This window comes from Fringilla coelebs, assembly GCF_963513975.1.
Source record: "Fringilla coelebs genome assembly, chromosome: 3".
Taxonomy (NCBI): domain Eukaryota; kingdom Metazoa; phylum Chordata; class Aves; order Passeriformes; family Fringillidae; genus Fringilla; species Fringilla coelebs.
The window spans coordinates 10045234-10189412 of NC_140030.1; the positions used below are offsets into that span (position 1 = coordinate 10045234).

General features: G+C 45.6%; 2 protein-coding genes across 3 annotated transcripts; one reads left to right on the forward strand and one right to left on the reverse strand.

Moving 5' to 3' along the window:
- Window positions 1-1291: 1291 nt before the first annotated feature.
- Window positions 1292-4961, reverse strand: GDF7 (growth differentiation factor 7; the record flags this gene model as incomplete). The annotated part of the gene is made up of 2 exons (XM_084201754.1): window positions 1292-2214; window positions 4631-4961. 2 exons carry the CDS (start codon window positions 4959-4961, stop codon window positions 1292-1294), a joined length of 1254 nt encoding a protein of 417 aa, XP_084057880.1.
- A 17417-nt stretch (window positions 4962-22378) lies between these two features.
- On the forward strand, window positions 22379-78633 carry HS1BP3 (HCLS1 binding protein 3). 2 transcript variants are annotated; one of them, XM_084201724.1, is made up of 8 exons: window positions 22398-22441; window positions 26914-26960; window positions 28388-28553; window positions 38395-38602; window positions 40534-40753; window positions 67075-67226; window positions 67719-67854; window positions 76931-78633. In XM_084201724.1, the coding sequence occupies exons 3-8, from the start codon at window positions 28455-28457 to the stop codon at window positions 77157-77159; spliced, it is 1044 nt and encodes a 347-aa protein (XP_084057850.1). In that variant the 5' UTR covers window positions 22398-22441; window positions 26914-26960; window positions 28388-28454; the 3' UTR covers window positions 77160-78633. The 2 variants fall into 2 exon arrangements, with proteins under 2 accessions (XP_084057849.1, XP_084057850.1); XM_084201723.1 differs by lacking the exon at window positions 26914-26960 and having other exon boundaries at window positions 22379-22441.
- The last annotated feature ends 65546 nt before the right edge of the window (window positions 78634-144179 follow it).

Consider the following 144179-nt stretch of genomic DNA (forward strand, 5'->3'; position numbering starts at 1 on the left):
ACCCAAAGCACACCCTGGCATGGATGAAGAGCTTCTCTGGTTTAAAGGTAATTTATTAACTCAGCTCCTGAGTTACTAAAACCCTTTCAGCACGTGTCAGAGCAGCCCACTTCACACAGCAGTCCCTGAGGGTAGCACTGAGCCCTCTGCATGGGAAAGGTCTGTTCCTGGAGGATCCAGCTCCCTTAATGTAGCAGGGAGCAGCCAGCACTCCAGGGAGGGACACAGATCCCTGGGAAGTCGATGCCAAAGGAAGACAGGGTGGAGCTTAGTGCTTTTATAGAGATTATTTGGGAAGAGAAGAACCCAAGCGAAATGGCTCTTCCCTAGGGAACCTGGGACCTTTGTTTCCCTCCAGACATGGTCAGGATGGCTGTGTGACTTGTAGGCCTGATGCTGGGTTCCCAGTATGCCTTGGAAACACAGTATTGTGCGGGAAAGGGAGGGGACTCACCCACCAGTACCTCCTGCAAGACACAGACAACAAAGCCAGCGCTTCGGACCATGCTGAGCGGAGGCATCTCCAGCTAACACCTCCCAGGGCCACTCCCATCTTTGTAAGAGCACAAGCTCTGCTTCAGACCTGACTCTTTTAGCCTCTGGTTCTCCTTCTTTCCTGTCTCTGCCAGCAGACTCACAAACCTCTCCCCACTGCAAACAGGCCTGGACCAAGTGATACAACCCACACCAGCCACAGGTTCTCCACCCCCTGCCCTGCCCCAGGGATCCCTTATTTTTCCACCAGGAAACCCAGGGCAGCAATTTGAAGACTGCCAGAAGAATGGCAGTCCTTTAACTCAAAGAAAAGAGCATTCCTACGTCACCTCCATCCCACTGCCACAGCCAGAGGGTGATGCTGACCTGATCCCTCTGCTGCAGACACCACTCCACCTCCCCCCACCCAAGATCATCTTCTGACCAAGACAATTTTGGCTAGACATTTTCCAAAAGCTTTGGGAAAGAAGTTGTAAGCTCCACTTAGGCAAAGCAAGTGTATCAGGCAGAGCTCAGAGGCTGAGGAGACATTCCCAAGGCACACAGTGGCAGCCTCAATCTCAGAGGGGCACCCCCCATCCCCATGGGGTCATGGCCAGGGTGGCCCAGGGAAGACAGGGGACACCTGCTCTGAGTTTGGCTTTTGGGAAGGCACACACCAAAATGTGTATGTGTGTATATATCTATCTATATATATATTTTATATATATATATATTTGTATTTATATATATATATATATAAAATGGCAGGGCTGCTGAGCAAGGCCAGGAGGGATAGAGAGAGCTGCAGAAATTGCTACCTGCAGCCACACGTCTCCACAACCATGTCCTCATACTGTTTGTAAACCACATTGTTCCCAGAGTCTATGTAGAGGATGCTGATGGGGCTGAGCTTGGAGGGCACGCAGCAGCTCGGGGGGGTGGACTCGGGGTCCATGGAGTTCATCAGGGTCTGGATGATGGCGTGGTTGGTGGGCTCCAGGTGGGAGCGCAGCGGGAAGTCGCAGACCCCCTCGCAGTGGTAGGCCTCGTAATCCAGGGGGGCGATTATCCAGTCATCCCAGCCCAGCTCCTTGAAGTTCACGTGCAGGGGCTTCCTGCTGCAGCGAGTCTTCGCCTTCTTCCCGTGGCCTCTGCCCCCGGAGCGGGCGGCAATGGTGGTCCTCCTCTTCCTCCGCCTGAGGTACGCCTCCTGGCCGGGATCGGGGGGCTCCAGGAAGGGCGGGCTGCCCAGGGCCTTGATCTTATCCCGGATCTCCTTGAAGAGGTTCTCCTTCCTCTGGGTGCGGGAGAAGGCCACGAGCAGGGCTCGCTCGTGGGGCTGCGGCCGGGGCTTGCCGAAGCCCAGCTGCCGGGGGGGCAGGAGCTGCCCCGACCGATCCGACACGATCCTCAGCAGGAAGCACAGCAGCTTTCCCGAGGGCGAGCTCTCCCTCTGATCTCGCAAGGCCTTCCAGACATCGAACACCTCCCATCTGGAGGAGCCCGCGTCCAGAATGTCCGCGGCCCTGGAGTCCAGCAGCCGGGGCTCCTCGCCGTCCCGGCCGGGGCAGGTGGCGAGGAGGAGGTGGTGGAAGGTGCCCTCGGGGGACAGCGCCAAGCTCCGGTTCTCGGGGAGGGAGCGCAGGATCCGCAGCTCTGCGCCCGTCACCTCCTCTGCCTCAGGCAGGCTGGAGATGTCAAAGAGGTATCGCTGCTCCGAGGCAGACGGGGAGGCATCTGGAAGAGATAACACAGAGGGAAAAAAAGGAAAAAAAAATTTAAATATCAGCAAGCCAAAGCCAAGTTCTCATTAGGGAGGTGCGAGGGACGCAGAGTAATGGGGGAGATCTCGCTGGGCAGCACGGCTTCCTGAGCATCCCAGCGGGACACAGGCTGTGTGTCCTGCATCACTCTGCACCACTCTGCCCGGGGGCACCAAAAACAAATGGGAAGGAGAAGGTACAGAGGGAGGGAGGAATCAATTCAAACAAGTGGCTTCTCATCAGCACTCTTCTCCACATCCTGAGGAGGCTTCTCTGCTTCCTCACAGGTGTTCCAATGAGCCCAGATGCACCACTGTTCTGTTTTGGCACGGAAGCCACACCTCAACCTGTGCAGCCTATTACCATTCCCGATCAGTTTGTCACCTGCTTCTTCTGCCCTAAGTGTCACACACATACACATGCTGTTAAAAATTCCACTTTCCCCTCGCAGATAGGCACAGGCACACTGGTCCGATAGAAACACCCACAGCGGCTGAAAGTGAGCCCAGCCTCAGTTTGGCACTATTTTTAGTGGATCCAAAGACCTGACACAGACTTGTGCAGTTTCTGGCACTGAATAAATATATTCAATGTGAATTAAAAAGAAACACCAAAGGAGGTGCAGCTGGGGCAAAGAGGTGAATTGAGTTCTGGGAGGATTGTTTTTTGTTTTCCCCCTCGTTTACGAGAAACCTGACCTGGGCATGCTGCAAACATCTCTGCTGTGCCCGGAGCGCCCCGACCCGCTGCCGGCAGAGCCCTGCCCGACACCCCCGCCCCGCACCCGCCCACCCCTGCCGGCAGCGCCGCTGGGTGCAGCCTGCACCGCCCGCCGCGGGGAAACTTCTTCTCCCTGTCATTTGCTGCTGCTGCTATTATTATCATTAACAGTGCTATTATTATTCATTATGGTTATTAAAATTACTATTTGAAAAGCAGATCTAAAATTCCTATGAGAAGCAGATAAGAGCAGATAAGGAGATCCCTTTGAAGAGTTCATCTGGTTTCATTTTGTGCTGAAACTTCCCAGGACCTGTGCTCAGTTTTCGCCCAGCTCTCACAAGCCGAGCACTGCCCACCCTCCCACCGGAGCATCCTCCTCCCGGTCCCGCCTCGCTCCCCCGACGTTTCCCCATCAGCTTCCAGTAAACCTCCTCCCGCAAAGGCTGCCGGCAGGATACGGCCCCTTCTGGGTGTGGGAATGGGGCTGGGGGGGGCTCTCCCACCAGCGACAGGGACGGGGTGCGGCTGGCGCTGCTTTTCAGTTTGCCTTTTCATTTTATTCGATCGGGAATGTATTATTTTTTTTCCCCCAGCCGAGCGAACTTGGCCGGCAGGGCGCGAAGTACATATATACATGTATATATTATAACAAATGTTAAAAGTATATCATTAGGTACGTATATGCATTTGATTGTTATTATTATTAGATTCGGGGGTACGAAGAGGGCAAAAGAGGGCGAAGAGGGGGAAGAGGACCGCGATACCGAGCTCAGCCGGCGGCGTTAGCGGGAGTCACTCCGGAGCGCCGCAGCCGCCCGGGGCCGAGCACCCCCCGGGACACCGTGGCTGCGCTCCCTCCCTGGCCCTGCCCGGCCCGTCGCGGGTGCCCTGAGGCGTTTTTCGGGCTGCAAAGGCTCTGGCAGGACGGGGGATGAGGCGCAGAGAAGCTGCTCCCAAAGTGCGCCGCACCGCATCAGGTGGCGGGAGGTCCCAAGAGCCCCGGACCGCCGCTCATCCCGCCCTGGCCGGCTGCACCTCGCATCCCGTCCCGAACCGCATCCTCAGCACCAAGGGCCATCCTTGATACCGACTGCGTGTGCAACCCCATCGCCACCCCAGCCCCCGGCTCTGCGCCACGCTCATCTCCGCCGGCAAACCCCTTCACCGGTGCCAGGCACAAACCTTTTGCTGTCCCCATCGTCAACCCTCCTAACCGTATGCTCACGCACAACCCCACTGGCAGCCCTGTCCTCGCTCCCACTGCCACGCTCAGATTCGCGCACGGCTTCATTCCCGTTAAACAAACGGGATGCTCAGCCCCTATCCCGTGAAGCTCCATCCCCCGCAACTACTCCGTGCGGAAACCAACGCACAATCCTATCCCGGGCACAGCCCCGTGCTCGGACCAACACGCGAGCATCCTCTCCGTGTGCCATCACGTCCCCAGTCTCACGCTCAGAGTGATGCACAAGCCCGTGTATCCATTCCCACATGCACACAGGAGCCCGATCCCCACACCTATGCACCGTCTCCATCCCCAAGCCGCATCCTCATCCCCAAGCCCATTCCGAAGCCCAAGCATCGACTTCTCTCCCGCCCGACGGCGGAGTCCCGGCGGGGCGGCCGCACCGCGCTCGCCCGCCCGGCCGCGGCTCCCCCGCACTCACCGCTGCGCGCCCGCTCCGCGAAGCCCGTCACGGTGTCGGCGCGGCGGCCGGGGGCACGGCGGGCGGCCAGGCGCTGGTACAGGGCCACCATGTAATGATGCGGCACCACCGTGCCGTTGCGGAGAGCCCCGTCCCTCCGCGGCGGGGAGGAGAAGGGGGAGGCGGCGGCGGCGGAGGAGGAGGAGGAGGCGGAGGAAGGCGCGGCTGCCGAGGGTCGCTGGGGAGCGGCCGCTGACGGGCCGCGCACGGCGGCGGCCTCCAGCCCGCGGCGAAGGCGGCAGGAGCCCAGCAGGCAGAGGCAGAGGGCGGCGGCGGCGGCGCGGAGGCGCATGGCGGCGGCCCGGGGCTCGGCGCGGAGCTGCTGCCGCCGCCGCTCCCCGCCCGCTTTTGAACATCGTCTTCGCCCGCCGCCGCCGCCGCCGCCACCGCCGCGGCCGCGGCCGCCCGCCGCCCGGGGGCGCCCCCTGCCGGCCGCTCGCCCCTCCCCGCCCGAGCGCCGCCCGCGCCCGCCCCGCCCGCCCCGGCAGGTGAGAGACCCCCCCGAACCCCCCTCGGACTCCGCCCTGGCAGGTGAGAGACCCCCCCGAAACCCCCTCGGACTCCGCCCCGGCAGGTGAGAGACACCCCCGAACCCCCCTCGGGCTCCGCCCCGCCTGTCCCGGCAGGTGAGATACCCCCGTATCCCCTCTGGACCTCGCCCCGCCTCCTCCTCCAGGTGAGGAACCCCCGCATCCTCCATCGGATCCCGTCCCCCGGCAGGTGAGAGATCCCTCAAGGCTACGGACCCGCACCCGGTGAGGGCACCCGCACCCCTCATTTGGCGGGGGGAGCCGCGTCCCACAGCCCCGTGCCAAGGCGTCACCCCAGCCTGGCTGTGGGGCGGAATGGGGTTGTGTTTGACTTTGGAAGGCGACCCCAGTTCGGATGGCGGGAGGTTGGGGGGCACCACCACCTCTGTTTGTAGGGGTCCTATTTGGGAGCGGGGACTGACCGGTAGACCACCGAAGACTGGACGGGGAAATTTCTCCCCGTATTGGGGCGGGTCACTCACCACCCCGTATTGGGACGGGGGTCCCGGTCCTACACTGGAGATGGGGCTGTCCCGGCTCGGTTTCGAATGGAGGAACCGCCACCCCATGTTTCGGGCAGACCCCTTTTCCCCGACACTGGCCCGCGGGGGTGATGCCGGCGGCGGGGCCGGGCCGGGAGCGGCCGGGGGAGCCGGAGCGACCCGCTGTGGGGCTGCCCCGGGGCCCCGGGCTCGCCCCGCACCGCTCCGAGATGCCCCGGGCTGCCCCGAGTCTCCATCGGCCCCGGTAATTCCGCCTCGGGAGTCCGACACCGGAGCAAAACAAAGACCCAGCCGGGCTGCGGGCTGATGTTTTCCCTCGCGCGGAGGGTTTCCTTGGTAAAATTCAGATGTTTCCTTGGGTCTCGATTAAAATAACAAAGTGGGGTATTTACTAGGATGTTATTTCAAGTCTCTTAAGTCCCTGGTTATGTCTGTTGCGATTTCTCTGCAAATACAAAAACAAGCACTGCGATGATTTATTTGAAGGAATGTAGGTGTTTCGCCAAAACAAACACAGCTTTTTTTTTTTCTTCTCCCCCCCGAAACAATCGCTTCTCACGAGCATTTGTCACTGCAGCCTCTTGGATTTCTTTCTGCTATAATTTTACAGGTGTCCTGTCACAGCATTGTGAGCAGGTTTCTAATGCCAACCAGCGGCTTTGCTCGGTATGTACACACACAATGTGCAGAGACATGGACGGCACTCCCAGGACACCTGCCAAAAAAACCCCATCCCAACAAATTCCCGTCCCATGCACCGTTGGATGGCCAGGCCTGAAGCCATTTGCACACCTTGCACAGCACTTTTAGAGTTGGCACAGCCTTTGCACAGGGCTTGTACAGCCTGCCCATGGGGTTGGCATGGCTTGCACGGCATTTGCACGCTCTGTGTTCACACACCTTGCACACACTGCTCCCCAGCAGTTAGTGACCCCCGGGAGCCAACTCAGCTGGGGCAGGAGGCAGGGGAAGGGCTCACAGAGGAAGGCTTCAACTGTTATTCTTCTGCCAGTCCCTTAATAAATCCAGTCTGATGCTGTTCAGATACTAAAGGTCATTTTTAAAAACCATCCGACAAGACCTCCCAGCCCTGAGGCCTTACTCCCCCCTGGCCGGGGTGCTGAGACTCCACTCGGGAGCCCTCCCAGAACCAGAACGTGGCAGCAGGGCTCAGTGCTCAGGGCATCTGTTCACAAAGATGGGAATGCTGAAAAGCACTGTCTGGTCCTGTCCCACTTTATCCCACCTCAAAGAGCAGCCCCAGGCTCCAGACTGTGCTGCTGATGCTCCCACTGCAGCACATGGCAGCATTCAGTGCTGCCCAAGGAAGGGAATCAAAAGGGTCAGCAAAAGGATGGAAGGATGGTGGGTGGGAAGGACTGTTGAATGGGCAGACAAGTCTATCCATAAACCTCCAGGCTTCTTGCAATGGTTTCTGGACCATCCGCCTGGAACCATTTCACACAGTCAGTTTCATGGGAAACAGTGAAAGGTACAAAAATGGTGAGTGTGGGCCCCAGTCCCACAACCTTTCAGCCTCAAGCCCCCAAGCCTGTACAACTTCCTGCAGGTTGGGGTGCATGTAACTGCCACACATGTGGAACCCCAACCTTCACCAAATTCCCTGGGATGGGAACTCACTGTCGCTGCATTTTTTATCTGTATGTTTCAAAAATTAAAGTTACATTGATGCAACAGACAGCTGTGCCTCCTGTTTGTTTTTCCCCCACAACTTTTTTTGCCCACAGACCAGTCCTTTTCTCAGCCCTCAGTGTGGGCACCAGGGCCAAATCCCTGCCTGCTGCGAGCTGGCAGAGCTGAGCAACGGGTTCCTGTGCATCAATTTGCACCACACCATCCTTGTCCCTGTGTGCAGCTGTCCCCATGACAGAGCCTTGTGCTGCTGGGTGACAAGAGGCAGATCCCTGTGCTCATTGTCTGTATGGAGACCCAGAAACAGGCACACAGATGTCCACCCAACCCCAGTGATATGGACACACATCTGTGAGCACCAGAAGGCTCATGAACAAACACACACACACACAGAGGTACCCCAACCCAAGCAGCAAATCCTGCCCAGCTGAGCTGGAGGGTAGACATGAAATCCCACAACGCATCCTCCCAACCACACAGCGTCTATCGAGATGCACAGGCACTGACTTTCCCATCTGTTCTCCATTGCAGGCTCATTTAAACCCTTTTGGGCTTTCTTGAATTTCCATCAGCCCAGCCCAGCCCAGCTGCAGGACCTTCCCAAGCCTCCAGAGCCCTGCACAGCAGCACAGCAGCTCCTGCCCCCAGTCCTTCCCTGCGCTGGGGATGGGCTCCCTCCTCTCCCACTGCAAAACTTTTGTGCATAATTTCACTCTGGCAAAAAGCCACCTTCTACCAGCCCCCTTCCAAACCCAAATTAGCACGCTGCTGCAGCAGCAGAAATTGGAGAGGAAAGGCTGCAGTTTTATTTTACAACTCAATTAGCAAGTTTATACAGAAAAAAACACCCACATAACTGAGGGAGATTTTATGTCCGTTCAGCTTCACCAGTAAATAGACTGGTTCCTCCTGAGGGCACTCCCCACTGCTGTGGGCACAGCGATGTGCTCCTGCCCGTGGGGCCCCTCAACCAACGTGCTGATCCTGGCTCCAGCCCTGCTCACTTGCTCCATCTCTCTTTGCTCTTACACTTAAAAGTCCTCTGGGTATCTCTATCATGGGCTGAAAACACAGTTTTGAAACTGTCCTGACACCCTGTTCACAGAGTATTGAATCGGAAGTGTGTCAAAGCCTAAGATGAAGATAAAGGGCCACATTTGCCTCTATTTTTTCCCTAAGAACCAGTCCCAAGTAACATGAAGCCAATGGCTGTATGCTCAGGAGGGATCCTGACTCCTGAGACAGCTTGCACCATGTCCTACTACAGTCTCTCCCTTCCTTGACCAATAGACCCTTCTGGTCAGGTTTCTGGAAAAAAAGGGACAATCTTTTCACTAAGCCACTTTTCTTACTGGGAACATTTTTTGCATGGTGTTTGCTTCAGAGTCAGGAAGGAATCATTCCTGCCTGGCTGACACTTGGGCTTGTCCCCTCTGTTGCCGCTCTGAGCTCCCCTTCCCAAGCTCCCTATATTTGTGCCCAGCATTGCCCTTGTCCTTCTGCAATGTCCATGGCAGCTGGGGACCTTTGTGTCATCTCCATGCTCAGGGGTTGAGTCCTGGTCATGGTGAATCACCCTGCCATGGCTGCCTCCTCTTGTTCAGCTGTGGGCAAGGTCCCAGCCTGGCAGAAGGGCTGCCCTACTGATGCTCTTCAGCACAGTAGGGAAATCCTCAAGGAATAACCACATGCCTCATGTCTCAGCTACATTCCCAGAGCTCTGCACCTCCACCTCACCTCCCCTGCCACCAGTCCTTTCTGATGGAATAAAATTAGCTGCAGTGACAAACCCCCTTCACGTCTCAAAACTGGAGGTGTTTGCAGCTGCTTCTGTTAGCTGAGCCAGTGGGGCTCCACCAGATTTTCAAGTCTTGAGCAAGTTCAGTGATCAGACTATTGATGCCAGTGGCTATTTGGAAGAGTGTGTTTTCATGCAGTGACCACACAAGAAGCCTCTTGGGACTTCACTTAACAAATGTCTTCTAGCGAGATGGCTACAAGCGACGGCAGGGCCAGCTCTGCAAGTAGCTAAGCAACAGCATCGTTTTCTTTCCAAATCTTCCAGCAACTCCTTCCAAAACTTACTGAAACTGAGGCCAAGCTGAATTCTTTCTGATTGTCTGCTCAGGGATAGCCAGGGAAGATAAGACAAATCAAGGTACAAACTCCATGCATGAAACATCAGATGGATTCAAGGACCCTGTAGGCTGCTTTGCTTCAGGCCCAGAGACCTGACGTCAGCTCAGTCTGGCTGTCCAAAGCTGTGCTTGTCTCACATCACTTTCTATTTGAGCAATTTGAGCACTGTGCTCTAGCTAGGGGACAGGAAATGCTTTGTGGAGAGTTCAATCCTTCTGGAAACAAAAAAGCTTCTTGAAAAAGGCTTTCCAATATCCCCTCAGGGAAAATTGTCCTATTCAGCATCTGGTCGACAGGGTCTGGCATAAGCCACCTGAAAATAGTGAGTCAAAACACAACTGAGCACTCTGTCAATTAAAAAAAAAAAAAAGAAAAGCTGACTCTGCTTTTTGAAAAGTGCAGAGTCAGCAAGTAATTTGTCAATGCACCAATCACAGCTGCTGGGTCGTGGTGATGGCTCAGCCCAAGTGTCCTCACGGTGATAGTCTAGGCTAGCATCTGGTTGGAAGGGGTGGGATTCACTTCCCTTCACTTTGGGTTCCTCTTCAGTCTAACTAACCACCTTCTTCCCATTACTAATTCCTGGAGGGAGAGCAGTACCTCCAGAAAGCAGTTCCTACAGCATGAACACAGAGCCCAGCTGAGACAGCTGTCACAGAGGTCAGGAAAGCTGTCAGCTGTCTCCTCCCCACCCCTGGATGAACATGTGAGATGCTACAAGGGGAAGCACTGTCCTACAGCTCTCCTCAAGCTTTGCTCCATGATTCCTTATTCTTATGTATTAAATCCTTTGATCTCCACTCAGTCTTTTTTTCTTCTCATCAGTTTCCCATATCACATCCTCCCCAGCTTCTTGTCCTCCAGCTCCCAGTCCCTTTGTCAAGGCTCCTCAGATTTGGGGGCATCAGGGAGGAGAAGGGGAGACCTGGCTGGGAGAGTATTTGCCAGCAGATGCCCAAGGGAACACCGGAAAAGGAACAGAGTACCTCACCCTGATCTCTCCAGTTCCCAGCTCCTCCTGGGAGACTCCTTCTCTGCCCTCTTCCCATGCCTTCCAGCCAGGGCTGCTCGTGACTGCTGCATCAGGCTCACTTCTCTGCCACTTGAGACAGAATTTCTCCATACAAAACCCAAGTTCTTTGCTTCCATTGCAATGCAGTCTTACCAGCAACTCCAGCTATGGGTCATAACTCCAATAATAACTCCAGTTATCTCACTCATAACTTTTTGGATGCAGCTGTTCACCACTATGAACATGGAAGGAAGGTGTCTGGTGGTTGTTTTCCCCCTTTAAGTTATCTTCCTACCCTTTAGTATTGTTACCTTTTTTCTCTCATTCACTTCAGTGCTCTAATACCATGCTTTTATTTTCTGCCACAGACCCGAAAAATTGAACTAAATTCTGGCAAATTTTGCTTCCTGGACAGTTACTCTGGGGACACCAACAAGCCCTGGGGGTTAGCTGAGGTGTGCAGATAGCCAGAGATGACCTGCCCCTCAGCCCCAGCCCAGCACTCCTCTGTGCCTGCTGCTGTGCTGGGCTGTGAGGAGGAGGAGGAATGGAGGAAGGTGGGTGTGTGGGTGGGGGAAAAGATGTGGTGCAGAGTCGTGTTTGATTGCAGCTTTGCATGGTCTGCATCACTGCCATCAAAGATTGTCCCTGACCTCCCTGCCAGGGCAGCATGCCCTTCCACGACACACATGGGAGGCTTGGCCCCACAGGAGAGATGAGTCTCCTCTGAGAGGTCCCACAGACACCAGCACACACCATGGGGCAAACTGAGCAGTTCACAAACTAATCCTTACCACTGATACCTCCTGGTCTCCTACCCAGCTCTGCATTTGAACCCCACAATTTCTGCTTTCCTTTTCCATCTCGCCTTTTCCAACTTTTTTTTTTCTAAACAAAAATTCATGCTGTGGGTCTCTTTCTCCTCCAGCCGCTGAGCAGCATGAGAAGCTCGGAAAAGAACCATCCCACGGACCCGTCACCCCGTGCCAGCTCAGCAGAGGGGCCGGTGGCCGCGGTGGGACCGAGCATCCTCTGGAAGCATGCGAGCCCTGGGAAGGCTCTCCCAGGGCAGGAGCACCATCTCCTGGAGAAGGGATTTATAGCACTGCGGCTCCGTGCAAGGTGTTTTCCGAGGCGCGGATGGAATGTGGAAGGCACTAGCAGTACGGAAGGCACCCACTCCGGTTTCTCTCCGCCTAGGCTGTGAAATACTCATAAAGCAACCCAGTACAAGTGTGTCCTGTGTAAAAAGGAGGGAGATGGAAAACTGGCTGCAAATGGGAACACATTTTGTGGGCACACCCCTTTTTCTCTGAGCTGTGCATTAGACAGACTTGAGTGTGAGTTGCAGGACCAGGTGTTAAAGTTTTTACTTATGGGTGTGTCAGGTGAAGTTCCATTTCATTTCACATTTGAGACTCTGTCTCAAAGAATCATCGAGTTAATACAAAGAGCAAATCACATCTTGCTTAAGGAAGGGTCCTTGGCAAAGTTTTGAGGTGTAACTTAGAATAAGCTTTCTGCCTATGTATCTTTCCATTGGATGCAATGTATTGCATCCGGCAGCCCCTGCAGATTTATTTAGTTCTCCCACAAAGTTAAAGGCACGCCTCTGGACAGGGACAGCTGCATGGATGGAGCCACTGACACACATCAGTGTGGAATGCCAAGTGCCTGAGTAGGCATGACCTTGGCTTCCCAACACTTCATAGTGGTGTGTGTTCACAACTGCCTATCTCAGCTCTTTGCAGACAAGCTGGTGTAGGCTGACATGTATTTGGGCACAGACCTGTTATTTATAGCAGGACACAAAGATGACCCCAGGGGTGGAGCACCTCTCCTAGGGAGACGGGCTGAGAGAGCTGGGGCTGTTCAGGCTGGAGAAGAGAAGGCTCTGGGGAGACCTCACTGCAGCCTTACAGTACTTAAAGGGGGCTTACAGAAAATAAACAGAGCCATTTTTAAACATGTAGACAGAGACAGGAAAAGGGGGAATAGTTTTAAACTACAAGAGGAGAGATTTACATTGGATGATAAGAAGAAATTCTTTACTGTGAGGCAACAGCCACAGGTTGCCCAGAGAAGCTGTGGATGTTCTAGCCCTGGAAGTGTACAAGGTCAGGTTGGATGGGGCCCTGAGCAACCTGACCTGGTGGAAAGTGTCCCTGCCCATGGCAGTAGGAGAGGCAGAACAAGATAATATTTAAGGTTCCTTCTAACTCAGGTCTTTTTATGATTCTATGATTTATATTTAATGCAGGCAACACACTTGCTTTGCCTTGCCCACTTGTCTGTCCTTACCCACCAGAACACTTATGCACAGGTTCAGGCACCCGAGACAATACCAGATTCTTTAATGTGAATATATGGTGCTACCTGAGACATCCAGACCTCCAGCTGCTGCCTCAGAAAAGAGGGGGACCTTCTAACCTTCTGCCTCATTGACCAGCATGATGTCTATAGACATTTTCTAACCTAAATGATTCTGTGAGTCTACAGGATTGTCCTGAGTATCCTGCAGAGAAACCCCAGGTACTTATTTTAGCACCTGAGCATGTGACCTTATGAGAAAATAATCAGAATTTAGTAGGAAAAAAATAAAATAAAATGGACTTTCTGATACTGAAGAAATCCTTGAAGAGCACAGCACTGTGTGTAGGTCACTTCAGCAGTGTACAGGGAGCTCTGCTTATTTCTGTGGTTCACACATTGATCCCACTAGGTTAGTAAGTCAAAATATGCCATTTTGGGCTCCTTCATCTGCGTCCAGAAGAAAAGTGCAGCTCAAAATACTTAATATGACTGAGTCCTGTATGAAATGAAATGAAATGAAATGAAATGAAATGAAATGAAATGAAATGAAATGAAATGGCTGTTGGGAGGGCATTTGCTGATTTGCTAACCAGCACTTCACACGTGGAACAAGGAGGTGTTAAATTCTGCCTCTGTCCTTTCTGTAGGGCCTCACCCTGCATGCAGATTCCGTCTTGGCTGACAGTTTTTATAAGAGTCAAAGGCACAAGGACAGATAAAGGTTGTCCTGGGCCTTGATGAACTACCACTGTGGAAACTGCAGGTGAACCCAGATATGAATCTTCTCTGCAGCTTTTTCCTCTGAATCTTCTCCACAGTTTTTTCCTCTGTACAGTACTGGCTTGTGGATACAATGGTTATAAGAGAGGTTGTGAATATAAAGACTCATGAGCTCTTCAGGCAGATATAATTGTGCAAGAAGAGGTAGCCCCTTGGGCCACATCTATACATGCACATGAAATGTTTGTAGGAACGCTCATTAGTACCCAGGTCACAGGCTGTGGATCAGCCATGTCCACATGGATAAAGGCCCCTCATCTCCAAGACTGATGGTCATGTACAAGCTGTCAGCTGAGAAAGGTCCCCAGCCTCTGTTAACAATTGAACTGCCTCAGGAACTCTTCATCAGGGTCTGAGTGCAAAAACACAACAGAAACCCTCATAACTCTGTGACAATGCTCAGCTGGCTCCCTGGCACTATTTAATTTTCTTGGGTAAATGAAATGCTTGGAGAAAAGCTGGGTAAATGGAGACCCTGGAGATCAGGGCAGGGTACCTGACAGACTTGTGTGCAGAAACCCTTGGTCATTGTCAGGATTGTCTGTGGCCCTGCCTTCACTCCTTCAAAACCTTATTCCAGCATGGCTGGGCTGAACCCCTAGCCAGCCAAGAAACAGTGGCTTTTCTTGTTGGAAGAAAGGTCTGGGTCCTTGGTATATGGTGGGGAGCTGAGAAGCTGGCAGCAGGAGCAGTGAAGAACATTGCCTTGGGAAGGGCTGGCTGGGACCCTGGGACAGCCACACTCCTCATCTCAGTTTCTCCCTCGCTTTTGCAACAAGTTCCTAACTGCTCTTGTGGGCAGCTTGGGAAAAGGATTAAGGAAATACTGAAGTTTTCATTGGAATGGATGTTCCTGGTGGAGTGTTAGAAAGGAAAAGCACCTTCCATGCAAACAGCTTCTTCTCAATTCCTGCATTTCCCTTTTTACTTCCCACTTCAGCACTGCCCAGACCACTTCCCCTGACTCTGCAATGCTCGAGTAGTAATTACCATTCTGGTTTTGTAATTGTAGCTTTGAATGCCCCAGTGACTGATTCCAGCTTAGGGTCCATCATATGAACCAGGAATAAAAACAGCTGGTTTTAGGACCAGCTTGAACAATGTGCTCTCCCAAGGAGACTTAATTTCCATTCTCCTCAGGCTGGTTGTTTCTCTCACCAGTGGTGGTTGCTTCTTGCACTACACAAAGCTGAAAACTTGACTCATGAGAAAAATATCCAAAATGTTTGCTACACCACTGTAACATAAAAGGCTACATCTCTCTCTGGAGATGTTTTTTTCCTCTGTCTTTCTGAAGCACAATCACCCACTTCTCTAAAATCTCCAAGACCCATATAGTGCCACTTTAGTATTCACTGTTTTGGAGGAGTGTGATAAAGAAGTATTTAGGGTAGATTCGTTTCACTTGATCTACAACATGAGATTTGTTAGACACACATCAGCCGTGCCACTCTTTGTATCAGAATTTTTCCTTTTGTCCATTGACTACAAAGCCTGTCTACCAGATCAGCACAGAGCAAGATGCTGTGCAGGTCAAAATCTAATTTAAAGCAGGAATAATCTCCATGTGTGACACTAGATAGGCAGGTAGTTACTGCTTCATAACACCTTTACAATTGCAGCCACAAATATCTTAATTAAAAACCCATGAATGTAAATACCCATGTCCATGACCTGGGGAAACCCAGAATCTGTTAGCCACTTTCTAGGTAAGCATCAGAGCATCTGACTCAAAATGCTTGGTGTAAAACATCTGTGAGCTAAACTCAGCTCCTGAAAGAAACAGCAATGACCTGGAAAGATGTTCACCTTCCTGCCCCAGCTGTGTATGAATGACTGGTTGATGACATGGGTTGTACTGGTTGTGCTTTGAGACAGAGGCATCTTGCAGAGCTCCTTGGACAACGGGGTCACTCTATCCTGGCTTGCTGTCACCTAGAAAAGGTTGGGCCATTGAAATGGCTCTCATGGCATCTGCCAAATTAGTTATCTTGGATTGAAAAAAATGCAGCAGAACCAATGTGACTCAGTTTACCAAAAAGCCTGCATTGTACTTGCCTTTTATTTCCATCACATTGGAGGTATATGAGAAGTGGCTGCTGAGCCAAATCAAACAGGTATCTGCTGAGTTTATGCCTCAGTTTTTCCCTTAGAGGGACACAAATCCTGGCCTCTCACCTACTGAGCTGCCAGGCTTTTGCAGTGGTTGGAGGAGCTGAAAGTTGTCCAGCCATTTCCTCCTGTGTTGTGCTTGGTTAAAATGGGTCATTGAGTTACTGCAGTGTTTTTCAGTGGGGAACAGCCACAGAGACTGGCAGAGACAGGGAGCAACAGACAGAGCAATTGCACATACCTTTTTAGGAAGAGGTGCTGAAGAATAACATACTAACACCCCTTCACCTCCCAGCCCTTTTTGTTTTGCTTGCTAATTCCAAAAGTTGAATTTTTCCTTTTGGGAGAATTTCAGTCAGGTCCAGAATCACTCATAAAATGGAGGAATTGCTCCAACAATGACCCTGAAAGGTTTTCTAATTTTAAAAGGAAACCCAGGAAGGAAGCCTGGCCAGCTCTAACCAGGATTGTTCACATTGTGCTCTGGTGGGTAGTTCAGCAGAGAAGCCTGGGTCTCCATCACTCTCAGCCTTTACACTTACAGTCAGAAATCTGCACAAAGGGAGTCACTCCCACACTTTCATCTGGGTAATGAGCAACCAGGAGCCAGCACCAAAACCAAGCAAGCCTTGGGCTCTTGCTCATCTCCAACTAAATAACTTAGCACAAACATAAAAACCTCCAGAGCTTATTTGGTGGGAGTGAGGGAAGTGATGGTAAAATCCTTGGGCACTGGCTTTGGTTAGGTGTGTGGTGAAGACAGACTTGAAAAACTTGGCAACGTATTCAGGTGGAAACTTATGCAGTTATTGACTGTTCCTTCACTTGTCCTGGACTGGGGAAATACTTTCCATTGCTGCTATGCAAAGACTTAACTACCCAAAACCTATGGGGGGAAAAAAAATTAAAATCACTGTATCTCTCTACTGTAGATGTGATTTTTGAATAATACAGACAATTTTCTGCATTTTAGGGTTTGCTTTTATTAAACTGAGGGAAACCAGGAAATCTCATCTTTTCTTCCTCACTGGCTACCATGAAACTGATCCATGATTTACCTAGGACCCCCAAACTCAAGAGAGGTGGAATTTTAATTCCAGGGCTGCAGCAGGTCAAGAGCCAGGCTTATCTTTCAGCAGGGATTACCTATGGTTTATACTAGATTATTCCTGACATGTGGCTCATCATATTACAGGTTAAATGTTTAAAGCAGGGAGGAAAGCATGTGGCATAATGAATAACAGCTCTATAACTCTGCTCCCTTCTCTCCAGAATGAATCTATACTGAGTTTAGGAGGTGTGTAGATTAAAAGACTGCCATGACAGGCTATCAACAACCTTACCACATCATATAACAAGAGTGAACATTAAATCTACCATTTTGGCTACCTTTGAAACTCACTGAGAAGCCCAGTCCTAATATAAAATCTCCTAGTGGTTCACATCTGGGTTTTGTAATTGTCATCTGAAAACAAATAGTGTTAGGAGTGATAAGTGAGTGATCATTTCACTGGACCCTTAGTGCAGCCTTTTTCAGTAATGAAATTATATTGCATCTCTCCCAAATCAAGGCTGGAAAAAAGTTCCACGTTCAGCTTTTAAACTGTGTTTCCATAGCTGATTTATTTTGTTTTTAAATATGTTCCTTTGCCCTTGCTTTTTCCCCCCACTTTTTATTTACTATACCCTAAGCAGGGCTCTGATTTCCCCTCATCCTGCCATGATTACAGCTAGAGTCCTCTGCCAGGGATTCAAAACTTGGTGGACAATTTCCTCTGGGCTTATAAACTCACTGTTGTTCTCCTGCTGCTTTGAGGAGATGAAAAGCAAATCCAGGAGCTGCCAAGAATCACACCCAGGCAGGGACGCAGTGCTGCAGGAGCTGGTCCCTGCTCAGTGTACAGGAGACAGACATGACCCTGGGATGAGTTCATGGGGTCACACCTTGGCCCTGATGGAGACCCTTCATCTCCCTGTGCCCCTGTGAAGAACAGAGAGGGATTAAACTGGAGGGCTGCAGACCCCAGCCATAAATCATTCAATATTCTAACAGGCTCTGAGAGGTTTTTCTTCCTCGCTTTAACCCTTTGTGCGACCTCAGTGCCTGCTGGGGATGGCTGGAGAGCAGTCCTGAGCACAGGTGGCAATTATTCCCCTTTGTCATACCACTAGGCCCCTGCATCCATGCTGAGGCTGCTGGCTGAGAAAACCCCTCTGGGCTGTGTGTCAGCAAAAGTTAATTGTGTATCAAAAGTAAATACAGACATCAGTCCTAACTGCAAACACATCTCTAACTGACTTTAGCTCTGCAGAAAATCCCAGTGTAACTGGTCCCAGAGTCAGGGTTTGGGCACAAGCTGAGGGTTACCCTGGAGTTGGTGGGATTGTGTGTGTGAGAGAATGGGGCCAAACAGGGGCTGGGCAGTGGGCTCCCAAAAGGGGAGTGCCATGGTTTAGCAGATGCTGTGAAGAAAATTAACTCTACTGCATGCAAAGCCAGCCTGATGAGACCCAGCTGGGGATTGCAGTCAGCACCAGTGCCCACCCCGTGTCCATAGGTGGTATTTGAGTGCTCTCTAGTGGACAGAAAACGGATCAGAGGCCAACAAAACTGATGTGCTGTCCTTGAGCCGAAGGCACTCTCAGTTGAGCATCTAAGCATTGGGTCTGTAATACCCACACACCATGGGGCTGTGCTGAGTGTCTGGGAGCAGGATTTGGAGGGGTGATCAAAGCCAGGTCTCCCTGATCTGTGACACTTCAGGGCAGAGGTTTGATGAGAGAGCAGTGCAGGGTGGCAGGGGATACCCACCCCACCTGGTAAGAGCTGACTCACAAGCACAATAACCACCTCAGCCCTTTACACTATTTTTCAGTGCTTTTCCTTGTTTTGAAAGAAACACCTGCAGTTCCTGCTCCTGTGTGTCGTCAGCAGTTAGAAGAACAGAGGTGCTGTGGAGGGAGAGTAGAAACATTGGTCATGGAAGGGAAGAAAGAAGTGGGAAAAAATTATATGAACTCGTTTCCCAGCTGCTGCTGAGCCTCCAGGAGCCCTTTGCTCTGAGAGCCCTGCCAGTGCTGGACAAAGTAGCTCTGAGGGGAAATAATCTTGTTTCATAGCACAAAGTGATAAGCAACTGGGTGAAGTGGAAACCTAGACTATGTCAGTGAAAAAACAAGGTTATCAAGAAGTCAGCTCAGGACACAAGCCATAAAATAGTTATGTAGTAGGCACTCCCAGACCAGCAGAACCATACTGCTGAACCCAAATGTTCAAAAGGTGTCCCGAAATCATGACATTTATAAGAATATTGTATTGCAGTTGGGATTTACTTATAGTAGGTGTCTGAATTTTGAGTTCTAAGAATAACTCGTTTTTCTTTTGCTTCTGTGAAATGACAGCTAAAAGATTTTTTTATGATGGTGGTAGTAAAACCAGGAACAGCCACTTGACTCATGAAACAGCAACACCTCTAGCTAAAGAGGTTATATGCTCCCCCACAAACTCTTTGTTTAAAACCTGGCTTCTCCATTACCTCTGTGATGGGAGAGATAGCCTTCCTGGACAATACCATTTTCAGCATGAGTTCCTCTTACATAGACACTTCCCAATGCTCTAACATCTTGAAGACAACAAAAACCTCCTTCAACCTCCTATTGAGCTTAATTACTTGTCTCCCACTCATTCTTTTCCTTCACTTTCTAGAAGCTTTTGACTGAAATCAGACTTACCTTTTCTTTGAGTATCTTCTCTCACTTGGAGCAGTCATCTTTGGCCTTGCCTCATTTATGCAGAAGCCACAGAGGGTCTAGTACAGTACCACACATACCTGCAGTAAAAGAACATGCATTTGTATTTAGGCAGTTATTCTATGCAAATTAATTAATAGTTTTACTACAGAGGCTAGGAATAAATTAGGCTAGTAAATACAGACTGCATGAATATGCTGATTCAGTTTGTTTAGGGTATGGAAAGAAAGGGGAAAAAAAACAGGAAAAGAATGGAAAAAAGTAAGTGAAGCAACATACCATACCAGTCAGTACTGCAGAGCTAAGAGGCAGGGGAAAAAACCATAAATCCCAAAGAAAATAGTCCTGAAACTTCAGAGAGTTTCTTTCTCTTTCCTTTGCTCATAGAGAAATTAACTGAGGCAAAGGGGACCATGAAAGAAAGAGAAACAGCTGAGGGTAACCCAAGTAGTAAGTAGGAAAATATAAGTTTATAAGTGATGACTAGTACTGGTGTCGGTTCTCAGATTTTTTGGATATTTTCCCATAGGCTTTCCCCTGGAAAGTGGATAATTGAGTCAAAAAATTGGTTCAGTGGAAGAAATTTTCTTTGTAGCATCCAAAGCGACATGGGAATCAAACTTCAAATATTCTGTGAGGTTGCTTCTCAAAGAGGAAAGGAGATGCTTAGCTCCTGCTCAGATAGCTCTATTGGCATATTAGTTTTCTCCTGACAGGCTTGATTTGTGTCCACCTTTTATGCAGAGATTCACTCTTCACAGTCACCATCTGAACAAAGACCCTGCCCAAACCTTGTGGGAAAATCAGCTGATTATTTCCACAACTTCAGAGGTTAGCACCACTGAGGCACTTGTTTTATTCATTTGTTATGATGATGTGGGGCTGTGGAGTTATAAAAATGCCATATATGATAAGACATGTTAGGAAATCAGATAAACAGGCAGTGCTCAGACTTCTCCATGAGTGCACAGACACAGCACACACAGCCTCTCCAGGATAAAACATGGCAGCTCACTGGGGCCAAGCAGACAGTTCTGTTTGGGGAGAAAATCCCTAGCTTTTGAAGCACCTTCACAAGCACTTGGCAATATCTGGAAGGACACTGCTCAGCTTCAGTGGGAACTCATGGGCTCAGGTCCTGCTCTATTTTTGCTGTCTCAGAGAGCAAACTGCCAGCTGCTTACTCCTTGCTACTATCTGGATAAATTGCATTATCCAGGAAGTCAAATGAGAATGAAAATGCCATTAGAGAAGCAATTTGTTTAGCCATAAAACTATTCATTATATACTTTCAGGAAATCCACCTCAGGGGTTTTTAACCCTTTAGAGGCCACATGAGAATGATTCCAGAAGCACTTTCTGGTGGCTTGCAGCACTTCTGGAAACTGCAACTCCTGTGCCAGAAAGGTGCAGCTGGGTGGTGGTGTTTACACTCTGCTTAACAGAAGGTTTGTAGTGGCAGGGAGAGAAAACAATGGGGATTTAGGAAGGAACCCCACCTATGAAGTCTCCCTTTTTTTGTTTTGACTAGTGGGTTTCATGTTCCAAATTTCTTGTTTCACCACAAGCATCAAAAGATTGCTCTGTGTCTGCCACTTTGGACTTCTCTTGATTTTGACATTTCCATCACTCCCAAATTCCTCCAGCTGTTCCTTTCTGGGGTGAAAAGTCTTAATCTACTCACTAGGTCATCTTTCAAGGGCTGCTCCTCTCTGGGGACACTGCTGCATACCCACTTGAGGTGCTGAGCCTGTTTGGAGGCTGGCTGCACTGATGCAGTGTCAGCATCTGTTTTTTACCACTTTTATAATATTCCCTGGCTGTGGTTTCTGCCTGTCCAGAGGACAGCAGAGCTGGTGAGAAGGATCTGAAGCACAAATGCGAGGAGAAGCAGCTGAGGGAGCTGGTGGTGTTTAACCTGGAGAAAAGGAGGATCAGGGGAGAACCTTATCACTCCCTGCTTATCACCTCCTGAAAGGAGGGCACAGCCAGGTGGGCGTCCGTCTCTTCTCCCAAGTAACAAGTGACAGATGAAGGCATAGATTCGAGTTGCATCTAAAGAGGTTTAAATTGGATATTAGGAAAAAATTCTTCACTGAAAGGGTGGTCAGGCATTGGGACAGGCTGCTCAGGGAAGCTGTGGAATTGCTGTCTCTGGAAATGTTCAAATAAACATGCGGCTGTAACACTTAGGGTTATGGTTTAGCGGTGAACATGGTGGATGGGTAAACGATTGGATCCCATGATCTTAGGTCTTTTCCAACCATAACGACTTCGTAATTCCGTGATTCCACGAAGCTGTGCCCGGTGCGAAGCTCTTCTCCCAAGCGCTTCCCTGCAGGAGCCGCGCCCAGCGGCGCAGAGAAGCCGCGGGATAACCAAGCGCCCAGGTACGCCCAGCAGCCCGCAAACTAACCAGGGCCGCCCAGAGCTGCCGCGGGTGCCTGAGGGGCAGCAGAAGGACCAGCTGCTTTCTTCTTCTTTCCCAAAATAAACTTCGGGACACACCGCCGTTCCGAGGTGTGCGCTCAGGCTGCGGGGGAAGCAGCGCCAAGCCCACTGTGTCAGCGGGAGGTGCGTGCGAGCTGTTTCTCCAGGGAAGGGAGAGAGGCACCCCGGGATGCCCCGAGGCTCGGGGGAAGTTTCTGTCCCAGGAGGAAGAGGAATTGCGGGATGAATTAGTGGGGCTCACGTGGCGGCATTCCCGCCCGTCGGTGTAGTCGTGGCCGAGTGGTTAAGGCGATGGACTAGAAATCCATTGGGGTCTCCCCGCGCAGGTTCGAATCCTGCCGACTACGAACGGCGTTCTTCTTTTCCTCCCCGTGCCGGACGTTTTCTTCCCCCCGCTCGTTTTGCACCGGAGCCGCCGGCGCCTGACATCCGGCAGGGCGGCCGGGCCAGCCCCGGGAAGGGAGGCGGGACCTCCTCCCGCGGCCATGGAGCAGCGCGGCGCGGCGCCCGCCGTGCTGGCCACCACCAGGTACCCTCAGGGGCCGGGCCGGGCGGCGGCCCCGCGGCCTCGGCGGGGCAGCCCGGGCGGGGAGCGGGGAAGGAGAAAGGGAAGGAGCGCGGGGCGGCGGAGGCTGAGGGTTAGCCGGGTGGCGCTGTGTGGGTGTGCCCGGGGCACGCCAGATGTTCTCCAGTTTTCCTGCACTCCACCCCGGGGGGATCCCTGGCCCGTCCTGTGGGCCCTCTCCCCCTGCGGTAGCTCCGCGTCGTTTGCCGTCCGCTCTGGCGCAGCGTGAGGTGCTGTCACCCTCCGGACACGTCCTTTCCTTGTCGGTGTTCCGAGGCGGGTGGGCAGGAATTAGGATTTCTCCTGCGGGGCTTTGGCTGGTGCCCGTTCCCGCTGTTGTGCCCTGTATCCCGTGTCCCTCCTGGTGTCCCCTCTGCCTGGCAGCCCAGGGACGGGCAGAAAGAGTTTATTCTCCTTTCCCCCCTCCTCCAAGCTGTCCCCTGCGTGGTGCAGGGGCGCTCTTCTCCGTTGCATTTAATTGTTAAACCCCGTTTCTTCCTAGGTGTAGTAAAGGAATTCTGATGAGAAACACTTCAAGAAGAAAATGCTTATGGCAATCTTTTATAGGGAAATTGATAGCTCTTTTCCTCTTTTCTTTTCTTTTTTTTTTAATCCCCATGAGATATTTGAGACCACATGAAAGCAGTTTCCTATCAGATGAGACATGAGAAGCGGAAGTGTTGATTCAGCAAGGTCCTTACCTCCTAGGACATAAATAATGAGTATTTCAGTTGATTTAACTTCAAAGTCATTATTTTAATCCTTAAATATTTGGCTGTATCAGGGCTGGACTTTCCTTGAAGCAGTGGCCTTGAACCTTCAAATGTATCTAATGTGACTAATATGTTTTGTAGGACTGACTTTATATTAAGTTTAGCCTTGGAAGTGGACATTGGAACACCTGGATTAATTTTACAGTTGTTAGGTGGAAAAAGACCCACTTGCAAATTGTCCCCCTGAAACTGGAATGCTTTCAGTGATAAAATTGGGGATATATGTATGTGTGGGATTAAGACTTTAGCAAGTGAACATACTTTCTAGCTTCTGAGGTGAAATAGCTGTATAGTTGTGCCCTTTTCCGCTCTTTGTTTCCACTTACTTGTTTTGGGAATAGGATTCCTAGTTGCTGTGGTAATATAAATCATGGAATCATAGAATATGCTGAGTTGGGTCATTGAGTCCAACTCCTGGCTCGGCTCAGGACATCCCAAGGATCAGACTATGTGCCTGAGAGCATTGTCCAAACACTTCTTGAACCCTGTCAGGTTTGGTGCTGTGATCACTTCTCTGGGGAGCCTATAAAATCTGAATGCTTGCAGTTAGACTGTACAGAGAAATAAATTATTTGATGAGTACTTTGCCTTCACTTAATAAATAAAACTAGTTGTACAATTTTTTTCTCCTTCTGTTATCACCAGGGATGTCACAGTTTGGTCCCCTCTGGAGTGAGGTTTTTGGAGCTCGGTGCTGCTGGCAGGGCTGAGTGTGTCAAGGCAGGAAGCACAGACTCTGCCCTCCATACAGATGCTGGAATAAATGTTTCTCTGGTCCCAGCACTTGTATCTCTTGTTTTACTTTCTTTCTGGAGGTGCCTTTTAGCCACCCCCCATGTTGGCCTTTCAGCACTGAAAGCAGATTAATTAAAATACAATTTAATTATGATATGCAAAGCAAAAAACCAGGAGTGAACACCCAGCTCTTCCGTGAGCTGTGGAAGCTGCTCAGGTCAGCTGACCTTTATAGTCTGCACTTCCTCTGTTCTGGGCCAGTCCTGCATGACCTGATTGTGCAATGCTCTGATTCACAGCAGTGTTGCTGGTATGAATGGTCTCCTTGTATCTGGGTGAAGTGATTCCTGTTAGGAAGGTTAACCATGTGCCCAGGTCTCTGGTGAATTGTCTGTTTTGTAGACAGAAGTGTAAACTGGAGATAAGCTAGATTCAAATAAAGAGTAGAAGCAATAAACCTCCATGTCCAGGTTAAACAACTAGTTTTGTCCTTTTGCTGCCTTTTTTTTTTAATCTACAAGTGTAAAAATAATTGGTTTTATGTGAAAAATTCAGTGAAACTGTATTCTGTCTTGGAGTTTGCAGGTGCTGATTCTGTTTGAATAACAATAACAGTATTTAATTAGTTAAAACATTAAGGCTGCCTATTTTAAAGGCATTACAAGAACTAGGGAGCACTTTGGATAGTATGCTCTGTTTGTCTCAGACTCCCTGCTGATTTCTGTTTGTTTAGAATCAGTTTTATATTTAAAAAGAAATCCTATTACTATAGAAGATAATAGGGCTGGGTTTCCTGTAGGAGATGATAATAAAAGTGATCATAAGGCCTAAAGCAAACAAACAAAAATGTAGCTATTTCCCCTCCCTCTAATCAATTTCCATGACAGTTTAGCCCAGACTTCTAACAACTTTAAAAGGAAAACCCTGGGTATATATAAGGTACTTACTAACTTCATGGCAGTTTCAGAACTCTAATGCAGCAGCTCTTACAGTGAAATTGTCATTGTTTCATCTCAGAACATCTGTACATGGTTGCTGTTTTCAGGGCCATTGAGGATGCTTCACTGGTCATTACTCCTTTTATTTATATTAGAGGTGAAAAGCAGGTTAATTAGTAATTTGTACTCCATGTTAACAGAAGTAGAATCACGGACTCATTTGAGATGGAAAAGACATTTAAGATCATCAACTCCAAGCATTAACCCAGCACTGCCATGGCCACACTAAACCCTGTTCCCCGGTGCCACATCCACACATCCTTCCAAGGACTGGTAATCACACACTTCTCTGGGGTAGTAAGTCACTCCTGAGTATGAGTGACAGACCTTTTGCCTGCCATGGCTGCAGTCACAACCTGAGTGACTGTACATCTGGAGCTGTTAAGATCTGATTATTGTGATTATTAGAGAGAGATGCTTCTACCCAAATTAACATGCAAATGAGATCATATGCTAAAATCAATAATGCAGATTTTATTAAGTAAAATGTGTGAGAGACAAGGACACAGAAAAGAGGGTGAGAGGAAAGGCAGAGAAAGAACAATTAAATAGAAAGGTTATCACTGGCCTTGTGGATCCAGCAGTGTTTTGTTGATCCTTCACCCTTTTTGGTGGTAAGGGTCCCACAAAACTGAAAGTTTAATGGGTTAATATGCATTCAGGTATATGTGGGCATGCCCAAGCACCTCCCCTGCAGGGGGGAGTTTTGCACTGTCTGTTGCTACACTGAATCATGTGCAATCCTCTGATGGAAAGACCCAGAAATAAATCTGGAAATGCTCTGGGTGACTTTGCTGGTTTATGCACCTTTTAAGACATGACAGCTGCCTCTCATGGCCGTGTAGTCAAGCCTGTTATGGCCCCAGCAGAAAGGATAAATGCCCTTAGGCCTACATGGGAGTGTGAATGTCCTCTGCTCAGCGTGTCTCTTTTTTTGAGTCAGTGGACTATGGTCTCCTCCAGTCAAGAGCTGACCTTCAGCACAGTTGCTGAGCTGGCCTTCTCCATGGACTCCTTGCAGTGTTACACTCTTCTCCCCTACTCTTGTTTACCTCTCCGTAGGCTTGAGATAACTTGGACAATAGAACTCCCTTTATCTTATCTCAAGTCCCCATCATGTGGCTTAATTTACTATCCATATTTCCAGGAACTCACAGGGGCAGATTTGGGGTGGAGGCATTGGTGGTTGCAGATGAGGAGTTGCTTCTTTATACAGTCTGCCAGAGTGGGCAAAGTCCTTTGGTGATCTTAATAGTGGTCAGGGCTATTGTGAGCTGTAAGTTTCTTCTGAGAGCATATCCTATGCTGCAGGTATAGTCTAAAAAGGTCCAGATACAGCTGGTTTTACTGGCAGATGCCCTTAGAGTCAGCGTTTTGGCTGCTACTGAAAGAGGAAGAGTTCCAGCTGATGGTTGTTACTCACAGGTCCCACAGGCTGCTGTGTGAAAGCCAGGCACCTGTGTATTCACACACAGGCACTACTGATTCTGTGTTTTAGAGCCAACCACCTGTAACTGAGAACAAAATTTTGTCTGGATCTGTAAAGTGAATTCCTTAACTGGCAGAGCATGAGAACAGAATCAGAGCAGACAGAATAGCATCATCAAAACACTGGAGATGGTAGAGCTGTTGTTAAAGCCCTAATGTTATAAACATGGCTTGCAAAGAGGATTGAGTACAAAACTGGGTCTGTGTCTTTGTTTATTGTTATCATATTTATGAGGAACTCTCAAGATACTCTCTTTAAAAGGCTTTTTATTCAAGCTTTGAATTAGAGATTCAGAGGTTGCCTTCTTGGGGAAGCTCAAGTTTCATAAGAACTGATCAAGTTTTGACATGATGAGAGGAATCTTTTGAAACTTTGTTTGAAACTAGATTGTTTAAGTCTCTTGAAAGTGTATATTAAGTTATATGCATTGTGTATCCTTAGGTGAAAGAGCAACTGTGTTAATGATTCTAAACTTCCTGAAAGAAGAGGTAAGAATTCCACAGGAACTCTGCAGTCCGCAGGAAATTCAGGGAAGATGGAACTTGATAATCCTCATGGTTAAGGTTAAAAAAGGCAGAAGAAATGTTTAATAATCCTAGTTTAGTTTTCTTTTAAGTGGTCCCTTCTAATTTCTCTAAAAAACATTTACTCACACATAGGAAGAATATACTCAGAGATGTGTTCAGAGGGTATTCAGTGCTCTCTGGATGGTGAACTTCTGATTCTGGCAGAATACTTGGTTCCAGCAACAGCGAGTGCTCTGTGGCTTGGCATAGGGTAACTTTGGGGAAGGGATCTTTGATCAGTTTTGGTTTTCAGGCTGTTGAAACAGACTGTTTATTTCAGTAAATGTAAATGCTCCAACAGCAACTGCTTGGTCTTACTCTTGATGTGTGAGCATGCTAATATGACCTGGCATTCCTCTTGCAAAAACATCATAAATATTTTCAGATGACAATCCATCTGAAGGGGGAGGTGGCACCACAGTTCTGTGGATCTGAAGCATTCAGGAGGAAAAAAAACGCATTGAGTAAACTGCAGGAGCAATTCCCCTCTTGCATTTCCTCCAGGAGGAGCCATGGGTGGTTATGACTGCTGGCAGCTCTCAGAGCTTAATGCTGTTTAACTGGGTATGAAAGGACAGGTAGTTCTGATCTTCTGTGGGAAAGCCAATATGTTTTGTCTAGTGTGCCCTTTAGGCTTTTTGGCTAGAATACTGTGTATCAGATAGTCAAAACCAGAAGGCAGCTCTGAGGAATCATGTCCTCCTTTAACTTGCTCAGTCCTGATGTTTGTCTAATTTTCCTCAAGGATCTTCACAAGTGGAAACTGTGATTGGCTCATCAGTCTGCTCCAGGAGCTTCCTTTGTATTTTGGCTTTAATCCACTTCCCTGGTTGGCTCTTCACAAACCTCAAGTTGTCCCTGTGCTCCCGGGAGCTCCTTCTTTCTTTCATGGCACCTTTCATTTATTGTCTCTGTCATTTCTGGGAATGTCCTTAGATAAAGTAGAGGTGTGTAGGGCCCATCACGAGTCACTATGAACAGATCTTTGTCTCAAAATAAGCCTGATGAGAGATCATTGAATCTTCTCACCTGCCATTCTGGGCTGAGAGCACTCTCAGCCCCTGCAAGTGAAGTCCCATTCTGAATGAATCCACATCTCTTCACAGAAATGTTGTGTTCCTGGCATGTTGTCTGCAGTGGCTCATGGCAGGTGCTTTGGGATGGAATATAGGAAACAGGCCATGTCCCAGTTAGTCTTTTTACAGAGTAGGAAGTGTTGGGGGCAGAATCTGTGTGATGTCCTGTTCCAGTGAGGGCTTCTGCATTGATTTTCTTGGGCTTGTAACTGGGAGAGGGAGAGCTAAAAGTCTTTGTGCCAGTGCCTGAACTCTGTGTATTTTCTTCCCTAGGCAAATTCAGAACAGGCACACGGGGCTGGATTTGTCCGTGCCAGAATATCAGGAAATCCGTGGGAAGATGATGTCTGGCCATGTCGAGTATCACATTGTCGTTGTCACCCGACTGGCTGCCTTCAAATCAGCAAAGCACAAGCCTGAAGATGTGGTTCAATTTATGGTAAATATTTTATCAGACCTGTGTTAGTGATCACTTTCTTAATCAGCTTTGATTATTTCTGTCATGATGCAGCAGATGCTTCATCATCAATCACGGCCTCTCCAGGTCAAGGTCCTTGGTAGGACAACTCAGTCTGTACCATTTCTGCAATTCTTATTCCATTATGCATATTCCATTATTCACACAGTAATTGAACTTTTTATTCCAGGAGCTAAAAGTGACGATGACTGTTGTTGCCTTTAAGGCATTTTTAATTATGGATCAACAAATAGAAACCAATTAAACTTTTTGTAAGTTCTGTGCAAATTAGTTTCTCTAATATATGTATCAGTACTAGACTTTGTACAGAAACATGAAATAAATATATAGTAGTTTATTTTGGTCTATTACCTGGACACAGCTTTTACAATCCTTAGTAAGAGAGGTTTACAAGGAAGTGTCCATATAAAACATTATTTAGCTGGATCGTCTTTTTCACTATACCTGCAGAGTAAAGGTTTGAAAGCACAGCACATGGCTTAAAACAGGTGAAATTAATCTCATCTATGGTGTATGCACATCCACTTAAGCTGCTGCCCCTGGGACTGTCTGTCAAGCTGATGGGAAAAGGTGCATTTAGGTGTTCTGTTTGATCTTCTTTAGCTGCCTGCTGAACCACTCCCAAGAAATGCATTTCTCTGTCCATTGACCATAAGGGGACACACCTTGTTGCATGCTGTGACCATCTGCTCTTTTCAGATGTTTTGACAACAACTGTAATGTCAGAGTGATGTGAGTGTGTGGTTACCTGGTAGACCATGACCCTGTTGGTTAACTCACACTTTGTACAAGATACCTGATAAAAGCCTATTTAAACAATCTGATTTGAAGATAAATATCTGGCAGTGTTGTAAAGAAATGCTTTACAACAAATGAGATCTCCTGCATTTATTGCACACCTTGTGCTATATATAACTATGGTAAAAGCAGCAATGCTGGCACAGGAGTCTGTTCTGTTCACCCTCCTCATCCCTGACTGCTTGTTCTCGCTCCTGCAGTGTTTCCTTTTGTGTGCCAGTGTTATGTGGCTATTCCATGCTCCTGGCTAAAAATGGGTATTTTGGGGCTTGTTATTCAGTACTGATTTACACCTGTTCCTTGAGCCTGTGACTTGCACAATATCATTAAAGTTTCTTTTAGGGCAGGAAAGGGCCAGACAGGGGCAGATAAGAGACAGGAATGTGCAGTTGCTTTTTTTCATGCAGCAATGCCTGCTTATATTATGTAATTTTTCCACACAGCTCTGTGGAAGAAAGAATCTGGCTACACCTGAGGTGTTAAACTGGGCTGTTGTCATCTAACTTCATTTTGCATCATTTCAGAATAAGTTGATAAAATCAGCTTGTCTATAAAGAGGAGAAACAGACTTTGTACTGCAGCCCCTCTGCTTGCTGGGGTTGTCTGTTCCCATGTCTCTCTGGGAGGATTTTCAGCACTCAGTTGCTCTTCTCAAGTGAAATGAACCTTCCTGATTTCTCCTCTGGTGAGGTCTCCTGGCATTTCATTCTTCATGAAGAAGAAAACTGGTGGAGCCTGACGAGAATAACATTTATCTCATCAGTTACATTTTTTTCAGCTGACTAAATATGATATATTATATAGTTTGTTGTGTGAGAGTAATTTAAAACCATGAGCTGGGAAGTTGAGGATGGATGCTTTCCATCGATTCATTCCAATGAGTCTTGTCTGTGTGTATTACTGGAGGGAACAGAGGGATTCACCTGTCATAACTTATCTCTCTGTGAGTTGGATATTTTAATCTGAGTCTGTCCATGCTTATATGGTCAGTGGGGAGGAGGGGAATGATGTGACTCATCCTCTGGAAATGTCTCTCTTCTTTGACCATAAAGGGAAAGTATCTACATTGTAGACAGTTGCAGTGGGGGGCTTTAACTCCAGGCTGAAATGCTTGAGGGTCAGTAAGAGTTGCATACAAATCACTGTGCGCTTGGAGGTGCACTGTGCACCCTGGGGTTTTCCACCTGGCCTTCAGAAGTTTCGGGTTTCTTCTAGATCTTGTATGGTATTAGCCTGCTGCACACAAGCCCTTTGGATACCCCAAAGCATCTCAGATAGCATGGGATGCCTTTTTCTGGGCAGAATAGTCTGCAGATGTCTATGTTTGATTTTCTAAACTCTCATCCCCATTGGTGCAGTGCTGTTGCAAAGGATGTAGCTGAGCATCTGTGGGGTGGGGGAACCCACTTTGCATAACATAAATGTCTTGTACCATTTGAGAAACCCTAAATTACCGTAGGTGTGTGCACAGGGCTGGCAGGAGTGACAGAGGACATAAAGGCATTGGCACTGCCCTGAAACAGCAAGGAGAATGCTGTGCAGCATGCAAGGTGCCACTGGCTGCCTGTGTTCAGGTGAGTTGAGCTTCAGACATTTTCACCAAAATCTCATTTTGCCAATGACTGTCATGGGAGCTGACACCTCATGTGTGTAGGCAGATGGCTCAACCTGGAGAGAAGTGCCAGTCCTGTGGCTGCTGTGAAGGCAGGTTGCACCCAGAGTGTCTGTGCAGTGCCCTGTTCTGCTGAATGCTGGAGCAGCACGAACAAGAGCTGTGACCCTTCCCCAGAGTTTGCAGTGAAGTGTTAGAGAAGTACCTGAGGAGCAGCAGAGAATGAGGCTACAATGGGCTGCAGATCTAACACATCAAATTTGTATCAGAGCACAATGAGATGAGACATCTGAAGGAGGAAGGAGAAACTACTGTGTGCCTCTTCTGGAGCAGAATGGGCAGAATGGGAGAGGGGACATCTCTTTTTGCTTTTGTTGAAACTTCCAAACTGGAAGAAGGAGTCAGTGTCACAGTGCTGAGGTGACACGTAGGTTAGAGAAGGCAGGCAGGCATGGCAGGATTTTCCTTGTCTGTGGATGCCGATTTTTGGATTGTCTCTGTTTTGGCCAGCTGGGGAGCCAGGTCTGTGTTTTGTGGCTCCTCCTTGCCCTGTTGCTGTCCCTGAGGCCTGAGAGGAGCAGCTGCTCCTGCCCTGCCCTCGGGGCCTGCACTGCCGGGCAGTGGGAACCAGCAGCTCCAGCAGCTCCTGTTTTCCCTGGGAAAGCCTGGTGAGCAAGGCAGAAGGGTCCTCTAAGCTAGCTGTAGTTTCCAGGATTGAATTGTAGGATCATTTGGGTGGGAAAAAGCCTTTAAGATCCTTGACCCAGCTTTTGACGGATCATCACCATCAGCTAGGCTAGAGCACCAAGTGCCATGCCCAGACATTTCTTGAACACCTCCAGGAATGGTAACTCCGGCACTTCCCTGGGTAGTCCATTCCAATGTTTAACAGCCATTGCCATCAAAAAATTATTTCTGATGTCCAACGTGAACCTCCCCTGGCGCAGCTTGAGGCTCTGCCCTCTTGTCCTGTCAAGATTAAGAGATGTGTTAAGGCCCTATGACAAATACCAGATGAACATCAAAAAGAGATTTCAGATCTGACCTGTGAAACGTTTACTGTGGGTCTAAACAATCCAGAGTGCCTTATTCCTCAGCCTTAACAGGACTATGCAAAATCAGCATCATGGCATCTCTAATTAAAATGTTTGTGAAGAATTAACAGAATAAGAAATTCACTTCTGTGATGACATTCTAAATTATTAGAAAGTGAAGGGATTTTTTAATTTTAAAAAATGCTAATTGTAAAATAGGACAGATGGGTTTTAAAACTGCATAACCTTAAGGTTATATTTGGTAATTAAAGGAAAAGTCAGTTGCATTTCTTTCAAAGGTCAGAATACTCTTGTACTATCGAAAGAGGGAAATTGCTTTTCTCTTTGGTACTACTACCAACATGATATTTAATTATTGCCTGTAGATTTGCCATTTTCTGTGATAAAAAGAAAAGGCTTTGCTTTTCTTAAAGGCATTTCTTCTAGCCACACCTTAGGTTTTTTTAGCAATTAACTTCTCCCTTCCCAGCCTTATTAAAAACCCACCCAGCCTTTAGTGCCTTCTCTTTGTATCTGCATCCAGTTTGATTCTTCTGTACAAGTTATTTGTTAGTCAAGTTTTTTCTTTTTCAAAGCTGAACAAATAACTACTGGTGTTTGACAGGCATAGCACAATTTAGGGAGGCATTTACTATAGAACTGTCTTCCTCTCTTAAAATGAGGGAGTGTATGAGTACGTGGGTGTGTATTCATTTATGTTTTCATCATTGCCTTTTTGCATATGTTGGCCTTTTTTTTGTTTGGGCTTCAAAATCTGTGCATTGGAGTTGGGTTTTTCTGACTGTACAGGTATGTTGTGAAGATAAATTCCTTCTCCTTATGGCTTTTGTGATGTGAGAGGAGGAGAAAAAAATTCATGCTCAGTGTAGCAATAGGTTCAGGAGCCACTAAGGATTCACGCTGATTAAAAAGAAATATTAGAGTTCTTGCTCTTCTGCTGGGCAAAACAGATGAGGAGACCAGCATGTGGTCATGTAATTAAAATCTACCATAATGCACACCCACCAGGTCACCAAGCAACATTAATTCTGGTAGGGCTTGAATTGGGAGCTTCCAAGTGAAAGCTTTGGGTTGTGCTGGCTGGGAGAAGGGGTGCTTTTGGTTCCTGTACCCAAAGCTAGTGGCTGTTTAAAAGGAGATGTTGGATCTCCCATTTCTGACAATGTTAAGAAGTGGGCTTTATGAGAAGAAAGTCACAGTAGCCCTGGTTTTCAGGAAATGCTGTAAAATCAAGTGTTCTCTTTGTTGGTGCGCTCTGACTGGCAAAGGGCTCGAGTTAGCTCAGAGATCTCCATTTTGTTGAAATCCTTGCAGTAGATATAAAGCATATGAAGACAAGTTAGAGGTCACAAATGGGGCAGTAAAAGGAGCTTTGAATGGAAAGGAGGCATTAAATAGCATTAATACTGAGCGGGATCAAATTCTGCACACAACTGCGAGTGCCAGGCTCGTATCCTGCAGCCATTCCGGTGTGTGAGGCCCTTGGGAAGAGGGGGGCAAGGCACATGCATGAGATTTGAGGGATTAGTAGCAAACTTCAGACTTTCACTTTGAACTTCATGGTGGTTTGCTTAACCTTCTAGCTATACTTGATCAAATTCAACTTATTTATTTGTTCCCAGTGGGGAAAAAGAAAACATTCAACCCATCCCTGTCTGTCTTTTAAGTTCTGTGTTGGATGTTAATTGTTACAGGCAAATAAGGTCTTGACCTGGCAAATGTGCACATGCTTTGCTGTTTTTGCATGATTAACTCTTTTGAAGTGAAGCAGATTGAGCCTTTGATATTGTGACTTGACAGAGCTCCTTGAAATGTGTGCACTCAGGCTGACTTACAGGTGGTGGGGTTTAGCTCCACAGAGTTCAGTCAGAGGCATGGAGGGGGAGAGGATAACTGCAGGATCAAGACCTGGAGGAATTACAGGCAGCAGAAGAAAAATACTTGAGTATTAATCAAATCAAACTTTGTTTACTTAATAGGATTGATAAAATGGGGTGTTTAGAGCGGTGCTTATTTTCTATCCTGACATTTTGGGCCATATGATCCATCGAGGATTTTCAAAACACTGTAAGTAATAACCAGGAACGGCAAGATTTAATTTTGTTACATGCTGATACACCTTTCTCCTGGAAGATTAACAGAAGATGTCAAATTGAAAGAGTCCAGAATGTTGCAGCAGAGCAGTCCTTGCTGACTAGAAAGGTGTGAGAATGCTCTGCATCATGTCTGGGATTTGCATGAAAAAATACACTGTGGAACCTGTCTGGCACTTGTGTAAGGCCTCTGTGCTGCTGCATCCAGCTCTGGGGTCCCAAGTACAGGAAAGACATGGACCTGTTGGAGCAGATCCAGAGGAAGGGTACAAAAGTGGTCATAAAGCTGGGACAGCTCTCCTGTGAGGACGCTGGGAGAGCCTGTTCAGCCTGAAGAAGGCTCCAGGGTGACGCTAGACCCCTTCCAGTACCTGCAGGGGCTGTGAGAAAGCAAGAGAGGGACTGATTACAAGGGCCTGGAATTGACAAGGAGGGATGGTCTTAAGCTGAAGAAGGGAAGGTTTAGATTAAATGTAAGGGGAAATTCTTGACTGTGAGGGTGCTGAGCCACTGGCATAGGTTGCCCAAAGAAGCCGTGGCTGCCCCATCCCTGGAACTGTTCAAGGCCAGGTTGGATGGGGCTCTGAGCAGCCTGGTCCAGGGCAAGGTGTCCCCCCCATGTTGAACAGGATGATCTCTAGGGTCCCTTCTAACCCAAACTGTTTGGTGGTTCTCAGCGCACCAGTCTGGGGCTGCTGGGCTCAGCCAGCCTTACCACTGCATTTCCAGCACCAAACCCCAGGTAAGCTTGGCAGCAGAGCTGAGCGAGGGCATCGAGGAGCCCATGGCTGCCAGGGCTTGAGGCGCAGGGACAGTGGGTGAGGAGCCCGGCTGGCAGGGGCCAGCACTGGGCTTGGGTAAGCAGGGAATGGTTTTGGCTGGAGGGCTGACACCTCGAGGGCTGACACTCGCTGTACAGCAGGGTATTCTGCAGGGCTGACACTCTCTGGTACAGCAGGGTGTTCCAGCAGAGGGCTGACACCTGGCTGGTACAGCAGCAGGGTGTTCTGCAGGGCTGACACCTCACTGGTACAGCAGGGTGTTCCAGCAGAGGGCTGACACCCACTGTACAGCAGCAGGGTGTTCTGCAGGGCTGACACTTGCTGGTACGGCAGCAGGGTGTTCTGCAGGGCTGACACTTCTCTGGTACAGCAGGGTGTTCCAGCAGAGGGCTGACACCTCTGGTACAGCAGCAGGGTGTTCTGCAGGGCTGACACCTTGCTGGTAGAGCATAGTGTTCCAGCAGAGGGCTGACACCTCGCTGTACAGCAGCAGGGTGTTCTGCAGGGCTGACACTCGCTGTACAGCAGGGTGTTCTGCAGGGCTGACATCTCACTGGTACAGCAGGGTGTTCTGCAGGGCTGACACTCTCTGTACAGCACAGGGTGTTCTGCAGGGCTGACACTCACTGTACAGCAGGGTGTTCTGCAGGGCTGACACTCTCTGGTACAGCACAGGGTGTTCTGCAGGGCTGACACTCGCTGTACAGCAGGGTGTTCTGCAGGGCTGACATCTCCCTGGTACAGCAGGGTGTTTTTCAGGGCTGACACTCGCTGTACAGCAGGGTGTTTTTCAGGGCTGACACTCGCTGTACAGCAGGGTGTTTTTCAGGGCTGACACTCGCTGTGCAGCAGGGTGTTCCAGCAGAGGGCATCCCGGCACTGCAGGATATCAGCCTGCGCGCTGTGCTGCGGGCTCTGGGAAGCACATTAGTATGCTTTGGGGACAGTGCTGTCACACTTGGTATTCCGTGTCGCCTGTGCGTTCCCGGCGTTGTTGTTCAAAGCCCACGCAGATCCACAAAGGCGCAATTAGTGATGGGATGCGAGGGTGTGCGTTTGCTTTAGGTTCAGTGGTGTAATTAGACGTAAATTGAGATTTATGAATAATTTACAGACTTTGATAGAGGAGGAATGAAAATTAAGTGGGGAAAGAAATAAGTTTGTGTATCTCGGTTCAGTGTTAGAGTATTTTTTAAAAACTATTTTGGCATAATCTTGATTGGCTGCTGTCTTGTAATGCTTTCAGAAGTTAATTTGGTAGTTATTATTGAAATTAATTAAATGTTAAATGTTTTTCGCAACTCAGATTTAATTTTATTTTCCTGGGTGGAGGGTAATGATGTTTACTCTTTTGAAAGAGCACTAGTGAATTCCTTACTGCCCTTACATTTGTGCTTACATAGTATTTTTGGGAGGGGCTCAGGCATCCTATCCTGCTCAGAGTGCTACTTGGAGCTAGCAAACTAAAAATGTATAGCAGTTCAGAAGCTCTGGAATTGCTTTCCCCTCTCTTTTTGGGGGGGTCTTTCAGAGGGAAGATTGTGATGTTCTGGAACATCTCTATTGCCCTCACTTTAGTGCCTGGTTGCTGAATGGCATTTCAGATCTGCCATGTGGAGCACAGTGTTACTCACACTTTACCTTTGTTGCTTTTACAAGACAAGTCTAAAATTCTTGGTTTTGATTCCCCTGTCGACTCAGGTTGGGTGTTGTGTTTCAGATCTTTGTTACAAAGCTGCTTGCCTTTTGTGCCTGGGCAATGAACCCACAGTGAACATTGTACAGCTGAAATGCAAATGCTTTTTCAAATCATCTGGCTTGGTTGATAATTACTGCAAAAGGCAGGGAAGCGTGAAGCTGAGGTGGTTACTGCTCTTTGTGCCCACATCTGAATCAGTGAACTGGCTGAGGTGTGCCTTTACTGCCAGGGCCTGTTCCCTGGCCTGGAGGGCAGCTCGCACAGTCTGGCTGCATGCACAGCATTAAACTTCCTTACCATCTGCAGTGGGCATCGGTGCCCCAAACTGGCTGCTCTGGGGTAGTTCCATTGGGCCAAATCTTGGACTGAAGAGTTATTTGGGGACATGATAGCTGCCCAGAGTGTAGGAACTGTGCCAGACATTGTCAGGTTCCAGTAGACATTGTAAAAGAGGTTTCTAGTAGGTGCTCTCAGGTTCCAGTAGCTGGGTATATAACAGCCTGATGCTGTTTAGTTTGCTTGTATGGATTCAGTGTAGGGATTCTGCATTGATCTATAACTAATTTCCCTCCTGTGCTTTTTGTTAGGTTGACTTTCTTTATCACTGTGTTGGTGGGAGAACTCTGCATTACTCCATTTCAAGATGTGGTGCTTGAGTCTCTCTATCTTCTATATCCATCTCAGTATGTGCAATACTGCACATATTGCAGTGCTAATTAGGATTCACTCCTCTAGAGTTCAGCAAAACATGTTTACAGGAGGATGAGAGCTGGACCCCCAAAGAGTATCTGTGCCCTATGCACTCCACTAGCACTGTTTTTGGGGCAGTTTTTTATTCTCTGTATTAATTAAAACAGTTTGGTAGATTATGGATCCATGGAGGGCCTTGACAAATATATTATCTGTATAATACCACAGAGCAGGGAAGTCACCCTCATTGCATCTATAATGTCACTTAGAGATAGTGTTTTGTTTGTGTGTGGGTTTTGTGTATTGGTTTAAGGTACTGAATTCAATACTTAATGTGGCATAAAACCCACACCAACATTCCCATAGCTATTGCTTTCCTTGTAATATCTTGAGCCTTATTTCTCCTCGGGCTTCCTGTCTTTGTCCACAGAAGGAAGGACTCCATTCACTGTTGGCATCTTCTCCCTGTGTGAGAACCTTTTAGGGCACGGCCAAGTTGTTGATTTTTATTTTCTCATGGATGAACTAAGGTCAGCTGAGGTCTTTGCCCTTAGGTTTTTTTGTCATGTGCTGTTCTGGGCAGAAAATGTTACAATTTTTAGGCCTAAGCAGCGAAAGGGCACTGAAGCCACCAGGAGTGAGGAGTGGGACAGTGGTGCAAAGACACAGGCAGCTTTCTCCACCATGCACCTACCAGGCAGGGCTTTTCTTCCCTCCTGTCTTTCAGGACTGGGCATCACTTTTGGTGGACAAGGATTCCTGCTGTCAGAACAGTATCTGCAGCAGTGACCTTCCCAGTATTTCATTAGCTGATGAGTCAGACAAATGGATTCTGGCAATGAACTTTAATTCCATTAAGCAGGGGATTTTTAATAACAAAATTAGAAGACTAGCAACAATACTTAAGGATTCACTGGGTACATAACAGGGTTTTGCTAGGTCATATGTAAAGCTCCTTGCTAATACATAGTTTTCCACTACCACAGTTAATGTTTCACAGCACTTTACTGCTGCTTTGCTGCTCCTGTCTTACCTGTAAAGAAATGAACCCAGGCAACACATTTTCCTTGCAGGTTTCCAAGAAGTACAGCGAGATCGAGGAGCTCTACCAGAAACTGACAGCACGGTATCCCCAGGTCTCTCTGCCACTCCTGCCTAGAAAAGTTCTCTTTGTGGGGGAATCTGACATCTCTGAACGAAGAGCTATGTTCAATGACATCATGAAATTCATCTCCAAAGATGAGGATCTAGCAACGAGCCCTGAGTTACTGGAATTTTTAGGTAACTAAAAGATGTGAGTGTCCCCTCTCCCAGGAATGTGCTTGATGGAAATGTTAAGTTCTTGACTTGGGCAGCCAAAAACTAGAGAGTGCCAGAATAAAGGCTGTCACTGAAAATATCCTCATGTGCATTTACAGTGCTGCACAGTCATGTTTCTGTTTCTCCCTCCTCTCAGTGGACACCTACCTCATTCAGAGATGTTGATAGGTACCTTCAAAGCAAGCATTGTGCTAGCCTGTCCCTGATTTCCTGCTGTACTTCAGAACATGTAAGTTTAGAAGGCTAAATATTCATATGTTGTCAGTGAGGAGGTGGACCCTAAAGGGAAGTGCAGGGTCTCCCTTAGTGAGCAACTCTTCCACGTTTTGTCTGGTTTTCCTGCAAATTATTGACTCTCAGAAAGATTTAAATGGAAGACAGATTCGTTATTAGTTAAACACATTCTCTGGCTAGCTTTTTTTTCTTTTTAGTTTATTTTAATTTTTATTCTTAGCTTTCCTTAGCCTTATGTCCAGCTGTTGTTGTCTTGTCTAGTAATTCATATAGTTCTTTTCTTATGTCCCTTGGGCATAGCAGGGAGTTACTGAATGAGTGGAACATATGAGTTCTCTGCTTTTAATTCAGCTGAGGGCTGCTGAGCAGGGAGTACTCCAGCCTGGTGCTGTGCAGGATTCTTAGTGGAGGGTTACTTTTATGTAAGTGAAGTTGTGCGAAGCTAACAAGTGTAGACAGCCCATTTTGCAGAAGTGTCAGGTGTGGCCAGAAAAGTTCTGTGAAATTGGGAGCTTCCTAAAGTCAAAGGGGACAAAGCTGATTAATGCATGGCAAAATCCAGGCAGTAAGGTTTTGTTTGGGCTTTGGTTTTGTTTGGGCTTTTTTTTCCCTAGGCAGTATTCTCTTGAAAGCAGATCCCTTGCACAGAGAATTCAGAATTCGTGTTGATTGATCTTTGCATGCTGGTTAACATCATGTACACCATGGTGCACATGTGCAGGTAAACTAGGTTGGACTGCATTCTGTGGGCAGATTGGGTGCAAGTAATGTGAAATCAGAATTTGCCTTAGAATAATGTCTTACCCTGATTTGGCAGATGCAGACATGAAAAGCTGGGTGAGAGAAGTCTCCCATGCCATGTTACTTCAGTAGTCAAAATGGTGTAACCATGAATTTTATTAATCAAAGTTTTCAGTAGCCTTTTTTTTTAACTGGTCTTATTATTTAAAATTGCTTCCCTGGACATCCAGAAACTCACCATCAAGGAACCATTTTCTCCTCATTCTGCTGGCCTTTGCATGAACAAGTGTGGTGAGAAGACTTAGTTTTATTTTTCAGTTGGCTGAACTTGCTGAGCTGGATGCATCTTGCATACTGAGGGGTGTTAGAACTTCAGGCTTCATTTTTCAGTGTAAACTGAAGAGCTGCTGTAGAAACATGCTGTCCAATGCTCTAATTTTAACCCAAGTTAATTAAATTGTATCAAAAAGATGATTTTATCTCTACTAGCTATGTGAAAGTTTGCTACCTACATCTAAGCAGAGTATTTACAGTGTCTCTGTAGCCAGTAGAATAGAAATGTGCACTTCAAAGAGAAACTCACATGACTTCATTTGGATGGGATGAATCACCACGTGGAAATTCTATTGTTTCTGTTGACTGTAAATAAGCAGATTTGACATGTGCTGCTGTGTCTCAGATGAAGTTCATTTCCTCTATCTTTCTCTACTTAACTACTTTGAATCAGTAAACAGATCAGACACATCATGACACATAGTGAATAAAGGGAACAGTGGGAGTGTTTTGAAAGAGGTTCACAAAAGCTGATCGTGTCCTTCATTCCTTAAACAAAACTCTCAGGAACGAGTGCAAGGTATAAAAAACCTGTAGCTTTTATCCTGTATACTCAGTTTTGCCTCCATTATTGTGTTTTGCAGGAACAAAATCTTCCAGTGCTGTTGACTTCAAGGGTAGAAATGTGCCTGATGACAGGGAGGAAGAATATGAAGAAAATGAGGCGTTGGATTTTTTCAAAGAGGAGAAGACACCTGACTTAATCTCACAGCTTTTATCAGTGGAAGATGTCAAAAAAAGGGAGGAAAAAGAAGGGGGAGATGAGGAAGAAGAGGAAATTTTAGACCCTCTTGGTATAATCAGGTATGGCTAAAATCCTGTAAATTAGGTATTTAGACTTCAGCCTTTCTGAATAAGGCTGTTGTATGTCACTGTCCCCACATTGCTAAATTTCACAGAGGAGGAGGGGCCTCTGCAGTTGATGAATGAGGTGCTTTGATAGAGGGAAGAGACTGGGTAGTACCTTGTTACTGCATTCCTCAGGACATTGAAGTTACAGGGACATCATGAGTGCCTTGGTAACAGTCCCAGCTGCAGAAGGTACTTTGCTGGGCACTGCAGGGTTCCACCACAAAGCATCAGCCCTCCAGCATCCAGTGGATGTGCCTTCTGGAGTACACAGGACACCGTGATTACAGTGTCTGGAACTGCTTTGGAGCTCACTGTGGCTTTTCTTTCCTTTTCCCTTTGTCTGAAGGTGTCACATGCTAAGTGCCACTAAGGCATATGCAGTAACAGCTTGAGAAACAATAACTGGGTCAAAGCTTCCTAATATTGGTATCTGGTTGTGTTTACCTGTCAAATAATTTTCACTCAGTAACTTTCTTCACTTCAAGATGGAATTTCTCACTGAATTTCAAACTGATTTCTAACTACTAAAAAGTCTGGAAGCAAATTAAGTTTTTCTGTGCTGGGGTCATGAGTATCAACTGCTCTTTAGGGTGTTTCAGGCTTTAGATGTCCAAGTGAAGAAGGTGTAGCTGTTCTTCATCTTCAGTAAGCACTGACTGACCCAAGTGGATGGTTCCAGCCAGCCAGAGTCAGCAGCCACCACTGAGCACTGTCTTGGATCTAGACTCTGCTTTCAAAATGCTTCTGCATAGCAATAGGCAGTAACTGAGAGTAACAAGCCAGACCCCTCTCTTGGTGCTTCCCAGGGGCATTAAATCATTGCTGGGGGATCATTCACTCTAGGTCTAAGCTGGAGTCTCCTACACTAAGTTTGGTCAAATAACATGCATAATACTGGAAGCTCTCTTTGGACTTTCCTCCTGCTATTATAATCATGTAATTGTGGATGCCCAGATATTGTCCTTTTTACTTGAAGTATTTAACCCTTTAAATCAGAAAAGATTCACATAAAAAGATCACCAGAAAACATTAACTATTACTCTTTTGACAAAATGTGCTGAATTACTCGGCATCAATATTATTCTTTTGTTTTAGGAGAGTTTAAAAATTTAAATAACTACAGTGAGAAGTTAGATAAAGCAATACGTCCCACAAAATTGTCCTTAGTTTGTATTTTTAAAAAAGCTACTGTCCTTTTTTGAATAGGAAAATGATCTATTGGGTTAGCAAATGCAATGTTATATTTTCCAACTTACAACAAATAGAAGCTGTAAAAAGCTTGCTATGCCAAAACAAGCAAGAAGTTTGCTTTTCTCCTCTGCAAAGCTTGATATTGCATTTGAAAATCTTGAATATTTTGATCTTCTAATGCACTGAAGGATGACAAGATCTGGTATTTAATCCTCATTTAGTTTATTGCTTCAATTCCTTCCAAGTACAGAATTCTTACTGACTCAAAATAACTTCATTTATATATGGTCTTCAGTGGGACAGAGCTGCAGCTCTGCAGCAGCAGTTGTGCAGTCAGATGTTTTTCACTCTAAAGCAGTGGCTGGCTGTCTATGAAGGACATCTCCATGTCTATTTATTATTGGTTTTGTAACTCCCACATGTACAGTGTTGGGGCAGAAACATGAAAGTGGAAGCAAGAATTCTGAGGTGGATTTTTCATTTTCTGTGTTCTCCTGTAACTCATCCTGCTTCTATGGAATTTATTTTCAGCTCACATCAATGGAGATCAGATTGTACATCAGCACTGTATCCCAGCTCTGTGCCATCTAGTAGGAAGTGTCTAGGTGAGAGACCAAAGGCAGGAGCTTTGTGGTCTGTGGATAGGCAGTTCTTAGGGAACATTTCAGGTTGTGTTCTATGTCTGTTCAAGTGTTTGATGCTTGCATGCTTTGAAGAGGGAGCTGAAGCCCCACAGCTTTAGTGCTTCATGTGTGCTTGAAGTTACTTTGGCATGGGAATGAATAAACAGGAGGTGAAGCAGATAGATAAATGTGTTTAGTAGTAAATTGTCCCCTAGTGCCTAGTAAATTCAGCTTTAAAAGGGAAAAAAAAAAATCCATGCTCCTTTCCTCTCTGAAAAACCTTTGGAAAGCTGTAGAGTCAGCACTGAAACAAGCCAGTCCATTTTGTGAAGCAGTGGTGTCCAGAGTGCTTTGAGCAGCAGAGCTCCAACCTAAATTGAATCATGTGTTTGGCATAATCTTACAGGTTTTTTGCTTTCTGGATGAGGATGAAACCGCTCCAGTAGCACAGGCCTCCATATGCTGTCAGCATGCTTCATTTGGTAACAACTTCTCCTCCTGGGCCAGAAGGCTGTGAGTTGGATTTGGCCCAGCACTGCTGCTGTGCTGCTGAACCACCCAATATCCAGTTAAATATCAGGCCTTAGGGGTAAAATGCTAAGCTAGGGGCCTTTCTCTTCTGGTTTTGTATTGCTGGTGTTCACGCAGGTGGAAGCTCATAGAGGGCTGGTTCCTTTTGCCTGGAAGAGATTGTTGTACACCCAGTGGTGCTGATTGTCTGCCTTGCTCTCAGGGCTGTGTCTCAGTTGCTCTTTGATGCCAGGTGGGCAAATTCACTTGCCAGTTCACCTCCTCATCTTTTGTGGGCATTAATGATGATCTACAAACTTTGTGTTTCTCTGTTGTATGGCTCTTATGCCTCAAAGCTTTCTCTCTGTGTTAGCAGGGTGATTCTGGGATTCTTAATAACAGAAAGATTTGGGGTTTTGCTGACCAAACCAGGAACGTGTCAAAAAAAAAAAACAAAAACATATTTCTGATTAATTTTTCATCTTTTAACATTCCTCCTCCTTTATATTTTTTTGCTCTAGAAGCCTGGTTCTTCCTAGAATAAGAGGTGCTCAGTATTAACTGATATTTGTGGGATACAGTGTTGAAATTCATTGAAATATGTCCCCTTCTCTTCACCCTCTGCCTTTCTTGATAGTTTGGAGTATTGGTACTTCAGTGTATTGTCACCAATTACTCTGCGACTTTTCCTGGACATTTGTAGAAATCTTTTCAGCTTTGGACAGAATATATAGGTCCTGTAAGAAAAATCACTCCTAATACAGAGTAAGACAATCCTTTGATATCAGCTGTGCATAAGGGAATGAATTATAGTATACTCACTTCAGTAGCAGTGGCACACTTTCAGCTGTTTCACTTTTCTAAGCACTTAAGTGTACAGTGACTTGTAAATCACTGTAAGGCTCTCTCAGCATTTTTTAAAAAGGTGCATCTCTTGGGTTTGGGGGTTTTTTTTCATTTTTTTTCTCATTAGCCACAATCATTATAATATTCCTTTGTTAAAGTGTTTTAATTCCCTGATTAGATGGAAATCAGATACGTAATTAACTCCCCATTGTAGGGACAATATTAGGTATATTGACTTAGCTTTGTCAGCACTCTTTATCACTCTTCTTTAAATCCATAGAGCTCACTATTTGCAGATACATTTTATTTTAAAATAAATTTTAAATCCTTAGTAGATTTTTAAATCTTAGTAGGCTACCATGGTCTTTGGTACTGGAGTGTTTAAAGGTGAAGTATTTTTTAAGAATGTTTCAAAGGATTTTCCTCATAAATTGCAAAATAGTATCATGTGGCTAGTCCCAGTTGCAGGGAGTTCTCCAGCTGCCTTTAGGAATGAAAGAAACAAGAGCAATGGATCTGAGAGAGGCTAATACCTCTGAAGGACAAGGCCTGGAAGAGAAGCTCAAGTTGGATGAGCTATTCACCTGAACTTGATGGTACTGTAGAAAATTCTGCAATGGAAGAAGGTGTGATTTGCAGTGGTTTGAGGGGAGGCTGGCAGGGAGTGAGGGGAGCTATGTGCAGCAGGGGTCCAGAGCAGCAGCAGGCTGGGCAGCCAGGGCTGACTGGGCAGTGTCTGGCCATGGCTGTACCATGACGTTCTCCTGTCCCATCAGTGAGGTTGGCTGTGTCCAGAATGCTCTTTGCAAGTGCCTGCTGGCCTGGGCTGCCTCCTGGGATGGGACTGGGATGGTTTGGGAGAAGGCAGGTCCCATTGCCAGGGGGGTACCAGGGGCTGTTCTGACAGCTTGAATTGTTGAACTGAGCTCCTGTGCTCAGGCCCAGGCCGTGAAGGAATTACTCAAAAAATCAGTATGGCCCCTGTTCTTCTACCCACAGAGCTTTCTGCCTGCTGCCATCTTTGCTCCACTCTGCCCTCAAGCTACCCTAGGGCTTGGCTTTTTGTAGACAGGTCAGGCATCCAGTTGGATGCTTAATCCAAACAAGATCCAGTTCACATTTCCAGGTATTCTTCTTAAAGCTAGTTAAAACACATCGCAGTAACTGAATTGGGTTTTGTCTTCTTCCTGTGTAGGTGAAATGCAGAGTACTAATGTTTATATTTTGAAGCCAAGAGCTTAAGCATCCCTCTCCTCCCACTTTGTAGTCACAACAACTGAATGCAGTACTTCTATTGAGTTCGTTCCAAAAAACCTCAGAGAGCAGCAGATTAAAATGACTGTGAACCAGCTCCTCTGAACAAAGCAGCAGCAATTCTGCAAAAGGAGTGTGGCTGTCTCGTGGGTTAAAACATGCAGCAGCCCTTTCAGTGCATGCATTTCTTTAGCTGCAACCTTCTGAGGTAATATTTGTTCACCACTTTGGGAGAGCCCACCTTTTCCTGAGCTTTTTTTCCTGTCTTCATCAGTTCTCTGCAGCTCTCATAGGAGCCTCTCCTCCACACAGGGTTCCTCCCTTCCGTCCTTTTTCCTTTGCCTCTCTAAATCTTTCAGTGACAGCATGCATTTCCCCAGGCTTAGATTTTTCCTGGCAAACTGCACAGAGGTGAGTATTCCCTAGGCAGGAGTTCTTCTATCTCATCATGGCTCCTGGAGAGTTGACTCTGTGCCTTTACTATTGTTTCAGAGGATTTCCTTATGACTTCTCATCCAAATGTGTGCCTCTCCTGAGGAATACAGACGCGTGGGTAGGTGGAGGCTTTGCATCTGTTGTGTTTAAACACAGATACAGCTGAGTCCTGGCAGTAGTCAGGAAGGGATGGGGCTGGTGATGGCTGAAGTTTTGGGTGTCTTCTGCCAAGGGTTTTGTGAGTCTTTGTAGCTGGTTGTTGCTGGGGTCAAGCTCAAGCACCTCCAGTGCTAGAGGTTTGCTGTTGCTGGGTTTAGTTGGTAAGGAGATTATTAAAGCATTCAGTGGTTTTCCTGGCTGCAGATGAAGTAGGGGATGGCTTGGAGCAGCAGACTGGCAGGGAATGAGCAGCCAGGAGCCAGCCCTGACCTTGCCAGAGCCTGTAGAGCCAGGCAGGCTGCAGGAGGAGGTAGGTTGGCACACAAGCCAGCAGTTGTTTCTGGGTTGCATTGCACACCTTTATGTTTCCCGGCCCCTTAGTGGCAATCAGGCTAGAGCTTGACTCCTGAGTTGTTGAGCCCAGTGCTCCCTTTCCTTTCCTCTTCCCTGTTGTGGCAGAAGAGCCTAGAACAGCCTCAGCCTTCTGCCTTTGGGGAAGAAATGAGTGGCAACATTGATCTTGCTTCCTCTGCCAGAAGCCTTGGGCAGCTGAGAGTGGCTAATGGAAAAGCAGAAATCAGCTTAAGGGGAATCCTGCATTCAGCATCTTTCCAAGTGGTTTTATTGATGGAGTGCCCAGAGCTGTAATAGGTGAGGGCCGTGTACTTGCTCATGGATTTTCCCCTCCAAGGAAGAAAATTTTTGCAGGCTGGAGTGGTGTTGTAGCACAGCTGCTGTCTGCTGGACAGATGGTCTGGAGCAAACTTGTCAAAATGTGTGTTCAGCTGCTGTGCCTTCTGGTCCTTGGCTGGCAGGGTTGTATTCCTGCCACTCCTCAGGCATCCTGCTCCTCAGCCACTCAGAAATTCACAGCTGCCTTTTGGTACAGCCAGGTACGTGTTTGCTTCCCCTCTGAATCCAGTAGCATTTATACACAGCGTAAAAACAACTTGTCTGTTTGTCCTGGTCAGCTATAAGAGAGTGAAAGTGTCAAAACATCAAAGAAGAGTGAAGATACAGGTTATTTTTTCTTTAACAAAATTCAGATAGTCAAAACAATGAATGGAAAAATAGAGCTTTGTTTTCCAAGCAGTGTGTGTATCTATCCTCACAGCTGTGAGGCCTTCAGAGATTTAAACAGGCAAATCTCTATTTTCTGTCAGTTGTTGAGTCACAAGCTTAGGTTGCAAGGCATGCTTGACCATCACTTTGCCAAGTGACACAAGTATTTGTCACAATTCCCATCCAGCTGCTGTCAGATTGGCAACTCACAACATCCCAGTAAACAGCCCCATTGGTCCTCTACTGACAGATGAATTTTTTGTGAAAACCAAAGATAATAGTCTGGTATAGTGTTCTTCTCCATCAAAGAGAGAAGGAGGAAAGGGAGCAAAAATTCTGTACTACCTACCCAGTTAGAAGATAAGCCTGCCTCACTTTTCATAAATTGTCTGGTCTCAACCTTCTTTAGGGGCAGCCTTGTAGCCTCACCTTGGATTGTTTTAACTGAGTGTCTAGGAAGCAAAGCAGGTTGGCAGGAATGCTCTCCTTGCAGAAATTCCATCCCTTCAGTTTATCTCCTGAATATTTTTGTTGTTATAGGTGCTTTGTGAGTGCACATGCAGAGGACTTCCCTTTCTTTTCTGCCACCAATCTCATCTCCTGAGAGCATCTTCCAGTGTGTTTCCTTACTGAAAACCTTACTGTGTCCCCACAAATGGGAGGTTGAGTGTCATTGAACTAAAACAATGGAAAATGAAACCATGTTTAGCTGCTGGATCTCACAGAATCATTCATATTCATTCTGTTTAAAGTCTTCTGAGTGGCAGAAGCCTGTTCTCTTGAGATAACTCTGCCAAGGCTTGTGTGGCTCCAAGTGGTGGAACTGAGACCTTTTCCTAGCTGTAGTTCCCATCTAGGGAACTCAAGTTGGATGTGTGAAGAACTTGACTCTCTTCTCTCATGGTTTTTCTTTGGGAGGGCAGACTGAATGGAATTATGCTCAGGAGAACTGAGATTTTTGGGTACTCCTGGACTTGTAGTTGACATATATTCTATCCTTCAGGAGAGTGTATTGCACAGGTGGTTGCTGCTCTGTCTGCACCTGGCAATCACCAAGAACTGTACTTTGGGATCAGAGCTAGGGCACTCACACTGTCAGAGAGGTTTGGAGTGGATACACAAGTCACAGCTCTAAAGTTGGCTGCTCTGTGTGTTCTTTTCTTTTGGAAATAGTCATTTCCCTGACCTAAGGAAAACTTGTGTGAGTCCTCCTTGTGCCAGCATTGTCCTTATCTGCATTCATATTTCCCTGTCTAGTGTTGGATTTTTGGTCCCATGAGATTATGCAGTCATTATTTCCCCAGGTTTTTAAGCAATTGCCTGGCTTAAAGTTCAGTGATGAGTTTCTGTCATGACTGGCTTGAATGATTCCAGTACATCCACAGCTGGAACATGAGAATCCTCTGGGAAAGAGTTTAAGTAATTATTTTAATGTGCTTCATTTTCTTTCTGATTAGAACACTGAATATACTTTAATGGGTTTTATAAATAGTTAATTTGTTTTTATGCCATCATCCTAAGCCCAAAGGGCTGAAAATAGCTCTCTAGTCTGTGTAGTGTTACAGCTGTGTACCATCCAGTGGTGCTTCCAAGCACAACACAAATGTAACTTCACCTGGGGTAAAATGCAGTAAGGGCTTAATTGCTTCATGCAACACTGCATTGCAGCACCATAAATGAAGAACACTTAATTCAACTGGAAATGCAGAGAGAACTGCACCCATGTAAATGCAAATACCAGCTTGGAATTTGACCAGATTGCCAAAGTATATTGTCTCCTTTTAAAAAAGATTTCACAGGATTTTTAACAGACCTGGGTCATTGTTTACCATGTACTAAAGGAGTAAAACTTAACATGAACTTTTCTGTATACACAAGAACTGTAGAGCCAAGTAATATCAGGGAACTGGAATGAAATGCCATTGCCACTAACTGGTACCAGCTTTCAAATAATTCCCCCTGAGTGAACTCCTGGCTTTTGGTTTCCCCCTCCTGTTTGGCAGGACGTGCAGGCATTTGTAGCAGAGCTAGGCAGCAGTGAAGGTGTGCAGGAGCTGCTGTGAGCTGCTCTGCAGGCATATCCAGCAAGTCCTTACTTAACTTTACTTAACTGAGAAAGAGAGGAGAGGAGGCAGGAGATCCTTTAGAGAGGCTACAGCATAAATTTATGACTGCACAGAATCAAAAGCGTCTTTTTTTTTTTTTTTTTACTTCTCCTTTGGAAGAGGATTGAATATGATGTAATTGGGCAGATTTAAACATGTTTTGTTTCATGGACTTTACAATAATAGGATGACTCAAGTCCTTAATTAGAATAAAAAAGCATTACCTCATCGATGAGCCTGCTCCTTTCACCAAGGCAGGGGAAATCTTTAATCGGCAGATGCAGGGAACTGCTCCTAGATGAGACAGACTGCTAATGAGGGCTGGATTCAGAGCTGCCCTATTGCTTTACTGAGCACTGAAGAAGCTGGCTGTGGGGTGAATGTGGGCTCAGTTTAAGTCGAGATGGGGGACTTGTTTTTCCTTTCATCTGATGCTGTCAGGTTCCTAATTCAGCAGACTTAATAAAACCATTGTTCATTTTCCCCATGGACCTGCTGCAGACATTTCTGTCTTCTTTTCAAAGGATCAAAGAATCAGCTTTTGGAAAATGATTTTTTAAAGCAATCTGTAAAACTGCCAAAAATGCATGATTTAACTATATAACTATAGGTTGGTACTAATTAACACACCTGGGGATCACATCTTTTACTGCTGCCCCTTGCAGCATTTGGCCAGGTCTGGAATCATCTGAAGTGTCAATTAAAAAGGAATGGCCCTAAGGACAGATGCATCTGGGACACAGCAGCTCTTCATTCTTCACTTGAATTTCTTGGGTCATATCCCAGTACTTAAAAGTTAGATTTCTCCATTATCCCTTTAGTAAAAGGAATAAAACTGATTTTATAGATCTGCCTGGGGAAAAGTTTCCCTTTGCACAGAAATATGGCATTCAGATAGATAGTTGTTAATGACATTGTCATTGAAGCAAAAGAAATGTTTTTCATTACCTTCTGTACATTTTGGTTGAGTCAAACCCTTTTTTTCCATATTGCCTGATATGCTTAGTCATGTCCAAATCATAGAGGGAGTAAGATTCATTATGAAAGTGAAATACGCAGCTGTGGTAGGTGGTTTGACTGTAGCTAAACTAGTAAATAGAAGCAGACAGGAACTGTAGTGTTGCTTTTGCCAACTAGAATAAAGTAGCTTCTGTCCAACAGTTGAATCCTTCCACTTCCGAGAGCAAACTGGCCATGTCCAAAACAAGAAGGGCCCTAAGCTTGTACTGATTCCTAAACTTTGTCCAGGCATTGTTTGGGAAAGCAATAATTGGCCTGGGCCAAATTCATGCTGGGGAGCGTGCTAAAAACTCACAAGGCAGTTACTGTGCACCATTATCCCAGCCCATGCACTCACCACTGTTTATTTGCTGTTGTTGGCCTTTTGTTGCCCTCAGGGCAGCCTGAGGAATGTGCATTTTTAGGAGTGAGGATTGGAACTGTTGGGGCCCTCTAAGGAGGTATAGGCAGTACTGAGTGTATGTCTGGCCCCTGAGGATGCTCCCTGCCATAAACCCCCAGCAAGGATGGGTCTGGCTGCTGGCTCCTCTCAGCTGGCACTTTGTCGGGTGGTGGCACAGCTCAGGAACTAGCCTGGAGCTGGATAGGTGCAGCCTGCCTCTTTTAGGCTGTAACAGAGTTCAGCCCTGTGGGTATGAGCTCTGGTGTATCCCATGGCTTGGAAAAGGTCTTGATTTTGATTTTCACTAGTATAGGTAATTTTCTGAGTTCTGCTCTCTGAACCACAATTTTCTGTAGTAACTGCTCTTTATTTGTCACAATACACAAATGGATTGGAGTGGCTTGAATGGAAGACTTCTAAGCTTCTTTCTTCCTTGCTTTATTGCTTTTTGTCTGTAATAGCATCTGAGGCATACTTGATGGCATCATTAAACACAAAACACAGTGTCATGCCCTCAAAACCATCTTATAGAATCACTGGGTTGGAAGAGACCTTCAAGATCATCGGGTCCAACCCATGCCCTAACACCTCAACTAAACCCTGGCACCGAGTGCCACATTCAGTCTTTTAAACACACCCAGGGATGGTGATTGTACCACCTCCCTGGGAAGACCATTCCAGAACTTTATCTCTCTTTCAGTAAAAAACTTTTTCCTAACATCCAGCCTGTATTTCCCTTGATGCAGTTTAAAACTGCGTTCTCTGGTTCTGTCAGCTGCTGCCTGGAGAAAGAGACCAACCCACATCAGACTACAGCCACCTTTCAGGCAGTTGTAGAGAGTGATAAGGTCACCCCTGAGTCTCCTTTTCTCCAGGCTGAGCACCCCCAGCTCCCTCAGTCATTCCAGGGTTTGTGTTCCCAGCCCCTCTCCAGCCTCGCTGCCTCCTCTGGACACACTCCAGCATCTCAAGGTCCTTCCCAAACTGAGGGGCCAGAGCTGGACACAGCACTCAGGGCGTGGCCTCACCAGTGACAGTGCAGGGGGAGGATGACCTCCCTGCTCCTGCTGGCCACACCATTCCTGATCCAGGCCTGGATGTCCTTGGTCCTCTTGGCCACCAGGGCACTCTGCTGGCTCATGTTCGGCTGGCTGTCGACCAGCACCCCCAGGTCCCTTTCTGCCTGGGCACTGTCCAGCCACACCACTCCCAGCCTATAACATTGCAGGGGGTTTTGTGGCCAAAATGCAGGACTGGGCACTTGGATTTATGAAACTTCATCTTATTGGACTCTGCCCATCCATCCAACCACTCCAGGTCTCTCTTCAGAGCCCTCCTACCCTCCAACAGATGGACACATGATCCCAGCTTAGTGTCTTCTGCAAATTTACTAATGAAAGACTCAATCTCCTCATCCATTATCTGTTGTCAATACAGACATTGAACAGAGCTGGCCCCAGCACAGACCCCTGAGGGACTCCACTGGTGACTGGCCCCAGCTGGATGCAGCCCTGCTCACCAGCACCTCTGGGCCCGGCCATCCAGCCAGTTCCTAACCCAGCACAGAGTGCTCCTGTCCACGCCATGGGCTGCAGCTTTTCCAGGAGTGTGCTGTGGGAGACAGTGTCAAAGGCCTTGCTAAAGTCCAGGTACACAACATCCACAGCCTTCCCCATACCCACCAGGCGGGTCTGATGGTCATAAAAAGAGACCAGGCTGGTCAAACACAACCTGCCCCTCCTAGACCCCTGCTGCCTGGGCCTGATACTCTGGCCATCCTGTAAGTGCTGTGTGATTACACTCAATACAGACTGTTCCATCACCTTACTGGGTACTGAGGTCAGGCTAACTGCCCTACAGTTACCAGGATCCTCCTTCCCACCCATTTTATGAATGGCAGTCACATTAGGCAGCTTCCAGTCATCTGGAACCTCACCAGTGAGCCAGGACTGCTGGTAAATGATGGAGAGCAGCTTCACAAGCTCATCTGCCAGCTCCCTCATCACCCTGGGATGGATCCATTCTGGGCCCATAGATATATGAATATCCAAGCATCTCAGAAGTTCTCTGACAGCCTCCTCCTGGGTAACAGGGGGACCATTCTGCTTCCTGACACCATCTACCAACCCAGGAGGACAGCTGTCCTGAGGACAAGCTGTCTTCCCACTAAAAACTGAGGCAAAGAAAGCATTAAGCACTTCTACCTTCTCTTCATCTGCAGTTACTAAGTTCCCTCCCACATGCAGTAGAGAGCAAAGGTTGGTCTCACCCTTCCTTTTGCCATTTATATATTTGTAAAAACATCTTTTATTATCCTTTACAAAAGTTGCCAAATTAAGTTCAAACTGAGCTGCTATTTTTTTTCCTACATGCTCTAGCAACTCCCTTAAATACTTCCTGAGAGACCTGACCCTCCTTCCAAAGATGATATGCGTTCTTTTTATTCCTAAATTCTTCCAAAACCTCGTTGCCCATCCAGACTGGACATTTGCCTCGTGGACTCATCTTTCAGCACACAGGGACAGTCTGTTCCTGTGCCCTCAAGATCTCTGTTTTGAAGCACATTCACTTTTCCTGAACTCCTTTGTTCTTAAGGGCTACTTCCCAAGGAACTCTCTGAATAAGTCTCCTAAATAGGCCAAAGTCAGCCCTCCAGAAGTCCACTGTAAAAGTTTTATTGATGTTCCTCCTGATTTCACCAAATATCAAGAACTCCATACTTGCATGATCATTATGCCCCAAGCGGCCTCCAACCACCACATCTCCCAGAAGCCCATCTCTATTTGCAAACAACAGGTCTAACATAGTCCCTCCCCTGGGGGGCTCACTCACCAGCTGTGACAAAAAGTTGTCCTCCACACACTCTTAAAAACTTCCTGGACTGCCTCTTTTCCACTGAATTAAGTTCCCAGCAGATGTCTGATAGGGTAAAGTTACCTACAAGGGCTGGTGATCCTGAAACATTCTCCAGCTGCTTGTAGAATAAGTTGTCCACCTCTTCTTCCTGGTTAGTGGATGCTAACAGACTCCCAGTAGGATGTCAGCCTTGTTGGCCTTCCCCTTAATTTTTACCCATAGACACTCAACATTAGTTTCAATACCCATGGCATCAAAAGCTTCCCTTACATAAAGGGCCACCCCTCCACCTCTTCTCATTTTCCTGTCTCTCCTGAAGAGCTTGTAGCCATCCAGTGCAGCACTCCAGCCATGTGAGTCATCCCACCACGTTTCTGTGATGGCAATTCCATCACAGCTCTGCTGCTATACCACAGCATCCAGCTCTGGTTTGTTGCCCATGCTGCGTGCATTGGTATACATGCACCTCAGCTGGGCTGCTGATATCACTCCTGACTCAGGCTTACTACCTTTGGGCCTGCTTCCACACAGCCCAGCTGCATGCTCTTCCCCCTTCAAACTTAGTTCAAAACCCTCTCAATGAGCTCCACCAGTTCATGAGCTAAAATCCTTCTGCCCTTAACAGAGAGAAGGGGCCCATCCAGTTCCAGCAGGCCAGGTGCTGTAAAAGTTGCCCCATGATCAAAGTACCCAAAATTTTGCTGAAGACACCAACCCTTGGGCCACTTGCTGAGAATGTGGGCTCTCCTATTCCTTTCATCATTTTTCTCTGCCACTAAAGGGACTGAGCAGAACACTATCTGTGCTCCTGCCCTATCAACCACTTAACCCAGTTCCCTAAAGTCCATTTTCATTGCCCTGACATTCTTCTTTTCAGTCTCATCACTGCCAGCCTGGAGTATCAGCAGTGGGTAATAATCAGAGGGCTGAATCAGCCCAGGGAATCTCTTGGTGATATCCTGTACCTGGGCCCCGGGGAGGCAGCAGACCTCTCTGTGGGATTGGTCCAGTCAGTGGGTCAGGGGCCCTCTGTTCCCCTCAGAAGGGAGTCACCCACCATGATTACCCTTCTTTTCTTTTGGTGTTAGAGGAGGTGATCTGTCTGACAGGTGAAGCGTAGTTGGGAGGCTCACTGGGCAGATAATTTTCTTCTACATCATCTGACCGACCCTCTAGATCCAGGCCCTCATACCTATTCTGAAGTGACCCCTGGATAGGTGATGGGGGTTTGGGAGGAATTTTTATTACCTCCCTGACTAGGGACCCATCTCCACTCCCCTTCATCTGCCAGGTGTCCTCCTGTTGCCTGACAGTGGGAGGCATGGGAGTCCTCTGACTCCTGGTGGGCCTCCCTCAAGGGTGGAAGGGCAGAACTCCACCAATCTATTTCCTTTTCACTTTCCCTAATACTCCTTAGTCCAAGCTTCCTCCCTAAGCTTGGCCACCAGCAAAAGGAGATTGTTCACCTGTTCCCACTGCAGGCAGGCTTCTTCTGCAGTGCCCCTTGGTACCACGGATAAGCTCAAACCCTCTGCAGAGGAATGGGTCTGGACACATGTATCCTTTTTGGAGGGTTCTGTTTGGCTACATAGACTTGTACTAACTGCAGTTTTTGATAGTGTAAAAACCATTACTAACAAAAAAAAAAAAAAAAAACCAAAAACAACCAACCAACAAAAACACAACAAACTGAAAACCCCACCATCAGGAGGAAACCTGCAGCCCTGCCGTGCAGAGCCCTCTTTCAGTCGCCGTGCCGCTGGCCGGAGGAAAGCCGCGCCCTGTGCCTGCCTGGCTAACGAGAACTCCCTACATTATCCAGGCCTGTTTGCAGCAGGCATCTCGTTTTTCATCTGTGTGATGGGTTATCTGCAGCATAGGCTGTCATTGTGTGTTAACAGTCTTGTCCTGGAAACTAATTCCTGAATCATCCATCTTTTCTCCTCTTGGCTATGAGTGGCAGAGCCATGGCCCCAAGTGTAATATGGAGAAAAGCAAATGTGTTCTCAAGAGACTCCTGAGGGTTAACCCTCACTTCGTCCCTCAGGGGCTGTTACACCAAACCCTGACCTCACTGGAGTTGTGTTTATTTGTTCAGTGATGCTGCCAAGAGACGAGGGCAGTGCCACGCTCTGCAGGATGCTGGAACAGGAAGGAGAAGCACATGGTCTAGAACTGTGCACCAAAGTCTCAGGAAAATTTGTTTCAATTTTTCATTTCAAAGACATTCTCTTTAGGCTGCAGATAGCTCACTTCTGGTTTTCAGGACCAGATTTCATTCTTGATCTATAAAGGAACAATGCTGACATGCCCTGACATGCAGAAGTGCAAAGACACTGAATTCTGAAAGGCTGTGAGGTGTTTTGGGGCTATCCAAACATTGTGGTTTGTTGTCAGGAAGTGTTGGTGCTGGAGATGTTACCCAGTCCGTTGTATCCCTTACTCTGATGGAAGAACTTCCTTGGTCTGCCAGTCCTTTTCCAGCTGTTGGCAGCACAGCACCATTGCTCACAGGAGGGATACTGCCATGGTGCTGTTGTGTGCTGCTGGTGGATATTGTGAAAGGTGTCCTTAAGCCCTACAGCCAAATGAACACCATGGCAAAGGACAGCAGTCTCCTTTCTGCTCCCTGCTTATCACTTCTTCCTGGAAGGGACTGGTGCCCAGGAGCCCTCACAAGGACCCTTTCTAGAAGGTGACATGGACATCAAGCTTCCCTCCATATACAGTCCTCTGGCAGTATCACACCAGCCTTTGCTCCTTCAAACACCCCTTGTGCCTTTGTTCTGTGCCCAGAGCATGTCATTAGCACCAGTTCAGGCTATGACTTTGCAGAGCTCTAGCACAGCCCTCATGTCATTTCAAGCACTTTGAACTTAAAAACAATTGCAGAATAAACATTAATTCCAGAATGCCACAGAGAGCAAGGGAAGACCAAGGCCAAGTGTTTTAAAGTATGGATACAGTCCTGTACCAGCCCACTTGTTCAGCAGGGTAGGTGTATGCTGCCTCCTCTGCTGTGGAATTCAGTATCAAAATCTTTCCAAAGCCACTCCATCACTGCTCCCCTCAGCTGCACATGGGAGAGAAATGATAATGACAGACTCATGGGGTGAGGTAAGGACAGGGCGAGATTATTCACCAGTGACTGTCACAGGCAAAACAGGCTCTACTTGGGGAAATGAACTGAATTTATTACCAGTCAAATCAGAGCAGGACAATGAGAAATAAAATTGAATTATAAAATGCCTTTCCCCCACCCCTCCCATCCTGAACTCAGCTTTGCTTCTGCTTTTCTCTACCTTCCCACCAGCAGTGCAGGGGGATGGGGAATGGGGGCTGCTGTCACTTCATCACGTGTTGTCTCTGCTCTTCCTTCTCCTCAGGGGCAGGACTTCTCACATCCTTCTCCCTTGGGGTCACAAGGGTGCTCCAGCATGGGCTCCTCTGTCCTGGGGCCACAGGTCCTGCCAGGAGCCTGCTCCAGGGTGGGGTCTCCTCAAGGTCACAGCCTCCTTCAGGCATCCCTCTGATCTGGGGTGGATCCTCCACAGACTGCAGGTGGATCTCTGCTCCCCCATGGGCTGCAGGGGCACAGCTGCCTCACCAGGGGCTGCAGGGCAGCTCAGACATCTGGAGCATCTTCTCTGCCTTCTTCACTGCCCTGGGCATCTGCAGAACTGTGTTTCTCTCACATTCTCATTCTCTCCTGGCTGCAGTTGCAGAATAGTTTTTCCCCCTTACCTATGCTATCACAGGGGCACTGGTACCACCATGGCTGATGGGCTCAGCCTTGGCCCCTGGGGAGTCCCTCTAGGAGCTGGCTGGCATTGACTCTGTCAGACTTGGGGAAGCTTCCAGCAGTTTCTCACAGAAGCCACTCCTGCCCACCGCCCTGTCCACCACCAAAACCTTGCCATGCAAACCCAGTACAGGTACCAATGTCCCTTCTTGGAAGAGCAATGGAGGATGAGGAGAGGCAGGAGTGAGGCCAGGAGCTGGGTGGGCAGCATGAAGGGGTTGGCTACAGAAAGAAGTCAGCCCTGTGAATCAGCATTTTGACCATATCTGCTGTACTGTGTGTTTACAACCATGCTCACCCTGTGCTGTTTGTTCTCTGTCCTCTCTGTGTGGCATGTGAAAGGTCTGCTGTAGCATTCCTGCTTATGGATCCAAATCCTGAAGTGCCCTAGGTCTGTGTTTTCTGTCTCTAATGATCATTCTTCCTCCAAGACTGCCATAGCCACTGTAACACAAGGGAGTAAAAGCTCAAAACATTGTGCAGTTATTTGTAATTGCTACTCCCCCGCTCTCATCAGCGTCATTTCAGCACTTTTCCAGTCATCCCTTTTACTGACAGAAATCAGTGATACAATTTGTGTTCCCACTCTGTGTTCAGCCAAAGATCCTCCTTTACCAAACCTCAGGTAATTTCTCATGTCTCCAACTTACTAGATGGTACAAGATTCTTCACAGCATAGAGTTTTAATGTTCTTTGAATGAATTTAGGATTTGTGAGGCAGCAAACTGACCCAAAGGATCACAAGTTAGCTCACAGGTGAGTGACCAGTAGCGAAGCCTGGAAAGAGCTCTCCTTGGCTGTTGGAGCTCTATGTTTGTTGCTTTTTGTCCCCACACAAGCTGGAGATCTGATGTCATCTGGGGTATGAGAGCCTGAGATGTTCACCAGCATTTCTACCCAGTCTGTGGGTAGAAATGTTCCCTGATCCATTTTCCCTGCTGCACCCTTGCAGCACAGGAATCTTCAGGGTTTCATACAGCCATCTCAAGGGGCTGGTGGGCAGGAGCAGATCATCAGGTGGCTGAACAGGAGCAAGGAGTGGGGTCTGCAAGGAGTCACTTGTGTGGATCTACAGGCTCGTGTTTGTGTCAAGTCATGATCCTCTGGGGATGAGAGATGCTAGCTGGAGGCCTGAGATCATCTATCTGCCAGCTCTGAAGAGTGCTGTGGGAATAGCAAGTGTCCTCTGGCTGGGCTGAGCTCAGAGATTTTTTGCCAGTAGGAGGGGAGTGAATTTTGTTAAGATTTTGGAATATTGTCCTGGCTGCCAAATAACACCAGCACTGAGTTGGATCACGTGCATAAGCCAGAGCACTTGTGAAGACTGCTCATTTCTTCTTGAAGTCACATATGGTGGCTTGCTGGCATTTAGCAGGTTCCAGTGTTTCAGTGCCTGGCCCCACTGTGCTCCCCAAGGGGTTTGTGGTGCTTCCCCCTGGACCCCCCTCCAGCCTGACGGCAGCCTGACAGCACAGTGAGTTCAGTGCCAGCCCCCGGAATTACTGACCTTGCAAAAGCTTCTCTGCTGAGAAATCAAGCTAGTTAGCAATAAAATCATAAATAGGAATCCAATTTTAAAAATGCAGAATTTCGTCAGCTGTTTTTTCCTTACAGCAGAAAGCAGCCCCTGGGCAGCTGCCGCTGCAGAGCCTCAGTATCTGGCTTAGGAGGGAGAGATTGTGTTTGGGGTGCTCCCTGGTGTGACTGTGCCTGCAGTCTGACCTCCAGCAGTGTCTGCAACATCACAAGTGGAATTGCTTCATGCAATAGGTATATCCATGGCCTAGGCAATATTTCACCCAGAGCAATTTTATCTTACCCCTGTTTAAAAAAAAAAATCATCACAAGAAACCTGTAGGCAGGAAAGCAGTGTTGTGTGTTCTCTTTTCATGGAAGCTGTTTTGATGCCATGATCAGCAGGAGAGGCAGCAGCCAGAGCACGGCACCGTGTCTGCAACAGCAGTGCCATTTAGCTCTGACAATGTCTCACTGTGTCCTTCTCTCTTGTAGCTCCTGTGGAGCCATCTCTGAGTTGTGGTGAGAGGTCTGCTTTACCCATGGCACAGCCAAGAGGAAAAAGTGACCTCTGTGACCAGCAAGATGTGGGGGAGGGAAGGCAGTGGGGAGCCAGGCTCAGCCCCATCATCCCTCCTGGAGTTGATGCAAATCCTGCTTGGCCACTGCTGGAATCTGCCCACTGCCTTGGTAACTTGAGCTTCTCATAAGCTCTTTAGATGTGCTGTGGCAGGTGTGTCAGACAAAATGTTAGACTGGAACATCATGTGCTAGAGGTTTTCTGTAGGTTGGGGGTTGGTCTGTGCAAAGAAAAGGAAAGGTACCTTTCAGACTGAGTTTTATATGGAGTGCCGGGGATTAGACAGGCCAGAAGTTTGTTTTTTGCAAACATCCTCTATCCTATTTGAAGCTTTTCTGTTCAGAGGCAGAAAAATTCAAGTTGAGTCTGCAGTCTGGGCTCTTGTATCCCTTCTGCTGTAGGATGTGGTGAGGAGGGAATTCAGGTGAGGCAGCAGCAAAGTGGAAATTACTCCTCCTGAGGAGCACAGTGTGAGTCCAGGGGGCTGGACTGCATTCTGTTGTGAGGAGGTAAAGATTAAATGACCCAAAATTAAAACTTTATTAAGTGGAGGTAGCAGTTGCAAACAGGCTCCCTGTCCTTGGAAGGAGGTGCCACCCAGTTGCTGATTAGACCTTGCCAAGGCCTGTAGTGAGACAACACTTTATAAAACTTGAGGTGTTAGCTGAAAAGGGGTAGGTTAAGATGAAATATAACACAATAAAGGTGTTGAGACACTGGCCCAGAGAAGCTGTGGATGCCCCACCCCTGGAAGTGTGCAAGGCCAGGTTGGATGGGGCTCTGAGCAGCCTAATGGTGTGTCCATGTACACAACAGCGGGGTTGGAATAGGTGGTGTTAATGTCCCCTCCAGCCCCAAGCATTTTGTGACTGGCTGTTCCATGAGGTGTGAGTGCCCAGCACATCTGAAAATGAGGTATCAACTAGTCACATGTTCAGTGCTTTTTCAGAAAACAGATCTAGCAAGAAGCTACAGTAGTGTGTTCCTGTCAGGAGGGGAGCAGGTTTCACCATTTCAGTGTTGAAGAAACATCACTTTTCCAAAATGGGTTGCTATTTGCATTTGTCACTTATAGCTGCCACTTGTAAGAATTCTCAGCATGACATTGCATACTTTTAGTACCTTTAATTCCCTCTTTGTGAGGCCGCCTTTTTAAGTGTTTGCTCCCAAATCTGTTGAGAGTGTGGCAGAAAACATGCTTACTAGCACTTTTTCTTTCACACGCTGTTTCAGCTTGGGTGACTTGGATTGTGAAGCTTCTCAGGATGTTTGTGAAGAATGTCTCATAAAGGGATGATGTTGGGAGGTTGATTTCATTACAGTGGTCAAATTTAAATTCTTGTGGCACATTTTATTGCTGAGGTATACTGCATATAGACATCACTTTACAGGCAACACAGTACTTAGTCAAGAATTTGTTCGTTTTGGAGCCGCAGACCTGCAGCAATCATTAATTAATGTAAGAGAATGGATTTTTTTTCTTAGAGTTTCATTTTTATAGGGTTGAAAGAAAGTTTCCTGAGAAGTAACTCCTGAAATGTAACTGTTCCTGAAAGTAACTCCTTCAGCTTGAATTTTACTTTAAAGGAAATAAACCAAGGGATAATGTCTTGCAGAATTTTTTAAGTGCAAGCTGTTCTCCCTCATTTTATTTCCTGATAAAGCTTTGTTTCTTCAGAAAGATTTTGCATTTAAGATTTTACATGAATTTTGCCTTTTATTGAAAACTGACCAATAAATGTTTATTTTTGGAGACTAGCACTTACAGCTAGTTAGCATTTGTGATCAGCTCCAACCTCTCCCCTTTCTCTTGTTTTGCCTTCTGTTACCTCTGCTTAGTTCTGTCCTTTTTTTCCCTTACCTTTTCGCATCTGCATTTTCCCACTTTCCCAGTGAAGTTCCCTGTTTCTCCTTCAGTTACTGCCTGGGGTCTTTTTCAAAAGTGTAATTTGACCAATGATAATAATCTTTAGGGTTAAAGCAGAAAAAGAAGAGTCCAGAACAGAAGTCTGGAGATTAAGAGGTATATGATGTGAAGAAGGGAGTTCAAGATGATAAGGAAGCCTTATTGTCAGTCTGGAGGGTAAGGCAGCACTGCAGACTCTGGAGTTGGAGCAGGAGAATGTCTGATACTGGCCAGAAACATTGGGAAAATGCAGAGGAAGGATGAAAAGGGGAAAAAGGATGGAATTGAGCAGAAATTGTAAAGGCTGGACATAAAAAAAGAAAAGGTGCACCAGAAGGGGGAAGCAGAGCAAAAATCAATGCTTCTCTCCTTTTATCAATTTGAAATCAAGTCCTGCCAGACATGCAGATAGAGAAAGAGAATTAAGGGCATGATAAAAGCTGGTATGCATCAAGCCCTGATGCTGCCATCATCATGTTTGCCTTGTAGCTCTTTTACTAATTCATAAACAGACATAATAGTCTCGTGTCCTTGTCCTACCAAAGAGTGTTGTGGTTTTATCCCCTGTTGCTTGTGGCATCTGAGTGTCCAAGTTAATGCAGAGATGGTTCAGGATCTCCACAGAGAAGAGGTTCCTGCAATGGTGCAGTGAGGTCACTGTGTGCAGGACCCAGAGGAGAGAAACTTCCATTGTCCTGCTCCTGCTTTAGAAAGAAATGGTGGGAACTTTCAGGATGGCTGTGTCACACCTGGGGTAAGACACCATTATTAATCAAGGCTGTCGGTTCATGAAGAGAAGTTAGCATGACTCTGGACAGATTTTAGTAATGAATGCTCTTTTAATTACTAACTGGTTATATCTGATAATCTGCCTTTCTGTAATTTTACTGAGTGTCAAGGCAATGCTCACTGGCTCATGCTTATGTTCTACTTTTTTAACTTTCCTGATTTCTAAAATAGCTTTATTTTTAGCCCTCTGTAACTTCCCTGGAGTTCTAAACTGTGTTGAGTAGTTACATCCAGGGTACAGAAAATGCCTGGCCAATTTTTTCCAAAACATCTTAGTTCATGTTATCTGGTATTGAATATCTGAAAATGTTCATCATTAGCATGAATATTAGGATAAGAAAAATTTTACTGTTGTCAGAAGCCCTGGAAGTACCATTTTGCTGCTTTGCAGACGAAACTCAAAATACTAATGAGTATTTTTGGCTTTCTCACATCATTATTGACAACTTTATTATGCTTCTCTTGTTCTGGACCACTGTGGTTTAATTTAGTCATGATTATGTTTTGAAACTTGTCTTTTGTTGTTCCTTAACTTGTTTCAGCAAGTCTTAGACTCTGGCTTAGTCCAGAAAATCAGAGGAGAATTATAAAGAAATTTCCTTTATGTTAATTTTCCTTCTTTGCAATCTAGTCTCTAACCCTAGTTCCCTTGCCAGGCTTATGAGTGCTTGAGTGTTTTATTAGTTACTTAGTTGAAAACATTTTAGGAAATGTTTCTCTATTATGATTATTTCTAATGAGCTGTGTACTAAACAAAAGTTGTCCATCTGTGGTCTTCACATCTGCTTTCAAATTACATTGGAAAAGGATATAATCAGAAAACTTGAGGACAGATTATAAACACTGCTTGCCTTTGTTTAGGAAGAACAGGTACTCTTGTGTTCTGAGCCCTTCAGAAAATTCTCTCCATAAAAGCAGGTCCCTGGATGCAAGCTGAAGTCTTGAAAATCTGTTCCTTCAGGCTTTCTTTCCATCTGTTGCTCTGCTGGAGCAATAACCTAAGGCTGAACTAATCTCAGAGCAGCAGCAGACAAACTTTGCAGCTGGATATTCTTGTTCCAAAGGATTTATAACTGGAGATTTATTCCATCAGCTACACATTATCTTATTTTGGGACATGCCAAAGCCATTTAAAATACTGTAAATTAGCATGATGTCCACAAGAAAAAGATTGCTGTGTGAAGGGCAGTATCCTTGCAGCCAGCACTTGTGGTGGCAGCTTAATGCTTAGGATTGAGGCTGTGTGAGCTGATGGGCTTCGAGTTTCTATTGGGCATCCCTTGGCCAGAGCAATTGAGAATGACCCCTTTTGTCCTGCCTGTTATTATCAGGCAGCTCTGGAAAACGAGCACTGTTGAGTGAAAAGAAAGCAGCAGATGACATTTTGTTTTCTGCACAAACTAGTGTATAGGATCTTTGTTTTTCAGACGTGGTTTTCAAGAAGATGTGCAAATATTGCTGCTATTCTAGCTGTAGCTCTTTTGTTCAAGCCTGAACGTAGATCTGTGGGAGTGGGGATGTCCATTTATATTCGTGAGCTCTTCCCTTGTAAAATTCCATGGATACCTAATATATAAGGATGTATATTCTGAATAAGTCTTTTTTTTTTTAATATTACTGTAGCACTCCTTTTCTGAAGCATAATTTTACTTCTGGAAAAAAAGAGATGGTCATATTTTCAGAATAACACCTGAAGACTTCTGCCTGTGTGCTGAGATTACAGGTGCTCTTGATTACAGCACTCACTGTTTTAACCCAGCAGCGAGCATGGGGCAGGGACTCCTCTGTAAAGAGACAGTAGACACACTGTGATTTAAACCAGTGTCAGCCAGCACTGGATCTGTAGTTCCAGTGTTTCACAAACACCTGTCACACACAAGTCTGGAAATCTTCTGACTTTGAAGTGTCTTAGTCATCCTCATTGCTGTTTTCCACAGCTGACCAGACAGCTCTTGTGCATTGCTGCTGTGCCAGTGAGACCTGGAGGCTGCCAGATGAGTGACCTACATTGTGTCAGTAAACAGTAACAGGAGGACTCTGCTCACAAAGTGAGTGAGGTTTGAAAGTGTCTGCACACAGGGTTTTGTTGACATTTTCATGGGTAATTTGAGGATCATATGGGAGTCTCAGCTGGACTTTCGAGTGTCCCAGCAGCCTGACTAGGTGGATTGATGTACTCTAATTTTTGATCATCCAGTTTTGGTCCATGTCAGTTAGAAGGCCAGTCTTTACGTACAGTCACTTAGGAGGCTCCTTTTTAGTCAGAGCAGGAGACAGGAATGTTATTTGAGTTATTCTCACAGTGAAGACATCAGAAGGCTCAACTGGGTAAATAGTTTCTGCTGAACAAAGGATTACGACATCTTTAGGGCTGGTTTGGTTTTTGTTAAGGTTTTAAAAGTCGCTAGAGTGATGCTCCAAAAGTTCACTTGTTTCATAGATGAAGAAGTAGCAATAACATGGGTCATCTTCTGCCAGCTGGGTGCTGGTAGTTTCAAAATGTCAGATGCCAGGGTTGTGAGTGTGATGTATGAAGAAGGTGCTAATGAAGTGCAGGGTTTGAATACAGTAATACTTTGGAAAACTTAATGTTCCTTCACTTCTGTCTTCTCCAAAGACTCTACATTCCTGCACAAGTTTGCTGCGCCCTGGTACATCATGATCATCGAATTAGCTGTCCTTGCAGCTTCTCCTCTGCATGCCTGCCAGCCTGGGGCTTCACAATCAGCTTGACTCCAGCACAGTCCCTGGGCCCTGCTTATGGGGAGGTAGCACCAATATACAGAGAGGGGATGGGTGGGCTGGCAGCTGCAGAACCTCAGACTGTCTCTTAAACTTCCCACACCCCCTTCTCATCTATTAACCTCTGCTCAGCAGTGCAGTCTGGACTGGCACAGCTAAATACAGAACCGTGGGAATCCTGTTTCCCACTTAGGGACTGACCTCAACAGTGTCCCTGTATGGATATGCTGGAATTACTTGGCAGTCCAACAGTGGCTTCCTTAGAAGGGCACTGAGGGGAAACAACTTGAAGGCAGAAAAACAATTTCCTCCTGTTCCTACCGGTACCAGTCAAGCCCAGCAGGTCTGGCCCTGTAGCTACCAGTGGAGTCCCCTGGCCAAACAGAAAGTGAGCCTGTGTCAGAGGACTGGTTTGGTAGCCAGGCTATGCAAAAGGTCATTACCAGGACATTTCAGTTCCATTATTTCTGTTTTACATGCTGTTCTGTATGATGCTCTTTATGATTCTCTTCCCTTTCTTTGGTGTTTCCCACTATTCTGGTATTGTTTACTGCAAAAACTTGAGCTAACAATAAATTCCTTGCTAACTCCACTGGGGTGGAGACCTGTTGCTTGGCAATGTACTGGCTCCTGTATATAATTACCTGTGCCATGATGGGCTCTTATGCATCAGGAGAGCTGTTGTAACTCTAAATGGATAAGAGGTCTTGTCAAAGACTTTTGTCATTCTGTAGGTTGGCAAGTCCTCACCTGCATTGTCATTCACCTCTCAAAGAATACTTTGTGAGGCATGAATTATGCAAATAAAAATTGCTTCTTCCATGGTAGATTGGATTTATTTGTGTTTGCAAAATCTTTTTTTAATGGGTTTTTCAACTCTGAATGACTCGGTCCTACTGTTCTTCCAGTTTTGTTGTTGTTTGGTTTACCTTTACCTTTAATACTTAGGGTAATTTGAGTGATAGGTCCCTTACTACAGTTAATAAAGCAATGAATCTGAGTTTGTGTAGGTATCCTGGGTGAAAGCTGCCTGTACATATTATAACTTTAGATTTTGACAGTTTTGGAAGAAGGGTCTTCCACAAATGCTTCAGTTTGAAGCAGTTCCTTGGAGCTGTGCTTTCAAAAGTAGCTCAAATTCAGAAGTGACTCAAGGCACATCCCTAATGAACATGAATGCAAAAAAAAAAAAAATCATTAAAATTTCTTCTGCAATAAAATGAAGGTTTTTTGTAATGAATAGTAGTTGCTGACACCTGCAGATCCCTTTAGTGTATCAAATAGGGTATATTTCCAAATAAAGCAATATTTAGGTTCTGCATGGGGCTTGCTCTTAGGCTGCATTTGCCACAAAGTCGTGATAGCAAGGTAATACCATCTGTGAGTTTCCAGTTTGTTGATAATAAACTTGTGAAAATATCTGAAAGTAACTGGACTCTGCTTTTGTGTGCAGCTGTAATTGGAAGAGGATTTTACAAGACTCTTTAATGTAGTTGGAATGTGTGTGTAATCTTTTGACCTTGTTCTTAGTTTTTGATGAGTATGGCATGTTAAGTGCTGATAATTAGGTTTGCTCTAGGCTGAAACCTGACCTGCTCTCTGCAGAGAAGATCAGATCTTCTATTGGAAGGGGCACTCAAAGGGGCTACCTTAGAAATTGCAGTGCCAGAGCTGCTGAGAGTGAAGATCTCTGAAATATGGCAATTACTTTGGAAGGGCATGTTGTCCTAGGGACTGCTTCTCTTTCAGCCTAGTTTGAATTGGACTTTTCACCCAAAGGTTATTGTCCTCTAAATTTTCTTTTCTGTGCCACCTGGCTTGCCTCATAACTCAAGCTCAATTATTGTGAGAGCTGCCTTGTAGCTTCAGCTGGTGGAATGTGAGTCCTGGGTATGAGAGCAAGAGGCAGGTGCTTTTCACTTTGCTCTTGGAAGGGGAGTCAGTTGTCTTTGTTTAAGCCATGTGCAAATGAGGGGAGTGTCTAATATCTTTGTGGAAGGAGTATGCAGCAATCATTAACAGCAGCAGGAGCTGGCAAGGAAGTGGAGCCAAAGGGATTTTTTAAATCCTGCCCACAGGGATCAGTGCAATGGACCAACTTGCACTTTGTATTTCAAGCCATCCTTTTCTGTCTGTCTCAAACAGTGTTGGTGGAACTGAACTTTCTTATTTTAAGCTTTCTGTGTGGGAGCAGTAAAACTGCTTAAATGTTTCTGGGTAGTAGTTTGCACAGTGCAGCATTGTTAGCTCTGCTTTTCCCATTCCCCTGACATATATTAAGAATACACAACATGGGTCCAGCTAGAAAATGCCAGACCAACTGTCCCTCCAGGTCAGTATCCCGTTCCTGCCAGCAATTAACAGATGCCTCTGTATCTTTGCCTAAACCTTTCCTAGCCTGCCACCATCTATTTTCAGCTTACGAGACTTTCTAGCCATAAATCTTGCTTGCTAAAGGAAGAGTTGCAGCTAACTTTCTTTTCTCTTATGTTTTAGAACTAAAAAAGCAAAGAAGACACCCGCTCCTCCAGCCAAGGAAGAGAAGCCCAAATTAACCATTTTTGAAGAGGAGGTGGATCCAAATGAAGGACTCTTTGGCCCAGAAAAAGATTTCTCATCAATCGGTCCCAGAAGAAAGATTAAAGAGAGTAAATCTGTTCTATATTTGTATATACACAGATTGTTTTATCTAAAGCATGTGTATAACTGAGCCTTTAAATTACAGTGATGCATAGTATACAGACTAAATAATGTCTTGGAAATGTTAAGGCAAATCTTTAGCTGAGCAGAATCATCTAGAATCATTCAGGAAGAACAAATAAAACCTGTAGCTCTCATAGCTGTTCTCTATAAACATTTTGAACTGGGATATTAAGGTCTGTGGGAGCTGGCTGTCCCACAGTCATTCATGCCACGCTAACAGGGGTAATGTGACCTACTTTTGAGTGCAAGGAAAAAGCAGATTTACCTTGAGTAAATCTGAGTATCACTGCACTTTGTGGACTGGAAGTCTTTGGAAAGAAAGAATTGTCTACATGATCTGTTTTTTCAACCCACCTAGCCAGATTTACTCTAGTTAGTGCAGGCCTTGTGTTACATAGCACGATTTAAATACAGCAGCTTCTGATTCCTCTTTCTAGATCTGAAGTTATTTGAAGACCCAGACCTCGGTGGGGTGGTGAGATTGGGTGACTCACTCCTGTTGCCAGCTGCCTGTGAGCACAGCGAGTATGTGCTGAGCAGGGATTCTGAGGAGGACACTGAGGAGCTGCTGAGGTACTCATCTCAAATCTGTCATATGGGATGAAGGGGGTCTGATCTATTCTGATCTATTTAGATCTTGAAAGAGATGAATTTGGGGGCAAAGCTTAAATACTCAGAATGCAAACTGTGAATCAATACTTGTATCAACAAGTAAAATGTAACATGTGTGTCATGGAGCTTGGACACCAAACACATTAAAAAGAAAATTAGGAAGACCCTTTGAGAAAGGTGGGATGCAAGGAATTATTCTGTGACTCCAAAGGAGGAGCCTTGAAGGCCCAAGGTGTGCTATCTTATTCTTGTTTTCTAACATGACACTTTTGCCTTCTGCAAATGATCCACAGGGAACCTGACCTCCACTGTGAAAAGTGGGGAACAAAGCCCAGAGATAAAGAGCAGTTTCAGCTTCAGAGCCCTGAAATCAGGGGCTCTTGCCACAGGAGGAATGATTTTCATGCTGATGGCTCACAGACTTCCAGGAGGGATCCTCTGCATACCTCCACAGCCATAAAGGACTCTTTATCACCCTGTGTTTAATTTTTAATCTAGTGGGAGGGAGGGCTGGAGCTCAGAGTTGCAGGAGGCTATAATATATTGCTTCTCCCTTGGTAGTGTAGCACTGGAACACATCAGCACACCATGCATTTATCCCTGGCATCTCCCTCACAGGAGGCAGGGTTTGCCTGCGCTGATAATCCTCCAGAGACTGAGCAGGGAACCAGTGCTTGGAGAGACACAGGGAATCCATGCTGCAGTAAGGAGTCACATTCATTCCTTCTGGGTCTCAGGCTGGCATCTGAATGATGAGGCCAGCCTGCTTCCAGTGCTAATTTGTGTCAACCAGCTCCTGTTAGGGTGTATGATTTCCACGGCAGGTACTAAACCCAGGAGAGAGACTCTGTGTGTGGATTCAGACCTCTCCTGAAGCAGTAATTCTGCAGCTGTTGCTTTCTACTCATGGAAAAGTGCTTGCTATCTCAGCAGTAATACCTGACTTACTTTAAACAAAGGTTAAATTGGGCTGGGTACTATCTTGCATAGACCCTGACAGCCCACCTGATGTTTGTAGAAGCTGATGGGGCCAGACATGACCTGATTTCATGCTGTGGTATACTGAGAGCAAACACACGTGTGCTTGCAATATTTCCTTGTCTGCTAGGGATCTCAGCATACAGCACTTCATCCAGAGGGTTCATATGACTACAGAGAGGGCCTGTTCCCCTGCAGTCCTTGCATTTTTATCCACTAGAGAGAGCTTCTCCATCTGTTGTGTTAATGTCCTTTGGATTATATATGTTCAGGGACAGGTCTCTGAAGTCTGCTCTGAGACCAACAGACCATGCTTTCAGATCAGTTTGGGATCATCAACAACAGCAGCACACACAGATGGTTATGGGAACCCATGGGAAAAGATGCAATTTCTTTTAAATTCCAGTAGTTTTTGTTTATTCCTGATTTGTCTCAGTGCTTCCAACAGTTGATAAGTCATCAAGGCCCAAGTGGAAATGATTACATGTAATGAAGCAGAAAATCATGCAAGTGGTCCAATGGGAAAGTTGCTGTGGGAATCCAGTGGCAACTCCTGCCTGTGCAAGAGGTGTAGGCAGATAGGTCAGGATCTGTCTGCCTGTTGACCTGTTTGGGTACCTAACACCCTCTGAAATTCCCCTGGTAAACCCAGTTCATGGTGTTATCTGCACATCATAGAGGGCTGGTGAACTCAGTGCAAGGCAGTTGAGGGTAAAGGGAAGCTGCTGTCCAAGAGGGGAGGAGGAGTGGCAGTACTGTTTTAACCTAGTGCAACACTTCATCTCCCCCCGTGCAAATTCACTGCAGTCACCCAAAATCCAGTGGTAGGGCAAAATGCACTTTATTTTCTGTTCAGCTGGAAGCCTCAACAGAACAGTCAGGTCTCACAATGTAGAGGCAGCATTTGAATCCTCTCCCACCTTCCCTTCCCACCAAACTGGTGTTGATTGTTCTTGCAGGGCAGAACCACAGGCTATTTTCCAGGCAGTGACCCTTTGTGATGAGAAGATATTCAATATAAGTTGCACTCTGCTATCTCCCTGCATGGGAGCTTGAGCTTATTTTGAGCCTAAGAGTAAGTCTTGCCTTTGCCCTGTATGTGTTGACAATTACACTCCTTTCCCAAAAGGGACTGAAGAAATCTCTCAGCAGCCCTCAGGTCAGAGTAGGAGCTGTGACAACCCATTCCTTTAGCAGGCTAGAGCTGGATATGGCTCTAGAAATGGAAATCTCTTGGTCTCTTGGACATAGTTGGTTCTATCATACCAAAAGTTTATCTGGACACATTTGTTGGGATCTAGGGCTGTCCTGTGCTGTGATGCACCAGCAGGTCTGTGGCAGGTCCACAAAGCTGGACATGTTCACTGAGCTCCAGCTGAATAATGCAGATGTGGGAGCTCTCCACTGGTGCAGTGAACATTCACATGCACCTCAGGGTCTGCTCTCATGTGTGTGGTAGATCTGAGAAGTGTCTGACTCACTCTGAATCATGGGCAGAGTTGGAAGAGAGCTGCCTAAGGCAGAGGAGAGCAGAACCTTCTTCCAGAGGGGGATGGGAAGAAGATAATGTCCAGAGCAGAACACAGGAGCAACCAAATCCTTTGTGATCTTTATGGTACCTGAGTGGTTTAGCAGCAGTAGCCCAGAGCAGTGTCAGCACAGCAGTGAATCCTCAGCAGTGGCTGTAACTCATGAGGCAGAGGCTGTTAAGGATACAAATGAGTCTGCAAAATGTGTGTGGGCTGGGCTTGTCACAACATGAGGGAGAAGAGAATCTGATAAACGTTCTCACTGCAAACTGAAGACTGTGCTCTCTGTGCATACTTGCTCATATGAAATGAGAATTACTGTTTTAAATAGAATCACTAACTTGACATTAACAAGTGCTGAGCATTGAGAAGAACCAATGGCATTCTAAGTGCAGTGGGATTTCATGGACTTTATCCCATGGGACTCTACAAAGCAGATCCCTGAAGAGGCCAGAGTTTGCTCTCCTGAAGTCCAGGGTTTGCTGAGCACCCACTTCACTGCCATGAGAAATTCAAACTCCACCATTTCATGGTCTCTGCAGCCCAGCTGCCCTGGAGCTTTACATTCCCCACCAGCCCCTCCTCACTGGTGAGAATGAGGTCCAGCCTAGCACCTCTCCTTGTTGGCTCCTTTGTTACTTGGAGAAGTAAATTGGTCTCAATGCATTTGAGGGACCTCCTACATTGCTTAAGCCTTGCTGGCTGTCCTTCCAACAAATAATGGGGTGGTTGAAGTCTCCCATGAGGACCAAGGTTTGTGAATGTGAAGCTGCTCCTGTCAGTAGAGAACCTTATCCACTCCCTCCTCCTGGTGTGCTGGCCTGTAGCAAAGCCCCACAATAATGTCACCTGTCCCTGCCTTCCCTTTGATCCTGACCCTGAGTTCTTGGATGGCTCCTCAGCTGGGGCTCTTGGCTGAGCTCTGTGCACTCCAGCTGCTCATTGGCATAGAGGGTGACAGTCCTTCCTCATGTCCCCTGCCTGTCCTTCCTGAAGAGCCTGTATCCTTCCATTCCAGCACTCCAGTCCCAGGACCTGTCCCACCATGTCTGCATGATGCCAGTGAGATCATAGCCCGGCAGGCATGCACTCTTCTGCCTCATTAATCTCAATCATGCCTGCCTGGTGTGATGGATCAGGTTTTTGTGGAAAACCAATGCTGGAATTGATCCTGTGAATGCTGAAGCAGCTCTGTGTACCCACAGAATTACATAAATTATCACACATCCTAGCCTGAAATAATTATCACAGCTGTCTGAGCAGCCTTTCAGGAGAGATTTAATTAGCTTCACCTTTGATAATGAATAGGAAGCTGAGATGGAAGGAAGCAGCTGTGAGCACATTTGTCTTTTTCCAGTGCTGAAAAAAAGTGTCAGCAGCAGGATCCCAGTTCTACTGCCCTGTGATGGCAGATCTGGTGTGTTCCTTCTTAGGATTACACTGATAACCTTTTCAGGAGCATTATACTTTTTAAGGCTGAGGCTGCTTGTGAAACTGCACCCCACACACTGTTCAGCCCATTAAGCTTCTTGAGCAGGTTTATCAGCTTCAGGTTTGCCGAGGAACCATTGCCACCCTTGAAGCAGAAAATGTTTGTGTGTTCCTCTTTCAGCAGGCACTAGCAGATGCTGAATTCACAGAGTAACACATCTTCAACCTGTGCAGGAGTTGTGTGGAGCAGCATTTCCAGCAGCAATGCTCACTTTCTTGAGAACAACACTATAGTTGGGAAAAAAAAGCTTTGAGAAACTCCAGAGGGTTTATATGTGGATCCTCTGGGGAGAAGATTATTTGGGCAATGTACAGGTGGAAGAGAAGGTTTCGATAACTGAGTCAGAAATTTCCTGACCACTCCAGGGCAGTTTCTCTTGCTTGCTATGACAGAACTGTGGGGAAAGGTCCTTGATTTGGCTGCAGTAGGTTACAGAAAAACAAATTCTTCTGTGATGGTTTTCAAGAGTATATTTATTTCATTCCTGTCATGTATCAGGATGCTACTTACAAGCATTAGAAAAGCTATAAAGAAAACTTGCCAATGGAACAAATAGTTTTTTGCTAGACCAGAAACATTAATCCTTTTCCCACCCCTAGGAATATGTACAGGTTGTGTAGAATAATGTACAGAGGCAATGTGGGGTCCTAGTGCAGCAAGAGATGCTTTTGCTGGGCTTGACACCCACCAGATTTCAACCATCCTGCCCCAGGTCGTTTGCATTTTTGACAGACATCAGCTCAAGGGGCAAGAGCTGCCTGCTCTCCTCTGCCCCAGCTGTGCCTTTGGCTGGTGATTGGGGACCTTTCTAGAGAGGCAGGAGAGAGAGGTTTAAACTTTTTCAGGCTGGAAAAATTGACTTTTCTCATTTCCAAGGTGAGTGATGTAACCAGCAGGCTGATTTCCTCAGAGGGTTTCTTGTGGGGCTTACCTGCACTAATGAGCCTGTTCTCTGCACTCAGCCAGGCAGCAGCACAGGCTGCCTGCATCCAGCTGTTGGCCTCTGCAGCTGCAGGACAAGGGCACTGTGTGCAGCTGCCTCCAGGGAATGGTCACTGTCCCACTCCAGCTTCAAGCTGTGCTGGACAGGTTTTTGGAGGAGGGCAAATCTCTCCCAGCCCAAAGCCATGCCAGTTCTTGTAGCATTGAAACGATACAGACTGTCACATTCCGGTGTCCAGACATATTTCCTGGTCCTGGTTAAAATACCATTGTGAATTTATCTGTAATGGATTGCAGGGGAAAGCTGAAGCAGGAGGAGAGAGATCTCCTTCATGGCCCCCAGTGCTTGGCATTCCTGGGATTAAGTCCAGCCTCTTTCCCTGGGCCTTGCTGTACATCACACTGTCCCTCCTGACCATAGCAGATGTGATGGGCAACAGATACTTTGAAGTCTCCTGCCTATTTTTGGGCACAAGTCTTTTCCCAAGTTGTAGATGTGATGTCACAGCACTCCCCAAGGCTTCACCAAGGTATCTCTTGTACTTGGAATTAACACCAGACAAAATAAAGAACATAAGATAGCAAAAGATGAAAGTCTGTTCTGCAAGAACTGCAGTTAGTTAGACAACTGAGCTTCAAGCATGAGCCTTTTGGATTCTTAGCAAATTATGGGGGTCTTTGTCTCTTGCTTTCATTACAGATTCTCCTTATTAAAGCATTCCCAGCAAGCAGAGGTCACTGTCCCCATCGTGGTGTACATGCAGACAGTCATTCCTGTCCCAAAGATCTAGTCCAGAGAGAAGGGACAAAGTCCAGATAAATGGCATCTAAAATGTTGATGTTCTTGTGGCAGCTGCATCTGTTTCCAAGTCAGAACTCATTTACTGTCTGGAAGTCCACATGCCAGCAGTCATGAAGGGCTTTGTGACAGCCTTTCTTCAGTAAGGGCTTTGATTGCTTTCTTTTGGAATTCTGAGAGAATTTCCACCTATAGAGTCAGTGAATCAGCACAACAATACGACAAGAATTTTAAACAATGTGGTGCTGCTTTTCTTTTACAGAAATGGAAAGAGACTAATTAAAGAGTGATTAATTACATGGATACTCTGTCTGATTGTCTATAAAAAGATGGGGTGGGAAGGTTCTTCCTTTAATCTTGTTTCAGAATAATTGCTTGATTTTTTTCTTTCTCCTCCTGGCCTGGAGTTAAATATGGTGGTAGTTATGCACTGTAACAATTCATTTGCTTTCAAGAAATAGAAGTCCTTGTTTCTATCTCTGCCTGAGGCACTTTGCATTTTACCTCTTTTGCAAAGACAGTTGTGTCTCACATGATCAAACAGCAGTGGATCAAACAGCTTGCCTAGCACTGCAGTACTGAAAAGCAGGTTTTGAGACAAAGGCTACATATTATCTGCTGTGTTCTGTCTAAGAGACTTCTGTCTAACCAAGGTCTTGAAAAAATCCAGGACAGAAAAAGGAAATTACATCATCAGCTTCCAGACTTTCTTCTGCATAATCTTTGGCTTAAAAGCAGAACATCGAACCCCCATCCCCTAAAGACCCCCACAACCTACTGGATCTTTTGGGGGTATTTTTTTGGCTGTGCCGAGTGGTTTTGTTGCTGTGATTAGCACAGAAGCTGGAGTAGAGAATTCATAAGTTGTATCATTGGGTTAGTGAGCTTGCTGCTCTTTCTGGGTAGTGCACCTAGTTCAAAATCCTGCTTCCTCCATATGATCTCTATGTATTGTGCATTGTTCCTCTGCTTATTATGTTTTCTGTTATTTAAGACCAAAACTTTATGACATGGATGCTGATTCATTCACTGTTTGTTTATGCCAAGAAGGGAGGCTTCAGAAATACCAGCCTTAACAAGTTTTGTTTATTACACAGCAAAGAGAACAAGAACATGTCTTGGCAATGTGATCACAGGTGTGATGTCTCTTGGATATCAGAGTTTGCAACAAACAGAAAGGCCTGGCTTAAATGAAATTAATTTCTTGGTAGATGAGGAATTCAGAAATACATTGAGTGTGTTTTGTAAGTTAAGTAGGATATGTCAGCCACAAAGAATCATGGAAAATAAAAGACATCAGAAATCTTATCTAAATAAAAGAGAATATAATCTCCAGAGTTACTCAGAGGATGAAATCTGAGGTGCTGCCTGCTGTAGTACCAGAGGCAGAGTTCAAGGTGCAGAACTCTGGGGCAGTGAATGGCTCTGTCCATCAGCTGGTCTGTTCAGGTGTTCCCTAGTTTTAGATATCAGTGTTCATGCTCTTGGTTTTACAAGAGCAGCCTTGGTTAAAAGTGATTCTTTTAAGTTTCCCTTTGGGAGTGACAAGAAGATCTGTCTGACTTGAGGAATGGTTTTACCTTAAAGAGTTCTGAATGTCTCTACACCAGAAAATTTAGGCTGATCCTTTTTGACTTCCTGGCTGGTTCACGGTGGGTATAGTTTCTCTCAGCCAGGGCAGTAGTGTTGTAAGTTCCTCTCAGGTTTTAATGAGGGTGAACATGAAAAAGAAACCCTTGAAATCATGCAGTTTATCTTAGTAATAGCGGGCTCCTTAGCTTGAGGGGGCTCTAGCTCTTGAATTACCCACGGTTTAAACATTCAAACAGTATTCACTGGGGATGGAGGAATAAAGAGTCTCAGACATGTTGCTTCTTTGATCATGCTCCAGGTCATCCTGGACAGTGGCCTCATCAGTTGCTTCCCAAATTATGGAAAAGCTGAGCTTTACTTATAACTGTCTGCAGAAAGCCCCAGCAGTTGTAGTGCTGTGTGGTAGAGGCGTTTACTGTACCGCTCCTGAGGCAACTGGTGAGCCAAGAGAGAAAGGGAGGAATCCCTGTCCCATTTAGGAAACAGAAATTATCCCAAGGGTTTCACAGGCATCTGGGTAACCCCCAAGATGCCTCATTGCCTGGTAGTGAGGAAGCTATAAACTGGATATTAGGAAAAGGTTTTTTACCCACAGAGTGGCCGGGCACTGGAACAGCTCCCCAGGGCACCAGTCACAGCACCAGCCTGACAGAGCTCAAGGAGCATTTGGACAACTCTGTCAGGCACATGGTGTGACCCTTGGGACGTCCTGTGCAGGTCCAGGAGTTGGACTTGATGATCCTGATGGGTCCCTTCCAGCTCAGGATATTCAATGGTCCTATGATTCTAACTGCAAAAGGCAAATGAGAGGAAGAACCAAAAAATACATGACCTGAAATGATTTATCCATGCCGTAGGGAGTGCCTACCTATGGGTAATGGAGAAGAAGAAACTAAAAAAGCATCTTCCTTAGACTCTAGTACCATATCCTGTTCCAGAGAGGGGAGCTGCTGAAGAGAATTCTTTGTTTTTCTTTACTCCATATTTTGACTTTCCAAAGGCACACAGTTCTTGGAGTCACCAGATAATCTATGATAAGGGCTCTCTTAAAATCTTCTAACAGCTCACGTGGGAACAGAGTTGGGCATGCACAGCCTGCTGCATATCTGATAAGGTCAAACAATGCAGGTAGAAAATACCCTGTACTGTTTGAGGTGTTCTGGGTTATTTCAGTAGGAATCAGCAGCAAATTTATCATCTAAAAGAGTTATTTTATGTGGTCACAGATTGCAAAACTTCTTCAGTGTCCCAGAACTAAATATGAACATGGAATTTTAAAATCCATTAGTGTTTACAGTTTCTCATGACTGAGCATGGGGATGCTCAATCTCAGTTTTGGGTGATGAGGATGAAGAGGAAACAGAGTTGAATGTGGATAATTTTACTTTCCCATGAAAATTTATCGGGAAGCAAAGCATCCTGTCACAAATACATTTTTTTTCCCCCAAACTAAAATAAAGTTTGGTGGGTTTAGTAATCTCTAATTGCCTTTAATTTAGACATTTGAAAACATGCTATAAAATTAATTTGTATAACCACATTATAAAAAAGATGGCTCTTATGGAAACTTCTGTGGAGAGAGAAATTTATCAGAGTAGATCCTTTCCTGCAGAAAGTTTTGTTTTGAAAGATTGCATTTTCTTACAGAACAAAAAGCAGTTCAGAAATTCCCAGGATGTTACTGATGTTTTGTTTTCATTCCAGAGTGGAAGATGATTTTGAAAAACTTTTAGAGGTTACCTCCAAACCAAAACCTAAGGTCCCACCAAAGCCACCTCTGCCTCAGAAGCCAGCAGTTGCCCCCAGGAGCACCAATTCACCTTCCCTGGCAAAGCAAAAGGAAAACAGGATTCAGACGATGAATGAAGTGGACATTCTCCAGTATATCCAGGAAAATGAATCTATCAACAACCAGGATACCAGTCTTTTTTGAACATATGTATTTTAAAATGTCCTGATGGCTTCTTGGCCTCCCAGTGAGCTCCAGTGACAGCAGCAAGAACTGCCCAGGTGTTTCTGCTGTCACAGTGCTCATTTGTGTACCAGGACACAGAGAGCAGCAAGTTTGAGTAGCAGAACCTCCCTGTGAGCTTTGCAAACCACTGCAGCTGTGATCTAATGTTACCTTAGATTTTCAGGGTTTCACAGGGAACGTGAACAAGGATGTAGCACTACAGGTTGTCTACTGCTGTTTTAGTGTCAACATTGTAGAGTTTTGGCCAGGTGGTTGAAAATGGTGAGGATGTTGTACACATGGCAACTGTGAATAATGTCCAGCAAATGTTCTGAGGCACGATAGGATGCTGTTCCTGTCATTTTTAGATAGTGATTTTCAGCTCACTGGAAAGGCCATTTTCCTTTTATCCAGTGTGTTCTTGTAGCAGCCTTTTCCTCCCTGATTGGTATTTTGGTAATTTTTAACAGGAACTGCTAAATATAGTTAACAGTTCCTCTGTTTTCCATGGAACATTGAAATCCCAGCTAACCCTGACAATCTGCTGCCTTAATTGCTGCACAAATGCCACCTTGTAAAAGAACTTTAGGCCTGCAAAGACCATGCTATGCATCTCTGATTCCCAGGGAGAATAGCAGATGACTGGGGGTGGCTAAGAACACTCTCCAGACATAGATGGAGGTTGCAGTGCCTAGGAGGTTTGGATGCTGTAGAACTCCTGTGAACTCCAGATTCACATGAGCTAATTTTTTCCAGCCAAGTCTTCCTGGGTTTCCATTGTAGTAGGTGGAGAGAGAGGGGCTTCTCCAGGAGGTCATTCAGTGCAGGTGTGTAAATGGAGGAAATCTGAGTTGCTCTCTGCAGTCACTCTTTCTCTCCTGTTCCTTCACTTCTCCCAGAATTTTTAAGAACCAGCCATGGGGATTAATTCCACTAAGCCAAAATGACTGTGTGTGATAAGATGGTGGTCTGTTCTTTACCATGTGATGGTTAAAACAAGGGAAGACAAACTTGGCGTTATGTAGAGGGAAAAAAAATAGGAAGAAAATATACTGGAGAAATTTTAATATGCAAGAGAAGAAAAACATTGCAGAATAGGTATCCAAGACTTTCCCTCTTCTTGTCAAACTCAGGCACTCTGGTTGAAGATACTAAATTTACACCTAATGTAGGTTTATTATACCTGCTGTCATGCAGTTTTCTGAACTCATTCCATGTGTGGTCTAGCTAGAGATGAAGACTAGCTCCCCAGAGGGAAAATTTCAATATATTTAAGCCATATCATCATGTCAATATTTGTCTTTCTAATATAGAACAAAATAAATAGAAAACATTATATATTTTAATAATGAAATTATTTCTATTAGCATTTCCTTTTTAAGCCAGTGGGAAATATTATAAAGGTATTTTGCTTTGATGGGACAGATAAAATATAACCATTGGTTCTCCTCTGTGTATGGTATGTTTTACTACAATAAAACATTTTGCTAACCTGCAGGTGTTAGTGTTGTTGCTGTTGTTCTCGGGGTTGTACAGTAGCAGCAAAGAATCGATTCCATTTAGCTCTGGAGTGCTGGGTGGTGTTAAAGTGTAAATAACTCTGAAACTGAAAATGCAGCTGTGCTCGTATTTCCTTTGAGAGCAGCTAAAGGCAGAACCAAAGGTACTATCTGGTCCTGTCTGTCCCCCCAGTGTCCTGGTGCAATTAGGAATAAAAAAGGTGCATAAAAGCAGCGAGGAGAAAATAAATGCCTTGGCCAAGAACAGGCAGGGAATAGCAGGTAGGAAAAATTAATTCAGGGAGGCTTTCCTGTTGCACTCCCTGCTGTCATGAGCAACCACTATATTTAACTGAGGGCTCAGGGAGCATCATCTCCATTTTACTCAGCACTGTTTGGGAACACTGCCTGCATTTCTGTATTTTTGGACCACAGCCCACCCATCACATAGCCTGAGCACTGCTAAAACTTCCCAACTGCAGGCTATGGATTTAATGATCAGTACAATGAGTGCAGTTCTTCACCCTCCTTAAATGGCCAAGGAATATTCTGCCCCCCAGCTCTCCCTAAAATTGTCAAATTACCTAAGCACAAGGAAGGAAGAACTGTTAATTGTTTCCTGTGCTAGATTTTAAAGATTATTTTGAGGTCAGCATTTTACTTCAGAAAAAAAAAAATCTAGCATTCCTGTCAAGAAACTAATATAAAAGGATCCTTCATAAACCCTGATGTTATGCTTTTGTTTTACAATGCAAATGTCTAGCTGCAGTCATATTTTTTGGCACTAAGAGGTGAGTTACAGTCATTGAATACATTATATATAATGAATCATTATTATACAAGAGAAGAATGTCAGACAAAGGTAGCTGAGAAAAATTGAGCATGCTATTAGAAATGACATAGGGAAACTATACAACATACTTTGCATCCTGCCAGAAGAGAACTTTACTTTTTTTCTTTCTTTAATATTTTACTTCTAGTAGCAGCTATTTGATTAGCCTGCTCTTGACAACTCTTGAAATTCAATTATGGACTCTAATGTAATTCTTGGCTGACAGTCATCACCTTCCAACATCAGTAATAGAGTTCATCAAAAGATTTGACAAGAGTTATATTTAAATCCTTAGAAAAGATGGGGAGGTTAGTTAGAACTCATAATAGATACCTCTATTGCCTTATAAGCATCTTCTTGTTTTGCATAACATTCTGCTTGCTCTGTGGTACAGCACTAATTGACAACTAACACTGTATACTTCATTATTTGGGTCACAGTTAAACAAATTATTTCCCCAAGCTAAGTATTTCACAGATGAGTTGTGGGTCATCTGCTCAGGTCTGTTCAGTTGCTGAATTTTTAGGAAAGCTAATTCCCATGTAGCACTTAAGGCCTAGTTCTGTCAGTGACAATTTGGGTTGAGTTGTAAAACAAAATATTAATTGAAACCGATATTTCTGCTAATTTTTGGCCAGATGTTAGCTTCTGCAAAGAAGCTGAGCTGGGTACAGCAGAATACACAAGTCAACCTCTGATTTAAGGCCATGAAAATCCAGCAGGCTCAAGGGCATTACCTACTGTAAATGAGCAATCCCTGAGGTTGTTAGATTTAATACTGAGTACCAGAAAGCACTGATGTTTCACTTAAAAATGTGACTGTCACTAATTCACCAAGGAGTCTTGAATCTTTGTGTGTGCATGCATCAAGTACATTTCATCTCAACTGAAGTGATCACACATTTGTGACAGTTTAAATGTCTGTGGGTCAAGAAGATAGAAGGCTTTTACTGTGAAGTTTTATCTGTATTTTTTTATCTGTATTCTTACTTTTCATCTCAACATCAAAAACTGGAGTAAATTAAGTCACTTGCTTTCTGTATTGTGCCCATTTCTTCCTTAATTTATCTTTAAACCCTCCTGATCCAGTTTTTTTCGGCCCTCACCATATCACTGATCTTTAAAGACTCCTGCATACTGTTATTTCATGTCATGCATTGAACCTAATGAAGAATTCAAGTGATGGGAAAACCTTGTGCACTGCTTTGAGTAAAGATACTAGCACTGCAAGGTGGTAAATTAAATTAATTGTCAAATTAATTGCTGCTGTGAGAGTTCAGGAGTCAATAAAGCTGCTTAAAGGATTGATTAGTTCTAGACATTTAGGGACTAAGTTGTATTCACACCAAGATGCTATGGATGCCTAAAATTTATATGGGGTCAAGGACACACAGGTTAGATCCAGGGAAGAGAAATCAGTTGATGGTTATGCCACTCAGAGCTTGGAAAGTCCTTCAGCTACAATTTACTGGAAACGAGGAGAACACTCAACAGCCAAATATTGTCATATTTCCCTGGAGTGATTTGCTCTTGGCTGTTTAAGGAATACTGTTCTGGGCTAACCCAAAACTCACATGGAATGAGTCACTCAGGGAGGATTTGATGACTGAGGGAACAGAACATATTCAGTGCTTCATCACCCTGCTTCCCACCCTCCATGGGATCCCTCCACTGGCCTTACAACAACAAAGCAGGTTCTCCTATTTACTCAGGAGAAAGCCCTGGAGTCAGTGGAAATTTTGGTTTCCAATCTATACTTTTTCAAAAGCTGGTTTTGCCATTTAGTGAGCAGTGCAAGTGCAGATGGTACCAGAGGAAGATTCCAATGATTCTTGAATGCCCTTCGAGATCCAGATCCTCTGCTCCAGTGAGGATTCCCCATCTGGAATACAAGACACAGTTCTGGTGCCCCTGATAGAAGAAAGACATGGAGCTGTTGGAGCAAGTCCAGAGGATGCCCTGAAGTTGGTGAGGGGACTGGAACACCTCCTGTGTGAGGACAGGCTGAGAGTTGGGTTGTTCAGGCCCCACAGCAGCCTTCCAAGGTCTGAAGGGAGCTACAGGGAAGATGGAGAGGGAATTTTCTTCAGGAACTGCAGTGGTAGGACAGGGGAAGGGGCTCCAAAGTAGAGGCAGGGTTAGATTAGATATTAGGAAGATAATATTTACTGTAGTGGTGCCCAGACACTGGAACAGGTTTCCCAGAGAAGCTGTGGATGTCTCTGGAAGTGTTCAAGACCAAGCTGGATGGAGCTCTGAGCAACCTGGTCCAGTGGAAGGGGAGTTGGAACTGGAGGATCTTTAAGGTCCCTTCCACCCAAACTTTTCAATGACTCTGATGCCACCCTGGATGGGAAGGTCAGGCTACACTGCAGTTTGCTTAGGATGTCACAAACAGGAGGTTTACCAGAGTAACCTGGCAATACATGGCCATCATCACAACACCATCAAATCAATAAATGGGCATCATCACAACACCATCAAATCAATACATGGGCATCATCACAACACCATCAAATCAATAAATGGGCATCATCACAACACCATCAAATGGCAGTGGAATACCCCCTCAGCAGCTGTTGTTATGTTATGATCTTTTACAGTGAGATGCTCGGGAACCTCAGAGTCTGAAGTCATCAGCAAATACCAAAAGACCTCACAGCCCACTGCCCTCTGCTGCATTAACAGCCACCCTGGTTTCTTACCCTCAGATATACTGTTTTTATTATTAAGTACCAGGAAATCACAATATTAAACTGGAGAGGGGGAGCTGTTAAAGCCAAGAGGAAGCATTATGGTCAGTGTGACATCTTTGTGGTCCTTCAGACACCAAAAATTCCTAATAGTGTATGAAAACCTATCATTTTGTTGGGCTTTTGGTAAAAGAAACGCAAACCAGTCTCTCCTTGAACTCATTAAATACTCCCAGAATGCAATTTAGCTATTTTCTACCAAAGGCAATGTTTCTGATGTCATCAAAATGTTGCTTCCTGTGACTGCTGTGAAGGTCATGCTCTCAATCTAAGCTGTCAAAACCTCGTGCAGATCAGTGGAAGCCTGGTCCTGCTGATGCTGGAGAGAGGAGGTAAAGGAATGGGATGTGACACCGCTGACAACTTGGAGGGCACCACTGAGAAACAGGAGAGACAGGCCAAAATGAAAGAAGGCATCTGCCTGATTTATACACCCAGCTCCAGAGCCATCCAATTCCCCTGAAATATCACAGCTGTAGGGCTGGAATCAGCAATTAGTTTAGTGATTCTGTGCTAAGAGGAGCTCCATGGTTTTTCGAATGAACAAAAAAGAAAACAAAATTATAACATTCCTGGGGTATTTACAGAGCACTTCTCTTATTTCTCTGGTAATCTAACTGCCTTTTAAGTCTTCCCAAAGATTTTGTCTAACAATCACAAACTTCTCAGATTTTTTTTTTTTTTTTTTGCAATAAAGATTTAATGATACTGATTGTACTTCAGAAGAGCTTAATGAAACAGTCAATTTGGTAATGTCTGGGTATGTTAACAAGTTCTTACTGAGAAAAAACCCATCATTTATTTACATAGGATGCTGAGAACCAAAACTACCTAGTGCTTCCCTCCTGTCTTAGGCAATCAAATCTGCAGGCTACTATGATTTGTTTTCCTGTTTATGCCTTCCCCATCTCAACTTTTTATAACTTACTTATTTAATCTTGTGCAGTCCCCAAAAGGAATTTTTTATGTCCAAAACTACATTCTAATTATAGTTACAATGTCTACCTAAAAAAAAAAATAAAACCCAAACGAACAAACAAAACTAATTTACATGGAATTGTGTGGAAAATTCACCATTTTCATGAGGAATGATAAAAGAAATCTGAGGCTGTCTTCATCAGTGGTTTAGTTTAGCTCAAGGGAGCGTTTTCATAGCCCATCTGGTTGGCTCACCTAACCCTTCTCTGGTTCCCATCACAGAGCTGCTGTGGCAGCAAACCAGACACTTGGGTCCAGAGACCCACCCAGAGGTAGAAATAACCTCCCCCAGGTGTGGGGACTCCCCACCAGCTCTTCCCCTCTGCACCTGGTGATAAATTGAGCCCCAAATCCCCCTGAACTCAGCCAGGTCCCTTCCAGCTCTGCAGTGAGGGATTGTACTGAGGGAGCAAAGGGAAAATCTTAGGGAGGTTCAGGTGTTCCAGGGTCAGCAGGTGCTGGAGTGGGTTTCACAATACCCAGCCAGGTCCCCTCCAGTGACAGCTTGGTCTCTGTTCATCTGTCTCTGCTGTCCAGGCTGTTTATGAATTTTGCATTAAGCAAACATTGGCCCAACTAAAGGAAAAAATCGTATTGTGTATATGTCAGGAGAGAAAACAAACTCCTGCATCTCCTGCTCTCAAGTAGATATCCTACTTGCAGTAAAGTCCCTGGTTTTTCTTCTAGGAATCCTGTTTCTTTCCAGTTTCAGCTGGGAAGATAATGCATGATTTTGGCACTGCCTTGATTCTTGTTTGCAGGAGAAATGGAAATGAAAGTCCCTGCGGCTCAGAAGGGCAAAAAGCCTGCATGTCTGCCCTCCTGGCTGAGCAGGCAGGGCACCAGGGAAAGTCAGAAGAAATAAAAATTTCCCTTTTATTTAACAAGAGAGGAGACTCAGTCCCAGGCCTGGTTTGAAAACCAGTCACTGGGGGTCACTATGAGATGCTGCTGCTTTCTCCCATTTCCAGGCTGGATGGGCTGTGTGTGCCTTCAGCTAAGGCTGACCAGCAAAGGCTGTTCTGAATAATGCTGCATTTCCTGGTGTGCCAGCTCCAGTCTGCCCGTATTTCCAAGTGTGTGCATGACGACTGGGTTTTGTAGAGCAGCCATGAGCTGACCCATTTCCATTTAATGCAGTAATTAGAGATTGGCTGCCTTCCCCTCCCAGGTACTGACCTGCAGTGGCTCCTCCCCTAAATTACTGCCGGTGAAATCTGTAATGTCTTCATTTACCACCGCTTTTTTCTTTTTTTTCTCTCCCATTTCTCATTATTTTCCTTTTTTTCTTCTTCTTCTTTTTATTTTTTTCCACTTGACCTGCAGATTATCCAGCTTTGTAAAAGAAAATCACGGAATTTCTTTTGTGCAGCCAGAGGATTAGAAGAGAAAGAAAAAACTGGGAGTTTAGTGGAAAAAAGGAGAAGTTTCCCTAGAGCCATGTTTGAATAATGAATTCCATGTAATTCTACCAGAGATCCACACAGGCAGTTACACAGGGCAGCATCAGAATCCAGGAAGAGATCCCAGGAGATCCAGGTACCAGTGCTGCCTCCCTTCCTGGGAACACTCTGCTCCCTGGCAGTGACCCTCCAAAAGGTGCTGGGGAAGGGTGACAGCACCGTGCCCCTGCCCTGGGTTGGAGTATTCACCCATGGGACTGTCAGAGACCTGCTGCCCCCTTTCCTCTTCCTGTGCCTATTTTAGTAACATGAAAACAACTCAGTTATTTTCGCCGCTTCAGCAGAGACTGGGATTTAAGGCTTAGGAGTCATTTATAGACCCCGTGCTTCTCTCTGTCTGACAATATGTAAATATATAGCACATATGAGAACATGGAAAAATCAGAGAGGCTCTTTAGCCTTCCCACAGTTAAAGAGGGACTCTGTAGCAGAGCCAGCAAAAGATTTGTCTGGTTTCATATCTTGGCCATGAACCTCAAGGCTAAACTAAAAATATAAACCAAACAATCCTGTGGGCTAAGGGATTTTCTGATTTGTTTTCATATTTTTGTGATGTGCTTAAGGATGACCTGAAATATTCACCCTCTGAAAAAAAAAATTGCCTGCCTTTTCTCTGTTTTGTTAGAAATTTGGGGATATGTTTTGTCTGCTGGACAGACAGGGAACTGGTACCATTGTGACAGATGAAAGGAGGGAGAACTATCTCTTTTGGTATTACAGGTTTTGATTTCTTTTTTAGTTGATTTTCTATTTAATTTTAAAATATGTAACAATATTTGTGAGAAAAACAATGTTCGTTAGGATTGCTAAAGAATTTTTTCCAACACTAAGGGTGTGAGAATCTGGGTTTCCTCCTATTTTTTCCCAATAAAATATAAAAAGGAAATGACTGACCTTTAAAAATGAAAGAGGAAAAGCTTAAGTGTTTTCTTTATTATGTCTGAAAAACAGGTCCAAACTCTAAATTCCTTTAAAAATCATCTTTCTCCCATCAGTCTCAAGTCCCTGAACCAGTCACTGTTCAGTCACCACAGCCTGCCTAGAATCAGGACAAGTAAAATCTCTCCTGGTTTGGTGTCAGAATACTGTAAGACAAAACTTCTCAGTGAAACTTTTTCCTGAACTCATAAACCGCTTGAGACTGCAAAACCCAGAGATGCCTTGAGAGGCACAGACCCCAGAAAGCTGCTCGTGTGGCTTTCCCCAGGATGAAGCACTGCAGACCTTGTGGTTCCTTGAAAGAGCAGCTCTCAGGACTCTAGGTGGTCAGAGTGACCCCCAGGCACGTTTGGAAGTCTCCTTTCCCAGCCCCGCAATTGAAGGAGTCTGAGCTCTTCAGTTCTCAGCCTCAAGGTTGTTTATTGTATCTTATCTAGAAAATCCTTTCTCTGACCTGCCCAGGTCGGCTCAGCAGGACACTGGCACAGGCACTCTGGCCGCCCTCGGGGCGGTGTTATTTTTTATACTAAAAACTACGTATACAATGTTTACAATTACTTTCCAATACCTATCACTTATGTTAGACAGTGAGCTTCTACTCCAAACCAATCCAAAAGTGCCAACATCACAGCAGAGGATGGAGGCCAAGAAGAAGGAGAAAGGCTGGGCACACCCAGATTCCTCCATCCTGCCCCCAAAGCCCGATTCTAAAAAACCCAAAAAAATCTATTTCCCTCCCCCCGTGACAAACTAATTATTATTCTGCTTATACTTTCATGGCTTGCAGATCCTGATATAAGGTTGGTAACTTGCTCCACGGATCATAATCAAAGTCACAGGCGGCTTGGGCTCTGTGCCGGGGTCTCTGAGCCCCTGGCAGGGGTTCTGGCAATCCAGGACAGCCAGAGGGATGTCCTGAATTCCGACAAACAGGTGCTGCCTATGGGTATGGGATCGGCCCCTTGCCCTGCGGCTTTGCAGCGCTGCAGGACCCGCTGCCCTGTGAGCGGAGCCGAGCCGAGCCGAGCCGAGCCGAGCGGAGCCGCTGCCCTGTGAACAGAGCCGAGCCGAGCCGAGCGGAGCCGAGCCGAGCGGAGCCGCTGCCCTGTGAACAGAGCCGAGCCGAGCGGAGCCGCTGCCCTGTGAGCGGAGCCGAGCCGAGCCGAGCCGAGCCGAGCCGAGCCGAGCCGAGCGGAGCCGAGCGGAGCCGAGCGGAGCCGAGCGGAGCCGCCGTCCCCCGTGGCGGGCGCGGAGCCGCAGGCCGGGCCCCAGAGCCCCGCAGCGGCAGCGGCAGCCCCGCTCCTTGGCACCACGGCTGGGGGAAGGCTCGCAGCGTGGGGGAGTGCCACGAACCGGGCTGGCACCGTGACCGTGCACCTCTCCCAAGGGGAAAGCAAGGTCGGGGGTCGAACCAGCCCAGAACCTGCCCGGTCACGGCCGTCAGCGCGCCCCGTTCCGTGTGCGGGAGGGACGGGCGGCTGGCCGGCAGAGCGAGAAGTGAGGTGGTGGAGTAGGAGTAGAAGCGTGGTTTCCTGGGATCTGAGTTGTTTCTAATCACAGGATGCTTCCTGCTATTATTTTCCTATTGATTACATGTCACAAATGAGACAATAATCCCATTTGGCACCTGGCTAAACCAATATGAACATGATCCTTATTAGTATTAAGTGGAAAATTATTCCTGACGCAGATAAATACATCTAGCCATTTCCTTTTTGCTTTTCTTTCCTGTTTATAGTTCCTTAAACTATGCCAGGTTTTATTTGTTCAGGATAACATTTCACAAGCCCCATTATTTGGTTCCACTTGAGATAATAAGAATGCTTCAACTCATACCGTTCATGAGTCTTCACATGAAGTAGTTGTAGGAAGTTCTACTTAAATTTTTTTCTTAAAACTGTGGGTGAGAAGGCTTTATGGTCTCAAAGCTTGAAAGAATGGTTTGGGAATCAGCATAGAAATCACTTGGATGTCAGAGTTGTTCCTTTTGGTTTATTAATCAGAAACAGACAAAACCCACATCTTCTGAAATTTGTGTGTATGATAAGAGAAGAAAAAAGAAAACAATGAAGAAAAAAGGGAAAAGCCTGATGTATAAACTGTCAGTACTGAAATATCGTGGGCAGTTCTGTACATTTTGCCACGAACATGGTCTCCCCTGTCAGTGCCCATCTGCAGCTGGTCACTTGGAACAACACCTCTCCTCCAATAGCCCAGCACAGGAGGATGCTGAGCAAGACCCCCACAACTCTTGGTCACCAGTGTCCTGCTCTGGAGGGCTGTGGCACGTGGTGATCGGCCTGGATCTGGGGACAAGAAAGATCTGGGGGCCAGCAGCTGCAGGCCAAGCAGATACTAGACATCTGTGCTTGGGCAAAGGAACCAAACCTCAAGGATGGTGCATCCCATCCCAGAGCTGGCAGCTGAGAACCCTTTTATAGTCTGTGAAACAACTGGTGCTTCCAGGCTGCTTCATCTGACCTGCCTCTAACCCAGGGGGAGCTGGCATGGCCTCTGGAAGTGCCTGATCTCCAAGGGACCGCGGCCAGCTCACTCAGCTGCAGGCTGGGAGCAACTAAACTTAGGTGCAAGGGATCCTGCCCACAGAGCCTTTCTCCCAGAGTCATGCTGGGTGTCCCTGGGCTGTAAGCAGAGGAGGCAGCTGGCTCTCAGGAGGCTGTTCCAGGCTGGGACCATCAGCTGCAGTCATGCCATGAGCATTATTTTGGCTCAGTTCTGCGCATGTGCTCGGGATCATTTGTTAACAGACGAGCCAGCCTAAGCATGCACTGGCAGTGGGTACACAAGGGGAAATGGAGAGACAGTGGCTTGTCCCAGGTGGGACTTGGCTCCTCTCAAGCCATGAAAGTTCATCTCCTATGGAGCAGAGGTCTGGCCATGTGTCAAAAGTACATTTTCACAGGGAATCTTTAAAAATTGCTTTGTAAATGTTAACCCTAGGAGGGCTATAGAAGTGTTGGGGTGGACACTTAGAGCATCTACCCATTAGGAGGGAGGCACAACTGTGCACGTTTCCCCCAGCAGCTGCCTGAGTGCTGACCTGGAACATAAACCACAGCCCTGGACACATTCTCCCCAGACGTGTTAAACACAGTTTGTGCCACTGACCAGCAATAAGCACTGCCCGAGTGGCCATGTGGTGCTGGGCTGGGCTGGGCTGGGGGCAGCAGGAGCTTCTTGCCCTCTCTAGTTCAACACACATGAGCTGCCACACTGACACTTGACTACTGCCCTTCTGACAGCCCAGTGAAATAAATACAGCAAATGGGAGTAAAAGAATCAAGAGAACCTGAAACCTGTGCCTAGTTTAAAAAAAAATTTCCATGGAAATCTTGATCACAAAGGGATTACTACCCTGGGGCTTTTGTACCTCAAGTGATTATTTGACATTGCCTTCATGTCACATAGGAAGGATTGGCATTTAATTGAAGTATTTGGGAGTGTTGAGATATTTCTGATTACAGAAGCTGGGGTAACACCAGAGTCCAGGTGCTGAGTTTCATGTGGACAGACACAATACCTGTGTGATCTGCACTGTTGTGCAGTAAAAATGGCAGGGAGTGACTTGCTGGCTATTACTATTGCTCATTTGCTCCTACAGCCAACTTCCATTTTCCCATAGGAATAGCTAACAGTAGAGAGTCTAATAGGTTTCCAAATGTTTCCCTGCTCTTCAGGGTAAAACTGCTGGGTTTAGAGTTAGGTTAAAAGACTCAAGAAATTGCTTCAATAAGCTGAAATTTCTGTTGATAATGAAACCTTGCAGAAACCTTTGCTTCAATTGGCCAATTAAGTTCCTAATCTGAGTGACTCCTCCACCTCTGGGATTTAAAAGACAAAAGGTCAGGCTGAGATGAACGTGCTCTCTCCTGATGCTAACAAAACCCTCAGCTCCATGACTGGCCTGGGACCACACATCAGCCCAGAGCTGGGGAGCACTGAACAGCCAGGGTGCATCAGCAATCCCTGGGATAGCAAAATGCCACTGCTGCCGTGTCCTGGGGACCATGGCAATAGGTGTCCCAGCAGAGGTGCTGGCACAGAGGGTGGCACCACCTAATCACCACCTAATAAATGTGTTCTCCTTCAAGATCCCTGCTGTGACTCCTGCTTCCTGCCCTCTTTTCATGGACACATTCTTCAGCAGATCTGGTAGCCTTCTCCTGGGGAACATCATTCCAACACTACATTCTTTAGAACTCCCACCTGGGATGGTGAAATCTAAGCCTTGGTCTAGGAAAGCCTGACACAGCGCTGTGAGGCTCAGACAGGGTGTGGGAGGTCACACACATCATTCCATGGCACTCCTCCTGCCCTGAGAGGAACGATCCCTCTTGGCCTCCAGCAGTGCTGCCCAACCTCTTCTTGCCACAGCCTACTCACATCATAAAAGCACTGACAACTGATTCCCTGGAGGAGCTCCTGCACTGACACCAGCTGGCACAGGGGGATCACACTGATCCCCCCCAGACCAGGGGACACCATCAGGGCCAGACGCATACCAGGGACCACCAACCACCCTGGTGTCTGTGAGAGACTGAAATGTTGAGGGTTAATGACTCAAACAATTGACCATTTGTAAAAGCAGCAGGGTGTGCTTTGCTGAGCCCACTTTGCACCCTCAGCTGAAGGGGAGAAGGAGACCTGTTGGGTGTGTGGTGCTGAAATCTCTCATGTGCACAAGCACAGCCCAGGTGCACACCCACCACTGGAGGATGACCATGACAAACCAACCTTTCTTTAGCAACTCCCTGATTTTTGAGCCAAGTAAGAGAAAAGGCTGATAAGAAGCAGATCCACCCCTCAATGGATCAAGATTGCAACCATCACTTTGCAACAATCAAGTCTCATTGCTGATCCACGGGTGATGATAGCTTTCCTCTCTACTCTCTACTATTATCTTTTTTTTTTCCTCTTATTTTTCCTTATATATTTTCTTAAGTGATGTTTTTATACTTTTGTATTGCTGTATTTCTATAGAGAATAACAAAAATGGCTACACACTTCCTTTTCATTGCAACCAAATTGTTCTAAAATAAACCTAAAAAAATGAGATATGTATATACCACTCATTCAGGGTCATTTCACTCTAATCCACCCCAAGGGATCTACCAAAAAGGACCAGAAAAAGTTCTTCTGGTGGCTGGCACCCCGGGCCAGTGCAGGCTGACTTTCCCCGAAGGTCCAAGCCAAGCCTGGGGACTGCAACTTTGCTGGAAGTCACAACGTGAGGGAAGAGCGTGACAGTTCTCAGAACTCCCTCTTTTCTTGCTATGCTACATGAGTTTTTTACACATATTCAGTCTCAAGGAGGATACTTTTGAAATAAGTTAATTCCCAAAGTAACCTTAACTTCCCAAAAGATGTTAATAAAATCAATATGTTCTCAACATAACAAAAGATGACTGGCAAGGACATGCAGAAAAAAGTAAACTCTTAAACAGCACATGAGCTCAGAAGGAAAGAGCTGTTTCCCATTACACAGACCATTTCCCATAAATGTTAACTTGAAGCAGTTACTTCAGTAGTGCCAGCCAGACATTTGTTTTTCTCTGTTCAGTTTTGAGTAAATCATGACTAATAGGCCCAGCCTCACTGATAAGTGCACAGAAGGCTCACTGCCCGTGTTTTCCACCAGTGTAATTACTTTTATGGAGTTGCTCCCAATTTGCACCCATTAAGATGCTCTGACACATGACTGTAGACTGGCAGGTTATCACACAGCTCCTCAGCAGCAGCAAGTGCCCAAGTGTGATGTGAGGCTCTGGCAGCAGAGGCTGGGTATGACATCATGTAGCTCGCAGTGAAAGAGGATACAGCTGCCCCAGATTGCCTCATATCTCCTGAAGGCTGAAATGTTGGTCCAGACAGCCTTGACAACTCCCACTGCACGTGGGAGGAAACGTGTCTGACTGTCTTCCATGCAGAATATGCTTTCCATGATTGCCCCAGGCTATTTTAGGGTGTTGTCTCCACTTACACACAGCAGTGCTGGATCCAGCCAAGCTCCGTGTCCTGCCATGGATACACCAAGCGCTGGAGCCTTGTGCTGGCCAGTGACCACCAAGGTCTCCTGCCATTCAGCTGTGTCAGTACCTCCACACCTGCTGAGGATGTTGGCCTGCAGCCACCAGAGCTGTTTGACACATGGGGTGGCAGGTGGGATTGCTGTGCACCTGCTGGATGTGCACCGTGTGGTGGCACTGCCTCCCCAAAGATCTCCACCACCAAAATCCTCACTCAGCTCCAGCTGTAAATAAGGACAGGATGTTCCTGCTAAACCCAGGTGCCCTGCAGCAGCAAATGACAACATTTGGAAATGAGGAAAAGCCACAGAGGAGCAGAAGAAGGGGAGAGTTTCCACCCCTGTTTGCAGTCAGTCAGAAATCAGCTGCTATGGATGTAGCCTACCACTCCAACTCTGCAAAACCTGCTTCCCAGTAGGCTGACCCAGCCCCAAATGACCTCCACCCAGAGCTTCACCTTACATGTTGGTGTTGGATACCAAAAAACTGCACTGTCTGTGTGCTGGCCTGCCAGGGACCTTCCATGTCAGGCAAACACCTCATCCAATTTTAAAAAAAAGCCCTTTTTTGTTGAGCTGTAACCTAGAGCCAAGGTATATTTAGTGCTTTTTTTCCACCTAGATCAAAGAGTGGTGCTACAAGCTTGGAAGCAAAGAGGAAACAAGAGAAGCAGCAGGGGTGGTGAGGAGGGAGCTGGTTAAGCTCCTAGCAGGCAAAGAAATGGTTGATAGAGAAACATTGAATTTTGGAATGTTACTGGCAACTAATAGTTCAAAACCCTCAGCAAAATAAAATGTTTAAGAATACTGTATGTTTCATGAAGGCTTTATACATGGCATTTTTTTTCCAGTGGTCCCAAGTGTTTAATAAATCGTATTTATCTCCCCTTTAATCTGCCTTTTTGTTCATGAACTAGCTAAGTGAGGTCAGAGAGAAAGAGTGAAAGAGCACTTTTGGCAAAGGGAAGCTTTAAATATGTCACATTTAATAGAAGTAATAAATGCACAAAATCCCAGGATTTATAAAGGGCTTTGTGGAGGGAGGTTAATTTGCATCTCTATTGGATATCTTTCCCTAATTATCTTTTTGTTGCTGATGTTCTTACTTCCTTTACCATATGGATGAGTATTAAGGCATTTCCTCCCCCATTTAGGGAATGGTTGGCACAGTTCACTGCAGAGCTGGGACTCTTGAGCACAGACCAGTCATGGAGAGCGCTGCAAGCTCCATGTCATGCCAGGAGTGAATCGTTATGGAGAGATGCCCACAGGGACTTGAACTTCTTTTTCCCTGTCTTTACACTCACAAATTTGTTATAGCCCACAAGATGACCCAAGCAGAAGCATGCCAGAGGTTATTTGTGAATCCATGGATGGAGTTGAAACACAGGTTAGCATCAAAAATAATCCTCTAGTTTCCAAGACACCGTTTATCTCTGAAGCATTTGCCAGCACAGCCAGGTCAGGAAAAGTCTCTCTCACATGCAGTCTTTTCAGTGATGATGCTGTTTCACCACAGCTGTTAAGGACTCACACATTTTCCCATAAAATAGGAGTAAGCACCCAAAGCCTGGAGGAAACCAATGTTGCTCCTATCTTCAGGAAGGAGAAGAAGGATAAGCCAAAGAACTACAAGCTGATGAGCCTCAACTTCATCCTTGGAAACCATTTCCAAGTACATAAATGACAGGAAAGCCACTAGGAGCAGTCGGCACAGTTTCACTAAGGGGAATCCATGCTTGACCAATTTTACAAACTCCTGTGAAGAAATGACTGGCCTGGACACAGGGGAGGAGGAGTGGATAGTTTCTACCCGGTTGTCTCCAAGGACTTCAGTGCTGTCTCACATTAGATGCCCATAGACAAGCTCTTGATGCGTGGTTGACTTGAGCAGACAGTAAGGGGGATTGAAAACTGAATGGCTGGGTCCAGAAGGTGGTGACACAGCTTAGGTGGAAGCCAGGGATTGGGAGTTTGGGGTCTGTACTGGGTCCAGTCCTGTTTGACATCTTCAGTGGTGGTCTGGATGAGGGGGAGTGTGTACTCTCAGCAAAACTGCAGATGATACAAAACTGTGAGGAGAGGCTGGTACCACAGGGCCACACTGCCATCAGAGACCTCAACAGGTGGGAGAAATGGACCAACAGGAACCTCATGAAGTTCAGCAAGGGCAAATGTGAAGTCGTGCACCTGAGGAGGGACAGCCCCATGCACCAGAATATGCTGGGGGCACCTTGTCAGAAAAGGATCTGGGGGGTCCTGCTGGGCACCAAGTTGAACACGAGCCAGGAGTGTGCCTTTGTGAGAAAGAAGGCAAATGGTACCATGGGCTGCATTAGACAAAGAATTGCCAGCAGGTCAATCCCCTTCCTCACAAGCCCTTGTGAGGTCACAGCTGGAGTGTTGGATCCAGCTTCCCAGTACAAGAGAGACATGGACATGCTAGAAAGACTCTGGAAAAAGCTGATGAAAAAGATTGAGGGTTGGAGAATCTCTCCTGTGAGGAAGGGCTGGGACTTTTCAGTGTGGAGAGAAAGTTCAAAGGGAATTTTATCAAAGCTCATAAATACCTGAAGGGAAGCTGCAAAGAAGTTAGAGCCAGGCTCTTTTTGGTGGTTTCCAGTGACAGGACAAGAGGCAATGGGGACAAACAAACACAAAAGGTCCCACTTTTTTACTGTGAGGTTGACTGAGCATTGGCTCAGTTTGCCCAGGGAGGTTGTGGTATCTGCACTCTTATCCCATGGTGGTGGAACAATCACATATTGAGGTATTGTGATGGCCTCTGTTGAAGGCAATTTCTTAACAATCCAGCTTCCCAAAGAGCTGGAAGAGGAGCAGTAAATTCCCACCTTCCTTGGTGCCCACCAGTTCTGGAGTATTTCTGTGGAAGCCACGAGGACTGAGGGCAGGATAGAACCTGGGGTTTTACACATCATTTTGGCCATTGTGGCTCCCCAGCGTTACCCAGATTTTTGTCCTGCATGCAAAGGCTGTTTGTCATCACAGGTCTCTCCACCTTCCACCCAAGCCACCATGGCCTGTCAGCTTGCACTCAAATCCCATGCTGTATATCAGTGGGGATTATTCTGTGGGGAAAGGTGAGCAGTTTAGTTAATGCTGAATTTGAGCTCATAAGAAAGCAGGAACCCTCACTGTCAGATAAAGATTAATGCCAATCCTGTCCCTTTCTCAAAACTCTCTTCTTGGCTGGTCTGACTTCTTGCATGGATGCAGCCTGCATGTTTGAACAAGGAGCAACTGTTTTCCAGGCATCTTTAGCTCCTGCTGTGCTGAGATCTCCATTGTTCTCTGCAGCACTGTGATGATTGATAGATCTTGCACCCATGCCAGTGCCTGAAGCTCAAAAGCTGGGGATGCTGGGCAGGCTGGAGCTGGTGAGCTGCAGGGACACCAATGAGCTGCTCTTTAGCACCCTTCAGCCACCTAAATTAGGAAAAGGAAGAAGCACAACAATGAACTCTTTCTGAAATACTGAGACCAACAATTTAAATGCTAGCTGCCACTCAGCAGCAGAACCCCCACTGCAGTTTGAACAAATGCACAGCCGTCCTCTGCTCCTCATACTGTGCCCACATTACAGCCCATGGTCAGCTGTGAGCCAGAGGTGATATTTGGTGTTGTATGAATGGGAAAATCCCAAATCCAAGCCACCCAAAAGGCCCATCTTGATACCCCCCTGCAACCAGTTTGAGGGACTGTGCTGCTCCTGCCACAGCGCCACTGCTGATGTGCAGAGAGGAGTCCCCTGCCTTCTTAAGCCCTTCTCAGAGAGGAGCCTGGGCTCAGCTGGAGCCAATCTCAGCCTCTCCCTTTGTCAACAGTTTAAATAAATCCCCCCCTCCCCCCCCAACAGAAAGATGTCCAATCAGATACATTTACATAAAATGAATTATTTATTATGAAAAATTATTAGAAAAAAATATCTTAACTGGGATTATTTACTACACAGTATAAAAGCTAAAAACACTAGTAGTGTATAGTATAATAGATGGGCCATTTTAAAGCAATTATATTAATGCTGACAATAAGAAACTACTTTTAAGTAGAGATTGATGTAACTCACCAGTATCAACATTCATGGGCAGGCCTCTTTCTCTTAACCTCAAGGAGAATCCTTGTTGGGCATCCCCAAAACCCAAGTGTTGTTAAATTTCTTAAGATACATCAGTCTCCTAGTTTTTACTATTTTATCTGTAGATAGTTTGAAATAGTATTAGCTATATTATAATCATACCTTATATTTTTACATACAAAATCAGTTAGAATTTAGTTAATAATATTAAATGGAACATACTATAGAATTAGCTATTGATTCTGGCAAGAAACACAGTTATTTTAATTTATGTACTTCTGGAATCATTAGTATCCTCATTTGTTGGATTAAGTACCACACTCTTACGTATAAAATATATAAAAAATGATTACTTATAGAAACCAGATTCTGATTAATAATAATATTATAATAACAGGGTGTAACAATAAATTCAGAATGCCCATTGTGGTTGGGGATCATCGAAATGTGTCATCATACAGTGACATTCTGTATCCCTTTTCACTCTCTCTAGGACAACAATGTATTTTTCCACATCATGATGGATAGTGATTATGATTTTAAATTATCCTTTTTCAGTTGTACAAGTTGGTGTAGATCAGGGTGTTTCAACAGTTTTTAACCAGGGTAATGTTCATTCCCACAGGTGTTGCTGCATGACAACACCACCTCCAAGTTGTAGAGGGACCCTTCTAGGCAGGTACCTGCTGGCCCATGAAAGTCCATACTTCAGCAGCCTCCAGGCTGTTTGGAGGATATTATCCACTGGAGTGTTCCAGGTGTTACCATCAGGATGATGACCAGGAGCAGCCATTGGTCTGTAAAATAAAACAATATATATGTCAGCAGCTGTGCTGGGTAGGATAGGTTAATTTCTTAGTTCAGAACCTGGGAATTATCCATGACCTGATCCTGTGTTGGTGGCCAATAGAGTCTGTAACCACCCAGGCTAATGGTCCTCAAGTGTCCCTTAGAGTCATAGGTGCAATCCCAGCTGGGGGAGTTTGACCTTTACAGGTTGAAACACCTTTAGGTTGTCCTGGAAGCCTTGACCTTTGGCATGAGCTTTGATCCATTCTATGTGAATTGGTTGGGTTTGAGCCTGCTAAAAGCATCACTTCCAATCTTCCTTCTGCCACACCTCTTTTCCATTTACCTGCCAAACTATTGTTTTCCATTGACACAACCACTGGCACCAGCCCAGATTGCATAAGAGTCAACATATATTGTCTTTGCTTTCTCTGTTACTGCCAGCAATACAGCTTTTAACATTCCCACCTGTGCATTTCCCATTCTTTCTTCTACTGCTTCCATTCCTGTCTGAATGTTAAAAGCAACTGGTCTGAATTTCATTTACCATCAATGTGTTTGGCTGACACACCCACAAACCACACATCTTTAACTTCAGAGCCTGATGTAAATGCAGGAGCATCAAGTACAGGACTAGGTTTACATGGCTGTTGCAAAGCCAGCATATCTGGGGTCACAGCTATGTAACTTTGCAGGTTTTGTTGTCCCTTCAGTTATATCCATCTGATCCTTGAGTCCTGAGACATGGAAACCATCTGTGTACTGTTCTTTGTGCAATCCCATCTGGTGAAGCACTGCCCTTCTTAACACTGACTGACAGGTTAAAAGATCCTTGGACTTGCCCAGGTTGATGCTGTTGAATTTTTCTACTTGTTTAAGAGCTCAGGTCAGAGATAATAATCCCTTTTCCCAATCAATGTATCTCATATCAGTATCCTTCAATCCTGTGGAACTCCACCTTAATGGTTATTTGGGTACATGTGGACTTTTTTGGAACATATGACAATAAGTCCCATATTCAGAAAAACCCCATTTAACTATTATAGGATCACTGGAATGAACAGGACCTAGTGTTTGATGTGTTTTTAACTCTTCTATCAGTGTTTGCAAAGCCTGTTTGTGACTATCAGGCCGCTCCCAGGTCTGTTTTTTCCTCATTAATGTGTGCAATTGTCTTTCTATTAGAAAAAATCCAGAAACATTTCTCCAATATCCTAAAGTACCCACAATCTTTTGAAGTTCCTTTTTAGTAGTTGGAGTGGCTATAGCATCCAATTTTGTAATTGTTCCATCTGGGATTGCAGCCTGACCAGCAACCCACCAGGTTCCTGGGAATTTTACCTCTTTAGAAGGGCGTTGTCTTATAGTGGGGGCGTTTCCATCCCCTTGTCATTTAATTTATTCCGTATTTTCCATGCTGTTGTTCTTATTGCATCTCCCTCTTCACCTTCTGTCAACACATCATCAGTGTATTGATAGATTTGTACTCCTTCCAGGATTTTCATTTGTTGAAGGAGCTCAACTGAAGCATTGTGTGCTGTGGTAGGTGAATACTTATACCCTTGGGGCAGGCAATCAAAGGTGCATTGTGTTCCCTCACAAGGGAATGCAAATCTGGGTTTGTCTTCTTCCTGAGGCAGAGCCATGAAGAACATGTCTTTTATATTAAAAAATGCCATCCATGTATGTGCAGCTGCTTGCAGGGCAGCAGTGAGATGTGCAATATTTGGGACAGCTGCAGTGAGTGGTTCTGTGTTAGCATTGTCGTTGGTGATCAGCTGTTAAGTGCCAGCTCCCATCTGGTTCTCTTAGCAGCCAGACAGGATTATTTTATGGGGAATGTGTCCTAAATATATTCCCCTTTGTTCTAAATTCTTAATTAATTCATTTACCCTTTCTTTGGCTGCAGGAGGAATAGAGTACTGCTTGATATTAGCCACAGCAGAAGCAGGCAAAACTAGATTATTTTTTAATAGATTAATTCTTCTCTTTCTTTCCAGAAAATTTACTATATGGAGGTTTTGTGGGCCCAAATGACCAGACATTCCGATTGGGCAATTGCCAAACTTTTCCTCTAAGGATATTATATCCTGAGATGTTTTCTTCATGATCTGCAATTGCAAATATTTGTGACACCATTCATTTTTCCTCAGATAACCACAGACAGACTTTGGCAGTATAATGTATAGTAATTTGTCCATTGAACCCTCTTCCTCATAGGCAGATTCTTTCTTTTGAAACTGAAGTTTAATTTTTTAGCATCTCTGGGGATGATCAGAGATAGCTGAGCTCCTGTGTCACACAGCCCTTTTTGAAACAACATCCTGCAGCACCGAGGCATCAGCTCTCTGAAGGCAATGTGCAGCAGACATGCAGCAGACACATGCATCTGCAGTCACCCTCATGCCTGGTAGCCCTGAGTGGCTCAGTAAAGCTGCAATATTCCCTTTTTTCTGCTCCATCCCTTCTGCTTCTCCTCAGGAATACCTGAAAGCAAGTAAGAACTTATTTTGTAACTCAAAAAGCAGTGAGAGGATTAACTCTTCTCTAATCCTTCTTTTCTAAGGGGGGCTGAATCAGGCAGACTGCAGTTTGACTGCCTTCACCTTGACTAACCCTCTACTTCAACCTGCTTTATCCTCTGCTTTGCTTCCTTCTCGCCTCCAGTAAGTTTCTGCTGTTGTCATGACTTTTCAAATATGCTACCTGCCTTCAAATGGGCCTCATTTCCTCTTCTTTAACTGTTTGAACTTTCAATATGGACTCATTCAGCCAGGCTTTATTAACATCACACAGCACAGAACTAAGGGACAGCCTTGATCTCAGTGCAGCACCATCAGGCTCTGGATTCAAGAGAGTGAGGAGCCATTGCCACTCATGCTCAGAAAGCAGCAGTGACACACTGGCTGCTAAAAAGTGCAAAGCCATAGCTGGTCACCTGAGTACTGCCAAGCTCGCTGTAGAGGGAGAGACCAGAACTTCCAGAGGATAATTCAACCTTCTTAAGATATGTATTGTTTTCTGTTTGTCTTCATTTTCTCAGTCTTATCTGCTTTCCTAAAATTTTCTGCAGAATTGTAATTTTGTTCAAGGTGGCATTTAAGGTAAAATATCCATGCAAATTAGATTAGTTCTGGATCGTTTGATCCCTTCCCAATTTCTAAGCAAACACTGCCAACCATTTCCAGAAGTGCCAACACCTGATGAAAAAACCACTGTTATCCTTGCTGTTGCAGACTTCTTGTCTCCTGAGATGTAAGCACACAGCCAGCATTATTTTACAGCAGTTAAATAACCTCATTTCACAGGTAATTTACACCAAGGGAAAGCATATCAACAGGTGTTTTAATATCTGGAAATATAATTTCCAGTTTGGAAAAGTGAGATCTTTAAGAAGTGGAATAAGGAAAATGTCATTAATGCAACTCAAGTGCAGTTTACACCGAGTTTTGGGCTTAAATTCATAGAATAAGCAGTTGTGGGACCCAGACTACTTGTGGAGGTGACACATAATACCAGGCTGCTGACACTGCTCCATGTCCCCCTGCATCCAAGGCCTCAGCAGCAGCCACACATGCATGCCTGGCACAAGTGTGTAGCTGTCAGCATTGTTCATCATAGTGCCATGTCTGTGCTCAGGAGCTGACAAGCCAAGCTGATATTCATCCCCTGCATGAGAGTAGTCAGAGCTTTTACTTGGGGGAAAATCCTATTTTCTGTACTTGCTTTGTCCCCTACTCCACAAAATTGCACCTGCAGCATCTGTACACAGGAGTGCTCTAATCCTCAACAGTATGAGGTTATTTCAGGTGAAAAACCTCCCCATGACTCCCATGGGGTTAAAAGGCTGGGAGACAAGGCTTTAGGCTTGTGAGTGTTGGATATCTTCAAACTGCTGACTTTGGAAGGAGGAAAATGAGAAAACATTGGCCTTGTCAGGGCTGGGGGGTGAGACCCTTTCCCTGTCACCTTAGTAGGAGGGTGTGATCCCCCTGTGATCAAGGATGGAGAGGCCAAAAACAAGGATCTCTTTTCTGGTAAGGCAATTTGCAGTTTATCTTTAGTTATCTCAGGCAAAAATAAAATGTGTCCCAAGAGGGCACAGCCTTGCCTGCCCATTTAATTAGTGCACGGGGATGTGCTTCAGGCAGCTCTGTGTCTCTCACAACAGGTGGTTTTGTACAGCATCAAAGCAAAATCAGTGACCAAACTCCAACTGTCAGAGCTCTCCAAGAGCCAGCTGCCACCCCTGGATGCAGAGTCATTGCAGTATTGCCTTGCTGTGTCCCAGGGGACATAGAAATATTGGCCACAGATAGAAGATCTCAGGGCACAAGGTCACATAAATCTGGGCTGCACAAAAAAAACCCGTCAGCCGAGCCAGGCTGCTGCAACAGACCTGCAGCTCCCAACATTTACTGTGCTGGGACAAAGCAGCCATAAATGCTCCATTTAAATTCTGGCCTTGAAAGGCTCTTATTTAAATCCAGACAGATGCTTCTGAAACCAACACAAGTGGCACAAAGACACGCGGGTGCCTGGCATTTTCCCATGTGACGCTCCAGTTCCCCCCCAGAATATGGGAAACCCAGTGTCTCATTTACCAGAAATGGTCTGGCAGGGCTGAATTGGCCATGACTATTTATGGAAAAGGCCTCACAACTCAAAGCATCCTCCCAAAAAGCAGCACACAGAAAGCTGCTTGTCCCCAGAATGGGGTGCAGTGACCACAGTGCTAATGAATGCAGATGGCAGAGCTGCCTCTCACCCTGCTAAATTGCCCATGAAGATGACTATTTTATTTTCTGGGCTCAGGGAGGCACAGAAGGAAGGTGTGACACTTTTCATGCCAAGAAGAAGCCCTGTGCCCCCCCTTGCTCACAGACAGCATGCTGGGAGGGGGACCTGTGGTGGTGGGACTGGACTGGATCCCATAACAGCAACACAGCTCCTGCCTCGAGATTTGCAGAACAATACTCCTTTCAGTTAGTGATTAAACCAGTATCTCTGCAAACTCTGATTGGTTTTGGTTTGCAATTGGCATGGATAGTGGTTTCTTCTAAATTGGTCTTAAAGTGTTCTCTTTGTGAACATCTTACTGAGCTCTTCTTAATGAAATACTTTGTTCTTATTGAACTGATGGCCCAGCCAGTTTGATTTCTAGTCACTTATTAATATGCCAACTAAGTGTTGCAAACAAAGGGAAGACAGGTGAAGGCACTTCCAAAATGATGAATTGATTGTGGACCTCTTCTGCTTTTAATCTTCAGCTGTTGCAGCACAAAAATGAAGCTTCCCTGTGAAACAGAAACATAAGGGTTTGTGTCGTTTATGAGACTGTTACCCTCTAAAATGAGGAGGTGATGACTGAAGTTGGAGGAAGGACAGGCTCTCCCTCATATCTCAACAGGACCGAACTCAGATATGAGGAGGAGGTAAGGATCACCACTGAACTTCAAAGCCTAAAAATGCCTAAGTCAGAGAAAGGCCTGTAGATCTTTTAGCTTTTGAACAGATCAAGCCTGTAAGAGAGAAAAAAAGGAAGAGAGAACAAAAGGGCAGTAGGAACTGAACAAACCTTGCCCAGTGTGGTTGGGGCAGAGATGAAGGGTATTGCTGCTGCCAGTGCTGGGAGCAGTTGTGATTTACAGCCTCCCCAAGGCACCTGTGCTTGAGGGACAGGGACACAGGGGATGGCTGGGACAGGAAGAGCACCAGGCTCTCACCTGCCTTTGCAACCCTGGGCAGGAGCAAGTCCCAGTAATGGCCCAGAGGCTGATATTAGGGAATGGCACATGCCTGTTTATTTGCAGTTCTACCTCATACCTGGGCAGCCAGATGACTTTTAAAAATACTATGGAAGGATCTAGAGACATAGGTGCTCTCTGGTTTTCACTCTGGTCCTTCAGTTGTAGGCTCAGGAGAGGCTGCTTCACCTTGAACTCGATCTTCTGACCAGTGAAAATGTTCATTTATCAAAACTAGATCCAAGGCTCTGTGCTGTGACATTAATCAAATGGAGGTAAAACCATTGCTGAGAATCAAAAAAATGAGCCTGAACTGAAGAAGGCTCCTTTTATTTAATGAAAAATGGCTTTTCATGAGAGGATCAACCCCCAGTGGCAGGCTGGGGTGGCAAGTGCCCTGCCAGATGGGAAAAGCCTGGCCCTGGCACCAAAGCCCCCTGACACCTCTGGTCTGTGAGCAATGCCTGGACCCCCCCAGAAAACATCCCAGTGCCTGTGTGTCCCAGACCTGCACCCACTGCTTCCCAGAATCTGCCTTTTGAACATACCTAACCTCCCCAGCCAGGAAGACAGCTGGGTAAGAAGTTCTGTGTTTGAGCAGCCTGGAGTGGGAGGTGTCCTGTTCCCCAAGATGCTGGCAGAGAGCATTGTCCCTAATGACTCCCTGTGGGAAGGAGTAGGACATGCTGGCCCAGCTCAGGGAGCAGCCAGGACAGCAGTGTCCCTGAGGAAAATTATTTTAGTGCTTTCAAAGCCATTGAGCTTTGGTTGAACTCAGCCAGTACCAAAATTTGATGGGATGAGAAGTGCATCTGCTGGAAATACAAATTAAACTATTAATGGATTTTCTGCATGCTGAAAAGTGCAAAATAATGTATGAACAAAAGATCTTCTTATTAAAACCAATCTGGTCTATTTCTTCCACATAGCAAACTTTTTTGCCCCCCAAAAATATTTAATTTCCAATTACCACAAGACAGGAGAGTTTAGCAGTGGTTCAAATAAACTTCCCTGATTCATTTTTATCCTGGCTGAAGCCTCCTTGCACAGAGAACATGATCTAAATTAGCAAGAAGACATAAGCATAAGATTTTTCTTCTGAAAGCTTGTGTGCATTCCAAGCAACTTTTAAGAGCATTTCCAATGCTAGCTTTTAAGAGAGAATTTATCACGCTGAGATTAGAGGACTAGAGTTTAAAAAGAATCCCTAGACAAGCCTGAAAATTTACAAAAAGAGGGAAGAAACATAGAGACATATGAAGAAGAGGAAGAAGAAGAAGAAGAAGAAGAAGAAGAAAAAGAAGAGATCCATTGTGAACGGCAGCATCTGTTTCTAAAAATTGTAGAAGAGAGTGAGGTTCAACACAACCTGATAAAATGCTTCTTCCTTTATCAATTATGATTTGAGAAAGAGAAACCATCCAAAATGAATTTCATCTTCTGGATTAAATGGGCTGGGAAGGAAGTTCTGTTTTCTGTTGCATAACATCAGGGATTACCAAGTGTGCATGCTCCCAGCAGAGCCCTTGGCATAAGCCTTGATTACCTTTCAGCAGGAAAGCCTGCTCTGCCCAGGGGGCACAGTGCAGTGTAAAAATGCCTGAGAAAAAGCAATTTCAGCATTGTGATACAGGATTCTTGATAGTAGTTCATTGATGGGATCAGATTAGAGGATTAGAGCCTGCCTAGGTGAAGGAGGCGTTTTTGCTAATGAAACTCCAGGTAAATCCTGCAAGTGCCTTGGGAAGCCTTCAGGCAAATTTAACTCTGTTCCTGGTACTACTCTTCTTCTGGGCCATGTTAGCAAAGTAGGCAGGTACATAAACATATACCCAAAGCAGGTAGGTAATGACAACTCTGTACATTAAAAGGGCCTTTTTTGAGGTACATATATATATATAAAAGGATCTTTCTGAGGTATGAGTCTGGCTGGTGCCCATGACAGACAGTGAGCTGTGGGTGTAGGAATGGAGCTGTGAGAGGCACAGACACTCTTTGATAGTGTAGTCAGGGAGTCTGCATCAAGAGGATTTCACCAGGCCAGGACTGTGAACTTGGGATTTAAAACATGCTCCTGCTACCACTCCTGCTTCCAGATCTCTTCTGCTGACATCTGAGTGTTGGAAAAGAAAGCTTCCACTGGGCATGAAGAAAACTTTCAAACAGAAGGGAAGAACATCATCCAGCTGCATCTTCCCATGGTGACTTCCCTTGTGGGCACCATCCAACACAGGTGACAGCACTTACCTCTTCTTAGCCCTCTTTTAAGGGAGCAACAAACATATTTAGACCCTCCTTCGTGAAGACTTGCCTAACCTGGTCTGTATGATCCCCAGTGCAAGAGGTTCAGGAACTCTCCAGGACCCTCAATCCACAGCTCCAGCACTCTATAGTTAGAAATATTTTCCTGTTATCTCATACAAATGTTGTTTGTGGCAGTTCCATCAAAAACGTTTTGTCTAGTGCTACCAGCCAGACAGAAAAAGTCCCTTGCTGTCCTCCATCCCACATTCAGAGACTGCTGCGTGCTCCTCTCCCCTCACTCTCTCTTTTCCAGAGGAACTTGTCTGCCAATCCTCCTGACTCATAGTTCTTAAACCTCTGTCACAGCTGCCCATCCTGGACAGCAGCCAACCTTTCTTAAACTGGATTTAGTGTGTAAACCCAAGACTCATTAACAAAGAGCAGAGCAAAACCACAGCTCGTGATACCAATACAACCCAGAATGCATTTTCCCTTTTATTTAGTGCTTTTCCCTTGTATTTCACATTTCATCTTCTATCTAATAAAAAACTTGTGCTTGGGAATGTTTGGGGTGGCATTTGTTTTTTATTTAGTTGGTTGGTTGGTTGGTTGGTTGGTTGGTTGGTTGGTTGGTTGGTTTTTTGGAGGCCGTGTTGTTTTGCTGCCTCCTTGGTATTTGCACATTTGAACCCCCCTTCCCAAATTCAACATTTTATTTCATTCACCTTCACTGGCTGTGCTTCTCCCCTGACTTGCAGATTGCTCTGAGCCCTGCTGCATACCTCAAGTAGATTTGAAAACTTCCCTTGAGACTCTTCATCCTTCAACAAATGAAAGTGCATCCTTTACTCCACCATGAACTCAAAGTGAAAAAAAATTTACTAAAAACATTGCAAATTTTTTAGAGATCAAGCTATTCACAGCTTTTCCTTCAGTGCCATATGCCAAGCAGTTCAGTACCCACCTTTCTATGATTTAATCTCTTTCACATTCTGTTAGATAATATATAAGAATATCATCTAGCCAGGACAAAAGCATTTCTGAAGTCATGATGCAACACAGCAGCTACTTTTCCCCTGTTCTTGGGACCTGTTATCCTGCCAAAGAAAGGAGCCAGGCTGGACTCCTGTGACTTGTTCCTGAAAAATCTACTTCTGTTGTATTTGCATTTTATCCTGCTGGTGCTTATAAAGTTGTAAATAATTCACAGAATCCTGATAGGTACCAAAGCAAGTCTGACTGGTCTGGCTTCTCTCCGTCCACAACCTTCTCCCTTTCCTTCTGTTGTTTGCTCTTCTCTGGCCTGTTGGGATCTCCCCTCCCACCCTCATTCTGCACTCAAGGATGATTGTTAATGTTTCAAGGAGCACTTCAGCTGATTCCTCACTTACCCTTGGGTGATTGTCATCTGCCTCTCATGGCTTATCTAATTTCTCTAATTTATGCCTTACATTTAAAACCTTTAACTGATTAAACATCTCAGCACTGAGGAAATTTCCAGGGAAATGCCAAATAATAGTTATTATGCATTGATTTATCAGTCTGCTGACTCAGGAGAAATATTGGGTATTTTAACCCCCATACTTTCAAAGACACTTTCAAATGCAGATAAACATGAGATTTATTTGGTCTAATGATAGCAATTTATAACCCTGTTTGGAAGATAACATTTTTGTTGCAAAGAGATAGTGAAAGATCAAGTTTCAATTTCCTCTTTATATAAATGTGACTCCTTCAGATGCTACTCTTTATCATTTATAAAGCCAAAGTCTGCCGTATTTTGGTTTAAAAATTTTAGGTTTTTATTCCAATAGTAATGGAAGCTCATAATTTTGTTTCGCAAATCACTCAAACTGTTACCATGGAAATAATTCTATATGGAGATGGGTCAAGAGAAAATAATCTCTCAGAGAAGATTGCTACTTGTAAAGCACATAAATTATAATAATTTAATCAAAAGCATAAAGTAGTCAATCTGAAAACCTATGGAAATATAATAATTCAATTGAACTGCCTGATCTTTCTCTCCTGTGCATATCTTCTCCCCTATTGTTAAAAATCCATTACTAATTAACCTCTAATATGGTTTTCCAGGACACAGCCCAGTTGGCCACTGAAAGTATTTTGCAAAGGAGATGAGAAGGGGTTGATGCTGGATAAAATAAAGAGCACTGGTCTCACTTCTGCTTGTCACTGCAAGATAAATGTGATTTCTCCTGGATACAGAATCCCTTATCTTTATGCCCTACTGTAGTGCTGTGGGAAGACTTGCAATGCTTAATCCCTTTCTCAGATGTGGCTGCACATCCACTGTGAGTATTTCATCTCCAGGAACCTCATCTCAAGCTCAGTGAAAAAAACCCAAAAAACAACAAGGTTCTTTGTAAAGAAAACATTGCTTTTTTGAGGTCCAGTGTGGAGGCAGATACCAGCTGAATTGTCAGCTATTTTGGTATTGGAACTGGGTTTTGTGTTAAAGTAAGGAAATCCCATATTAATGTCACCAAGAAAAGATCTGATTATTTTGGTGTAAAACAAATGCATTGCAGAAGTTTCATTTTACTTTGCTTTCATTCTTCATATTATTTCCCCTGTGAACACTTGTGGTACTTCTGCCACATTGGTGTTCATGAGCTGTACTAGCAGAGAATTTCCTATCTCACTGTCTCTTCTCTGTACAGTGTTTTACCTGGGCCAGTCACACTTTTATCTGAGACCTCTCCAGTGCCCTTCAACCAAGATTGACCAAGGTGTTATGTTTGAAATGAGCTGCAATAAGAGACTGGCAAAAATTCTTCCCATTTCAAAGACAGCTGGAACTAGATGGATTTATTGAGTGATTTGCTCCTGGCTATTGATCCCCCTCTGCCAGAACTGGGTTAAAATCCAAAGCACCCAAATCCAATGTTATCCTTCAATTCAACTTCTAATTCCTTGTCATTTCAGTTTCCAGGGTGACCCATGAATGTGTGATACCTATTCTCACCTAAAAACTTTGGAGCAAGGTGAAAGGGGAATAAAACTTCAACAAAGTTACAAAATACAGAGGAAGAAAAATGACAAAAATAAGACCCAGTGTCTCTGGAGAGTAGGATTTACCAAAAACATATGAAAACTTATGATTAATGTCACTAGGAGAGGAGAAGTGATTTTTCCTTGCAGAAGTGATATAGGGGGAAATATAAACTGAAAAAAATGTAATAACAGAGTTATTGGGCCATTGTTTTCACAGCTCAGAAGGACAGACTTTTACCTAAAATGGTGATAAGATATTTAGAGAGAGAAATGCAGGAAAATCAGGAAGTCTGTAAGATAAATCTTAAAATAGCTTGTGAAGGCTTTGAGCCTCTTGGTATTGATGAGGCATTAAGTGCAGACAACATCCGCCCAAGGGTGCAAAGGGAAGTGGGGGTGGGATGGAGACAAGTCCAGCAGATTTTTTTTCCAAGGTCACACGTCCCCCACACTGGGGGCAGACCAAGTAAACACAGATGAGTCAAAGGCACCAGCAGCTGCCAAGACCATTCAATAGCAGCAGTGGAGAAAATCCCAAAGTTTGCAGAATGCTGGGAAGGGCTGGAAAAGGGAGGCTGGTTGCTACGAGAAGGCAGACCCAGGCTTTCTGCAACCTTTCTCAGCACCTCCCAGCTCTCCCCATTAAAGGTGTAGGGAACACCAGTAAATCACTTCTAGCAGAGATGTCCAAATGTTGGCAGTGTGAATGTGCTTTGGTCAGCATGAGTCACAGCTCACAAGTATAACACTTCAGCTTGGGAAATTTCCAAATTTAGGAAAAACCTCAGGCATTTCTTTTAATCTCACTGAAGTCAAGGAAGAAGACACATATAGTAAGAGTTTTATATGAATTCCCATATTGGATCCAGATTAATTTAGTTGTTGACTTTTTAATCAAACAAAGCATTTCTGAACAAATCAACAAAGACATTTATTACCAGTGTGAATTTACCACACAGTTTCACTTTTTTTTTTCCAGATGATTTCTTATCCTGACATGACAAGTCCGAATACAGATGGTCAGGTTTAATAACAGGTTACCTAAAGGATGCCTTAGTGTTCCTATTTGCCAATTGCTTTTTGCAAAATAATAATAATATAAATTAATAATAATAATAATAAACCCCCCCCAATGGTAAAGGAAGCGCAATAAGAAAGCATTAATTAATGATCTTGTAATAAAATTCTAAGATACTAAACCACCTCTGAATAATTAATTGTTGCCAATAACCAATTTAATAACTCTAACGAACAAGTGACGTGGTGGTGATACATCCTCCAATCATTCATATGTCTAACTGAACTTTGTCTCATAAAATTCATCATTTCAGGTAAGAAGGCAGCCTTGCCTGCAGAGGCTTTGCATTTTCCTTCCTTATTGACCTACCATTGTAAAGTAGTATCACTGTAAAGAGCACTATTGATTTTCAGATGGTCTTTAGAAAAGCAGTCTCTTGGCTTCATTAAAAATTGAACAGCTTATTATAGTGATATGTCTGGAAGAGAGCTAAGATGGTCTGCATTAACCTCCAACTGACTAGAGAAATAGGGGGAAACCATGATAAAATGTGTACAAGTCCAGACATGGAGTTTCAGACCTAGTCTAGCTTTGACCTCCAGCTCTGCAGATATCCCCGTAGCTGCTGCCTGTCTGTGGAGGTTCCTGCATTGCATGGGCAACTCAGGATTTTACCAGGAATTTTCTGAAGAACCAGAACTTCTTCCTGTAGTGCCTGGATACATCAGTTTAGCTGGGTTCAGTCCACCTTACAGCCAAACCTGCTCGTGTGACCCTGCCCTCCCTGCCTGTCTGAGGGTGCTGGGGGTTGCTGCTGTAGCTGACATTTGCCTCAGGATCTCACTCCCATCTTTGATACCTAAAAGACAATTCCTGGCAATGTCTCATTTCAGCGTCTCTTGGGGCATTTCAAACCCCAGTTTAAGGCTCAGCTCTCACATGTATGTGTAAGCTCCCTGCTCCCTAAATATTTTCCAGAACTCCAAGTCAGATGCTGCAGCATATGCCAGCAGTGATGAACAAACCATCATCAAGGCCTGTTGTTGGATGCTCGATTTGGTCATTCCTACTGGGTTTTAGCACTTTCAGGAGTTAGGCAGAGCCTGAGGGATAAGTTCTCCATGGCTTTCCAGAGTTCTGTGGTGTTTAAACTGCTCTGGTGCAGCATCTGGTACTTATAAGTGATCAGCTGAGCTTGAGTTGGCAATTTGGTCCCTGTGGGACCTGGAGTTTCTTGATGTTTATTGTCCTGTCTGATGTATAAGGCCATAGAAATGCTACATAAACCTCAGAGGTAAAGAACAAAGTAAAAGTCTCAGATGGGATTTATGAAAGTTTAAAACTTTTTCCATCAGACCATTCCCAGCAGGCAGAAAAATCCTGGCTGAAGAGTAAAGGCTCCTGAAATGAATAGCATAAAAAGACATCTTTTATTATCTTGCTTCAAAGTACAGATCATGACCATTAAGTTATTTGGGGCTACAAGTTCCAGACCTCCTTCTCCCCTCCCCTTTCATCTAACCAGCAGAGGAAAAGGCTGTAACACAGCCTTTAGCACAGCATTTTGCACAAGGTAATGCATCTGTCTCTAGAACTAATCAGAACCCCTCCAACCACCCCCCCAGCAGATCCCCAGGCAGATTATTTCAGCATCTGTGTGATGTGCACAGTGACAGGCTGAAGACAGAGGTATTTGTCAGCTGTCTCCTTGCTGACCTTTAGATAAGAAGAATCTTCCCTGGCTCAGGCCACCGGAAAGGAAAAGGTCTGCACTCAAGACATGCCCAAACTGGGAGCAAGCTGCAGCTTCCAGCTTCCCTTTCCCTGTGTGCTGGGCTTCTTCCCCAGCAGTGCTGTGGAGGGTGGGATCCAGCCTCCACCCTTTCTGGACCAAGTCATACTGATGTCATTCCTTGGGTGTCCGATGTATAAAGCTAAAAAATGCATCTGCTTTCCCTGGTCACCCGGGAGGCTCAGCTGAGGGGTCCCAGGCTGCTGGAAACACTCCTGTCTGCCAGGAGTGGGGGAAAACAACTCTCATCACCCAAAAAGCAGCAACTCAGTGTCTCTCTGCCATCCCCACAGGCACCTGGGACAAACCTTGTGGCTGTCCTTCGTGGCATTCCCAGGGACCAGACCCTGGAGTGATGACACATACCCTACTGGACAGAGCACGGCTGTAGGACCCTGCTGGATGCCAGGAGGCACACATACATACACACCTACTGTGGGTGTCTGTGCCCCAGACCCCAGCCTCCCTTCTGCTGTGCCTGCTACCTGAAACACCCATTGATTCTTCCTCTCCAGAGGGTTGCTCTCTCTCTCTCTCCTGCTGCTTTGGAATTATGGAATTGGTGGGAAGTTAGCACCTTCAGTGCCTCTGCATCAATTTTGGTTGAAGCTGCTGGGCAAATGTCTCAGAAAATGTAGGTCCTGGTCCCACAGGAAGAAAGAGAAAAATAATAACAGGTTATATTGATGCTGCCCAGGAAAAAATATCCTGGCCTGTATGGCACACAGTAATGTGCCTGGGGCAAAGCAGCAAGCTGAGGAGCCAGAGGAGGTCGTGTCAATGCTGACACCCAGGTCATCAGGGTCCTTCTCCCTTTCCTCTACCTCCCTTCACCCCAGCTTTGGGGTACATTGGACTTCTCAGCACCCTCATCCAGAAAAGCAAATGAGTGGCTTTCAATGGCATTAGCACTCCAAAATGGCTCAAGCAGACTGAGGTGAAAGCTGGAGTGTGACTCTACAGGAGCAGATGGTGCTGAGTTATTGAGGCAGAGCAGAGGGCACACCAAGAGAACTGGTAATTAAAGGGTTAGAGAGCACCACAGCAACTGTGAGAAGCAGGAGGGTACCCAGAGTGCCAGCAACTCTCTCATGGATGTACACACAAGCATCCCCACTGGTCCCAAAACCAGTGCTTCTTGACAAGAGGAACCAAAAAAGAGTTAGACTTTTGGCAGCAGCCAAGTCTCTCCTTTAAATGAGTTTAATCAATTCCTTGCTTCAGGTAAGCACAGTCTGCTGGGCTCAGTAGTGGGAGGGAGGTTACTTATGGAAATACATAGGAGCATAGATGAAATATTAATTACCCAGTCTAATATATTAGCATATTTTTGAGTGATGACTGATCATTGCCTTGCAAACAGCTTGCTGCTACCTTCTTCAACAGCAAACATAAAACATGAGCTGTTTGCTAACATTATGTTCAGGTTTTTTCAAGCCTCCTGCACTCATGATCACAAGCATGCCATGGATCACCTCCACACCTGCACGAGGCTGAGCTGAGCTGGTGGCCGTGTGAGGTGACAGCCATCCTCTGAATGCCTCCAGCTGTCCTGCAAGTGAGCAGAGAGGATCTGCACGCCCAGGATGTGTCAGTGCAGGACACCACCAGCACAGGCTGGCTGCCGGCTGGCGCTGCCTGCCTTGGCAGGGCACAGAGGGCCACGAGGCAGCTCCTTGACTCCCTGCCCGCTGCCTCCAGCCTCTGGCTGGGCTGGGGCTCAGGCAGGTGAGGCTGATCCAGCAGCACAGCCAAGTCCCTGCCACCCCCGGGGCTCAGAGGAACACGTGTGACAGGAGAGCAGGCGGAACTGGGAGCACACAGAGCGCCCGAAGCCGTCCGCTGGCAGCAGCGACTGCCGAGCACCAGCTGCTGTGCCACTCTCCAGGTACTTGTCATCAGGAGGTGACAGGGACAGGAATGCCAGACAGATGGCCTTGTGCTGGGGTGGTGGCTCTGCAGCCTCCATGGTGCTTTTAAGGAAACTAATTGGTGATAAATGTGTCTGCGTGTGCCAGCAGTGACACCACAACCCTAAAGCCGTCACCAGCACCGATGGCTGCTGACATGAGCCAGCCTGGCTGGTGGAGCGGTCAAAGGGACAGCACCTCCCGGTCCTGGTCCTGGTCCAGCTGCTGCTGGAAACACTGTGGGGCAGGATGGAGCAGGAGATTCCCCAGGCTTTCTTTAATGAATGTGTGGGATTGCTTGAGGCACGTGCTGGGAGAGATCAGGGCCGCAGGGCCCACGTGCCATGGCTGTGCCCCCACAGGGCCGCGCAGCCAGGCCCACGTAGGCAGCCTGGGCATCCCTGTAGTCCAAGATTCTGGGGGGAGGAATGCTGCCAGTGTCTAGGAGGAGAAAGAAAGAGATGCTTACTGCTTTAGGCATCTGCACTGCCCTTTGCCTTGGGTCTTCAGAATTGATGTGTTTGGGACCACTCTGGCCAGAGTCGTGGCAAGAGCAGAGAGGGCTCTAGTGACCTCTGAGCTGCCACTGCCTAGAGGCTGAAACAGTGTCTGATTTTCCCAGGGTCATCCCCCAAAATGTAGAAGTTAGAAATAGGAGAAAAGATTAAATGTGGAGCTTTATGTGGGGACATGGAAGTGCAGCTCCTTTGTGGCTGTGCTGGTGCTCCCCAAAAGTTTTCAAGTGCACTGCTAAATGTGAGGTGTTTAGAGGCCATTTTTCCCCAAAGCTTTCCCAAACATGCCTCTGGTAAGCCCCAAGGCCAGTGATGGCCACACGTGCAGGCTGGTAGGTACAGACAGTGATGTGCTGTGGCTGCACCCTTGTCTTTACAACACAAAGGAGGGAAACAGCCCTAGCAGGAAAAGAACACAGCATTTCCATTGAAAGGTGGGACCAAAGGACTCCAGACAATTTGTGTGTGGCCACAGGCAGCACATTTGAGACAAAAAAGGAAAAGCTCTATCAGTGCAACTTTCCCAGACAGACAAGCCATAAATCAGAGAGCCCTTTCCCGTCTCCTGCATCGAGCTTCTCTGTAGCTGCTGCAGTCTCTGCTCATTCATTTCCTCCCCTCCCTCTCCACTGCTTCTTTCATTACCCACTACAAGACCTATTCATGGACATCCCCTGAAATGTCCCATTTGTTGAGGGAATTGCAGTGCTTGCTTCCACTTCCAGCTACTGGACATTCTGAGCCAGGGGCCCAGTTTTTGGTAATAAACATTCCCTTTGTCAAAAAAACAAGCAGAATTAAAGTGCCAGCAAGCAGTGTCTGTCTGCTAGACAGAGGGCTGGTCTGGCCTTAGCCAGCTATTGAGATGTCTTTGTGCCATGTTGCCATAGCTACCCTCCAGTTAAATAGGGAAAGAGCTCCTTTGTCCCACATTAAGACCAGCAGACTTTTGGATCAGAGCCTGATGGAGACTGGGGAAGGAGCTTGTCTGCAGCTGCTGGGACTCTCCTGCATTATTGCTGTGTGTGCATTAGACTGGGCAAAAAAAGAGACAGGGAATTGTTGGAAATACATTGAATTCATATGCATAGATAGATGTACACATATGTTCATACACTTTATTTTTATATGTATTTACATACACAAAGGAGCCTGTGGAAAGGTACTGATTGAGGGACAGGTTTGCCAGGAAAGAGGTGTAACATAAGTAAAAAAGACTTGAAATAAATACAGCAGGAGCACTTGCAGCCACCAGGGATAGCAATCAAATCCCTTAAAAGGGGACCACAGGTCCTGACCAAACTGTATTCTGAGATGGGTGTTGCAGAAAATTCACATCAAACTAGCTGGGCCTTGTGCTATGCAGTGTCAGTGCTGGCCCTGCAGGTCCTTGTACATCTGCCTTTGCAAACTCAGATGTGGGTGGACTGGGGCAGGGAAGCATTGACAGACTGGTCAGCAGGGCGGGCACAGAGCTGCAAACCCCCGTGGAGAAACAAGGGGTCACTGGCCTAAATGTTAATTATGAAGGGGATTAGGATGCAAGGGATTTTTTTCTGCCACCACTGGATATTTAGCTTGGCATAAGTGAGGCTGGGTGTTCCCACACTGCACTGAGGTAGCTGTAGCTCTGAGTTTTCTTTCTGCCATCATCTTAAAATAGCCTCATTTCTTGAAGGTGCTCAGACAGCAGGGAGAATTTCAGACCTCCTGAGGCTGTGATATCTAAGTGACACAGACTACTTAGGGACTCAATTTACATGAATTCAGAGAAAAAGGGTGAACCCCCTGAAAAGGGTTGTTTGGATGTTTGGATATTTGGATAACGTGCAAACTAATTTTGAAGGAAGACTTGAAGGCATGGTAGTAAAAGACAAAATATGATAAAAATAAATCCAGGATTTACCAAGGTCACTTGAGTCAGACTGACTTGATAAGAAAAGAAAAAAAAAAAAGAGCAAACAAAGTTCTCCATGGGCTTTTTTAGACAAGGGAAATGCTTTAGATCTAATCTGTCTGGACTTCGGCAACACTTCTGATAAAAGAGCCACATGGGAAATCATTGTTTGTGTTGGAAGAAGCAGGGACTGGTATTTGAGCTGAAGGTCTGTCAGGAAACAGCCAAGAACAAACACAACAGGTTCTTCTGAAAGGAAAATGATAGGACCAGGGGGACATAATGGGTGAGATTACTTGGAGCCAGTTTTAGATAGTTTTCTTCTGGAACAAAAAATAAGAAAGAGCTAATGATATTTGCAGACAATACACGTTTGGGAGGCATGGGTGAATCGGGAATAGCAGAAAGGAAAAACACACTGCATTGGAGAGCTGGATCAGCAGACCTGGAGTGAAGAGTTCAAAGTGCCTGGCATGCACTGAGGCTCCCTCTACACTAATTAATTAAACTGAGCCAGGGCAGGTTTATGAACTGCCCCGTGATCACCGGCGAGGATAAATGTTTATGTGCTTCCTGGCACTGTTTGATGGGGCTGAGCAATCCCCTGCTAGACAATGCCCAGGCATGGTTTGGGGATTAGCAGCAGCCAGGGACAGCTTCCAAGGGGCTGTAGGGATGAGGTCACTCTGGTTTGGAGATTAAGAGAGTCATGGATGTGAGCCATGCCTCACCATCAGTCCCTGGCTCAGTGTACTGGCTTGCCATAAATGTGGCCTAAGAAATGACAGTGTTTCTCTGTAGAGTATGCTGATCAAACACGAAATGCGCACCCAACAGCAAATACAGTCACAGCTTGCCTCAGGAGAGAGGCTTCTGAAAGCATCCTTTTGCTCCTTTACAATGTTTTATGAAAAAAAAAAAGTGTTTAATCATGGCCTCCTCTAGCCCAGAGTCATCCCAAATAGATGGCATGCAAGGAAGAAATATCGGAGGGAACAGAAAACATGTCCAGTGAGAAGAAATTGAGTGAATTTGGCCAGTTTAGTCTGACAAAACAAAAGCTAAGAAGCAATTAACTTGTGCTGTCTAATAGTACATCAAGGAGATACACACCAGAGGATGAAAAAAATCATGTAGGCTAAAGCCACTGTTGGCACCAGTACAAATGAGTATCAGTCAGCCACAGAAAACTTCAGACTTGAAATTAAAAGTCGTTCTAATCACTGGAGGAGAGTGCTTAGATACAATGGGAGGAGCAGGAAGATCACTGGATGCAGGAGTGAATCTTGGTTTCATCACCTCTTGGGAGGTGATGGCTGCACATCTGGGGTTATGTGTGACAGGGTGGCTTGTGACAGCAGAGGCTGGTGCCTCCTGAGAGACTGGCCTCACTGACCCACAAGGACCTCCAGGCCAGCTTCTTCTCTTCCTAAATAATTCACAGGAAAGTCTGGCAATAATGACCCCCAGAAGTGATGCTGAACCTATCCTACCCTCCACTGAGCTCTTTTATTGACCACACTGACCACAGCCCTGTGCACATCAGATGAGGCACAGCTGCTCAGGGAAACAAGTGCCAATTGCTGTGCTTTTCCCTGGATTGCTGTGGAAGCATGTGGCTTCCTGAGAGACTTGGCCTCATACACATTGTTAGAAATTAAAACATGGGGAAAAAAATGTAAATTAAAATAAGGGGTTCTATAGTATGTGTTATGAACTGCAGCCTGAGGATGGTTTAGAAGACAAGAAATTGTGGTAATTGCTCTGGCTAATAACTGTGCAGAGCCAATTTGCTTATTTCTGCTTTTTCCATGCTTGCTTCAACTATTAGTTTCCATGCTTTCTCAACTATTAGTAGTGTTTTGTTTATTAAACCAGTGCTTTCAACTGTGGTCTGCAGGTCCTGGAAGGTATCTGGGCTACTTGGAAGCAGTTGCGCAAAAATTAATTAAGAAAAGGAAATCTGTGGTGGGAGCTCTAAAATTGCTAGATAGAAAGTTGCTGTTGCAGAGCAGTCCAGATCCCTAAGCCTCAGAGCTCAGCTGTTCCCAAACCTTGTCTGAACATTTACACTTTGTCCAGCACAATCAGGCTGTCACTCATCCAGCCTCTGTGCGTACACCCACGGGTATATCCTCTCTAAGGCAGCCCAGAGGTGTAGGGCATACACTCAGAATTTCCACAAACCCCTCATTGCAGAGGGGTTAAAAGGTCCCTTTCAACCTAAACTATTCTCTGATTCTATGATTCCATTTATATGCAGCACACAAAGCCTGCAGATGGATGCAAAATACATATCCATGTGAGAGAACTTGGAGAAGGGCCTTTGCATGTCAAAAGGCAGAAAAAACTGAGTTATTGTGTCTCGCAGTACCTCCTGTGCTCTCACAGCTTTTCATGGATTTGGGGAGCAGTTGAGAAGCTCCAACTGTTGCAGAGAAGCAAGAAGAGGAGGAGGAGGTGAAGGAGGAGGAGGAGGAGGAAAGGCAGCAGTACAGCAGCTGCTCTGTTTCAGTGCTCCTCTGGACACTTGCCTTTCGGCCAAGTCATTCAGCCCCCACATGCAACAGTCATAACTTTGCATAGTTTAGTTTTTATCTGTTATTTAGTCATGACCTGATGACAAAATCAGCAGTACAATTCAAATCCTCCACTAAGAGTATCAGTAGCTCTGAGATGTCTCCTGAGACACAATTTACAAATACTTCCCACTTAGGCATCAGCTGCAAAATTTGCGTACAGATCCAGGGTTATTTCAATCCAAGAGCTTGAATCCATTCCTAATATTTGTAGTTTGAAGCCCTGTGCATGTGCCAATTTCCCTTTCTCTAAAGCTGCCAATTTGTAATGTGCTACTGGAATGGATGAACCAAGGGAGGACAAACTGAGGTTCCAGGTCTGGGGCTCAGGTGAAGCAAGTTGCTGTCCTTGTCACTGATGTGTCTCTGACAGGGACAAATAGTTTAAATCCCTTTTTCTATATCCTGGGCCACTACAAGGAAAAATGTTCTTAAGAACACAGGACATTTAGGCTACAATGATTGGAGCCTTACAAATAGTGCCCACAACTATCAAGGTCTTTTAGGCATGATGGATTTCAAAAGCAGAAAGACTCCTGAATATTGTGATAGCTTTGGAGGTCAGAACTTGCATTTATGTTCATATATGTGCAGATTTCTTCAGCAGTGTATTTGCATCACAAAAGGGGACCCCTTCACTGAAGGACAGCAGAGAGACAGAACATTGTCCTGGACATCAGCAGCGGTGGAATGGATTGCAGAGACCATGAAGCTTGCATTAAAGCCCTTGGTTTATGCTTTGCCACCACAGTTGGATGTCCAGAAAAGTTGGTTATGGAGCCTCAGCCTTAGGAGACATTCTAAACCTGAATCACCTGCTGTAGCTGGCCTTGATTTGAGCAGGGGTTTGGACTAGCACATCTCCAGACATCCCTTCCAACCTCAGCTCTTCAGTGACTTTGTGACAGACACTTCCACACACACATAATTAACATCATATACACACATATATGCAACCTCTCAGTGCTAGGACGCATAGCTGAGTTGCAGAAGCTCAGTGAGTTACCATCCATCAGTTGATGCCAGCAAAGCTCATGCACTCATCTGCAGAATCTTCATGTGCAACACAGTGTAAACCTCTTTTATTGAGGTCTAAGATCAGTCACTTCTCAGCTGATGGGCTGAAAGGTACCACAGCAGTCTCTGCTCCAGAGATGGGCTGGAAGGGCAAACCTGGCCAGCAGGAGCCCAGCAACAGGCTGTGCTGTCACTACTGCCCAGGCTCTGAGCCTTGCATGTATAGATTTAACTACAGCAATCTGTGTTCATTGGAGCTCTGAGGAGAGGAGGTGAAGGTTTGTTTCACTTGACCTGATACAGATTCAAATCCATGTAAGGAAACAAGATATAGGCCAGTTCTGCCCCCATGCTGGAGCTGCTGAAGCATATTTCACCAGTACTTCTTGTGATGCTTCTCCCTCAGCCTTTATGTGACAAATTAGCTATAAAACTCTGATGAATAAATAAAACTTTTAAAGTTATTTAAAAAAACGTTTGAGAAATATTGCAGTATGTACAAAATACTGTTGCTTATGGTAAAAGCTCCTAATCTGGATTGGCTGCTGATTTTAAGCAAAACAGGAAACAGCTCTTCAAGAAGGTTGCTCTGTAGCAGTGTAATTATCTGAGAGCCAGACTTGTCACTGAGCTCCATCTGCTTTGTATCACACTGAGACTCAAGCCCAGACCTGAACATCACCAGAACTGCAGAGTAGCTGGAGTGGAGGGGTAAGGCTGGGCCAACAAGTTCTCAAGAGTTTTACACATTTGGATGTGGTGTTCTTATAGCTGCATTTCAGACACCACAGCAACAGCCTCCTGAATGCCATATTGGCTGAGCTGTGGGATGTAAGTGGCTGGCCTGACCTCTCAGAAGAGGAAGCTTTCTGCTTACAGGATAGTGAAAGGAGACTCTAAGATGGGGCTTCTGCCCTCAACCAGAGCCATATGCCCTCTCCTACTGCCTGGCTCCCCATGCAGGCAAAATTCACTTGATCCCTGACCACCTTATTCTGTCCTAGGGACCAGAAGATCTCTGAGGACAGCATATCTCTTGCCAGCCTCATACAGTGCCCAGACCCTACAGAATTTGTACTGCAAAAGCAAAGGAAGATACTAGCTAGGAATTTGAGCAATATTGCCTGCCTCTAACAAGAAATTTTGCTGGTGCTGTCTGCTGAAAGCCTGTACACATAAGCTTCTAGGAGGAGACATTTAGTCAATACACTTGGTGTGGAAAGCAAAATGTAGGTAGGAGCAAGGGATGAAAGCTCTCTTAATCATTGTCATTGATTTTCTGAAATGGCTCCATGTCTGTTCATAAGAAGGATGCAGTGGCATTCTATGTTTATTCAGTGTCTGCTCTGGGTGGGAGGAGATGGCCATGCCAATTAAAAAGTTTAATTAAAGCTGCAACCTTTCTGTTCCAGAGATGGCGGCTTGTCATCTGCCAATTTATTTTCATGAATAAGTCATTAAAGCTGGAACTGCTGAAGACTTATTCAAACAGCTCATGTTTGCAGTGCATCTCCCCTGCTTGCTGGAAATCATTGCAGGTGCAATATCAAGGCCTTGAGGTGAAACTCAGGAATACAAACCTAAACAGATCAGAATTACATCTGTGATGTTTTACAGCAGTGTTGGAATCTCCCAAGAGCAGGGATATGCTGTTATAGTCCATAGGAAGATGAATATAACTGCATTTCATGGACATGTCACACCCCATAAATCTTCAGGAGCACCCAATTCCATTTTCTGCCTAGTTGCTCACTGTGGCTCTTACCTCTGTGATCACGTTGCTGTATCAGAGTGCAGAGGTGCCCATCACCTGCCCAGCTGCCTGGGATGCACCAAGCTCCTCAGTGACCAGACTCAGATGGTCCTATGAGAGACAAAGTGGAAATGACAGCTTATGACCTTGTTTTTACTACCTCATAAATTACTTTGTGTTCAGATGAGTGAGTTCAACTCTGAGTCAGGCTGCTTTGAACTACCTCTGGAGATTACTTCACATGATCCACATGACTCCTCTCACAGTTGGTAGAGGAACACTAATCTGCAACTTAAAGTATTACTGTTTAGAAGCAGGGAGGTGAACCCACGAAGCATAAAAAAAAAATCCTAATTTGTTAGAGATTTATTAGCTCTTGATGGCTATTCTGCTGCTTTCCAGAGTAACTGAGTCATCTGTGCTGAAATACAAGGCTTTTTCATCTGGACCAGGTGAGACCTGAGTCAGCATTTGGGTGCTGCTCATCATCTCTGTGGGTTCTTCCAAGCAATCTGTTTCCTTCACTAACAGGAAGGAAGATCCATGGCTCTACCAAACCAGCCTACAGATGAGGAGAAGCTGGCATTAGATGGGGAGTAATGACACAAGAAGTGAATATGATCTGCTTCCAGGCCAGTCTGGCTTTGTGGGGATTTGCCATAAGAAGCAGATACATCACCACTCCAGTGCTGTTGGCTTTTCAGCCTGCTGAATGTCTGCTACACTCTGCAGATGAAAAAAACCAGTCATTTTCTGGATTTGAACAGACCCCAGCCCCCTAAAATGTTAGTCCAAAGAAATTTAACATGCTTGTAGATGCAGATAAGACCAACCCCATGGGTTTGTGCCAGTATGGATTTGTGCACATATATGTCTGTGCATTCAAGTACTTATGCACACTGCATAATACATTAGGAACTAAAATTCAGTAATGTGGAAGATGGCCTTGTCATTTCATTGATAGTGATGTTAAAGAAATACTTGAACATTAGAATTATTAAAACTTAAAAGCCTCAGGAAAATCAAGTTGGAGGCTGGGAGGGATGTCCACTTTGGCATGACAGAAAGAAGCAGACAGGTGAGGTTTTCAGAGCTAATTTTGGGCAGCAACTACATGACTCCCACAAAAAATAAATGAAAAGTTATATGGCTGAATCTTCTGGTCTGTTCCTGTTTTTCTCCTTTACAGTTCTATCTGGATCCTTGAGCCTGCTTTGAAGAATTGATCCAAGCACCCAGGCTCCTCAGAGAACAGCAGAAAGGCTCTGTGTTAGAGGTTGTGCAACACCAGGGCCGGAGAGCCAAAATTCAAGCTGACTCAAGCAGGTGCAACTGGAAGCAGTGAGGTGAAACTGAAAAAGAGAAGCTGCAGATTAAATGTCAGAGTTGTTTTTTCCAAAGCCAAGGTCTATTAGCCTGGGTGACAACATCCAAAGAGAGTTACGGAATTCCCATTAGTTGGCCCTTTTGAAAGCTTTGCTATACCAATAACACTCAATAATACATTTTTTTGGAACAAACTTATGCTGGCAGAGAATCAGGAGGTGAATTAATAGATCCTTTTTGGCTCTGATTTTTATAACTGCTTGCATTAAATCCTAATACAAGAGGTTATCTTTATAGCAGGCAAGGAAAGGTTTTTCCTGTAGGTCACTACCTGAAAAGTACATGCTGCACATCTTTAAAGTACAGGACATTTTATCATTTCATTTGATTTCAAGTGGCTGGAGTATCCTACAGCCAGCTTCAAGTTAATATTTTAGCAAGAATCAATGGCATAATTAAAATTTATGGATGTCCCTTGTCAACAGTTCCATGTGACCAAGTTTACAACATGGTCGTACTTGGATAAATCATTTAATATTTATGGATGGCTCATAAAAAGTTGTGAGGAGGACTTATCCACAAGGGATGATGGAGTAATTACATACTGGTATGGTTTTAAACATAAATGTAATTTGTTATTAACACTGTGAACTGAAACAGGCTTGACTTAAGGGGACAGTGCTATGTCAATAAAAACCTCCTGATAGGACCCAGTCTGTCCTCAGAGGGACATTCCCTCTCAGCTTTCTGACTCTACTGGTACAAAATGTCAACATGGGTAAAATGCCCTAACTGTTAGAACTGTTCTGGAATGGTTTCTTTGTCCCAGTGGAAAATGCCAGTGGACATGGATCTCAGATTTAAGTGCCAACAGAAGGCAACAGCCAACAGATGGCTGTTTACCCCTCTGGAAAGCTGGTGGCCTCTGAGCAAACCTGATTGCTCATGGGTGAGTTCAGGATTGTCTGGTCAACCCTCTTCAATCCCACAGCTAACTTTGGGACCTTTTCCTGAGTCACTCAGAGGAGAAGGATGTGTTTTGTCACACCTTTCCCAGGAGGTTGGGCCCTCCTTTCCTCAGCTCATTTCCTGGTGTTGAGTAGCACACGCCGTAACCTAGATTAACCGGGTGAGAACTACATGGGATGGAGAAAATCCACACTACACCCACCCACATCAAAGTATGTCCTCCAAAGAGAGACAGCTTTCATTGCAACTACCCCTGCCAGTGCCTGGAAAAGCAGGTGGATTTGAGGAATGCAGTTGCTTTGCCAGTGTTGGCGTTTGCAGAAGAGTAGGACATACTCCCCAGGGGCACCAATGCCCAAAGAGGTGGGTGGGCTGATTTCCTACCTCAGCTACCCTCTCTCTTGGGAAAACTTGTGTCCCAACCAAAGGCACAAGTTTGACAGGATGGGGGGAAACAAACTCAAGTTCCACCAGAAGAAGTTTAGATATTAGGAACAATTGCATCACTGAAGAAATGGTTGAATCTTGGAACAGGCTGTCCAGGATAGTGGTGAAATCATCCCTGAAAGTGCTCAAAAGGGAGGGTGTAGGTGTGTGTGGGTGTGTGTGGGTGGGTGTGTGTGGATGCAGCACCTGGGGATATGGTTTGGTGAAGATGGCAATGCTGGGCTAATGGTCAGACTTGATGATCTTAGAGACCTTTACCAAACTTAGCAGTTCTGTGATTCTATGACTCAAAATGCAGACTTAGTGCAGCTGGACATTGCACCTCATCTTCCAGCCCAACTTCACAGGTATTTTACCAAGGCCTGTCCTGTAGCACAGGCAGATGCAGTCTTTGATTCCCAGGAGAAATAATCATCCTGTCATGTAATTGTAGAGCAGCAGCTTATTCCTGATTAATGGCAGTATAAATGAATTCTGATAAATCAATGAGGAGAAATTAAAGATGATCAAGAATGTCACTGACACAACTCATTGTTTTCTACCGAGACAAATGCTGTGTGAATCCTGCACTTTACTCCACTTTACTCCAACTGCTTTACCATTGCTTCCCTTAAATAGAAGTTCAGGTCTGATAAATAACAGTTTTGATATCTGCCTATATTCTGATGAATCTTTCTTAAGACACAAATAAATGAAGATTTTCTCTCTGCTTAATATGCAACCCTGACTCCATATGCTCACAGATTTTTATGGGGGTCACGCTGGCCAAACTGTAATTACAAAGGATTGCAAAACAGAGAGAAGATTATGTGGCTGGTCTTGAAGCAATTGAGGAGACAAAGAAAGAAACAGGTCGAAATGGAAAAAGCAGGGAGGAAGGAATTAAAGGATGAATAATTAATGTTATAATTTGCTACACTGCAGTAGTCATCTCAATTAATAAAACTGATAATGCAGAACCATCATTTAACAAATTCCTTGTAAACCTGCTGTGCTCCTTGCCTGTTTATTTTTGGGGGAGAGGGGCTCTGGTTGTTGGCCAAAGCATGAACAGCTCTAAACTGACAGTTTGACAGTTTAGTGCTACTGAAAGTGGACAACGCTATCAGGGAGCAGGTTTAACACATTAAGTCAAGTCCTTCCATTTCTTGAAGAGGAAAATGACTGAGCTGTGCAGCCAAGATCTGTGCATGGGCTTTGAAAAGAAAGAGTGCCTTGAAGACCAGAAGGAGCAGGCACAGGAGGCTGGGGCTGAACGGCTCTGATCTCCATCCACAGAGGCTGAGTAGAAGTTTCCTCTGCAGGCTCCACCAGCCACTGACAGAAAACAATCTGAGAAAATATTGTCATATTTGGGCTACATGGAACATAACTTAGAAGCACTAGCAGGCCTTATAAGTGTAAATAATATCATCAATATTCCAGCATTTTTCATTATTGTGAGGCCTCTTCTCTTTGGGAAAGATACTCATTCCAGGTATTTGTACTCCAATAAGACAGATGTGTCCAGGGCCATGCTGGCCACTGCTTACACCAGCTGGCCAACAGCCTGCAGCCTTGCTGTGGTGCACGCCAGTCTTTTGAAAGCTGCAGATAAACTCATTGTATGATTTATCTGAATTTATTTGAGCACAAAATAACCTGTCACAAGGAGTTTGAGTTTTCACTGACCTTCGCCTGATACACAGCTCCAAACCTGGCAGTATGTCAGTATATTTAAATCTGGAGTGTAAACACAACCAGCCTTGCTGTGCTTCCCTTCCAAAAGACTGTTTAGGTTTCAGAAACCAGCCATGAGCTGAAAGAATTTGTTCAACCAACTCATTGTGTTCCCTTCCTAACTGCTGCTAATCTGCTCAGAGGAAAGGTGCTTTTTTTCCCCGTGTGCTGGAGGTTGCTATATCAAGGCTCAAAGCTGCCTGCAGGGAAAACAATCACTTATGAGCTGAAATACACTGAAAGTGGCATTTTGCCAAACAAAATGCATTGCTACTGTCATGCCAGGGACCCTCTCACTTTGCACATATATAAGCATCCAGGAAGGACTTAATTACAAAGAAGCTCATATTCTTTTGGGGATGTTGAAAGTGTTCTTGACTGGGTTTTTTTTGTTAGCCTCCTCACAAAACTGAATCTTCTCTGGCAGTTTTAAAGCACGGGGCTAGTGGCTTTTCTTTCTGTCCCACAAATTCAGTTCAATCTCCAGATAGTTCTTGTTCATTTGGAAACGTGTTGAGATTGCAATCTGTTTCCAAGGACAACCAGCTCCCCAGTGGCAGATTTACAGGCTCCTAAAAACAACAATACTCAGTTTCACAAAAACACTGAGTATGAGACGGAAAAATGCAAGCCCATAAGGAACCTAAAATCCCCCAATTTTAATTTCTCCAGCTTTTTTCGGCAGGGGCAGGGACGGAGTAGTCATGAATCTGGGGCTTCCCTCAGCCAGGTGGAGCTTGGGGTCTCAGCCAGGTGCTTGAGTATTCCTTCAAGATGGCACAGCAAGATTTGTCCCAGCACTGCTCCCTCCTGACACCTCAGCCCTTGACCAGCATCCCCCAAACCACTGGTTTTGCCCCAGTATTCTTAGGACAGTGTATCCCAGCAGTAGCGTGTTGCTGGTGAAGCTGGGAAGGCTGGTGGGAGCTCAACCTCCTCCATGCAGCGGTACCTCACCCAAGTTCTGACAGCAAGGAAAGGGTAACTCTCACTTGACTGACTGACTGCTTGGTGGCTCAAAGTGGGGAGTGATGTTGGTAGCCACTGAAGAAAAAGCATATTATTTCCCTGCTGACAAGATGGGCTCACTCCAGCCTGCTCCTCTGCTGATTCAGTATTTAGGCCTCCCTCTTCAGCCGTCTTCTTCTGCACTGCCAGGCAGGAGACAGCCCTGTGAGAGGAGCCTGCTGAGCCACCTCACAGGGCAATGGGAACCTGTGAACGTGGAACACCCCAGACAGAAAGGGGAATACCTTCCCTTATCTGATGTCCATTTGGAGGGCAGGTGTATGGAGAAAAGGATAATTTCCAGGTTTGTGATATTTTTTTGAGATTTTAAAAGAAAAAGACTGATCAAAATAGCCTGCAGCAATAGTTAGTGAAACACTTGCTTGAACCATGGCATTTCCAGAGTAATCTTTGCTCTGAATAACAGAAGCAGAGACTTGAAGCCAATCTCTAATTTTCTGAGTGAAGTGTATTCATTCAGGAGTGACAGACACAAAGCCGACTGTGAAGCTACAACTCAGTATTTCACCAGAACTAATATCCTTCCACTAAAAACTTCCATTTAAAAAAGCTGATGTGCAATGGTTGAAAAATGGGAGTTAAAAAATTCTCAAGCAGTTCCATTTTGGATCTTCTCTCTTCCAAACATTGGATACTGCGATAAACTTGAGGCCTCTTGGTATCATTTGTAATGTCTCAGATGCCTCTGGTTTAGAACAAAAAGCATTCCTGGAGATTAAATAGCAGCACTTTGTCAATATTTTGGAGTTTCCACTCACTGAATAAAAGGATTAGTACAATGATCCAGCCAGCTCAGTTCATTGCCAAGAAGAGCAGTATAAATACAATACTAACAAGACATTTTTATTTCAACTTTTGACCTCAAGGTAGCAACTGCAGTTAGAGCATGAATACAACTGGACACGGCTTGTAATGGAGGCCTGAGTTATTTCCCAGCATAATGGCAGCTGATAGATGTGTGTTTGCAATATCTCTTGTGGGAATGCATTAAGCAGAAGAGTTAACTAGTGTCAACTGAGGATAATGCCTGGGGCTTCCTCTGGGGAGAGCCCTAGAAATGGGCTGGGTAAACAAGGCACAGACTGCAGACACTGTGGCATGTTTGCTGAGGGGACCTTCAGCCAGCAGTGCACAAACAGCCTGGGGAGAGAGACTGGGCTCTCCTGAATCAACAGGCCCTCACTCCAGCCAAATGTGAAATTGTTTCTCCTGGATGAGATAAAGGCACTGGCAGAAATGATGAGTTATTAGGTTAGTTGTCAGCACCAGCTTTGCAAATGCAGCTGAATTCCAGCTGACTCCAGTTAGCCTGGGAAGACTGCACACAGCAGGTAAATGAAGTAAAGAGCTGATGAGTCAGGGAAGTATTCTTCGTACCTTTTTGAAGAGGTCAAATATGCAGTTTTCACTAGGGGGCCATTCCATTGTACTTTGCCATGTACCAGGCATTTTCATCAGTTTTTTTTTACCTGACCTTTGTTTTCTTTTATATATTGAAAAGTCTTAAATCTTGGTCTGATTGTGTCTGGAACATAAAGGTCATGTTAACCATTTTCTACCAGGAGAACCTGGGAATAAGCCAGAGAAGCTCCTTGTGGGGGGGCAGGATGGATGTCTGACAAATCTTCATGGGATTCCTGGTTTGCACAAACATTCTCAGTACTCAGCATAGGTCTCAGCTAAAACCAAGGTTCACAAAGCTTTATACACACCTCAAAGCTTTGTACACCTATATGTAGTAAGAAATCACATGGTCTCAAAAGAGCTTTGGCCCAAGTCTTCCACATTATTTGGATACTCAGTTCTTGAGTCACATACCAGAGAGATTTAAGGATCTCCCCTGAAGGCTCAGTAGATGATGCACAGTTTGACATGGGAATTATGGCTCAGTTTTGCAGCTTACAAGCTGATACAAAAAAATTCAATGGCTTAGGCAAGGTCAAGCAAGGAGTCTCCCCAGCCCTGATCCAGAAATCCAAAATATCAGTTGCTGAGTGTGAGTAATGGCTAGGGAAGGGAGATGTCAGAGGCCAGTGTAGGAAAACAGAACAAATGAGGACCAGAGCTGTTGAGACTGAGGTGAAAGGAGAAATGGGCTGGGACGAGGGAGATACAGGGAGTAGCTTGGATAGGATGGGAGCTCCTCAGATGTGGTAGAGGGGGTTTGTCTCCAGTCCTGAGCCTGCATCCATCAGAGTGCCTTGCACCTATTCCAGAGCAGTGCAACTTTGACTAAAGCCAGGCACATCTCAGTGGAGGGAGCCCTAGCTAATATAAACCCACACCTTTGTGGCTGTGAGTTTCTTTAAGCTTTATTTATGTATATAAGTGGTTTTATTTTAGTTATATATTACTAATTTTATATTTCATTATTTGGTTTATAGATTATATGTAAGTTTATGTATTTATTTACATAAACTTTCTTAAGGCAGAAGCAAATTTTTAAATAGAGGCAATTTGCTGCTCTGGGTACTGGCTGAGCCATAGAACAGGTGGGGTAAATCCACCCCAAAGGGCAGGTGGATGGAGCTGAGCTTTCCCTGCACAGACCTGTGATAAGTGTAATCAGCTGGAGCTGACACTGCTTAATTTGGGCTGGCAGGAAGGCCATTTAGCAGCGTGTCTTTGACACGAGTATCTCTCCTCTACAGTTATCACAGAGCCCAGACTCATGGAGTTTCAGGGTGTGCAATGCAGTTCAGAAGAGGAATCTGAGTCTCTGGGCCTCTCCCTGTGGGAACAGGCATGTGCAGAGGGGGAAGGTGGATCTCATGCTGCTCAGAACATGCATTATTGATCTTGAGCAGCAGGCAGCTTCTCTGTGCTAGGTGGGGGCATGCCAAGCTAAGTAAAGAGGATTTCTTTTATTGTGGTTGTTGCTTTTGCATGGATGTTGTTCTGGCAAAAATATTGCTGTGGGTTTATAAATTATGTGTGTCCAAAAGGAAGGACTGGTAAAACCTCCCTTTGTTCTCGTGGCAGTGTTTGCTACAGGAAGATGGATTGGCTGCTCTTTTTGACATGAGCAATGAGGGCAGGATTTTCTCTGGTTATAATTGATCATGTAAGCAGACAATAGGAGAAGACACTTCTCCAGGAGATCTGTATTTGCCCTCTGCAGCGCTGCATTTGTTACTACCTGTTAGTAGAAGCTCTGAGCTGTGCCTGAAGCTGCCTCCACAGCCTGCGCAGCCCTGTCTGCCCCCTCCCCGGGCTACCCAGACCTCTGGCATGCAGAGGTTAAGTCCACCATTGTATCTCAGGGGTTATTTTTGTGCAGCCTGTTTATCTTCAGTCCCCAGGTCATTAATAAACATCCTTGTTCAAATACTCTGGACATCTGGAATATGGTTTGCTTGTTTTCTGAGACAATGATATCCTTTTAGGCTGGTAAGGGAAGGATGAAGGCTAAAGCTCCCCTTCTTTGGCAAAACAGTCTACATTTTCTTCTATTCCAATTCATTCACCTGTCAGCTGGGATTGCAGGCTGCTGGAGCATTTAAGCAGGTATTTAACTGCCACGCACATGTACAGACCCACTGGTATCACCTCCCTGTCACCATCACTGCGCAATGTTGTATTTGCACCCTGAGCACAGGCACAGCCATTTGGAAAAAAGCAACATCTGCTCCTTTTATACAAGACTAACTACTCATATACCTGCAGCAGGGTAGCAAACCTGGTAATTTTCAGCTCTTTTTACTTCATTTAGTATTTGTTTAAAGAAGAATCCAGATTTTTTTTTTTTATTATTATTATTTGTTTTTAAAGAAAAATAGCCAACACAAGAAGTTCTTTAGATGAGAGCTAGGAAAATGCAGGAAGGTTCCATGGGTCTGTTCTGCTCATGGGGGTCAGGTGCAGGGATATGGGAGTGCAATTTAGTTTCTCGCATTTTTTTACTTCTTTTTGAAAATGAACCAAATTCTAGAAGGGTCTTTTTCTATGTAATAACCAGAGAGGGATTTAACAGTTCCTAGTCCAGATAGAGCAGGCATCAAGATTTAGATGAAATGCACCCCTCCCCTCCTGGCCTGCTGTGCTTTAGCATCTCCAGTGATTAGCGGGGTGGTGGGACAAGGCTCCAAGTGCTCCAACCCCTCTGTCACCCCTGGGAAATACAGCTCTGTCTGCTGACTGTAGGCAGATCCCACACAGCTCAATGCACACAACTGCTTAGAGCAGCCCCTCCTGATGGGTTCCACTTGGCAGGGGAGGTCACAACTAAACTTAGATGGAAGATAGAAAAATATTAGCCCCAGGATTTGCAGCCAGAACTTGGGTCTTGGCCTTTCCTCTATGACCTTGTTGAGACTGGAAACCCCTGTGATGGGAACTCTGTGTCTGCAACCAGCAAGTCATGGTCACATCAGACATGGATTGAGCTGGTGTGGAGCTGCTGTTAACATTGTCCCTCGATTTCTACCTACAGAAGGTTTTGCTTGAGACATTTTAATGAGGCCTTTTTAGGCTTATAGCAACCTCCAAAGCTGCCTGTTTATGACCAGCAGCTAACAGAGCATCTGGCTAATGATCATCTATTGATCATTCATTAACCTCTGCCAAATACAAAGACTGAAAGCTCTCATTTGCATGCTCTGCAGATGTCTGCCATTGTTGCATAATGCCATTCACATGTTTTGCAAAATTAAGAAGCTTTTTGGTTTCCCCTCCTCCCCCTTAGGCCAGGAGTGAAAGGAGAAAAGCCCTTTGTGAGCCATCTCCAACTGAGCCATCCTGGCACAGCGTGGCCTCAGAGGAGTGGTGTTTTATAGACCACAGTGGTTGCTTTTCATCACTCCTCTTTGAGAAGACACTCTCTCCCACAGAAGTAAGGCAGGAAAATTGTGCCTGGAGCTGGAGTGGGGTTAGGGGTCAGCAGGCAGCCCCAGATGACTCAGGGCTGAGGAATGTGCAACCAGACCCTGCTCCTGCAGTGGGCACAGTCCTCCCACACTCTGCTCTCTGCCCAGCATCCATCCATCTCCCTCAGGATGAGCACTCTGCTCTCACCTTGGCTAACTGGAGCAGCTCCTGGGGAATGCTGCAGTCCAGAAATGGTTCCTAAGGCTTTCCCAGTGTTATTCCCCAATGTGTGGAGCAAAAAGAAGAGGCACTGGGTTTGGATAGCCTCTTGGTCAGGTTCATACTTCCATCCCAGAAAAAGTGATGGGTGATTAAGGCTGTAGATGTCTTTGTTGGAAAAGATACCATCAGACCAGCTATTTCAACTGGGAACAATCTGTTATCAGTGGTTTGTAGCTCCAGACAGTCATCCTGGTCTCTCATCCCTTCCAGTCTCACTGACAGAGGCTTCTGCCCCCTCAGTTTCATCAGATTCATTTGCCCAGCTGTGTAAAATGACCCAAGTTTAAGTAACCCTGTTGACCTTCTAGAGAAGGGCTGCTGTGTGTTCCCTGCAAAAAAATTCCTGGAGATGATGATGTAAGCCTTGGCCAGTCAGAAATATGGTCTTTATTTCCACAGCTTTTTGCCAGATCACATCTTTTTTTACTGTCTCCAAACCAGAAAAATATTAGTGAATATTATTTGCTGATAATGCCACAGGGGTTGGCTGGTTCTCTTACTCTCTAGGAACTCTTTGTGGCAAATGCTCACACCAATTACTGACATTAACTCAAGCAGCATGACAGATGATGTAAAAGGAACTTTCATTACCTTTGATTCTCAGAGGTGGCCCAAAACACCCAGACTCACCCAAGGCCTCGTTCAAGCTGCACTGTGAAGCAGGGGTGGTTGAAACACAGAACCTGTAGCAGCAGCTCTGTGTGCAGGACCAGCTGTGGCTCTTAAGGTGGGAATGGAAGGAGGATGGCATCACTGATCAGTGCATCACTGAGCACAGAGGGAAGGCAGCTGGTGAGATTTTGAGAGTCAAGGATTGTGATGACACATCCCTTTTTTGTCTGCCATGTCAGTGCCCCTTGAAAAATGTGCACATGAACCATATGATCATGTTTGTGCTGGGATGATCCCAAACTAAAATGATCTATATACAATCAGTAGGGGTTTTGTGCCAAAATGCTCACACCACCACAACTTGCCTGGCTGGTGCTCCTCACAGCCTCAAGATGCTTCGAGATGCTGCAGTAAATTACCCATGGGCTGCATGTCCCATGATGGATCCTGTGCTTTGTGCTTGGAGTTCATGTGAGGCACCTGGGTGCAGCACTGCCTCCTCTTCTCCACCTCCTGCTCTAGGTCTGCATCCCTCCTTCAGAACCTCCCTCTCCTGTCAGGTCCTCTGCTGATTCCAGTTTCCCCTGTGCAGACACATCACATGCAAGAGGTGCACTTCCAGCCTGGCTGCAGTGCTTGTGACCTGGGACTGCTTCACAACTGGAAAAGGGATTACCAGGCACACCTCTCATTTCCTCTGTATACCTGTAGAGATATATATCCCCCCATTTGAATAGAAGAGACAGCTCCACCCCCTCTGTGGGACTAGAAAACTTTTCATTGTTCCTATTCATCTGCTGTGAGCTTTGCTTGCCCAGGATTTATCTCAGCTCATAATGTGTTTACAATGAGAAAATTCCTGACATGCTATTTTCCAACTACCTAGGCAGGATCTACCACTCTAGAGATGGCAAATGAAGTGCAGGATCTCAATAAAGAGTATGCATTTCTGTGGCATCTGAATAAGAAAAGACCTTTTGCAAATGATACATTTGGCTTTAGAGTTCCAAAATCCTGCAGACATCACGGATCAAGGTTTACTGAACAAAACTACATTTACTGGTGATTGCTCAGGTACACATGGAGGAGACAAGTTTTCACTGGCTTGTTGGGGGAGGAAATCTCCTCTGTACAGAAATGAATCACCAGGGCAGACAGTTTATGGTCTTTTGGGAGTCTGCAATAGCTTTGAATTTTAGGGGAAAATGTAACCTGATTTCCTGGAGAAATCAATACCCAGTCCCTTTCAGATCCTTGACTGGGGTCTTGACCATTTGCAGTCCTTAAGTACTGCAGGACACTCCTCTCAAGAGTTGCACCATTAATTAAAGTCTCATTCCCATTTCAGCCTTGCATTCCTGTGCTGTGTCCCTGGGGTCTGCACTCCAGATTGGAGCAGCTCTGCAGCACAACCATGCCCTGTGAAGGTGCCACAGCAGAAATACCACCTGGCTGCATCTCATCCTTGCAGAGAAATGACTTTCTGTGACAAAGTTTCACAGGTTAATATCATCAGAGAAAACCAGCCTGAAAGGGAATTTGAGAGGTCACTATGCAGATCCCTTGCCCCAAGACAAGTTTGACAGTACTGAAACTAATCCTGACAAGTGTTTCTCTAATCTGTCCTCAAAAAGACTGGTGTGAAGATTTCACAGCTTCCCTTGAGCATCCAACTCCTTGCTTCAATATTTTAGGCTGAGTAAGTTTTTCATAATTTCTAACTGAAGTCTTTGCTGTAGTTAAAATCCATAATCTCTGACCCCTTTCCAGGCACAGACAGATTATTCCCTTCTGTTCTAAGGGCACTTTTGTCTTGCTTCAAACATTTATCTTTCCCTGGCAGTCATCTGTTGCCCAGACTGATGTTCCCCAAGTCCTTTGAATCTGTTATAGATGGAAAATGAGATGATTGGCTCTCGCAATTAAGGGATAACTATTGTGTGAATATTAAGAAAAGCTTTAGTCATGTATAGTTATGTTATTGTAGTTTAGATGTCCTCTGTAATCTCCATAGTTCCCTTTTTCCCCCCGTATTGCTGCCATCAGACAGCCTGGGCTGTCTAGGACAGGTAGAAAGAAGCTGCACAGGTGTCCCTTGCATGGGGCAGTTGGGAATGGAAAAGCTCAGGGGGTGCTTGGGGGTGCAGCATGGCAACTCCTGACCTCCAATCCAGGAACAAGAAAGCAGTTTCCACTGATAAATAGCAAAGAAAAACTGCCTGTCAGACTTTGGGAGGGGCCAGGGCTGGCTGATGCAACCCCCAGGGGTATAAAAGACTCAGCATCCATCTTGAAGAGGAACTGGCCGTGTGGTATGCACGTGGGCAGTTCCCAGTGCTGCAGCTTTTTCCTTATGTAGTCCTTTGTTGTGTTTTTGTCAAGGTTTAATAAACCTTTTTAAATTTTCAAAGTGAGCAGTTGTTTCTCACAATCCACAAATCCTATCTTCTGGACCTGAAATCATTCACGCTGCTCCCCTCTGAAGCTCTTCCAGCTTCTCCTTCTGCAAGTGCAGTGACCCAACTGCATATCAGGCCCCAGCTACGTCCTGATAAATGGCAACGCTCCCTCCACCTGTCATGGAGATCAGTCCTGGAAGAACAAGGTGACTGAGGGATGAGCCTGTGCAGAGCTGTCACCAGCAGCAAGAAGCAGCAGACATCCTGCACGCTCACCAGCGCTGCAGGTGCGAGTAAACGCCCTCAGCTCCCGAGTCACAAACACAGTGCCCGTGAGCACCGGCTGGCTGCTGCTGCGGGCACATCCCTCACCTTGCTCCTTGGCTGTTCAGAGCTAACCAATTAAAATGAGCACTGAGGCATCTGAGATTGTGCCTAAGCCACGGGAAGCCAGGATTTAAGAAGCTTTTATCATTTTTGCAGCAATTACATTGGTCTGTGGCTGTGTGGGCACAGAAGAATCTAAACAGCTTGCTCTGCAAAGTGATTTCATATTCCTTAAGAGTGAGCCACGCTCTCACACCCAGCACCAGGCTGAGAAACACAGACTGGTCCCTGTGGGCCCTGAAAAGTCACTCTGCCTCTCTGCCTTGGTACTCCCAAGAGCCTCAAAGCAAAAGAAACAATTATTTACTAGCACTGCCTAATGAAGAGAAGCCCATGTAGCATTGGCTAATGCTATCAGAGGATGGTTCATGCCAGTGGAAAGTAAAAGCAAAAAAATGTGCACCCAAGGCAGGTCAGTGAACAGATCCACCAGAAGGCAACTTTTGTTTCTTTTCCCATGAGACCAGATCTGTTTCTTGTACAACTGCATGAGCCTAAAATGTCACAGGCAGCCCGATGGGAATGAGGGGGTGCAGCCTGGGCAAGGAAGGTGGGAATTGCCTGCTGCTGACTGTAACTTAATGCTGATTACCTTTTTGAGATTTGGGTGATTCCCACCTAAACCTCCTGCTGTCTCCTCTGAACCTCTTGCCATGTTGTCCTGTACAGAAAAATGGGGAACAGGTTTCTACAAGGGATAGAAGTGTCTCCTGCATTCCTTTAAGGAGTGGTGAGCACCTTCAAAAGCCCTGCTCTTCTGACACACAGGTGCATAGCAAAGCAGAATTCCTTTGTGTTTTCAAAGGATTTTAGGAGACAAAAATGCTGGTAATTTCATTTACATAAAAAAAAAAAATCAGTCTAATTTTGTAAAGCATATGCAAAGCGAAAAAATAAAAATACCATGTCAAAAAAGTACATATTTTTGTAGGTGCCTTATTTCAATAGTGCAGCAGTCAATGCCTCAGAGTAGGCAAAATTCCCTTTTAAGGATCCCAATGCTTATGTATTTAAAAACAAAAGAACTCTCACAATTGTGCTTCTTGAACTTCAGTCTTGACTACGCTAGTGTAATTAATTTATTAAGCCATGAGAGAATTAATTGCATTAAAAGTACAGGCTCCATGCTGTCTGACTATACAGTACTTGCCATTTCATTCGACTGTGTTAATGGACATTTTCTTCCTAAATTTTTATCTAGGAAAGTAATGTAGCCCACACACAGAAAAAAAAAACAAACAAAAAAAATCCCATACTTTTGGTGGAATGCATCAGGTAGGTATCAGAGAGGTCAATTAAGTTTTTACTTTAAACTGTGACTGCCAATGATTTAAGTGCTGACTCTGTGCTTTGGTTTCACATGATTCCCTTGGCTCTGCTGCTTTGAAAGTCTGGATGAGAGCCAGCGAGAGATGTTTCTCCTCCCAGTGCTTCAGCATGTGCTTCATCCAGGATCTCCATCCTTATCTGGACAGGATCCAGCCATCAACCTTCCCATCATCACAGGGCAAAGGATGAACACTCAGCCACCTGGCTCATTTGAGGACTTTGGCATGATGATGTGTTGTGGCATTAGCTGAGGGACACTCTGCAGTGCACTGACCCTAAGAACGGCAGATGCAACCCAAACTTCCCCAAAAGTAGGGAATTTTTAGATCCAGAACTTCAGCCTGCAATGGTGCCTTGCCCTAGAGCAGCAAAACCCCACCAGGGCCTTGTGTTTTAGCTTCTGAATTTCTGCAGCATCTAAGTGGGAGCTGGCCCAATGCTCTGTTCTTGGTGGAGTTGAGCAGATGGATGTGTAACTCCTGCTTTAGCCCCGAAGTCTGGGAGCCCTCCTGAAGCTCCAGGACCCTGGGGCTAAGGCAGGAGTTGCACATCCAACTGCTTGGCTCTCTCAAGACATGGATGCCAGAAGATTTCTCAAGCACCATGAGCACTCAGCTATCAAACCCAAGAGCAGCTGCCCTCCCTCCATGAAGAGCTGGCAGAGCCCAGCTCAGGACCAGCTCCGGTAACAGCACATGCAGAAGCACTTGTGCTCCAAGGACTAAAGTCCACACTGCATCACTCCAAGGGTGTGTCTTGAGTCACCTCTCACTGTCACCTATCCCTCTATCCCCTGTGAGGCCAGGACCAGGACCTATCTTTTGCCAAATGGGAACTATTTCAATTTCCAGAAGTTGGAAAACTTGTTGAAATTACTCTACACTCCTGGAGTAATAATGAATAGCACTGAAGTACAACTGCAGACAAGATTTTTTTAGTCAGTTTAGGAGAAGCCAGTGAGGGAGAGGGGAGTTGTAGACAACAACTGCTAAAACAATGACAGGCCTTGCTGACACCTTCAAAACCACTTCTTCAAGAGGAGGTGCCATGGCATGGCTCAAACCACAGCTCACTTTCCTTTAGGCACTATAGGAACATCTTGGCCTGTGCCTCCAGCTCTTGTTGAACAATTTAATGTGATAATCTGCTTGTCCTAAAAGACCTGCTTGTGAGTGATTGAGAGATTGCCTTTTCTTCCAGTATGTCTGTCCTATGAAGCCCAACCCATATGTACAGCAGGTAAACAAACATTTAAAGGTGTTGAGAAGGTAAACACACCTTTAAAGGTGGTGTGCATTTCCTAGCAGAAACTGCCCCCAAACAATGTTTTTCCAATGACTCAGGAAAGAAGGCCATTAATTTCATGTCTCTAAAAATAATCCTGACCCCTGGGTGCTTCTGCTCACTGGCAGCTCTGTGTTTGCAGGGTGTGGTAGCACCCTGTGCCTCTCCAACAGCCCTGGGTGTGCACAGGGCAAAGTGCTGCTCCTCTGCACCCAGCTGCCTTCAGTGTCCCACACCTCTGCCAGCCTTGGTCACAGCTTTTGTCTTTGCTGACACTTCCCTGCCCTTCCCTTCACAATTCAGACCTGGACTACACAACTAATCTTGTGCAGGAGAGGTAGAAACGCAGTCATCCAAAGGGAACAATGGTCTGTTCCAGCTGGAGAGCCCAGGCAGAAAGTTTATGTTGCCTGAGCTACAGCAGCAACAGGATGTCAAAGGCCACTGGACCAAAGGATCTTCTGACCTTTCCCTTACTGTGGGTTGGGTTATTTCCTCCTCTCCTTTTCTTCCCTGGTTGCTTCACTGTGTATTGCTGGGCAACATTCAGTCTTATGCTTGGACATTGCACAACAACCCACACGTGGCACGGGGCTGTCATTGAACTGCTGGGATTCTGTACTCAAGCAAAGGGATTGCTGGGCTGTAGCAATACATATCACATCAGTAGTTACATATTCATCAAACTTCACAAGCTGGCCTGGGACGTTTCTGAGAGAGAAATGAGAATTTCTGATTTCAATAGGTGTATATTTGTTTTGGGTTTTGGGTTTTTTTTTTTTTCCATTGAGAGCACTGGAATAACTTGTACTCTATCTTACTTTTTTAGTGGCCAAAGGCAAACCATTGAATTTCTGGTCATTTTTTTATTACTATCCAAAATTCAGATGAATTAAAAATCTTGCAGTTTAGAATCCAACATATCTAAAAACATTGCTATGGTATCAGAGCATTTCCTTTAATTACTGAGTGCTATATTCATCTCACATGCATTAGATGCCTACAGCAAGGTATCAATATCTTAGCCAAATTCCCTGCTCTCATCTTACAATGCACACAGAGGTGTTCTCATGTCATGGTTCATCAGATTTATTTCAGAACACCATTTTTGAGTAGCCTACTTAAAGCTCTCCACTGTCTGTAAGAGGATTCTGGGCAGCTGGGTCTAGACTCAGCCATCTCCTTGCCATAGTCCAGCATCCTTGCAGATTCATTCATGTATCCCTCCCAGTTTCTAGCTTCTGCAGGGTCTTCTGCAGGTCTTGTGGCATGTATGGCCAGTCCTGTCTGGATATCTCAGACTTCTCAGAACTCCTCAAATGGCACGAAGATCCCGGGTTTCGACTGTGGCTGTTCAGATCACACATTGGCCAGTTGAGTCTGATCACAACATCCAGATAGTCCCAATGCTTAAAAATTTGCTGTAGATGGTGGCACAGCTGTCACCTCCCAGCAATGAGCTGCTTTGAGTTAGGACCATCATTAAACTTCATTTCTCCTTGGTTGCACAGTGCTTTATGGGAGTTACAGTTTATGAGATTGCACTTGAATTTGGCTTCAGCATCCAGCCACCATTTCTTGTCATGTCCTTCTCCATTAGATTTAAAAAGCTCTTTAACATTGCAGCCTTTTTATTGACTATAAATTGAGTTGCCACTAAATCTTCTTTTCCTTTATAAATCAAACTGATCACTTTAAATATTTTAACATATTTTTCTAGGTCTACAAAGTACTTTTTAAAATTTCTTCTGAATATTGGCTCCATTTTGTTAATTCTTGCCAGAAATGCATATGCTAAGATGCAGATTTCCTTCTACCAGGTTTCCTTCTACTACACATAAGTGTGAGTGCATCATTCCAAGCAGTTCTCAGACAGTGGGGTGAGACAGGCCTCTCTAGAGGGCAACACTTCTGAATGGGCAAACCCATTCTGGTTTGAACCTTTGGTTTTGGATTAAGTGAACCACCAGTGTCTGTAGGAGGCTGCATCAGTCACAAAGCACAGCGAGCCTGAGAGCACAGGGAGGTGGATGGGAAAAGCATGGCAAGAAAAGTCTGCCAGGAAAGTGTCTCTAGATGCAGATCCCTCCCTCAGTCAGACCTCACTGGGGAAATATCAGGAAATTCCAGTGGAGGTTGGACCCCAATTTTCACACATGGTCAGGGTAAACTGAGAGAGCTTTGACTGAGATGTGAGTCAGAGTCTCTAAAAGTGACAAAGGGCAGTAAACCTGGATTCTAGGGAGTGTTAGTACTAGATAAAAACATGTGATGGAGACCCATTCTTTGCAAATTTTTTGCAAAAAAGATTGCAAAATATTTACAAGAATGTAAAATGCCAACAAGGCCCTGTGCATTCTGGCAGCTTTTTCCCACCCAAAGTTTGTTGATGTTTAACTTCGGCTGCCCACCTGAAGCCGCTTTGGGCCCTCTGGTTAACATGATGCTGTGCTCAGAGGTACATCAGCTGCATACATGCTGATGCCACCAGTCAGGAAACCAACCCAAAATTTCAGGGCAGAAGTGAAGACTGGGGGAGTCAGGCAGTGAGCAGGAGGAACCTCACCAACAGGCCATTTGCACTGCTTTGAGCCCGAGTTCCGTGAAGAGAAACAAACAGGAGCTGTGCCATTGCAGGCAGCACGTGTGGTGTGGAGTAACAACACATCCTAGGGAGTGGTTGGAGAGCTTCCCTTCCCTTCCCTTCCCTTCCCTTCCCTTCCCTTCCCTTCCCTTCCCTTCCCTTCCCTTCCCTTCCCTTCCCTTCCCTTCCCTTCCCGAGCACAGTGCCAGTCCTGGTGTCCCTCCTGCTGGCAGTGCCAGTATCCAGAGCCCAGCCCCCGTGGTGATAATTTGCACACAGCATCAGCACTTTGGGGGGTGAACATTAAAATATGGGGCAGATGCTGGTGATACAAGGAGAGGATGATCATTTTGGTTTGTGCCTGTTTTAGCTACAGACTCTCTGTTTGCCATCATGGAGGAAAATACCAATTACCCCCTGCAGGGAGCATAGATTACTTGATGCTGCATCAGTCACTACCACTGCTAGCAGGATAGCACAAACTCATTTCCCAGAGGTCTCCAAACAGCTGTCAGAGAATAATGACTTTCAGTTGCTACTGGCCTACACCACCTCTGAAGTGGTGACCTAGAGGCAAAAAGACTGAGTCACATTACAAATCCTTTCAACTTTCAGATGGGCCTCAATTTGTTCTCAAACACCAAAAGATTTAATTAATATGGATTATCATTTTTCACAGCACTTCTCATTTGTGCAAAAATTGGTCTAGAGACCAATTTTGAAGAACTCCTTGTCTTTAGGAATTTTGCCTGTGATATATATGAGCACTCTTCCTATCAATATTTTTTATACTGCTTTAAAGTTTCAGGAATAAAATCTAACCATTCAAAACAAAAGTAAGCTTTTTTAAATGAAAAAAACCAGTATTTTTACATGGAAGAGAAGGCATATAGGTAAAATTGCTCAGTAATGCATTATCAAAGAACAAGACTTCATACTAAAAAGAAGCAGTTGTAATGACATGTCAGGATTTCTAGATTCCCCTCAGATTTTCATATCCCACTTCTGCTACTTTTTATGTTGCAATTGAACTGAAACATCAATTCCTTGGGTTTGAGTTTTATTTTTCATTTCTGTCTGTCTTCAGTGTCTGGGGTCAGACTTGCTTCTCATTTATGCTGCTGTATGGAGAAGTCTCTCTGAAACTGCTGAGACAAAGCAAAAAAATGTGAACAACCAGGTGTCCCAGCTGCATGAAATTAACTCAGGTGTTATTTCCCCAGCAGACAGACTCTGATCATGGCCATACTATACTTCCCCACTAAAACTGTGGTCAGAGTCTGATAGATTTAGCATACATAGTTCATACCCAATGCAATAGATCATAGTGACAGGGATATTTCTGTCTTGCAGACACAAGAGAGGGCTATTGAAAGATGAAAAATGAGAAATTTTGTTTCAAAACAATGAAACAGTTTACAAACAAGCAGTTTCTACAGGGCAAAAAGTAAATCTAAAACAGTGTGCTTCCACTATAAAGTCTAGATGAAATAAAGGATTAGGTTTTTCCACTATATTAAAAACTAGTGTTCCAACCAGACTGAGAATTTACAAAAGGATGCTGGTGCTTTTTGTGGGTGCACTTGGCAACTGACTCTGGTATGGATGAGGAGAGTCATGTGCTGATATCAAAGGAACTGCAAAAGTTCACTCAGGAAGCCCTTTGGGTTTAGCATTGCTTGATCTTGCAATTCTGTCCCCAGTGATTTTCTTAATCACCAAATAAGAAGTGAAAACCTTAATCCTTCCAGCAACACAAATCCACTAGAGGCAAATCAATTTAGAGAAATCTCTATGGAGGTAAATGAGCCATTCTCTTCCTGCATAGTTGCATAGTTTATGAAAAGAGCTGGAGGCACTGACAAAAAATACCTTTCTGCTTCAGGAAGGATAAGAGGAAAGGGCAGAGCAGCCAAATATTGACCAGAAACCATAGTTCTGTTGCAGAAGAAACACCAACAGCCTCCAAGCAGAGACCAATCATTCACAATTACAGGCAGAGAAGGCAGAAGAGGAGCACCTGAACATCCCCAAGACATTTGGTAGGATTCACTTCTATTCTTTGGGATATCTACAACACAAAATTTCTTCCTGGGCCAGCTACTGCAGCTTCCTCCTGTGGCCATCCAGAGTGCTTCTACACCATCCCAACTGCTTCTCCTCAGCATTATATTCCCGTATTCCAAGCTGGACCACCCAATGCTCTCCCAAAGCCCCGGTGGGCTCAGGGCAGTAGCAGCCACTTGAGGGCAACCTCAATGCCTCCGAGGGCAAGAGCATTTTGTGCCATTCTTTGCCCCTCATCTCAGTGCCAAGGGATGATCCCTGGCATTTTAGTTTTCTAGTGCAGACATAGCCTGAACATCTGCATCAGCGCCAGTCACTTCAGGGGTTCCCTTTACAGCCAGGAGAAAGAAGCAGGCACTTTCAGGGTGTGATATCAGAGCTGTTGCAGACATTAGGATTAGGGGAAATGCATCCTGAAGTGCCTGTATTTTTCCACTGACTATAAAAACACTCTAGACTCTTAGCTCACAGGCAGAAATTTACAGTGTGAACATCTGCTGTTGGTTGGGCAAATCCCACCTTTCCTGTCAAACATTCCAAAACTTTTTCCATAAAGACACCATGACTGAGGACTGCACCTCTAGCACACTTGCAGACAAAGATACTTCCCCTTATTTGTTTACTAAATATTTCAAGCAGAAATTTACTTCTCTAATGAATAAAATAAAGACATATTATGAAAGTGCATATTTAAATACAATGCTTAATTTAGAGCTAATGCAAAGCTTGTCAAATAAATGGAAATGGTTTTTTTGGTTAGCATAACATGGGACAAAAAATGGTTGCAAATATTACTCACTATTAAATAGAGCAAGTTCCCAAAAAGAGTATTTGTAGGGCAGTCTCTGTCTGACAGACAGGTGACCTGCATCACCTGCAGCTTTTCCATGTGAAGTGAAGCTGCAGTGACACAATAAAAACTGTCTGATCCAATATGAAACCTTCCTGTAAAAAGGTAACCTATTAAAATGATATGAGCATGATTGAATCAGTTCACTGAATTTTTAGCAGATCAGCATTTTGCATGTCTGACTGCAGTGATTCTTCAAACACATACCTACAACATTTCTGTGTTCCTCCCATTGAAACTCTCAATGGTTCAATGAGGGGGAAAATAGACCCAAAACATTTTCAAAGTGCCTTCCTTAATCCCATTTAAAATATACAAAATTACACAAAATTTAGCCTGAAGTACAAATTTAAAACTTGAGTGCTGTAGATAACTGGGTTTCAATAGGTGTAGCTCAGCTAATGCTGCCCTACATTTTATCATCTTCACAATTTTCTTCATCACAGTCAGCAGTTTAAGAATTCCTGTGGCTAAAGTCTGTTTGACGTGCTGAGTATGGACATGATTCAGTGCTGATTCAGTGAATAATGGTGTTTTGTAACTTGAACCTTTCTCTGATGAATAATTTTCTGTAGGAGTCCTTCAGTGAGGTGAGCAGGGAGTACCACACCATGCAGCTCATGAGCCAGCGTGGACTCGATTGCCTTGACAGCAGTGTGTCTCCATGAGGAACGGAGCTGGGAGGGGAGGCTCCCCTTGCTCCCAGTGGCCAGGAAGAGCATGGTGTTGGTGACTGTGAACCTCCTCCACGGGCACAACCTGGCTCAGCTGGGCTTTGTGCTGGGACAGCCTGCCCTGTTGGTGGGCCTGTGTGAGCACAGCATACCTGTCAGTGAGAGGACCCCCAGCTCATGCTTTCCTGGGCATCAATGGCAGATGGGATAAATGTCTGGGCTCATGGATGGCCTCACTGAGGCTCCAGTTAGAGGGTGTTGGATTCCCCTCTGGCACCAGCAGTGACTGTGTATCTTGTTTTCTTTCCAAAGGCAGGAAATCTCCCACCTCAGGATTCTCTTGGACAGGATGGGTGATTCACTTTGTGCTCCGCTGCCCCTTCCTCAGGCTACAGCTGGAGAGTTTAAATAGAAAATTGTCTCAGACAGATTGAACACTGGGGAAACCCTTTTATGACCCAGAATATGCTCTCCACACAGTATTTGTTTCATTGCCAGGGGCCCAGACTTCCTGAGCTCCATCCCCTCTTCCCACCAGCCTCCAGCCTGTCTGACATCAACAGTGTTTCCTTGCATGCCCGGGATGCTTGAAATTGTTGGGGCTTAACCGGGAAACAGCCAGGACTCAGGGAAACAAGGGTGAGATTCAGTTTTCTTTCCGATAGGAGGAATTTGCTGCAGGACACCACTTTGTTATGCACGAGCTTTGTTTACTCCCCATTTTGCCAGAGCCCACTTGAGGCTCTGGCTGCTGCAGTCACTGAAGCAGATGTTTCCTGCCCAGATCCTGCTCTGTAAGAACCCATGAGAGTAGAAGATACTAAGTTTAAAATGTGATTGCTTAATTTTAAGTTGTGTCTGGCAGCAAAAGGCCATAGAGGTGGCAGCACAAATGCTGCCCAGCAGGTGTGAACACCACTGGGGTGGGCAGAGAACTGTTGAGTTCCCTGCAGCACCAAGAGCCCCCCGGGTTTTTGTCAAGCTTGGGTGGGATCTGCTACAGAGACCCTCCCAGAGTGAGGATCTCTCTTCTATGGTGCATTAGACTGAGATTTTTCCTACATAGCTTACTGAAGCTAAGTCATTTGGGCCGGCTCTGATTTAGGGAATACACAGGACCAGGGCACAAGCCTGGAGGCTTCCATATCAATAGAATATTAGCTCTGTTGCCAGCATAGTTTTTGTCCTCAGACCATCAAACACTCTCACAAGCAACTGCTGCACAGGGTATGAAATATGGCCTATTGCCACCAGGCACATTCTCTGTTCTACCCTACCTGAGGTGGCCCCATGACTTCCCACTCTGCATGATGGAGGGGAGAGCACACCTGGCTGCAGAGAGGATCAGGGCTT

Excerpts from the sequence above, each read along its gene's own strand:
- HS1BP3 (XM_084201723.1), top strand. The coding sequence starts at position 22,398 with ATGGAGCAGCGCGGCGCGGCGCCCGCCGTGCTGGCCACCACCAG. Across the intron at positions 28,554-38,394 it reads AAGATGTGGTTCAATTTATG|GTTTCCAAGAAGTACAGCGA; the intron begins GTAAATATTTTA and ends TTTTCCTTGCAG. Across the intron at positions 38,603-40,533 it reads TGAGTTACTGGAATTTTTAG|GAACAAAATCTTCCAGTGCT; the intron begins GTAACTAAAAGA and ends TGTGTTTTGCAG.